This window comes from Marmota flaviventris, chromosome 17 (genome assembly GCF_047511675.1).
Source record: "Marmota flaviventris isolate mMarFla1 chromosome 17, mMarFla1.hap1, whole genome shotgun sequence".
NCBI classification, from domain to species: Eukaryota; Metazoa; Chordata; class Mammalia; order Rodentia; family Sciuridae; genus Marmota; species Marmota flaviventris.
In genome coordinates, this window is record NC_092514.1 from 43,744,890 (window position 1) to 43,889,068 (window position 144,179).

Here is a 144,179-nt window from a genome sequence, read left to right on the forward strand (position 1 = left end):
GGCAACCACAAAGCTCCATGGTGTTGGCTACCAGGTAATTTTTGGAATATGATATACAAAAATTGCTGTTCCTTTCTTTTTTGGGGGCTGGGGGTCCTGGGGATTGAACTCAGGGGCACTCAACCACTGAGTCATATCCCCAGCCCTATTTTGTATTTTATTTAGAGACAGGGTCTCACTGAGTTGCTTAGCACCTCACTTTTGCTGAAGCTGGCTTTGAACTCACCATCCTCCTGTCTCAGCCTCCCAAGCAGGAGGGATTACAGGCATGCACCACCATGCCTTGTCACAACATGCAGCTGAATTAGGTTCACTCTGTGTGAATTGGCTGGCAACTAAAAACCACACAAACACCGAAATAGCTTTTTGGGGGTGTAGTAATGGCTCCTCGGTCTCAGCTCCCAAAAGGGAGGCAAGAGAAAGGCAAGAGAGAGAGAGCACGCCCCAACCCTGGTTTTTATTGGAGAAAGATGTTCAATAGAATATTCCATCCAAATAAGGCAAAAGGGTAATACTACAAGAGAACAAGGGGTCGGGTTTCAGGGGGTTGTTTGGTGGTGTCTTGTGGCCAGCAGACTGAATGACATCTTGGAAAGCCAGGTGCTGTGTAGGAACACAGGCAGAACAAGAGGACAGCCCAAAGAGCATCCAAGGACAGGTCAGTCCTCCCACAAATGCACAGAGCTCACACACACAGCCCATGGATGGCTCACAATAGTGCCTGGCTGCTGTTCCTTTCTTCTTGAAATAATAGACCCACACAAAAGTAGACAGACTCTTGGGAAAATGGTGGATCTCTTTAGGATACTTCTGCATAGTCTACGTGGCTAATCCTTGATGCAAGATAGGAGCTATCCATATGCCATCCACCCTCATATTTCAAGCAGCTTTTCTGACATTGAGCAGGTATCTTTTCTTTCCCTCCCAGGGAGAGGAGGGAGTCTGTGAGTTCCTGAGATTTTTAACACTGGGCTAGAACTAGGTCCTCTGAGTGCTAACAATTATCCTACACACTTCCTAAGTTAGCTCAAAAATACCCACACTCTTAAGAACAGGGTCAGGAGCACCTGATCATTTTGAAGAGATAATTTCCTCAGATGAGACATGAACCCCCATGAGTAGTCATTATGTGCATCCCCTCCTGCCCCTTAGAAGCCAAAGTGTGATTTAATGTATTTTAGGAACTAAAGTTCAAAATGTGAATTTCCTATGTAGAGAAAAATAATCTGTCAGAAAGCACTTAGGAAAAAGCACAGCAGACAGATTAAATAGGTTCAAAGATCCGTCCTTGGCCTTCTTTTCTGCTTTCCTTGACAATGTCATTCAGACTCCAGCTTGTGATGGAGGCTCACTCCTTGCCTGTGGTGGCAGCCTTGCCTGCTCTCCGGAGAGCTGGGCTCCAAGTCTCTACTGCCTACTGGGGGGCCACCTACAATCCTGGAAAATCAAAATATCTCAGAAGGACATGATCATCTCTACACTTTTCCAGCCACTTCCTTATGTCTTGCCCTGCAACCCCCACCTCCACCCCCCATTAAGATACTACTATCCTGTTGATCATTTAGGCTTGAAACTGCAGATCAGTAATTCTTAGCCTTTTCTGAAGTCTCAGACACCATTGAGGTTGGTTGAAAAGTATGGATTTTGTCCCTAGAAAAACAAGCATCTGGCTATTCACATGAATACTTGCTCAAAATGTCATGGAGTCTTCAGGCTTCCTACATAAGCAATCTTAGTTCCTCTCTTATATCCTAATAATACCTGCTCGAAACCCTTCAGTGGCTCTGCACTATCAACAAAATATGTTCACAGTGCTTAGAGCACACCAAGATCTGATTGCATCTTGTTTTTTTGGTACTGCAGATTGAATCCAGAGGTGCTCTACTACTGAGCCACATCACCAGCTTTTCATTTCTTTCTTTCTTTCTTTTTTTTTTTTTTGTACTGGGGATTGAACCCAGGGGCAATTTATCACTGAACCCTTTTTATTTTTGTATTTTGAGACAGGGTCTTTCTAAGTTGCTTAGGGCACTGCTTAGTTACTGAGGATGGCCTCCAACTTGCAATCCTCTTGCCTTAGACTCCCATGCTGCTAGGATTACAGGCAAGCCACCAGGCCCAGCTGCAGCTTGTCTTTCTGGAATAACAGGTTAATACATGCAAAGCACAGCACTTGGCCCCTAGAAGTGTTAGCTATTATTGTCACTGTCCTTTGTTTCATTCTAATTTCTCACTTGTCCCCTTTCTTTTGAACTTCCTGTTTTGCTCCTTCTGTGTGTTTTTATTCTCTCCAATAAAATGCCAATCATACACTCTCACTGCCCCTAAATCCCCTAGCTTTCTGAGAATCAGTTCCTTAAATCAGCCCCCATCACATAGGCTATTCAGTCTCTTCCTCAATATTTCTGAAGCCATCCAGGGCTATTTTACCTTCTCAGCTGGAACTTGTTACCTCCTTCCCGACCCCTGTCCTGGCTTTCTCTCCAGAGGCTCTGGCAACTGCACAACTCCCCACACCTCGCCACTCTGTGCGGGGCACGCCCACAGGCGCTATCCTACACAGCCCCTCACAGAGGGAAGTCAGCTGATGGCATTTGTCTAATCAAAATCCTTTAATAGCTTCCCATCAAACCTAGAATAAAATCCAAATCCCTCCCTTAGCCAACAGAGCCAGACTTCTTCTGGTACCCAGAGACAGATTTAGGTTTTCTGAGGCCTAAAACATACAATTTGTGAGGCAGGGAATCATTTTTAAGGGAAAGATATAAATCACAAATAAAAAATTAAATTGAAAATGAATAGTTATTTAGAATCCAAGGAGAAACCCCAGTAAACTTCAAATTTTAAAAGTTTATAAGAAATACTACCAAGTTGGGAAAATAACAAAGTACAAGTTAACTGCTTAAAGCAACTATACTTTTTTGGACAGTTTTTGGCTATATATATGTCTCTTTTGGTCCTGATGGTTGAACACAGCAGCACTTTACCACTGAGTCCTTTCTATTTTTTTTTTTTTTTTTAATTTTAAGGCAGGATCTCACTAAGTTGCCCAGCCTGACCTCAAATTTGTGATCCTCCTGCCTCTGTCTCCTGAGTCACCAGGATCACAGGCAAGTGCCACCACATAACAATTTTTGACTCTTCACATAACATTTTTTTAAATATTTTTATTAGTTACAGATGGACACAATGCCTTTGTTTTATTTGTTTATTTTTATGTGGTGCTGAGAATCGAACCCAGTGCCTCACACATGCTAGGCAAGTCTACCACTGAGCCACAACCCCAGCCCATGTAACAATTTTTTAAAACCTTTTTTTTTTTTTTTGGTACTGGGGATTGAACCTGGGCCAATTTACCACTGAGCTACATCCTCAGCCCCTTTTATTTTTCATTTTGGGACAGGGTTTTGCTAGGTTGCTTAAGGCCTCACTAAATTGCTGAGACTGATCTTGAATTTGCTATACTCTTGCCTCAGCCTCCCCAATTGCTGAGATTTCAGGCATGTACCACTACACTCAGCTCAACAATTTTTAATACTTCAGTTTTAATTTTCTAAGGATAGTCTAGAAATTCATCTGTCCTTCAGTATGGTTGCCTAAAATTTGTTTTTTTTATGATCACTTAAAAGAGTTTCTTTCAACTTTACAACTCACTGTTATTAAAATATTAGGATCATTGTCAAATTTCTGATAGAAACCTCAAATTTCTATCAGAGATGAGCTACAAGACATCAGGTTATTTCATGTTTCCTTGTTAAAAATCAATCTTAAGTATATCTTCATTTGACAAGAACTATTGACTGGTTTGTTGTTGAAGTCCTTCTTTTATTTTAGCGATGAATTTTCAGCGTTATGCTACTTTCATTGATGTCAATATTTCATGCCAAACCAGCAAAAACTCAGTCTTTATCTGATGAATGCTATGATTCTCATCTTAATTAAGTAGGTTATCAAACTAGCAATTCATTTATTCTGTTCAAGTTTTGTCTGCCTCTTTTTTCTTCCTCTTAATACCTTAGTAAAATTTGAAGGTTCTAAATTTTTTGTTATTATTGTTTAATTCACTTCTCAATGTTAGAGTATTTACTATTGATTTAATCACTTTCTTGATCACCTGTTTCACATTCTCCTCATAGTTAATCTGAATTTTTTATGTAAAGATTTCAGAAGAAGGTGCCTTTCATATCCAAATCAAGAGTCTGTAATTTCTCACGTTTTCATTAAACTATTCCAAAATAGTATTCCTTTTACTTCACAAAAATTGACTTCTGATTACAGTTCTAGCTCAGAGCCTCCAGCTACTTGGCCATTTGATTCTTTGAACAAGTCATGCTTGTGCCAGTCTCAGGAACTTTGCAGTGGGAGATCTCTCCTTTCCCTCCAATCTTCATTTTCCTGGCCTCTGTTTGTCATTCAATCCTCAACACAAATGTCACCTTCTCAGAGAGGCTTTCCTTGGCCACCCTGTCTTAGTAGCCACCAGCAATCTCTGTCATATCAATCTACTGGAAATCTTTCAAAGTAATTCTAGCTGGGCACAGTGGTGCATACCTGTATTCCCAGTGAGTTGGAGGCTAAGGTAGGAGGATCACAAGTTCAAGGCCAGCCTCAGCAACCCAGGGAGGACCTAAGCAACCTCATGCAACCAGGACTGGAAATTAAAAAAAAAAAATTTTTTTAAAGGGATGGGGATGTATCTCAGGTTCAATGCATCTGGGTTCAATCCCCAGTATTTCTGTCCTCTCACTCCCCACCAAAAAACAATTCTTGCTTACAAATCATTTGTGTATTTATTATCAGTTTCCCTTACAGATTGTAAACCCATGAGACCAGAAACCTCCTTATGCACAATAGCCATTTGCTTAATAATCAGTTTTTTGTATGTGTGACTGTTTGAGAAAATGGAGTTGTTCAATCATTAGGTAATGCCGTCCCTGAAGTTGGTTGACCTTTCCTGACATGAAGATGTTACTGGTCATCTCTTCTTTTTTTTTTTTTTTTTCCTTTCCTTTTTCTTTCTTTTCCTTTTTTTTTTTTTTTTTTTTCCTGATATGTGATGTTGAACCCAGGGGTACTTTATTAGAGCTATACCCCCAGGCTTTTTTATTTTTTATTTTGAGACAGGGCCTTGCTAAGTTGCTGAGGCTGGCTTTGAACCCACAATCTGGCTGGCTTTGAACCCACAATCCTCCTGTCTCAGCCTCCCAAGCCGCTGGGATTACAGATGTGTGCCACTGTGCTTAGCAACCATCTGTTCTTAACCCACAACCTGTTGCCCAGTTCCTATATGCTGTCTTTTCATACAATTTCCTTACTTCCCAACTTCTTTGAATTCTAAATCCAACAAAACTACTCCTGTATTGGAGCCTGCCCAAAGGAAGCAAACATCATTTTACATTGCAATAACCTCTCTATCTCAAGGAAACACCAGTTTATTGGCTTTTGCACTTCCTTTTCATTTCTATTTTCCCTTTATGCCCTGGCCTTGCTTTTCATAACCAAAGGCCCATCTGTAATTTTTTCTAAATGAAGAGGAAATATGTAATAGCTCTCATGATGTGGAAAATGTCACCATCAATTTTTTTTTTTAATACCAGTTAAATTTTTCCATTCCATGACACTCTACTTTCTGAAAATCCAATTTGCTCCCATCTCAAGGCCCAAATATGAGGGCTGGTTATGAGGGCTACCTTTTCCACAGGCCTGTCCAAACTTTCCTAGTCAGAAATAAATCTTTTCCTGAAATTCAACTGCATTTTTTTTCTGAATTATATATACTATATGGTATACATTTATATTTTAAACTATATATAAATGTATCTTGTCTCCTATATAATTTTTTTTTTTAGTACTGGGTTTTGAACCCAGGGGTACTCTGCTACTGAGATACATCCCCAGCCTTTTAAAAAACATTCATTTGAGACAAGGTCTCATTTAGTTGACAAGACTGGCCTTGAGCTTGTGATCCTCTTGCCTCAGCCTCCTAAGTAGCTGGGATTATAGGCATGCACCACTGCACCTGGTCTTCTGCATAAAATTTTAAGCTCCTTGAGGGTAAGATGTGTGTTTGATTCATTGATAATGTTCAGTGTCTTACAAATGATGAGTACAGATTTTAGAGTCAATCCTGGCCATGTAAAAGATCTCAGGGACATTCCCAAATAGCGCCATGATCATCCCAGCTAACAGTTTCTACTTCCAAGTTTCATTTGGAGAAAAGAAACTGGAATAAAGCTTGAAAACAGTTTCATTGGTGAGTTGGCCAGGGTATTGGTCTCTCCTGTTTACTCGGTGTTAAAGGATACCCCTCAGAACTAGGGGTCAGCAATGGAGAAGACTAGTGAAGATGTGTTTTTAAAATGACATTAAAATTTGTTAACAATAAAGTTGGCTGTGGTGGCACACACCTGTAATCCCAGCAGCTCAGGAGGCTGAGGAAGGAGGATGGGAAGTTCAAAGCCAGTCTCAGAGACTTAGCAAGGCCCTAAACAACTTTATGAGATCTTGTCTCAAAAATAAATAAATAAATAAATAAATAAATAAAACGGGCTGGGAATGTCACTCAGTGGTTAAAGAGCCCTGGGTTCAATCCCCAGAACAAAACCAAAAAACCTTAACAATAGGATTCACTTCATCATCACCGTTTTCTGCAGGAAACCTCTAGTGAGAACATCAGAAAATGGACACAGGATAAGAATATTATTAGATACTAAGCAAACAATGCTGGAAAATAGAATATCCGTGTGGACTATTAGAACAGTGATTGGAGAGAGAACCCAAGATTTTCTCCTTTGCTCTGAGAGGAACTATAATCCCAGTGGCTTGGGAGGCTGAGGCAGGAGGATTGAGAGTTCAAAACAGCCTCAGCAACTTAGTGAGGCACTTAGCAACTTATGGAGACCTGCTCAAAATAAAATATTTTTAAAAAGTACTGGGGATGTGGCTCAGTGGGTCAGCACCTCTGGGCTCAATCCCCAATACCAAAGCTAACACTAATAATAAAGAGGAAGATAAGGAGAAATATTGGTAATTTGTATGGCTAGGAGCTTCAGGTATATTATCTTATTAATCAAGTGAGGCAGCGTTATATGCTGAATTTTTGTGCCCCCCCCCCATGCTATTAGGAGAGAGAGCCCATGGAAGTTGATTTGCTCATAAGGCTAGAGCCCTTGAGAATGAGATTAGTGTCCTTATAAGAGACCCCAGAGATCTTTTTAACTCTCTTTTATTTGTGTCAGGACACAATGAGAAGGCGGAAGCTAGAACCTAGAAGAGAGCCCTCACTTAAACCTGACCAATGCTGGCACCTTAATCTCAGACTTCCAGCCTCTACATTGTGAGAAATTAATTTCTGTTGTTTATAAACTACTCACTCTATGGCACTTTGTATAGCATCAGGAACTAGGACAGCTGGGTAGTATTATTTCATTACACAGGTCTCTAAGTAGAAGTCGCTTGGTATCAGCCAGGGAGTGGGATTCAAACCTACTCCTATTTCCAGGACACAAGCCCTTGGGTGTTCAGAAGGCAGACGGTGCTAGGGAGGAGTGAGATCCCAGTTCAAAAAAAGCTAAACATTGGCCAGATCAGGTCAAACACTGTCTTCACAGAGCCCCACAGCAACCATAGCCCCTCTAGCCCCTTGCTTAGCCTCCCCTACAGGACAAGCGAAGTCCACTGCAGGTTCAGAGGTGTGGGGGCAACAAGGAGTCACCATCAAGGCTAAAAGGGAAGAAAGGGACTTCACAGTGACAGGTGCTCTAGGCTAGAGTTGTTTGCCTTCACCTCTAGTTGAAGAAATAGAAATTGGAGGAAGAGGTATTTTACAAGGTGTGGCTGGGTGCCAGGAATAGCACCATGATCATGCAAAACAGCACAGTTTTACAGGATGCTTCAGGTTCTGTTTTTATGGGGGGGCCTTCTTACCCAGTGCCAGATGCTGTGCTAAAAGTTATACATGTATTATCTCATTTTTATCTTTACAACAGCCCCAGGCCACCAGGGTTGTATTAATTGATAAAACCCTAGCATTTAGAGAGATTAAGGAATTGCCCTCAGGACTCGACACTGGTGAAGAACATCTAGCAATTCCTGAGTCTGTCAGGAATGTCAGAGTGTTGGCTACTTCTTTCTGCTGACTCTCTGCAGCCCACCATGTGATCCAGCGTAAATTATCCAGCTTCAGTCTTCCTATCATCAGTGCCTATCAGGGTGTTTTGTACATCAAACTGAATGAATTAAAAGGTGCTGACAGATCTCTTTAATTATAAATGTCAGTGGGACAGTCCACAAACATACTGAAAAAGGCAGAGTAGACTTTTTATTCACACTGTGGAAAAGAACCAAAGTCCCATCCTGATTCATCAGATGCTCCTATTTCCTGTAACAAAACAGGACTCACAAAATCAGGATCCCAAGGGGGTATGTTTTTCCCTGTAAGTACAATGAGTCAGAGACTGTCATTGCTTTTGGGGACAAGTAGGTAGGCATGTCTGTCCTTGGGAACAGTTCCTCTGCAGTGATGGGGGAAGAGAGCCCCAGCTGCCTGCTTTGGTTCCCCATGGCTTCCCCAGCTGCTAACACAGTTCCTGGCACATGGGGAGCTCTGGGTAAACTGGGGCTGAGGTCAATGCTCTGTTCTCAGAGGAGGGGGACTGGGAAAGGGAATGAGCCCTGAGTGGAGCACCTGCTACGCGTCAGTGCTCCCCTAAGAATTGGGGGGTTCAAAGGTGGATTCCAAACAGCTATATAAATGGTACGGCCCCATGGAAAATAAAAATGGGAGGCACCTGCACTTTGTTTAGTTTTAAGAATTTCAAGATGGGGATAGCAGAGCATTTCAACCAAGTGTGAGATCACTAAACTATGTTTTTTTCCCTGTACACACAAATGTAATGCCTTTTCCATATTAACCACGGACTTATTGTGCACTTCAGCAGTTTGATATTCAACAGAAAACATCATGAATTTCTTTTTCCTTCGCCATAATTTTATGATGGAAGACTTATTCTTACTGTCGATCTTAGAAACCTCAGCATATGCCAGGTGTAGGTGGCGCACACCTGCTTGTGATCTCAGCGGCTCGGAGGCTGAGGCAGTAGTATCACAAGTTCAAAGCCAGTCTCAGCAACTTATTGAGGCCCTAAGTAACTTAATGAGACCCTGTCTCTAAATAAATAAATAAGGGCTGGGGGTGTGGTTCAGTGGAAAAGCGCCCCTGGATTAAATCCCCAGCATCAAAAAAGAAAAAAGAAAAGAAAGAAAGAAACTTCAGCATAGGATTTTTTTCCCCCTTTCCTTATTAAGACAAAAACTTTCTCTTTGTCACTGAAAGGAAGTACTTTACAACTTTTCTTCAGCATATCCAAATTGCTGGCATCACTAGTCCTGTGCTTTGGGGTCCTTATTGAGTAGAATAGGGGTTATTTGGACACAACACTGTGATACCATAATAGTTTATCTGATAACCTGGATGATTACTAAGTGGCAGATGGGGAGGGTGTATATATAGGGTAGATTTGCACTGGACAAAAGGATAATTCACCTCTGGGGTCAGATGGAGCCCAGGAGAGTGTGAGATTTTTGTCATTTTGTCTGAATACTGTATAATATAAAACATGAATTATTTGCTTCTGGAATTTTCCACTTAATATTTTTAGAACATGGTTGACTTTGGTACTAAAATCAAGGGATGCAAAACTGCAAGTGAGGGATGGGGGCTATTTTTTTTTTCTTTTTTCTTTTGGTACTGGGGATTGAACTCAGGGACGCTTTACAACTGAGCTACATCATGCTGGGAGCCATTAGCCAAGTAGGTATGACAATTTCCTTGCCAGCGTACCCCATGTTGCAGTGACATTGAATGTAGGTGACCTTGCTCAAGGACCAAGGCGGATTAGGGCGTTCCCGGTTTAGGTTCCAGGTTTAAGGTTTAAGATTATTCCTGCTGGGAATAGGGCGTATCCTGCTGCCTGAGTTCCCCTTGAGTTCTCACGGGATTCAGACAGTATATTTTGGAGATAGAAGCCCAGTGGATTTGGATTTGGGCAGGGGAGGTGGATTTGGGCAGAGAACTTGGATTTCCCCAGAACGTGATTGTAGACGGCTGGTGTGAGTTCGGGAATAAAGAGTTGCTGTTTGAATCTACAAGCTGTGTGGTGGCTCGTGATTGTGTGCCCAGCCAGACTGTGGCAACATCACATTTTTATTTTGAGAAAAAGGCTCACTTAAGTTATTCAGGTGAGCCTTGAACCTGCAATCCTCCTGCCTCAGCCTGTTAAGTTGCTGGGATTACAGGTGTGCACCACCATGCCCGGCTTTAATTTCCTTTGAACAGATGAGGAAACCAACACTCTAGGAAGCTAAATTATTTTCTCTTTATCATACAAGTGATAAGTAGCAGTATTAGGGTGTCCCACCATCTGAATCTGTCCAGGACTGTCCCAATTTCAGTGTTAAAAGTCCCAAATCCCAGGAGATATCTTAATCCTGGACAAACCGGGACAGTTGGTCCCTGAAGTTAGTATTTAGCCTCAGTCTGGCTGCAACGCAACTGAAAATGGCTTTGTGTAATCAAGAAGCACAATATTATTCAGGTGAAACTAAACCAGCATCTCCTAGAATAGTATAGAAAATTTGGATATTATCTCAATATCCTTTAAATCAATCTGTGTTCCTTTCATTTAATTATCTAAGTCTCCACTTTATTTTATAAATATTTTATTTATTTGTTTGTTTATTTATTTATATTTATCTATTATTTATTTACTTATTTTGCAGTACTAGGAGTTGAACCCAGAGGTGCTCTATCATTGAGCTACACCTCCAACTCTTTTTTTTTTTTTTTTTTTTTGAGACAGGTCTTGCTCAGGCTAGTCTGGAACTTGTGATCCTCCTGCCTCAGCATATCAAGTCACCGGGATTACAGGCTTGCACCATCATACCCGGCTTTGTCTTCATTTTAATATTTCCCAACTTGCCTCCCCACAATTTCTGCTCTACTATTCTACTATTTTTTTCCTCACAATTTACTTACTCATGCTTATTTTTTCTGTTTCCCTTCACTGGGATTTAAGCTTCGTTGGACCAGAGATAGGTCATTCAATGCAAGGGTTTCGGCTGCTTAAAATAGTGTCAGGCCCATAACAAACATTAAAAAAAAAAATTTTTTTTTCACTGAATAATCTTTATGTGACTCCTAGACCTTGTTTCAGGATGTCTAGTAACACATCTCAGTATCTATCAGGGAATGACTATAACTAACAATCACTATAATACTCATAAAAGTTCCAAGGCATAGTATGAAGTTAAAAACTCTTCTCAAAAAGTTTTAAATCTTGGGAAAAGTTAGAAAAATAGTTTATTAAATATTCTAAAATTATTTACACAGACCTACCAAGTATTAATGCTTTGCCACGTTTATCTCTCTACATACTTTTTAAAAAGTAGGATGCAGCTGTCATGACATTTCATCTCTAAATATCTCAATATGAATCTTCTAGAAAAAGGACTAAATAACCACAATATCATTACTAGCACACCTAAGTAATTAATATGCATTCAGTAATACAATTTAATATATTATCTATATTCAAAATTCCCCAATGGTCTTAAATTTATCTTCCATAGTAGATTTTTCCCCCTGCAAGTCTAGAATCTAATTAAGGTTTATACACTGCATTTATCTCCTTAATATATCTCCCTCTCTCTCTTTTTATCTCTTTCTCCCTCTGTGCTGGGCATCAACCCAAGGACTTTGTGCATGCTAGGCAGGCACTTTACCCCTAAGCTACATCACCAGCCCCCTTATTCTTTACCTGTTGGTGTTACATGACATGACATGTTGGTTTACATGACAGTGAAAAAATTTTTTTTAAGAGTTTAGGCCAGTTATCTTGCAGATTTTTCCAAATTCTGGACTTGCCTATTTCCTTATGTTTATGTTCAGGTTAAACATTTCCAGCAAGAATTCTTCATGGGGGTATCATGTATCTTTTCATGCAGTATCAAGAGGCCACCCATTGTCTGCCTTTGGTAAGGCCTAGTTTCATTGCTAGTTTCAGATAGTACCTACCAGATATCTCTCTACTAAAGATACATTTTCCTTTTGCACTTAGTCATTGAGCTGTGGGGGCTGCTCTGACGTTGTGATTATCCTGATACCTGACATCTTTTTACTCAATGTCCTTATTGTCCGTAGGGGATACTAGCCTGAATCAATTATTCATTGGCAATTGCATATTCATATTCTATCAGCTGTCTATATTTATTGGTGGGCAAGCTTCTGAATTACTGTGAATTCACGGTCTTTACATTTTATTTAATGTGTTATAATCCATTACCATCATTATCATTTTGATATTCAAATAGTTCTAAATTTGGCGAGTGAGATCTCCAAAATTTGAAAGGTATTTATAATAATCTAACATAACATCACAAAACAGGATGGATTTACGGAACATGAAACTCTAAAATGTAGACTATATTCATATATTTTTAAAATAATTTTTGGATAGTTTGTTGGCATAACATGTTTGCTACCTAAAAGAAGTTCAGAAAAAAAAAATCTGTTGACAGTCCCTTTGATTTTCTTAGAAGCTATATTGTAGAACATTTTCTTTGAACTTGATGTTGATGTATCATAATAGCATTTCTTCCTAAGAAAGTCTATGGGTTTTGATCTTTCTATGTTATTTGAATTAGAGACAGGATTTTAAATAACTTTAATTTTAACCTTTTAGAGTAGCATAAGAAGAATTTGGGAATTAATAAAGACTTCATTGGATGCTGGATTATTGTTGAATTTTTATATTCTTGGCAATGTGGATGGAATGTGAGAGAATAGGAGGAAACTCTCCATAGACCCAGATAGGATTTAGGATTGGGTTGGGTTCAAGTAATTAAAAACTTCATGATGACTCCATCCCACAAAGACTGTCCCCCCCCCCCCACACACACACACAGAGAATAAAAAACTCAAAAGCATTCAGTTCAGGGCTAGTAAAGCTGTTCCACAGTATCATCCAAGGCTTCCTCTTTCTCTCTACTGTATCCATTTTTAGCTTTTTGCTTTTGTCCTCATGGTCATAAGATATCTATTACACCTCTAAGGTGACTGATCTGTGTCTTAGGTCAGGAAGAAGAAAAAAGAGTCAAGAGATCAAATTCAGCCCAATGCAGTGGTGCACATCTGTATTCCCAGCGACTTGGGAGGCTGAGATGGATTGCAAGTTTAAGGCCAGCCTCAGCAACTTAGTGAGGACCTAAGCAACTTAGCAAGACCCAGTCTCAAAAAAAAAAAAAAAAAAAAAAAAAAAAAAAAAGAGGCCAAACTGAATCATCCCTATCAGAAAACTTTTTTAGAAGTTCCAAGCAGGAGATACTTGTATTCATATTTTTTTGGCCAGAATTGGAACACATGGTCTCCTTACCAGCAAAAGAATCTGTAGTAGATGAAAACACAGAAGGGGATTATGGATAGCTCATTCGTACCTAATAAACAATATCTTCCACAAATAGCTAGGTATCTTTAGTTGATATTTTATAAAAGTGACAGCAAAAGAAATTAACATAGCCATAGTCTGTGTGCCTGCCATGCATAAGGCAAACTTTGAGAACATCTTCTATGTGTTATCATTTCATTGGAGACCTAAAGATGAAAATGATATACTGCTCTGTTTATTCTCTCTAGATCATATTTTTGAAGACTCCAAGTACACAGTCCTGTTGTGCTCAGGAGACAAACAGGTGTGCTCAGTTTTATGTCACATCTTAACGACAGTTTCAAATCAGTTTCAAATCCTATCAAAACAGAAAGGAATCAAATCACTCCATTGAGACAACTAACCCAGACAAAAATTCAACATTATCCTGTGTGAATGGTTCCTTTTGTGAAGACTAGCCTGAATTAAATTGATATTCAGGCAGCTTTAACAAACCAACCTCGGTGTTGGGTAAGACCAGCATCGACTCCAGTGATTATAATGACTTCAGCAGGATATTTATGATCGTGTATTAACTAATGATAGTTAAACAATAACAGATATTTTGGGGATCCTACTTACAAATGTAACTTAAAAGTCATAATGATAGCACCCCAAATTCTTGCTCTAATAGGCTAAACATAAACATATAAGTTTACCTAAAGAGAATTGTTGCACCAAGTACAGTGGTGCACACCTGTAATCCCAGCAACTGGGGAGGCTGAGGCAGAAGGATCCCAAGTTCAAGGCCAGCCCCAGCAACTTAGGCCCTAAGCAACTTAATGACATACTGCCTCAAAATAAAAAAAATAAAATAAAATAAAAAGAACTGGGATGCAGCTCAGTAATATATCACCCCTGGATTAAATCCCTAATACCAAAAAGATAAAGGAAAAGAAAAATTGTTGCATTCAGTTGCAAGCTTTCTTAAAACTTCTAGATCAGGGATCGGTAAACAATGGCCCAGGGGCCAGATTTGGATCATTGCCAGCTCAAAAGTTTTAGTAGAACACAGCATATCCATGGGTTTATGTACTGTCTAAGGCTACTTTGTGACCACAAAGGCAGATCTGAAGAGTTGTGCTGAAGACTCTATAGCCCTGAAAGTATAAAATACCATCTGGCCCTGTGTAGAAAAGTTTTGCTTATCTTTACTTAGCACAGATAAGTGCTTCTGGGATTATGGAATGAATATATTCAAGGCTTTCTGGTTGCATATGAAAAAATTAAAAACTAACTCCTTCTGTAGACCTCTAGATATGGAGTCAGTTCTAACAAATTTAACCACAAAGCATTTTATATTAATCTGGTATTTGCTTGTAGTCTGTTATTGTTTACAGACCACATGTCTTGAATAGAATCACAGCGCTTCAAGATTTCAGAAAGCAAATTGCTGTGGATGTAAGTTTTCAGGGTTGGCCTTTGGGCTAAACATGTCTCACTGACATGTTTTATTTGGTCCACACAGTGCTGTTGTTTATTTTTAAAGGAATATTAGCTGCCAACATTTTAAAATAAAGCAACTTTACATAATGATCCAGATTTCCAGATTCTCTTCAAAATTTGAAAGCCCTGGCAATGCAGATACCCAGTTTTGTGAAGCCCAGAACCACCCAGGGCTGAGTAGCTGTTGCTACCTTAGCTGGGATGAGTTTCTCCAATTTTCCACTGTCACCACCCCTGCCTGGAATCTTCACCTTGGCTGCCTTATCTGCCTGACCCTTCTATAGATATTTATACCTAGGATTCTTTACTCTATAGTGGTAATGTTTGTTGCAAAGAGCCTTGAACAGTAGTAGCACTATCTGATAACTATACATTTGCTTCATTTTCCTGGTTTGAAAACAGACTTGTATATCTAAAGACAAAACAGGAAAGAATGATTATGCTATTAACCATCGCCTTCTTTCTAACTAGAAGGCAACTTGGCTTCCCAACCCCCTCTTTCCTTTTCCAAACAAATGCCTTCTTTCCTGTCAATTCTTCAGCCCCTTCCACCCACTTCATATCCAGGCAGTGTTTGCCTCAGACCCGGGGGGCCTGTCTCCCCAGTTCTCTGCTTCCTTGCTGTCCTTGAAAACAAACACCTTGGTCTTTTCTGTTTATGGAGTTTTACTGTTAATCACTGCAGGGAAACAGACAGGAAATAACAATAAGGGGGAAATTACAAAGTTTATAAAGACCTTATAATTCTTAGTCATAGTCTCTAATTCCGTGAATGAGGGGCCACCTGGAATTGCACTATTTTTATTCTGTCCTGTGAACTGGTGGGTTGTGTAGAAAGTGCCCAGAGATCCTACAGCTTTCAGTGCTGAAGAATTGCTTAGATAGGACAGGAACCATTAGGTGGCAGCACAGGGCATGTCTTTTCAGATCTTTCTATACAACAGGCAGTTGGATGTGAGGCCCAGAAATTTCTAGGAAGAGAGAACTTAGTACCCTATCAGGGCAAGCTGAGACCAGAAAAGGTCGGCCAAGAGACTCCCCATCACACCGTGCTGTGAAGTAGCCAGCTGTGAAATTCCTGTCCCTGTGCCCTTCCCCTGGTATGTACATTGATTAGGATCACAGACTTCTAGGGCTGATAGGAATCTTCCAGCCCAATACCTTGATTTTACAGACAAGTAAACCAAGGCCCTGTGAGACTTAACTGGTCCAGTCCACATCTTTGTGGTTTCACTGGTGCTAGTTTATCCTTCCTCTCTGTCCTTCCTATTAAAAAGCATTGATTGAAGTCTGTTTAGTATGGTTAAAGACACTTTTCCCCCCTAGTTTCAAATGTGAAACTAAGAAGGATCTCTTTGCCCCTGCTAGAGCAGGACTTTACACAGGAAATGGAGACTTGCAGGGATACAGGTAAATAAAAGGAAGCTTTATTTCTGCCTCTAGCTACTTAAGCCCCTAGGGAGAAAAGTGAGGGCCTCTAGTCCAGAAGTGGGGGTTACAGCTCATATGCAAGCTAGTTGGCATAATTGTGGCTCTTATCAAAAGTGACCTAGCATTACAGGGCTGGGACATGCACACTCAAAATAACTCACCAGTCCTCTCAAATTACATTAGCAAAACCAAATGTATTCCTAGAAATTAAACACAGATTCAAACAACCGCACTGTAACAAAGTCATGGCCTCAGGCCTTCCATTAATTTAAGGGACAGTCTAGTGATCAAAGGGGGCAAACCTTATTATAAGGTAGCATTTGTTTGGAGAGCTCAGGCCTCAGAAGGGGAACTTTCCTAGAAACTCCTACCAATCTAAACTTTCTGGTTTATGTTTGAAGCACTATCCTGGGTGTTACAAAGCCTCACTATTTAAAGTGTGGGATTGAAACCAGCAGCAAAACATGGGAGCTAGTTAGAAATGCAGAATCTCAGGCCCAGCCTGAGTATTGAATTAACTTCCATATTTCCACAAGATCCCTCCCTACATGCTTGGTGAGGTTTGAGAAGCACTGCCTTAGAATATCTAAGAGAAAATGCAACAACTACACCACACTTCCTTCTCCAAAATAGTCCTACTTAAAAGAGTTCACAACTGATTCAGGAACACAAACCAAACATGTGAAAAATGGCATGAAAGTGACCATTAAGAAATTTGTGCCAGGCTGGGGATATAGCTCAGTTGGTAGAGTGCTTGCCTTGCATGAACAAGGCCCTGGGTTTGATTCCCAGCACCACCCAAACAAAACAAAACAAAAAAAATTTGTTCCAGGCATGGTGGTGCAAGACTATAATTGCAGCCACTCAGGCGGTTGAGAAAAGAGAATAGCAAGTTCAAAGCCAGCCTCAACAATTTAGTGAGGCCCTAAGCAACTCAGCAAAATCCTGTCTCTAAATAAAAGAGATTGGGGATGTAGCTCAGTGGTTAAGTGTCCCTGGGTGCAATCCCTGGTACCCCACACTGCCCGCCCCCTGCAATGTTATTGGGTTGGAGATACAGCTCAGTGGTAGAGCAATTGCCTAGCATGCACAAGGCCCTGGGTTGAACCCCAACACTGAGGAAAAGAAAGGGAAAAAAATATCTCATTAATGCCATGTGTGTTGCCCTAGAATGTATAGGAAACACACATTTGGAATGGGTACCAAAGAAAGATTACAGCCAGGCATGGGAGCACACACCAGCAATACCAGTTACTTGGGAGGCTGAGGCAGGAGGATCACAAATCGGAAGCCAGACTGAGCAACTTAGCAAGACCCTGACTCAAAATAAAAATAAAAAGGGCTGGGCATGTAGCTCATGGTTCAATCCCCAGTACTGGGGGGAAAAAAAAGATTACAGTTAAGTGGGGTCATTCTGGGCAGTCTTCCTTCAGGTGCTGAGATTTTACTTAGCTCTAGAATAAGGTGATAAGCATGTATTCCTGGAGGTGGAAAGGACAAGGAAGGGCATTTCGAGTGGACAGAGCCAGATAAACCTAAGAGGAGGTGAACTGTAAATCCTAGGCAGGGCCTACAAATACTTCATTACTTCACACACATTCCCAGACATCCATTAGCTCCTTCCAGCTCCACATGTGTCACACGTTGCTGTGGTTGCAGGTTCATTTAACCTCATCACATTACACCTTGTAGTGAGTCAGTGGTTCTCATGGGATTCTCAAATGTGCTCACCAGTATGCCAACTTTTTTTCCTTTGGATTCATAGAGGGAGGTTTTCACCCCTTCCTTTCCTGTGCATTTAGCTGTGCTTTCTAGCTCTTCTTGTATAACTTCTCTTATAACCTGATTAAAAAAAAAAATTCCTTACATGTGCCTTCTTCTAAATTGCCGGAGCCTTTCTTAACTGTAATGCAAATCTTCTCTGTAAAGCTCTTAATCAGATCTCACAACCGATTAGCCCAAATGTGTTTTCAGTTTCCAGAGTTAATCATCCTTGAGGACCAGGAGTTAACAATGAGAATGGGGGACGTGTCCTTGTTCCTGTCTTTTGGGGTAGATTTATTTTGCAAAGCAAAAGTGGTTTCCCAGAAGATGCAATCTAGAATTTTAATGTTTACTTTCTAAATGCTGGTGGGATTGCCAGCTTCCCATCTCTGCGCCCTTATCCTACAGCCCAAAGGGTAGACCCACAGGTAAAATAGTGGGGATGAAAAAGAGAATGTCAGAGCGCCCCCACTGGCTGCCTGAGGGAAAGCACACAAGGGGATGTTCCCAGAAACAACACAAGTAACAAGACTCCAGAAGAAAACACAACATTTCCGGGAGGTAATGTCTTTATCTAATTCTTTATTATAGTTCGCTCATAAGCTCAGGTACTGTGCTCTTCCCTGAGGCCTCTTGTGGGTCTCTGCAATGAGGATGAAGCTCTGAATCCAGAATCCAGGTGGGGGTCCGCCCCTGGGCTTCAGGGCTACAGATGCCTTTGCCCAGCAACACTCTGGCAGCCAAGGCCTCACCCGCCCAGGAGCAGCCAACTGCTCATCTCTGTCGTAGCTTATCAGCAATCCGCTTGTCACCAGCTGCTGGGTACAGTGGAAAAATGATTCCTATATTCACACAGATAATTTGGGTTGATAGGAATAGCATCAGGGGAAGAGAATGGTGTCACCAAATCAATACTTGAGCTTCACAAATGAATGTCTTGGCTCTGGCTCTGAGTTGATATTCAGGAGGCCACTGCTCCCAGACACAGACACTAAATGAAACAGACATTGGGCTCCCAACAACAGCGAATTCCCTTTTCTTAATGAGTCAAATAGAGATTTGATGTATTAGAGAAAAATCCGTGGAGAACATCCGTTAGCTGTGAATTGTATGTTTGTTTGGCATAAAAATTCTAGGAATGATGTGAAGGAGGAGAAGGGACTTCTATGTCTGGCCAAAAGGCAGAAGGTACCCAAGTGTCTATCCACGGATGAATGGCAAACAAAATGGGTGGGTATATACTGTGGAATATTATTCAGCCTTAGAAAACAAGGAAATTAAGTTACAACATAAATGAAATGAATAAAAGGAAAGAAAATGCTACAACATGGATGAACCTTGATGACATTATGCTAATGGAAATAAACAAATTAAGAGACAACTGTTAGCTGGGAACAGCAGCCTATACGTATAATCCCAGCCACTCGGGAGGCTGAGGCGAGAGGATTGTAAATCTGAGGCTGGTCTTGGCATTTTATGATTTTACTTACATAAAGTACCTAGAGTAGTCAAATTCATAGAGACAGAAAGCAGAATGGTGGTTTCCATGAAGAGGGAGTAGGGCAAGTGATGGGGGACTATCATTTAACATCTATAGGGTTTCAGTTTGAGAAGATGAAAACATTCTGGAGATGGATGGTGGTAATATCGCCCAACAATGTGAATGTACTTAATGCTACTGAACATTTAAAAATGGTTAACATGGTAAATTTAAGTCATTTGTATTTTTCCACAATAGGGAAAACAAATGAATCTATCAGCCAGGGAGCAAGCCCTTTGTTTATTAACTTTTTTTTTTCCTGTGTGTGGGACTGGAGATTGAACCCAGGGCCTTATGTTTACTAGGCAAGCACTCAACCACTAAGCTACATCTCCAGCTCTTGCAAACCTTTTATTTAAGTAAATCATAACATCAGGCTCTCTGGAGATTCCTTAGAAATGTTTAGTAGAGTTAAAATGGTTTAACCCCTGATTGAGTTTACTTTTGGATATAAATTTGTAATCATAGGGGCTGACGAACTGATTATGCACCAATCAGTCATGCAAAACAAAAACAGATTGCAACACAGTGACATAAGGTTTACCAACTAGGCAGTTTTCCTATCTTGTAGATCAGAGTTTTTCAAACCTGAAGGTGCATGGGAATCACTCAGGCATGACTTGTTAAAAATGCAGATTCTGATTCAGTAGGTTTGGGGTGGGGCTTAGATTTCTGTTTGTCTAACCAGTTCCCATCTGATGCTGATTCAGCTGATCCAGGGATCCCATTTGAAGCAGCAAGAGTGTACACCTCACTGGGCATGGTGGCCTATAATCCCAGCTCCTCAAGAGGCTGAGGCAGGTGAATTGCAAGTTCAAGGCCAACTTGGACAATTTAGCAAGACCCTATTTCAAATAGAAAAGAGACAGGAGTGTAGCTCAGCACTTGAATGTGTGCTTAGCATGTGTGATTCGGTTCAATCTCCTTTACTGCAAAATAATAATTAAAAAATAAATTAATTTAAGAAATTAAAATTTAAAAAATTCATTAAAAAGATAAAAAAGAGTGCTGACCTCTCTACAACTAAGATTCCTGTCCATACCTTAAGTTAACAGCCTCTCTTTAAAGCAGAACACAGGCATTTCTAGATTTAGATAGCAGAGTCTCTGGGTGATATGAAATATTTCTTGGATCTCCACTTTGCTTCTTCCTGCCATCAAAAGTCACTGGGGCAGGGGGAGGAGAAAGGGGTGGCAAAGGCCAGTAATCCCAGTGATTTAGGAGGCTGAGGCAGAGGATCACAAGTTCAAGGACAGCCTGAGCAACTTAGTGAGATCCTATCTCAAAAACAAAAACAGAAAAAGGTCTAGGGATGTAGCTTGGTGATAAAGACCCTTCTCCCCCTCTCTGGATTCCATCCCCATATTATGGTTTATATCTAAAAATATTCTTTCAAAGAACTCATATGTCAGGCAATGTGGCAATGTTTGGAAGGGAAAAGATCAGATTCTGAGAGCTATAATCTCATCAGTGAATTAATTCATTAATAAACTACTGGGTGATAACTGTAGACAGGTGGGGCATGGCTAGAGGAATTAGGACACTGCTTTTGGGGAATAGATTGTGACCCCGGCTCATGCTCTGTCTGCTTCCCAGCTGCTATGAGCTTAAGCAGCCATCCTTCTCCACACCCTTCCACCATGATGTTCTCTCTCATGTTGGACCCAGAGCAATGGAGCTGGTTGTCCATGGACTGAACCTCTGAAACTGTGAGCCCAAAATAAACTTTTCCTCCTTTAAGTAGTTCTTATCACGCATTTTGGTCACAGTGATACATAGGTGACTCACACACTCCAGTACCAATACGAAAAACAAATATAAATAAATAATAAAACAATGCAGTGGATTTCAGTGATCTACGTCTTTTTCTGCACCCAAAATCATGAACACACTATAAAGAAACTCTTTGTCCTTGTCTTCTTTTGTTATATACCAGATTAGCTGCAACTTCCAAAAGCAAGCAGGAAGGAAGGAAGGAAGAATAGAAAGAAAAAAAGGAAGGAAGGAAGGAAGGAAAGAAAATGAGATATTTTAAAAGACAGAGCTAAAGATGTGGATCAGAGGTAGAGCACTTGCCTAGCATGTACAAAGTCCTGGGTTCAATACTCAGGATCGCAATCAATCAATCAATCAATGTCAACAACAAATATGTCAAATAAAAAAAGGCTTCCCTTGAAGTGCTCTAAAAGAATCTTTCAAGGGTTATCCATTACTTTAGGCTGAAGTCTAGACTCTTTAAAGAAAAACCTGGAGGGGACTGATGAGATTCCTGGTCCCCTCTCCCAGATCATCTCCCTATAATCTGTTTAGCCATATTGAGTTCTGTTCTTTGTTTGGTTTTGTCTTTCTACCAAGGATTGAACCCAGGAGCACTTAACCACTGAGCTACATCCCTATCTCTTTTTATTTTTTATTTTGAGGCAGGGTCTCACTAACTTGCTGAGGCTGGCCTTGAACTTGTGTTCCTCCTGTTTCACTAGGATTACAGTCATATAATAATGCGCACAGCCAAATTCTGTTCTTTCTTACCTTTACAGTTGCTCTCCCCTTGATCTGGAACTCCATTCCTCCTTGTATGCCCTGGCAGGCATTTTCTCTTCTGGAAAGACTTCTGTAACCATGCCACCATCCTCTTTTCCTATTTCTGCATTGAGTGAGATGGGCTTCTCCTCAGTTACACACTTAACGCCATGACAGCATCTTTTAATCGTATTCTGCTGTTTATGGCCTCCACTGGGCTCCCTGCTCCTTGAGGGATGGGAAGGTGTCTTTTGTCCTTGGAACGGAGTCTAGACCATTTGGTGTTCAAACAATATTGAAAGGATGAACAAAGACAAAAAAAAAACCAAAAAACTGTATAACATTGTATGACATTTAAAGACATTGCTTATCTCCTAAAACACCGCGAAGTTGCTCTCAGAATAACTTTCCTAAATGTCAAATACATTGACACCAATTTCTTTGTTCCAGTACTTGTAACCAAATTCCCCTATTCTGAAAAATTATATTTCCACAGCTTCCTCATTTTATAACATTAACAGTTCTCCTAAAGACCAAATACAATGAAATACACAAGATGGTAAAAGCAGTATTATGTTCAATGGAATACTGGGAATGTTAGTGTCTCTCTCTCTCTCTCTCTCTCTTCCCCCCAGTACTGGGGATTGAACTCATGAGTGCTCTACCACTGAGCAACATCCCCAGCCCTTTTTAATTTGAAACAGGGTCTTGCTCAGTGGCCAGGGCTTGCCTCCAACTTGAAATCCTCCTGCCTCAGTCTCCCAAGTCCCTGGGATTATCAGTGTGCACCAGGGCTCCTAACTAGAATCTCTTTGAATATTAGTTTGCTAGTTGTACTTATTGCTATTTTGACCCTCAAATAACATTTTAAATTTACAGTCTCCAAATTTAAATCTCTGGGCATTAAGCAGTTACTAGAAATCTCCGAATCACTCTATCTGTATGTTGTTTTGATACAGCTTGCTTTATGCAAAGTATAAGGCCAGGGCTCCTACTGCCAAAGACTTTGCTCTTTGATAAGGAAATTTCACAAATGTTGTAGGAGAATTCTCACCAACTCTGACCGACTGAGTGCCTCCTTCTCTTTGTCTCCTGTAACTTCCTCTTCTCTCCCATTCACTTTCTTGGCTGGCTCCTCTTCCTTGGCCATCCAATTATGATAGAGCTTCCTAGAATTTGTCTTCAAGCCTCTTCTTTTTTCACACTTCGGCTCTACCTGGTCTGTGCCATTTAAGTCCCTTCCTGCATTATCTCCCATCCAATAATTACCAAGCCTTCATTCAACCTCTCAATTCTTCTTTGAACTCCTCTGTTCTTCTTTTTCAATCCTCAAGACATTATTATTATTCGTCTAAATTATTGAAATAGCATCTCTGTTGATTTCTTTGCTTCCAATCCCTCCTCTACTAAAACTCTTCCTTCAGACTGATGCCAAAATGTCCTTCTAAAACCCCAAATATCATCACTCCTTTACTTAAAAACCTCCAACGAGTCACTTTTATCTATAAAGTCCAATGCCCACCACTAGGTCTGTGAAGCTCCAAGCCACTGACCTTTTGCCCCACTTAATATTTTAGCCTCCTCTTCTGATTCTCTGATACCCTCAGATCCCTGGGTACCAACTACTTATCGGGCTCCTCAGGGGCTTTCAATGACTCTGAAAATTCAGTCTAGAAAACTTTCTGTCACAGATCCACTTAAATGTCACCTCCTTTCTGAAGACTCTGCCCCCAGGCTATCAGGACATGCATTAGAGCACCTCTCATGTTATATTGCAATTATTTTTTACATGTCTCCTCCCCCTCCTTGGGCTGAGCTTCTGGACTTTAGGAACCGTGTCTCGCTCTGTTCTGTACCTGGCCTTTGGCATTGTATTTGGCCCATATCAAGGCTTCCATCAATGTTCAATGAGTGAATGATTAAAAATTTGAATGAATAAATAATTAACTGTGATACAATCATACTGCAGGAGAGGTGCAAATGAACTAATGTTGTACAGTGTCCGGAAGGCTGGATTATATTCATTTGAGAGACCAACACTTTGTATAATTGATTGCAATATCTTGACTTAGCCCTGTTTATCTGTTTATGGCAGAATAAAAGGTCAGTTTAGTCAGTCCTGGTCACGGTCCACTCCTTCTCCAACTTCCTCCCTGAAAATGAAACTACTTTTGACTTTTCTGTCTTTAGCATAACAGATCTTTAGTTAATTTCAGCTTTGCAAATGATTTCTTATAATAATTCACCTATTTACAAAAGGATAGTCATTATCATTGTTATTATTATTATTTTAACACTGGGATTGAACCCAGGGACATTTAACCACTGGGCCACATCCCTAGCCCCCCCCCCTTTTTTTTTAAATTTTTTTTTTTTTTTTTGTGGTGCTGGGGATTGAACTCAGGGCCTTCCTTGTGCATGCAAAGAAAGCACTCTACCAACTGAGCTATATCCTCAGCCCCTTTATTTTTTATTTTAAGACAAGGTCTCATTAAGTTGCTTAGGACCTCACTAAATTGCTGAAGCTGGCCTTGAACTTGTGACCTCGTGCCTCAGCGTCCTGAGCCACTGGGATTGCAGACATGGGTTACCCAGCCCTTCCTTAAATCCAAAGGAAAGGATTTAAATACATGCCTGCTAACTGTGTGTTCCTATGTAGCTTTTTATGTGGAAGGTACCAAAAAATGGTTACTAAATGAAGAAATCAAGGATTGCTCAGGTACCACTAGCATTTTTTGGTTGCTCATAGTTCCTCAGAACTGGCTGTGGAGATTAGAAAGAGCACTCTCCACTTTGCATGTTTGACTGCATTTTTGTCCGTTTTCACCTCTCTGGGGTTATATCTTGTTTCACAGATCTTTTGAACTTAGAACACTTTCCAGTGAAACTTCATGGCTCATGGTTCATGTAGTGCGGATCTGCCCCAGTGTGGTTAATATTTAGCCTCTAAACCACCAGCTGAACGTCCTTAAATCTGAAAGTAACAACATACGCCAATAGATAGCTTAAGTAAAGTGGCGTGTGTCTTTTGCTTTGTGGATATCGCCTCAGTGATCCTTTTAGAATCCCTCTAAGGCACATGTTGTCTTCCTTTCAAAAAGAGAAAAGCGAGTCAATTGTGGTGGCATTTGGCTCTAATCCCAACTGCTTGGAAGGCTGAGACAGAAGGATCCCAAGTTCAAGACCAGCCTCAGCAATTTAGTGAGAGACCCTGTCTCAAAAACTAAAAAGAGCTGGGAATGTAGCTCAGTAGAGCACCACTGGGTTCAAATACCAATGAGGGGCAAAGGGGAGATAGAGAAAGAAAGAATCACAGAGCAAGAGACAATAACTAAAGCATATTAATCCCTGCAACATCTACAAGGGTCTGCTGCGTACTGGACCAGTACAGAATTTGGAACACTAAAGTCTGGATTCCCAGGCCTAGGCTTGATTTGCCAGGTGGTAATAGGCTGTCTCCATGGGTTTTGTTCCCTCAGAGCACAATTATAATTTTATGTGTTGTCTTTTTCTTTTCTTTTTCCCTTCCTAGCAGGTGCCCAAATTTCTGAGCCATGTAGAAAGGGCTCAACTTTCCCATATTCAGGGGTGGGCCCCACTGGGTATAAGCCAATCAGTGCGTCCTATCACACTGAGCTGATGACCTAGGATGTCCTGTGACCTAAGATGGTCTACTCAGAGCAGACCTCAAAATTTTCAAGGGATTTCTGGGACTTGGACTCTTCTCAGCCTGGCAAATGGCATGTCTTAGATCTGCTGTAGCCAGAGTGGGAAGCTTGAAGCTGCCAGGAGAGAGGAGGACTTGCATCATGTGGTGGCTAAAGAATGAGTCCAACCCAGAGGCGCAGAGCCAAGAAATGGGTCCATGTTCTGAATCAAAATCAAATCCAAGTCCATGTGCCTGGATGGCCAATGAGCCAAGAAATTCCCTTTAGTGCCTAAGCATGTCTGAAATCGTTTTTATTTCACTGGTAACATTAAACATCCTAATGGATGCACCCTGGTTAGATTATAAACTGCAACAGCAAAGACTGTCGCTCTCCATCGCCATTGTATCCCCTGGCATTCAATAAATAACTTTAGAATGGATGCATTTCAGCTGAAAGGAACACCTTCTATAAATTCCCCTCTGCTCATTTGACAGCTTAGGAGCCTGGAATTCTGTTGAAAAGTAAAGATGTGGATCTAGAAGCCAGATCTCACCCAACACAGGCTTTTTTGTAACCACCAGGAAGTCTCCCAGTAAGTATGTTGGGGTCTTTGAGGAGGCCTAAAAATAGCAGCCCCCCTCCCTTCTCTGCAAGTTTTGAATGGAACCAAAGAGAGCAGTAAGCTAACTGAGAACCCAAAATAACCTTTATTGCTGATATTAGAGAATGTGGCTTATAATGTCAGACAAATGAGCTTCCCAATACTCAACCTTAGGATCAGACAAATTGGCCATGGAGTCAATTTGACAGTCAGCTAGGCCAGAAAGGGCCTCCCCTGCCCACTCTGCAGAGCAAAGCGTCTGCCCAAGACAAAAGAGAGGATGATGTGAAGCCCAGTTTCTCCTTCCATACTCATCATCTTATTAAACTCCTCCTACTTCTCGGGGAGGCATGAGGGGGTGTAGAGAAGCCAGGAGTGCTGTGCTGAGCTCCTTTCAGAAAAAGAAAACATCAAGAGCAGGAAGACTCAGTCTCCCTGACACACATCAGGTATGATTTGGTCAGTTTGGTTTGTTTCTGCTTTGTTTTCAATCAAAATGGGTTATTTTTCAAAGTGGGATCTAAAATGTCAGTCACCATAGAATAACTCACACATCACAATAGCATCAGGCACTAAGGGAGTTTCATATTTAAAATCATACAGAATCCAAAGGAAGAAATAAGAATTCATGACAAAATGACACAATCGGGGGCACTAGGTGGCAATAATCCTTGTGCTGGCTCACCATGCCCATCAAAGGCATCTTAAGAGCACCGAAATCTCACATACTTCCCACGCCAACTGTCAGTTTCTTTCTCGATGATCTCAGAGCCACACAGTGCATATTAGTCACCAGGAGAACAGAAACAAAGTTTAACTCCTGATGGCACAAGGCTCTGGCAGTTGGATTCCAGGAAATCCAGGCATAGGAAGCCTGTTGCTGTGTTCCCGATTTCCCCAATGTCAAGGCTGGGGCTGCAAGCACTGTTCAGAACAAATGGTCTGCAGTGTGACTGCCTGCCACTCGCTTTTGATTTCACTCACCAGGGCACTTTTTCTGCTTTTTTTATTTTTTTAAGGTAAACATTTATCATCCAGGTTTCAAGAGGCTTCCTCAAAAAAAAAAAAAAAAAATCCCTTGAAGTTTGTGGATGACCCATCTCAATTGGACAATACCCACCCCCCCACCCCACAACATGCACACATATTAACCAAAAATACGATTAAACTTCAACAGGTTTTACTGAAAACTGCATTGTGAGCCATTTAATGTGACCAAGCCCGGTGAGAACCAGGATGCCCTGAACCCAACATGGATCTCCTCTGTTCTAGCTGCTAAAACCAAGCTTTGTTCTAATCCTGCACAGCTCCCTGGTGGACTTCTTGTTGGAGGTCACCCAGTAGACTTGGCTGGCCAGTCCTGGGAGAGAACCCCAAGCTACAATGAAAACCTAGGACACAGCAGTTTGAGACAATATGTTCTCATCCTCTCTTCTCAGATATAACGTGATTTTCTCATCTATTAACCTGCCCCTATTTTTATCAACAGAAACTCTCTAATGCCACTTTAGCTATCAATAATTGGCAGGGAGTTTTGCAATTAAAAACTGCCCAGAATCAATTCCAATGATGCTGCAACAGAAACCACCTCCAAAAAGGCTGATATGGGGATTACTCAGCTGCCTACCTGTCCTCCAATCCTTTTCTTTCCTTACCTCCCACAATTGGCATCTGCTGGGAGAACCTGAAATTTGAACCATGTGTCTAAATACCCAGTTCTTTTTTTTTTTTTTTTTTTTGGTATCAGGGATTGAACCCAGGGGCACTTAACCACTGAGCCTCATCCTCAGCCCTTTTTATTTTTTATTTTGAGACAGGGTCTTGCTAAGTTGCTTAGGGCCTTGCTAAGTTGCTGAGGCTGACTTTGAATATGCAATTCTCCTGCCTCCTATGTCACTAGGATTACAGGTATGCACCAGCACATTCAGCCTAAATGCCCAGTTCTGAGTATATCCTGAGATATTTGAGAAATATTTGGATTGACTGATTGATGTGTACTTGGAGGAGGGGTGGGGGCAGTTCCACTGAGAAGTCGCCTGTAATTCATAATGAAGAGGGTCTTTCCTGCTGATTCAGCACTCCTTTCTTATTTAAGGCTAAAAGGCCCAACGACAGATTTGGATGAGAAAGATAGGCTCAGGGAAAAGCAACTGAAGTCTGATCATTCCCTGGAAGAGAAGAAATCGGGAATTGGCAACTATGTAGGGAACATCTCAATCTTTACTGGTCTATCTCCTTCCTGAACAGCCCCGGAAGTTCCCTTGAGAAGGCTGAACTTTCCTCTCACCCTCTCCAATTACAGACACAAACCAAGGCTTGAGGCAGGAGGACTGAAAGTTCTAGGCCAGCCCAGGCAATACTTAGGGAGACCCCCCCCCCAAAAAAAAAAAAGAATAGTGGGATGGTGGTGGCACACACCTGTAATTCCAGTGACTTGGGAGAGTGAGGCAAGAGAATCCTAAGTTTGAGGCCAGCCTCAGCAACTTAGCAAGACCCTGTCTCAAAATAAAAAATAGCAAGGGCTAGGGATGTGGCTCAGTGGGTAAGCGCCTCGGGGCCAGCCAAATAAATAAAAGGCCTGGGGATGTGGCTCAGTGATAGAGCACCCCTGGGTTTAATCCCCAGTACTGCAAATCAAACAGACATAAACCAGTGCTTTGGTTAGCTTGTCATAACTTCTGCTCACTCGGCATTGAGGGAGCCCGTCCTTTCACCATGACCTCAAAATGACTCTTTTCAGTACTGAAGTCTGTGGGCCTCTGTTAGCTGGAGAACTAGGAGGCTTTTATTTTTAGAGACATTCTACATTCTGAGGAGATGTCTGAGCTATCTTTCCTCAGCTCTTGACCTGGTGGGTTTGTGGCAAGAAATCCTCCCAGGGCAGCAAATTTGGAAGGGGTGCTTGGGAGGTGAGAGCAAGAGCCAGCCGGAGGTAGAATCTGCTGGAACCTCGGGGTGCACAGGCAGGGATTTATGGACCTGCTTCCCTTTTATGGATTTATGGATCTGTTTCCCTTGCACTCTTGCATGTGCTTCTTTAAATCAGCCTCAGCTGATCTGCTGTCACGAGGTCTGGTGTTTACAGCAGGGACTGAGATAACAGAACCATGGAGATGCCTCTCCTGTTTGTATACTGACCCAATGGTCCAGGCACCACCACCTGGGCCAGTGGGCAAACTCTGTCCTGTCCCCTCTGTGTGAAATGCCAGAATGCTTCTGCCTCAAAGAGGTTGACTTTGTTGTCAGCTGTGGGAAAAAACAGCCAGAGTTGCTATTTACACCATGAACTGCAAGCTGGGTAAAAATAGCCCGAGCAGCTTGGTCCAGCTTCAAACCCCACTGCAGAAAGAGATTATTTTTGGAAGAGAAGATATTCCTTTCCACCCACAGATCTGAAAATGGTCACCTCTCCGGAAGAGAAGAGGAAAGACAATCCCACACAGAGGTGAAACATACCCCCTTTGCACCCCATTGCAGATCAGCACACCAAGGGCCAGACTGGAAATGCCCTCCCGTTATAGCCACGTCAGATCCCCAGCACAGGCCTGCAGGTGACCTAGTTCAAGGTACAGAGAGAATTAATTAACTTTCACTGTAGTGAGAGGAGGCAGCTGTCTGAACTATCCTGTTGATCGTCACTGTTGTTTAGGATATTTGCCTTTCAAAAAACAATCAAAAAATTAAAAAGGAAGAAGAAAGAATTAGCCAAAAGAATACATAAGACCCTTCATCCCAGCTATTTGGGAGGCTGAGGCAGGAGAATCTAAAAGTTTGAAGCCTATCTCAAAAAAATAGCTGGGCATGATGGCCCATGCTTGTAATATCAGGAGGCCAGGCAGGAGGATAGTCAGTTCAAAGCCAGCCTCAGCAACTTAGTGAGGCCCTTTCTCAAAATAAAAGATAAAAAGTCTGGGGACATAGCTCAGTGGTGGAGTGCTTGTCTAGCATGTGAGAGGCACTGGGTTTGATCCTCAGCACCACATAAAAATAAATAAATTAAATAAAGGTATTGTGTCCATCTACAACTAAAAAAAATTTTTTTTAAAGTACAAAAAAAAAAAAATAGTTTAAGCCAGGTGTAGTGGCACACACCTGTAATCCCAGTGGCTTTGGAGGTTGAGGTAGGAGAATTGCAAGTTCAAAGCCACCCTCAGCCAAAGCGAGGTGCTAAGCAACTGAGTGAGACCCTGTCTCTAAATAGAATACAAAGTAGGGCTGGGGATGTGACTCAGTGGTTGAGTGCCCCTGAGTTCAATCCTTGGTACCAAAAAAAAAAAAAATAAAATAAAATAAACCAACAGTTTAGAGTTTGGTGGCCTTGAAATTACTTTTCCTCCTTCTCAGGATCATTTATAGCCATGAAGTGGTTGTTCTCACCTCCATGTTTGAGAATGCTTCACAGCTGGGGGTTGAAACTCTTTTCTCATGTTCTGCCAGAGTTTAAGACCTGCTGTTTGAGGTCACAAGATCTCTTTTAGGTCTAGGAAGTGACCCACGTGACAGTGAAAAGAAAGCCATTACTCAATATTAAGCTCTGAATTTTGTAAAAAAGATATTCTTTGTTTGTTTGTTTTCTGAGGTGCTAGGGATCAAATCCAGGTAGAAGATATTCTGTAGATGTATCTAGCTGGGCTTGGTGGTGCACACCTGTAATCCCAGATACTCTGGAGGCTGAGGAGGAGGATTACAAATTCAAGGCCAACTTGGGGAAATTAGTGAGACCCTGCTTCAAAATTAAATTTAAAAGGGAAATAGCAGAGTTTCCCTGAATTCAATTTCCAGTACCAAAAAACTTAAAAAGCTATGATATATCTAAGTATACAGTTATGAGATCTGTATAATTCCAAAAAGAGAGACCCATGTGGGTAGCCTTTACCACTTGGAATTATGTAGAAAGCAGCAAAGAAAGATACCCGATCGATGGTGTTATTAATTACTCTATAAGCAGAAAGTGCCGAGGTCACCCAGAGCTTGGCCTGATAGGTGCTTAATAATTTTTAATAAGATACTTCCCACATCCTATCTCCATTGGAACCTCCTTCTTCAGAGATCCAAGAACCAAAACAGATCTTCCAGTTTGAGGCAGCATGGGAGGCATACCTGACCTACCGAAGGAAAGGCAAGAAGACTACAGTTGATCACCCCCCAGCTTCTCATAACCTTCCCCCAACACACACCACAGACCTTCATCATGGCCTCATGGTGAGTACTGGAGTCATAAAAAAGTGGGGGACAACTGAGTCTGGGAGGAATTGCAAAAAGATGGGGTTGTGTCTCTGGCACAAGGGTGGCTCATGCAGCCTGGCTTTTCCCCTGGCATCAAACAGACTTAGATTTTAGTCTATCTTTGTCACCTGATAGCTGTGTGAACAAGTCACTCCATCTTTTGAAATCTCCACGTTCCCTCCTGAGGAGAGGGTGTTAATACCCACCTGATGAGGCTGGTGAGAACAATGAGAAGCAGCTTATGAGCGCATGCGTAGGGGCCTGTATGGACGAAGGAAGGCCATGAATCCCGGCTCCAGGAGCAGTTCTGTCTCCTGTGCCATGCCCTGGGCCTGATTTGGGGATCTGTGCTGCTTCTACCTGCCAGGAGATGCTGAGTCTGCCAAATGGCTAAAGTCTTAGCTTCCTGAGAAATGCATTGAATTCATAGAAATTACTGGAAGTGTCTCTTTCCCACAGAGTTCAAGGCCCTTCGGCACCATGGCCGGATGGCCAGTTCTGGGTGAAGTTGTGGTGAGTCCCTTGCCGTGGCCCCTCACCTCTCCATTTCCACCTCCTGTGACACCCATACCCCCCAGCCTTATCAAGAAGCCAGAAACGGAATCTCCCTACTCGGATGTCTCTGTCAGTAGGGAGTGCTGGCCAGCTAAGTGATGGGTCAGCACTGACTTCTCAGTCAAAGGAGCCACAGAAATGTAGCCTGGCTGTCCCTGTCCAAGTGGTATCGACTGAAGACAAGGAGAGAAGAGTCGCTGCTCTTGCTGAGTCACAACTACCAAAGCTATTTGTGCTCAGGGCTGCAAAACTCCCCAAGGACCAGGGAAAGACAGCTAAATAGCCCTTTCATCAAGAAAGGCTTCAGGATTCTATTTCCAAAGTTGAGAAATTCAGATAATGCTGACTCCCGCCCAGGATGGAAATGAGCTCTCAGGTCTCTCTTGTGAGCTGACCTCCTGCAGAGGATAGTAGGCCAAGGTGGCCAGGCTCCCCCTGCCAGCCTAAGTCAGCTTCCTTCTGAGTCAGCGTTCTTCACCTCCCTATTAATAGCCACTGCTTTGGCTGACTCCACTCACAGTATGATTACAGTTTAATAATACAGTTCATGCAAGGAAGCAGCACCCTTCCTGAAGCTGGGCTGCCAAGGCCGCATAGAGCGCATGCTCCGTCCCACAGCGCAGGGGCTGGAGCTCCCTTCTCTCTAGAAGAGGCAGTTGAGTAGAGGTTGGGAGACTGAGTAATTGGCTGCAAAGACAAGCCACCCCTCTGGGGTTTCCTTCCTGTGGAACTACCCCTAGTTTAGGGCAGGAGACCAGTAGGGAGGCTGACTTTCATATTATTGGAGTCTTTTTTCCTTAGATATTCCTGGGGAGGACTGCAAAAATGTCACTGCTATCTTATCCAGTAACACAAATTCTTTAGCCACCCGGATGGCCAATTCTGGGTGAAATTGGGGTTAGTCCCTATCAAGGTCACCTTTTCTCTATCTCTATAATGACAAGGTGGCCCACTTAATAGACGCTCTGATTGGATAGGATGTGGTGCTGCTGCGATCAGTTTGAACTCTAGCAAAAAAAAAAAGTTTCTTTCATGCCTACCCCTCCCCATTTCTCCCCAGTAAAAGCAGACCAAGATTCATGCTAATAAGCAATGTTGTCAGGTCACCCTGTAATTTGTTCCAGTCTTCCTATCTCTTGTGGGCCCTGGATGAGAAGAATAGGTAGGTTTAGAAGCCAGACACCTCAGGTTCAAATTCTGACTCAGCCTCTTTACTGCAAGGATTTAGTAAATTGATTCCACTTAACTCTACTTTCTCATATCTATAAAAAGGATAATAATATATACCAAAATGGTTTTGATGCAAATGACATGTGACAACTTTGGAAAATATTTCTAATACACTGCCTGGAATATAATATGTGAACATTAAACTGTCTTAATTTTCTTTCCAGAAAATAAAAGATGGAGGAATGTGGCCGCAAGCAAAGGCCTCCCCAAACCTTCATGCTAGAGGGAAAGAAGTCCAGCATCTCAAAATGTGCAGACCCCTGATATAAACATGTCTAATGTGAAAGATCATAGGAACAAGCAGAAATTTGTGTCCCTTCTTATTTTTTTTAATGTTATGTTTTAATATTTATTTATTTTGTACTGGGGATTGAACTCAGGGCACTCGATCACTGAGCCACATCTCCAGCTCTTTTTTGTATTTTATTTAGAGTCAGAGTCTCGCTGAGTTGCTTAGAGTCTCGCTAAGTTGCTGAGGCTGGGTTTGAACTCACAATCCTCCCAAGCCGCTGGGATTATAGGCCAGTTGTTTCCCTTCTTTAGATTCACACCATTTAGAAATCCCATAGAGCCAGGTTCGGTGGTACACACCTGTAATCCCAGCATCTCAAGAGGCTGAGGCAGGAGGATCACAAGTTCAAAGCCAGCCTCAGCAACTTAGCAAGACCCTGTCTTAAAATAAAAAATAGAAAAAAGTGCTGAGAATGTGGTTCAGTGGTTAAGCATTCCTGGGTTCAATTCTTAGTACCCACCCCATCCCACCCACCTCCCCAAAAAGAGAGAAATCCCAAAGAGAGGCCCAACCTGGACTGAGCTGTATCCTGCTGGGGCCAAAGTGAGGAGTCTCCTGGCTCCATTTATCTTCCCCATTGAGCACTGAGAAGACTCGCAGTTCATAAACAAAGGATGGCATATGAAGAATGGATAAGCAAAGGGTAGAGAAGGGCCTCCATCTGTTCTCCATTGTGTGCTTATCTATATTCCAAGGTCTTCCTTAAAAGAACCAGGTCAACCAGGCCTCAGAGCAACGCTGTTATCAGGAAGGCCAAAGAAAAAACAAAATATCATGCATACCCTGTTCTTCAACCTACTGAGAAAAAACCTGCCCCCAAACACCTGCTTATTATATTAGATGGCAAATAATGGTCTCTAAAGAGACCATTTGGCTTCATGTCTGGGGGACCGGGAGCTGGAAGGACGACTTTGTTCTTGGTACAGCACGGCTCACTTCTTCCTATGTGCCAAAAGCTTGCTTATATCTGATGGAAGCCAGCCAGAGCTCTTGGCAGCACAAAGTGGGGCAAGCCCCAGCATGACCTGCCCCCAATCTTCTACCCCCAACTGTGCACTGACTAGGGGCAAGTGGAGGAGGGGAGGAGAGGGCTGGGGCTAAATTGACTTGGGCTCATTGCCATAAAAGCAGACAAGAATTCCCCTCACCTCAGTAGGCAAAAGAGCAGGACCTTGTCTAAACTGAATGAAGGACCAGTCACCCCAACACCATTCATTCCTTCAGTGACTCCAGCAAATTTATTTATTTATTTGGTACCAGGGATTGAACCCAGAGGCACTTAACCACGGAGCCACATCCCCAGCCCTTTTTATTTTTGAGATAGGGTCTCGCTAAGTTGTTTAGGACCTTGCTAAATTGCTGAGGCTGAGGCTGGCTTTGAACATGATCCTCCTGCCTCAGCCTCCCAAACTGCTGGGGTTGCAGGTGCGGCACCTGGCTCTGCTCTAGGTTCTTAACACACACACTGGTTAATAAAACAAAGATGGCATCTGCCCCAGGGGTAGAGCCAGACAGTGATCAAGAAAATTAATAAATATATCATTGCAAATCATGAGAGATGCTCTTCAGAGAAGTACTCAGGTACAGTGATAGAGAATAATGATGGGGATGTGTGTGTCTGACTTCGAAGGACAGGAAAGGCCTCTCTGAGAAGGTAGCATTTAAGGACTTGTGGGATTTTGGTGGCCTTTGCTCATGAGGGTCTCTTTTTTTACAATTCAGCTAAAAGTTCCCTTCTCTCACCAAAACAAAGAAAAAAATCCTTCAGCCAGGGATTCAGTGAAAAACATTCTGGGAGAAGGCAGGGGCTCTAAGCCCTCTCTTCCAAGTCTCCTGCCATGGATGCATGTACTTATTTTCCCTTTCTTCCCCACCCCTCCTCCAGCCTCCATCTGTCCTCTGTCCCACCTGTTTCCTTTACATGATTCCTTGATCCTGTCTCTTAATCTCCTCACTGTGAGGATACTGCCTTCACGGGAAGCCCTTCATGGACTCAAACATCTTTGAAAACATACTTCAGGAAATCCACAGTCCTGCCCTTGACTCTCTGGAAGCCAAATAGCTTTGAGCTGCAGTAGATAAAACTCATCATTCCTGCTAGGCCAGTAGACTAATTACAGTCTGCTTTCTATAACTCTTTATCTCAGGGTTGTTTTCCTCGATTAGCATTAACTAGGCAGATATCAGGTCATCTTGCCCCTGAGTTAAGGATTTGGCATCTCTAGACTATTGTGAAGCCAAGGCATTAGAATCAAATAGACCTAGGTTTGAATCTTAGCTCCCCTATCCTGGCTTTGTGGCCTTGGGCAAGTCATGGTCTTCTCTGGGCCTCAGATTCCTTATATGCAAGATGAGGAGGAGGAAGATAACACCTACTCTGCAGAATTGGTGAAATAATTAGCCAAGAGGTAATGCCAGATCCATGGAATGTGGTAGGTACACTGCAAATGGAAGTCTTTGTGATTGTATCAAGCTATCAAATAATCTGAACAGAATATTGGCAGTACCTATTATGAAGGTGATTGATTTCTATGTTAAGAATGGTGTCCAGAGGTAGGCACGGTGATGCAGCTACTCAGAAGACTGAGGCAGGAGGATTACAAGTCCAAGGCCACTCTGGGTAACTTAGTGAGATCCTGTATCAAAATAAAAATTAAAAAGGGCTGGGATAGAGCTCAGTGGTAAAGCCCTCCTGAGTCCAATCCCTAGCACCCTCCCCGCAAAAAAAGAAATAGTAGCCAAGCCTCCATTTCACCAGGTCTTTATTTAATTTTTTTTAATATTTATTTTTTAATTGTAGTTGGACACAATATCTTTATTTATTTATTTTTATGTGATATTGGGGATCGAACCCAGGGCCTCGCCCATGCTAGGCAAACGCTCTACCGCTGAGCCACAACCCCAGCCCACCAGGTCTTTATTTTGACCACTGTATCTCTTTGTGGATTGCTCAGCACCAGGTGAACAGAGGACACAGTAAGGCTTAAGAAAGATCCTGGATCCCAGAATCCCAGACTGGTAAGAATCCTGAGAAAAATCTCTTGCTATTGGGTGGGACTGAATTTAAATCTCAGACAGATGAAAGTCTTCGCCAGTAGTTGAGTGGCCCCACCAACACTGCCCTAGTGGTACTCCTCCTGCAATCACACATGCTTTGTTGTCAACAGTTCACTTAGTTATTCATTTGTTAATTTAAAAAGAATATTTATGGAGCACCTATTATGTGCCAAGTACAGTTCAAGGTATTTGGGATACTAAGGCAATAAGACAAAGTGCTGCCCCTCATGTAAACCACCCACATAGAAAGGGGATGAAAGGAAGGGAGGGAGGGAGGAGAGGGAAAGAGAGAAAGAATAAGAAAGGAAGGAAATAAGCAGGTATGGTGGCTTAAGCAACTCAGCAGAGATCCTGTCTCAAAAATAAAAAATAAAGAGGGCTGAGGATGTGGCTCAGTGGTAAAGTGGCCCTGGAGTAAATTCCTGGTACCAAAAAAAAAAAAAAATGAGGAGGAAGGAAATATAGATAAGTGATATGAAGAAATAAAATAAAGTAAAAGGATAAAGAGTGATTGGAGGAGGAAGGGATGAGGTGGCCCGATAAGGCCTCTTGGAGGACATGACATCTGAGACCTGTGGGTGAGAAGGAGCCAGGCACGATATGATTCAGGGAAAGAGCACACTAAGCAGAGAGACCTCAGTGAAAACTCCCTCCGCACAAACAGGCTGGACATGTTCAAGGCACACAAAGAATGTCCATGTGCTTGTGAGTTGTAAGACTGTAGGTGTCAGAGTACATAGGACATGGAAGAGTGAATTTTACTCTGATCACAGAGGGGCGGCAACTTCTGATTTATGCCTTGAAAAGATCATGGTACTTTTTATGGTTTGGATGTAAGGTGTCCCTCAAAAGCTCACGTGTGCAACAAGGCAAGAAAGTTCAGAGGAGAAATGATTGGGTTGTGAGAGTCTTAACCCAATCAGTGAATTAATTCCCTGATAGGGATTAACAGTGGTAATTGTTAATTGTAACAGTTAGTTGGAGTGATAGGGTGTGGCTGGAGGAGATGGGGGGGGATTGGGGCATGGTTTTGGTGACCAGAGGTAGGCATGGTGATACAGCCAGTTAAGGAGGTTATTGCAAGAGTCCAGGCAATAGGAGAGGTGGCTTGAACTGGGTTGGAGCATTGCAGATGGTGAAAACTGCTCAACTTTGAGATCAGACTACATGCATAGTGGTTAGATATGAGGAGTGGCAGAGAGCCATCAAAGATGGCCCCTAAATTTTGAACTTGGGGAGGATGGTGGTGCTTTCTAATGATATCGATTGTTGGGAGAAATTATTCATTCCATGTCTTTCTCCTTTGCTAGAGATCCTGGAGCTATTTGGGAGCAGCAGTTCAAGGCTCAGTCCATTAGGATCAGTTCGCAATGTCCTTGGTAGGCACATTCAATAGACTTCAGCCTTCTCAAGGACAGAACCCTTTTCCTAGTGTATGTTCACAAGAAGACCCAAGTCAGAAGCATGGGACTGGCTGAGGATGCTCCCTTTCTGTCACTAAAATGTTGCAAACAGAAAATGTGTTGAGCACTTACTGTGCCACACACTGTTCTAAGAACATGGATCTCATTTGAACTTTACCACCACCCTGCGCTATAGGTTCTATTATTATCCTCATTGTGCTGAGGAAGAGACTGAAGCAGACAGGTTAAGTAACTTGGCCCAGTCACACTGCTAAGAAGTATAGGGAACCGATGTGGTTTGGAGCTATAGCCTGAGATAACTCCTGCTCTCATTTGTTCTGGTTGCTAGAGCAAAACATCACAGATGGAATAATTTTCAAATAACAAATTTATTTCTCACAGTTCTGGAGGTTAGGAATCCAAGATCACCAGCAGATTTGGTGTCTGGTGAAGTCTCCCTGTCTGTCTCCAAGATGGCACCTTGTTCCTGCATCCTCACATGGAGAAGGCAGAGAGCTGAGAGAATTTGGGTGATCTCTCTTTCTCTCTCTCTCTCTTTTTTTCTATGTTACTCCTTGAGACATAATTTATTTATTTAAATTAGAATATATGTAAATCCACGCATCTAAAATACAATAAAGACAATAACTTTACAAATAATTGTGTGTTCATATAAATCACTGTGCTTTTGACTATATTTTCTATGATATTCTAGTTTAGCAACATTCTTTTCTTTTCAACTTCCTTTTAAATTAGGAAAGTAATTCTGTATTTTGGAGAAAATGAGAACATTGAAATATTTTTTTGTTTGTAAATACATTCCCTTTTGTTAGCTTTTATTTCAAAATCTTTCTATGATGACTCAAGTCCGGCTTTCTCTTTCTGTGCTTTTCCAGCCTTGTCTTTCATTACGCACTGACCCCACCACTTTTTCCTGTCTTTGTTTCTACGCATCAATTCTGCTTTGCCTCTTTCTTTCTTTTTTTAATGGTGCTGGAGATTAAACTCAGGGGATCGAACTTAGAGCCTTGAACATATTAAGCAAGCACTGTATCACTAGCTACATCCCCAGCCTTTCTTCTTCTTCTTTTTTCCCCTGTGGTCCTGGGGATTGAACCCAGGGCCTTGTACATGCAAGACAAGCACTTTGCCAACTGAGCTATACTATATCCCCAGCTCATCTTCTTCTTTTTCTAATCCCACTCATGAGGGTTTCACCCTCATAACTGAATCACCTCCTCCTGGTCAGGTCTTTTAGTCACAGCAGCATAAAGGCTGACTGAATAGTCTCATATTAAGAATTAAGTTTCAGGGGCTGGGGTTGTGGCTCAGTAGTAGAGTGCTCACCTATGTGTGAGGATGGATCCTCAGCACCACATAAAGATAAATAAATAAAGGTGTTATGTCCAACTAGAAAATATGTATATTAAAAAAAAAAAAGAAGTTGTTTCAACCTGTGAATTTTAGGGAATATTTAGACCATAGCACACCACTATGTTACCTCATGGGGAAATAATGCTCAAGTTATATGGATTCCATTTTTTTTTTTAAGCACAAGAGTTTGAATCCAGGGGCATTTAACCACTTAGCCACATTCCCAGCCCTTTTTTGTATTTTATTTAGAGACAGGGCCTTGCTAAATTGCTGAAGCTGGCTTTGAACTCACAATCCTCCTGCCTCAGCCTCCCAAGTCACAGGGATTACAGGCATGCACCACCACACCCAGCAGGGCTCCACTTTCTTAATCACACTCTCATTTCTCTTTCTTTCTCCCTACAGGCACTGCCCAGGTTGGGCATTTTATGTCATCTTTTTTTTTTTTTTTTGCAGGGGTAGGGGTGTACCAGGGATTGAACTCATGGACATTCAACCACTGAGTCACATCCCCAGCCCTATTCTGTATTTTACTTAGAGACAGGGTCTCACTGATTTGCTTAGAGCCTCGCTCTGTTGCTGAGGCTGGCTTTGAACTCGTGGTCCTCCTGCCTCAGCCCCTGGGATTACAGGCGTGCACCACCACACCTGGCTCATCTTTTCTTTTCTGCAGTATTGCTACATCCTCCAAAATTACCCTCCCATCTTGCCTCTAATCCTGTTGCTCTCCAATCCTTCCTTCCATAGTTAACCAAGTTGGAATGTGCTTCTCATGTGATCATATCGTGCTTCTGCTCAAAATTCTTTAATGACTTCTCCTTGTCTGTGAGTTCAAGCCCAAACTCCTTACAAGACCCAGCCCCAACCTCCTTGTTCAGCCTCATCCTCCTCTCCTGCTGTTTTCCTTGGACCCTGTGTTCTAAGCATACCAAACACATGTGCTCTCTCAGGTCTCAGTCCTGGGACTGGGCTGTTCCCTCTACCCAGAAGACCTTTCCCACCTCTGTGCAATCTTTTTGTGCATATGTGCACACATACACATGCACACATGCATACATACACATGCACACAACTTGTGCATTTGGTGATTCCTATTTCTTCTCTGTGGCTCAGCTCTTAGAGCGCCTCCTCTGTGAAGCCCTTCCTTACTCATGGATCAAAGCTCCGCATCCTCTTTTCTGGCATTTCCCCTTCACGCCTCTGCATGTCACTATTGTATCCCCGACATCAGTCCACATTCATAAATATGTGTTAAATGAATAAATGGGTGGATGGTTGAAATGATTTTCAGAGTAGATTCCAAAGTCTGGAAAATATTTGCCCTCACTTTAGTCAGACTTCTTTGCCTGGGGATTTTGGCACAGTGGGGCTCTGTTTGGAGGTGCCATCGTGGTTGAGTGAAGACTCCAGAGCCACAATACCTGGGCTTAAAACCTGGCTGTGCCATCTTCTAGCTAGAGGCCCTTAAGAAGTCACCATCCCAGCCAGGCACGGTGGTGCACACCTATAATCCCAGCGTCCGGGGAGGCTGAGGCAGGAAGATTGCAATTTCAAATCCAGCCTCAGCAACTTAGTGAGACCTGGTTTCAAAATATAAAAAAAGTCACCATCCCAACTAAGCCTGTTTTCTTTATTGTAAAACTGAATTAATTAGTGGATCCACATTATAGGGTTAACATGAAGGCAAATAAAAAAGCACATGGGGCACATTTGGTGACTGGCAAGGAACAAGTGCTCAGTACATAAGAGCTCTTATTAGTCATTTCTCTGACAGCTTCGTTTGACCCCATTGTGTCACCATTACTTTTCGAACCAAATGTCTGTCTGGAGTGTGGTTCTCAAACGTGGGTGCTTAATTTCAGCAGGATTTCCATTTGCCATTGTACTGGGTCACCCTGGATACAGGGCTTTGGGAAAATGGATCCAGATGGTGTCCTAAACAAGGAGTAGCCTTTGGCTTGGAAGTCTTGATTTATTGCCTAGAAACCAAAAGCAAGCATTGCCAACCAGTCAGCAGATTACCTGAATTCTTCAAAGTGCCCGCCCCTCCAGCCCTTGTTCTCGCCCTGAGTGTGGTTAAAAAAGAAGTGATAGGTGAAGTCAGTTTAGGATACAAGCAGCAAATTCTTCTCCTTACTCCCTCCCCCCCCACACACACACCACACACACACTCTATGGTACTGGGGATTGAACCCAGGGGCATTTTACCACTGAGCCACATTCCCAGCCCTTTTTACTTTTTCTTTTGAGAAAGAGTCTCACTAAATTACTGAGTCTGGCCTCGAACTTGTGATTCTCCTCCCTTAGCCCCCAAATCCCTAGGATTACTGGCAACTAACTAGCAGCAATTCAAAGGAAGGAAAATGCAGCATAGACCCTCAGTGTAGGCTGTGGGGTGCTTTTCCCCTTCTGTTGGCTGCACTGAGGCATACAATCAGCTGCCCTGGATAAACAAGAGCCCCCAGTGTGAATGTCCTACACACAGCTGGAAGGAATGCCTTCTTCTGGATTCTTACAGAGAAGGAGGGGTTGTCATCGCCATTTCAGACTTGAGTTTTCTAGATCTTGAGTTAAGCACCCACTTTTAGACATCATAATTGTCTCATCAGAGCCTTGAGCTAACTGGCCCAGATTATAAATTGCAAGATTATGCTACACATCTATATGCCAGTGAAGTGAATGAGGAGTGACAAGAAAAAGAACAAGATGATTCCTTAAAAGGATTCAAAGACTTTTCATGTCAAGTAACTTTCTAGAGCAACTAGGAAATAACAGAATTTTGGGTCAAGGGTGAAGGCTTCACACACACACACACACACACACACACACACACACACACACACACACATAACATGTGACTAATTTAGCAATGCTGGTGTCCCAGCTACCTTGCTATAAGAGTTGGCATTTCTGGTTTAAAGGAGACTAGTTTGAATGACAGGCTAAACATAAAGGGGATAATTTTATAGTCTACACTAAGAGCAGAAGTACATTTCCCAAAATGTATTAACCAGAAAACTTGACTAAAGGGTGCATTTCCTATCCAAATGAGTGACAAGAAGGAATCATATTGGAAAGGTAATGAGATTCCCACAACTAGATTCCTCTGCCCAGGACCTGCCCTCTCATTTCTTTGTTCATTCTCATCTTTGTGCTTTTTACATGAAGAAAAAAAAATTCTTTTAAAGTTTTTGGAAGTACTGGGGATTTAACCCAGGTACTTACTTGTACATGCTGGGCAGGCACTCTTACCACGGAGCTATATCCCCAGGCCTTTTTAAAGATTTTTATTTTATTTTGAGATACTTTCTCGCTAATTGCCTAGGCTAGCCTTGAACTTGTGATCCTCCTGCCTCGGCCTCCTGACTAGCTGGGATTACAGGCATGTGCCACTGCACATTTTATATATATATAATATATATATATATATAATATATATATGTGTATATATACATTATATATATGTGTATATATACATTATATATATACATATATATATGTGTGTGTGTGTATATGTATATATATATATATATATATATATATATATATATATATATATATATATAATGTACACACACATAATTTTTAACAATTATAGAAAGCCATCCTTAAATTTCCTCTTGGATCTGTGTCTCATTTGGTCAAATAGGATTTTCTGTACATTTATACCAAGGAAGAAATATGGCAGTAGAAATCAGAAAGAAAAACAAAATTCCAATGCCAGAAAGAAAAAAAATTTCCAGTAATCCCAGCAGCTCAGGAAACTGAGACAGGAGGATTGCAAGTTCAAAGCCAGCTTCAGCAACTTAGCAAGGCCATAAGCACCTTAGTGAGACCCCTTTTCAAGACAAAAAAAAAAGTAAAAAGGACTTGGTGGTTAAGCAACCCTGAGTTCAATCCCCAGCTTCCAAAAAAGAAAGAAAATATACCTTTATGGGGGAAAGGAAACCCCTCTGTATAGGGGAAAATTATACATAAATGCTCTCCACAATAGCCAGAAATTGGAAATTACACAAAAGTTCATCAACTGGTGGGCATACTATAATACATCCATACATATAATGGAATACTATTCAGCAATGGAAAGGAATAGCATACTGATCCATGCAGCAAAATGGATGAATCTCACAAGCATCATGTTAACTGAAAGAAACCAGGTACAAAAGGCTACATATTTTTTAAAATATTTTTTAGTTTTAGGTGGACACAATATCTTTATTTCATTTTTATGTGGTGCTGAGGATTGAACCTAGTGCCTCACACACGGTAGGCAAGCGCTCTATCTTTGAGCCACAACCCCAGCCCAAAAGGGTACATATTGTTTATGGAATGTTGTGGGAAAAGTAGCACTAGAGGAACAGAAAACATGGCTGCTGGGTGCATGGTGCACACCTATGTAATACCAGAGACTAGGGAGGCTGAAGCAAGAGGATTGCAAGTTTGAGGGCAGCCTTGGCAATTTAGCGAGAACTTGTCTCAAAATATAAATAAATAAATAGTGTTGGGGATGCAGCTCAGTGGTAGAGCTCCCCTCAGCTCAATCCCTAGTACCAGAGCTGTCAGGGGCTGGGGAGGGGAGGAGAGAGCTGAATGCCAAAGGGTCATGAGGGAACTTGACTTGGGAGAAAACACTCCAGAGGAAAGCAGTGTTTCCACACCTCCATCATCACGTGAATAGAGTCCCTGACCACAGGAATTAGGGGAGAAGGAGGAAGAGGAAATGAGGAGAGATTAGTGGAACCTGGAGATAAAGAAGATGAATCTAAAGGGACCCCATAGAGAGGATTAGAGCCATGCTGTCTACCCAGACTGTGGCTGTGAGCTCATACATCATCTGCAACCAGGCTAGACCTGTGAGGACTTTGTCTGGGCAATGACAGCGTGCCACTTCCGTCAGCACCCCAGACTGTTCTGTCCCACACCGGTCATGTGGAGAAATCTGCCTCCTTGCTCATATATGGGTGACCGCCAGCCACCCCACACGCCCACCACTTGTACTAGGTTGGACTGAATGGGACCAGTTGAGGACCTCCACTTTCACCTGGAGATGTAAAACATGCACCTGCTTTAGCGGCCTTTCCTGTCCTCTCAGTTTCTCTCTTCTCCATTCCAGTGGAATGGAGGTAAAATCTAAAGCAATCTTTCCTCTCCTCCATGCAGGTTCGGCAAGTATCACGAGCTTCCTATTGGGTGGGTTCCTCTTCTGATCCAGGACCAACCTGACATCCACTTGGCTCTTCCTTCATCAAACATCCATTGAGCTGTCAGTCTGGGCAGCCGAACAGAAAGACTGCCCCTGCCCCTCCAGGGAGTCCAAGGCAGGGGCACCTAATAAAGACCACAATAAAGACCATAACAGAGGCCTTGGTCAAGAGTTTCAGGGACCCAGTGGAAGAGAAGACATGGCAGTAACATCCATGCTTCTTTTAATTATTATTATTATTCTGCAGAACTGGGGATCAGATCCAGGGCTTTGTATATGCGAGGCAACCCCAATATTCTCCACTGGGAGCCCTAGAACTGTACTTTCTAGTCCAAACAGTAATTACTATAGCAACTCTGACCCTTCCTTTACTGGGCAATCACCTACTCCCCCTTGTTAAATAAACAACCCCAGAGGGGTCTAAGAATACTCCCTGATGGCAGGGACCTTCTCTGCACATCCCTGGCATAATGCCTAACTGGAAAATACTTATTGAAAGAAAGTGTAAGAGATTGTCTTTGGGGAAAGACAATTTCCCCAAAGATTTAGCATTTGCCAAAATATAGCATTTGCCAAATTCCTTTGGAAAAAAGATATAAAGAGAAACATGTTTATAAAGTGATGCAAAAAAAATGTTTTAAAAATACTGAAGAGGATAGTTATCATCCATTATGTTAATAATCACTGTCCCTTGTGCAATTGCAAGTGCATTTTCCTGTTTTGCAGAACAAACATTTAATAATGAGCATTATTTAGCTTTAGGGTCCTGGGTCTGTCTGGGCATCTAGTGTACATTACCTCACTTGTTTTTCACAACTATCATTTTTTTAAAGAGGAGTCAACTGAGCCTTATGAAGTTAACTGATCTATCTAAATACACAAGTAAAAGAACCTTGGAGTTCCAACTCCAGCACCTGTGTTTTCAACACCACTACCACCATCACCACCAACACCGCCTTCCAGGGGTAGGAAGGATTATTTTATTTGGTACTGGGATTAAACTCAGGGACATTCCACCACTGAGCCACATCCTCAGCCCTATTTTGTGTTTTATTTATTTATTTTTTTTCCTATTTTGTGTTTTACTCAAAGACAAAGTCTATCTGAGTTGCTCACTACCTGGACATTGCTGAGGCTAGTTTTGAACTCATGATCCTCATGACTCAGCCTCCTGAGTTACTGGGATTACAGGTGTGAATCACTGCGCTCAAAGGAAGGATTTTTTTTTAAATATTTTTTTTTAGTTGCAGATGGACATTATTTTATTTATTTTTTTTTAAGTGGTGCTGAGGATTGAACCTAGTGCCTCACATGGGCTAGGCATGTGTCCTACCACTGAGCAACAACCCCAGCCCAGCAGGAAGGAGTTTTATGGATATTCTCTTGTTGGGTTCTGCCTCCCTCAGCCTAGAGCTTTTCCAGGCCAGCCTCCATTAGGTTGAACCTGGATTTCCCCAAAGCAAGAAGAAATATTTGATGCTCTGGACACAATAGATCCATACTAGTTGCCTGGCTGGTAACTTTTTTTTTTAATAGGATGACCACCAATTCCCCTTAGTTAAATAGAAACTCCTTGAGGTCTGTCGTACAGAGACTCCAACAGGCCAGCCGCTCTCCCTTTCCTCCAGTCTCCTCTCTCAGATGGCAGACATTCTCCCTGGTAAACTATTCCTTTTATAATATCATTGAGATCCAAAATGAAATGAAATCTGAACCTTGGCTATGTCTCGTCACCATGGAAACGACATCAAGCTTGAGCGCTTCCAGGAGATGTGGGTGCTGTTCTTCCACTGGTAGGGAAATAAGGCACTGGGGACTGGACCGAGCTAAAACAAGGTTCTGTTAGATGAGCAGTAGTTTTGGTAATAAACACATCATGTTCAACAAAAGGACTATGTCACCTGCAGAGGCATGATCAACCTATACTTCCAGTTTTCCACAGGAAGCTTGGTACAGAACATAGCAGTCAAATGAATTGACAGTTCAGATCGTTCTGTCTACTTTTATGAAGGTACATTTTAAACTCTATTAGACTCAAAGAATGTGGTAGGGGAAAAAAAAAAGCAAATAGCAACAAACATTAAGAACGCTCTCTAGAAGCATTTTTGCTTCTGGGAATGGACAACCAAAATTTTCCCAAGAGACTCCATTATTAAAACCATAAATAAAACACCTCTGATTCAATGTCTTGGTTACTTTGCTCGCATGGCTTTGCTCTAGAGAAGTGGCCCAGAATTTGAGACAGGCCGTCCAGGGGACCAGGGAGGCTGGGGAGGTGAATCTGACAGCATTCTACCGCCTCCTCTTCAGCCTGGTACCTGCACACCACGCCACCATGCACAGCTCATGAGCAAATTTTGCTTTACTGAAGACTCCCAAAGATTATTGCTACGGAATTAAAGGATGAATTTTCTGGCTGATGCCCTTCCCTCTTCTTTCATACATTCTCTTCTAGAAGTAAAAGCAAGAGTCGGATATAACGGGGCACACCAGTAATGCCAGCAATTAAGGAGGCTGAGCCATGAGGGTCACAAGTTCAAGGCCAGCCTGGGAAACTCTGTCTCAAAATAAAAATAAATAATTAATTTAAAAGGGCTAGGGAAGTAGCTCAGTGATTGAGCACTGGGTTCAATCTCCAGATTTCCCCCCTTTCAAAAAAAAAAAAAAAAGGAAGAAGAAAAAGTAAAAGTAAAAGCAAATTGTGTGGTGCAGGAAGCACAAGCCTGATTGCTTAGGTGGTCTGGGTTCTTGCCCCAGTGCTGCTGCTTACCAGGCCCAGTAACCAAGCTTACTTAAGCTCTGGGTGTCAGTCTCTAGAGGTGGAGTTCGAGGGATGAATGTGGCCCACTATGCGCTAGCAGTATTCATCATAGTGAATTCCAACCACTCAGCAGAAAGACAAGGGACATTTGCTAAGTCCTATTTGTGCTGGGCACTTTATGGCTATCATTTTATTTGTCCTCGAAATAGCTTCTATTGTTGCTGGTATCTCCGATTTACAGATGACAGAAACTAGTCCCGATAATCACAGTGACTTTCTCAAAGTGACGAACGTATAAGCATGCAGTCAGGCTTCAAATCCCCATCTGTCCAGCTCCAGAGCCAATGTTCTTTCCATTCGACTCTGTTAATTTCTGGGCTCATGTGCTTGAGACAGATCATTAACATTATTTTAAATAAAGTAAATATAATTCAATAGTTCTATACAGGGTTCAGATAATTTGCTAATGCCTTCAAACTTGAGCTTCTCTCGTTATTGTCTTATTAAAACGATCCCATATCACTTGGGAGTTAGAAGTACCTTCATCCTACATGAACTTTAATACTTGGCTTGTTGCTAGGTAGCCTGCAGAGTTGTTACCCTTGAATGGGCCCCACAGAGATGATGTCAAGTGTCAGGATACCTTAGTCACTTCCACCTGGACAAGTTTTAGGATTTTTTTTTAAACAATTGAACCAGTGAAATAACTGAAGAACTGAATGTAAACACTTTCTTGCTCCTCAAAAGAAATATAAAATTATAGTCCTGCAAGCAACAATCCTAAAATCATATAAAAGTCTAATATAATGACTCTTCCTCAGTTCTAAGCTCTGCGCTTCAGGAACTTGAAAGGACAAGATTTCCATTTTATGAAAAAAAAAAATGAATACAACAAGAGAGAACAAAATAGCCATGACATTTTGGGTATGTACTTAGATTTGTTAAAAAGTTCCTATATGGTAGGTATTTCACTGCAGGCTGGGCTACAGATAGGATGTGGGCTTCAGAATCAGAAAAATCAGTTAAAATCCTAGCTTTTCCATGGGCATGTTATTTTGATGCTAGAGACTAAACCCAGGAGCACTTTTTTACTAAGCTACATCCCATGTCCTTTTTATTTTTATTTATTTATTTATTTATTTAGAGATAATGTCTAGCTAAATTGCTGAGGCTGGCCTTGAACTTGAGATTCCCTTGCCATGGCCTTCTGAGTTGCTGGGATTAGAGGTATGTGCCACCATGCCCAGCTCCATAGGCATGCTATTTATAATCTCAGAGCCTCAATTTCCTCATCTGTAAAATGGAAGGATTATTGTGAAAATTAAATAAAGTACATAAAGAGCAAATAGGATATTCTTCATCCCACTATCATTTCAAAATAAACTTTGAGAAATCTATATAACAATTTTCTTTTTTCTGAGGTGGGGTCTTGATATATTGCCCAGGTTGGCTTGCAAATTATGGGCTCAGGAGGTCCTCCTGCCTCAGCTTCTGGAAGAGCTGGAACTCAGATGTGTGCCTCTAGAGCCAGCAATAGCAATCATTTTATTGATTCCTTACCATGTGACAGGCTGCTGCGTGCGGGTGGCATACACCATCAAGACAGACTGGGAAAATGTCATGTAAAGCTAAGCAGAATCAACAAGGCTGGAGGAGAGGCTAAAATTTGCAACACGTTATAGGGAAAGAACCCAGAGTCCTAAAGTCAGATGGCTTACAGTTCCTGACTCTATCACTAACAATGAAACTTGAAAACTTCAATTTCATCATCAACAATATGAGGATAAACATTTGTCATAGTTTTCCCACTGGATGGTGAGAACTCCTAGGACAACATGAGGAAGCACCTCATTGTGAGGACCCTGCTCAAGGTCAGGTCAGCAAAACACTCAACACCTAGCACCAACCCAGGCACTCAGTGAAGGCTGGTGCTTGCTCCTTCCTTCCCCCTAGCCTTATCTCCACGGCAGCCGCCATGGGGAATAAGAGCTTGGAAGAACAAGGACCCAAGGATGGCTGCCCGAGACTGGTTGTCTGCTGCACATGTTATTTTTTCTCTTGTCCCAGTCTGCAAAAGAGAAAGGAGTGAAATGATAACAGGCATGTCCACTGAAGCAAAACAGGTCACAGGAAGAAGATAATACTCAATGACAAATAAAAGTCAACTGCAGCTGGACCCTGAAAGGGTAGGTGAAAATCCATGGGAAATAGGGAAGGCGTGTCCTTGTGTGGAATAGGCTTTTAAAATATTATCACCAAGCCAGGCATGGTGGCACACGCCTCTAATTCCAAGGACTCGGGAAGGAAGCTGAGACAGGAGGATCATGAGTTTGAGGCCAGTGTGGACAATTTAGCAAGACTGTCTCAAAATAAAAAGGGAGGTGGGGATGTAGCTCAGTGGTGGAGCACCCCTGGATTCAATCCTCAGTACTGCAAAAAATGTAAACATTATCACTAACGTGAAAACACACACACTTTTGCAGTTTTACCATCATCTTTGCTGTTTAGGCTGCCTGTGCAAGGTGGAACTTCCTAAGATACAAAATGTTTATAGTGTAAAACAATGACAAAAATCCTCAGCCTTGTTAAATGAAGGCACCAGACATAAAATACCCACATTGATTTGATATTCAAGACTGTGTACATATGGGTAAGACCCAAGGAAGGGTACTTGGAAAACAAAAACAGCTGATTAGGACAGAATTGCCTCACCCAGTGCCTGAAACCTAATATTTGTTCAATAAATATTTGTTGAACCAGCAAGAAGACTTGATTTTTATTTTTCATATATTACAACTGTGAATACATTTACCTTTGTTAGCTAATCAGAGATAATATACCTTTATGACATACTTTGTTATTTTGTACTCCCCCCCACTTTTGTCATCTTATGCCCAAAGAAAATGATGTCATCATAAAAGCTTGTAGGGGCTGGGGTTGTAGCTCAGTGGTAAAGTGTTTGCCTAGTATGTGTGAGGCACTGGGTTCAATCCTCAGCACCACATATAAACAAATAAAGGGATTGTGTCCTATAACTAAAAAAAAAAAATTTATCCTCCCCCTTAAAAAAATTAAACAAAACAAAAACTTGCAGACCTGGGCATGGTGGCACATGCCCATCATCCCAGTGACTCTGGAGGCTGAGGCAGGTTCAAAGCCAGCCTGGGCAACTTAACAAAATCCTGTTTCAAATAAAAAGGGCTTGGATGTAGTTCAGTGGTAGATTGCCCCGGGTTCATTCCCTGATACCACACAATAAATAAATAGTAAATAAATAAATAAGTAAACAAATAAATCTAAGAATGTGGGGTTTGGTATAGAGAACTGGATAAAAGTCACTCATGCATTTCAGTTATCTAAAGCAAGCAGAAGCATTGGTAAATATACAGGAGATCTGCTGTTTGTTCATTTATTGCTCAATTGTCTTAGAAAAATAACCCCTTAAGATCTTAGTTGACAGGTCTGTGACTGGATGATTCCTCCTACAGCCCTTTCACTACTTTAAAAGTTAAATGTCAAGAAAACACGCACTGGGTTATTATGTCATGTGCATGTGTGGATACAGCATAATGACTCCCACTATTACACATAGTTATAATGCACTAATAAAAAATTAATTAAAAAGTATCAGGCCAATGAAGACAGATGAATTCTCAAAAGAGTTAATATTTGAAAACTTTATTTTCTCAAATGAGCACCAACACAGATCAGAAATATGACAGAAACAATGCACTTCTCCAATACTGAATCACTATGTACAAATACAGGAAAAGGTGAAGACAAATTATTTGATAACAATTACCTTTGTTATCAAAGCAAAGTGACCTGAAAAAATGCCAACAAAGAAAAAAACAAAACAACCCAAACCCAACAAATACAGTTTGTAAACACAAGCATAAATAGATTCTGTATTGTACGATAGTCTCTGCAGGTTGGGAAAAGGGAACCAACTCCCACTTTCACCAAAATGTTATAAAACACATGGGCAGATAGAACTGGGTAACAAGAGAATCCTTGTTTCTTGGCTTTATCTTCTACTGCCAGTAAATTTTATGACCATACTTTAAAAAAAAATTAATTTCTTTTATCTTTTCATAGGACTAGCATGTTTTCGCCTTTGAGGCAGATTATTTTAAAATATGTGAATTGATTGTATTCAAGATTTGATTTCCCAGCCTCTTCCTGAACCTGAGGCAATCTGACCTTAAAAAAAAAAAAAAAAAGCTGTTTACCTAGAAGGTATGTGTATTATGTTATTAATGTTCTTTTAACCCAAACCAGTTAATGTTTAACATGATGTGGCTTCTAAAACAACCAGAGCCCTGGGACACGTGATTAATACGCTCAATCTCAGTTAAAAGTACAGATTTGACTCTGCTTGATCTTCGCAAACAAATTTCCTTTACAGTCTGTGAAAGTTGAGCACACAAAGAAAAAAAGGAACAAAATGCAACAGCTCTGTGCTCAGGAAAACAAAGATCTCGTGGTTTGTGCTGTTGGTCCACTCAGAAACAAAAACAACCAGAGAGAAAGAAGAAAAACCTTATGTGCCCACAGTGTAAACTATAGTTACAGTGTCCCCAAAAGAAAAGAAAACAGGAGGCACAATCCAAAATGCTTTCACTCACATTCTGTCTCTCTCTCTCTCTCACACACACACACACACACACACACACAGTCAATCAAATTCAAGACCCCGATTTGTTAGATTTTTTTTCCCCCAACAAGTGTAATTACTCTAAATTGTTACTACTAAATTTACTTGGTTTTATTTATTTTCTTTTCTAGTCAATATTGGTGCAAGAAAATATTTCCGTTTTCAACCTGGTAATTTACTGCAGAGTCTGTTCCATGGTGGTGGTGGTGTGTGGTGGGGGGGGATACAGACAGGCATTGCTTTAAAGCCTCAATCCAGATTAAAGTGAGATATCCTCAAAAAAAAAAAAAAAAAAGTACATTGGTGATTACTGTTTCCCTTAAAATATATTTCAAGAAATGCAGAGGAAATCATAGAATTTAAAATAAAAAGTGCTCTCAGGGATCTGAGAAAACAGCACCAAATATATTATTTAAAAAATTAAATATTATTTACAAAAGTATATTTCACAAGCAACTTTTTTTCATATATATATGTATAGATATATCTACTTGAAAATCTTATCATAAAGGGGACACCTCTTTGCACACACTGACCCACCAGTAAAGACTAACTTTACCCTGTGTATGTGATCTTGCGGTCACAGGAGCTGGGATAGTACTCAGACCCAGCTGAGAACTTGTGGGCATCAAGTTTGGCTCTATTTGATTTATGTCAAATCAACTCATCAGTAGCCTGAGACTAATATCCCAGGGGCGGGGGTGGAGGCCTGGGTGCACTTCAGGGTAGCCAAGGCCATATGACCTAGGGTGGTGCAGGGGGGCTGGAACACAAATCTGCCAGCTGGACTTCAGTTCAAAATGAAGGCAGCTGCTGGCTGAGGTATAGAACTTCCTGCTTTTCCCTTTCTCACTTCTCCTTTCCCCTTCCCTTCTCCCCGTAACTCCACCCCCGAGTTTAATCAACAAACTCCAATTCCCTGAAACTACTTAGGGTGAATGGAAGAGGTCTTTGGTTATGCTCTGGGTCAATAATTTGGTGAGAAAATTAAAGAATAAACTGACCAAGGCCATGGTTTGTCGGGTCTCCATTGCTCAGCTGTGGCCTCTCCAATACTGCTAAATGTTAGATAGACAAACCACAAATAGAGCTAGTTATAAGAAGCACTTTTGGTTTCACTGACACAAAGGGAAGCCTAATGAGTTGTTTTTCCCCCTGTAGTTGTGGAAAAACCTACACTCTACTCAGATCTCTTGCACCAAGTATGGTGCCATCCACCCACTGGATGCTCAATGGATGGTGACTGGAAAAAACCCAGCAGCAGGGTCTGATTGGAAACTGCTCTGATCCATGCTACAGTCAAAGGCCCCATCTCCAAGGAAGAACAGTGGCACATTGGTCTCCTTCTCTGCCCCTTGACAATTCTAGGACATCCCATGTCCAGTTTCGGTACATGACTACCTTAAAACTGTAGATTTAAAGACAAAACACCTGTCTTCATTTAATCCCATTTTCTTTTTATGAAAGAGACTCTTAATAGCTAGGATAGTCCCTGAGCAAAGGGTCTAATTGAATCCACAAATGAAGGCCACTTGCTTCAGGAGGAAAAGAGGGGGAAATCCATGATTTCTGTCATGGCAAGCCAGCTTAGGAATGTGAAAGTTGGAAAATGTTTGAAAACTTGGGCCTGGGAGCAGAAATTAAATACTTCTGAACCTCAGTCTGCCTTGCAATAAAGGGGGGAGAACAACTTAATCTCTACGGCTACTTCCTAGACAAGAAGCCCTGGAGAACAAAATTCAATGTTTTCCCCCTTGGTACTAGGGACTGAACCCAGGGGCACTCTACCACTAAACTACATCCCTAGCCCTTTTTATTTTGAGATAGGGTCTCAATAAGTTGATGAGGCTGGTCTGGAACTTGAGTTCCTCCTGCCTCAGCCTCCCAAATTGCTGGGATTATAGTGGTATGTCTCCATGCCTGTCCAAAATTCAATTTCTAGAAATCCTTCCGTCTTTAAAGAGGAGAGGCACGCTTATTGCCAAACATGGAACTACCCTGTTTTCTGTCAACCTGCCATCGGCCGGGGGCAGGGCAGGACCATGGCTGTCTCAAATCTCCCATTCTACAGTCAGCACATGGAGACACAAAAGGTATCTCCATTGTAGACTCCTTTCTTATGGGAATTTCATTCTGTTGCTGATGAGATTCTGAAAATGTCTGAGGGTTGGCAGCTTTGCTCTTGACCAACTTTACAAATTCTTATCTCCATGAACCCACTCTTTGTGAGGCTGTTAAGGTGAATTTTCCTAGAGGAGCAGCCTGCTTGGTGGACTAGATGGTTAGAATTACCTCATCTGCAAATATCTTAATATTTTCAGTCTAAGAAACTCAGTTAAATGAGTTTCAGTCCTGCACCATGTACCTGGCTGAACTGCTGCAGAGGAGACTTCACAGTGTTGATGAAATGGATCAAACTTTTTTTGGTAAGCCTTATAGGGATCTGTTCTTCACTTCCCTAATGCTCTGAAGTTTGCATGGGGCGGGGGAGGAGAAAGGGGGTAATATTGGGAATTTGTAACCCCTCCCCACTGCTGGACCAGTCTGACAGATTTCTCTCCACATAAGACACTGAAGGTCCAAGAAGAGTAACCAACCAGGTGATCCCTAGGCTCAAGGCCTTTGTCTTCCACAGTCTACAACATAGAGGTGGAGAAAAACCACCCCGAGCACTACAAAGAATCGCTGATCCCACCGAAGCCACTGCGTATCCAAAGAGGAAGGATGCACCTAACCTGGACTGGTTCAAATCTGAACTATTCTTCACACTGTTCCAGTCAGCTTCCTCCCCTGGCAATACGACTCAGTATTGCTCAGGGTCAGGAAAAGGGGGTAGACGGTCAGCATTGCTAGTATTTCTACTTTTAATTTTTCTGACTCAAAATCTGAGCTATTTCCTTAGGAGCTCCCAAGCTCCAGCCCCTCTCTTATTTGCTGCTTGCCTCAATTCCTGATTTTACTTGGTTGCTGGTCAAAGCCTTTGGGACATTTGCATCTTGCGCACATTGCAAATGCCAGTGCCCTCTGCCCTCACACGCAGTGGCTAAGGAAGCAGAGATTATTGCCCAGAGGCCGAGTGAGGAACCAGATCAGAACTCATCAGGGCCTCACCTACCTCACTCACTGCTGCCAGTACATGCCCCAGCTCAGCCCAAGAGAACGAGGCTCTTGCCATGTCAGCTAGAATTAGGGCCACTGCTTGTGCTCATTTGCTATCCTGGCACACGTGGTGTCAGGTACAGAAGCTTCTGATCAGAGATATTGCAGCCATGAGGTATATTTTTTTTCTCTTTGTCCTTTTAGACAGGTTGATTATTTCAAGCCTAAGTTACCAGGTCTCCAGGAGCAGTGCAATTTTGTTCCTACCTCCACCCTCCCACCCTCTGCCCATTCCCAGGACCCTTGGGATTCCCCCTTTTCCCTCTTCCTAACACCCACGTGCCACGTCACTGCTCTCCTGACAAGAGGCCATCAGGCAGCTCTTGCATGGGCCCTGGGGCCCTGTCCAAGGTGGGCTGCCGCCATGTGGTCAAGGATCTGTTCCTTTTGTTGTTTTTGTTTTCAGCCAACACTAGAACAGAGAGAGAAGCCAGGATCAACTCACAAACAGATACAAAGCAAAGAGACAGAGAGACGGCAATTTAGAGGCCGGTCACCAGAAAGATGGTGTCAGTGTGGGAGGATGCCCCAGATGGGAAGGCCCCTAAATGGATGGAACCAAGTGTTCAGTCACTCTCTCACGCTTGGGTAGAATGTTCAGTTAGATGGCATTCACATGGATACTGGGTTGGGTAGATGGTGTCGGATCAGTCCCAGCCATTGTCCTTGATCATGTGTGCTAGTTCAATGATGTATTTGCCTTCTTTATATTTCTGGCTGCTTTCAAAAGCATGTTCCTATGAAACAGAGAAAGACAAAAGAAATTCAATGACCAACAGGTAACTTTTATGGCATAGAAGCAGAGGCGTTGCCAACAAGAAGCATCAGAATGACTGAGGTCCCATCCAGGCTTCACCCAGACCCACTGAGAAACTTGTCACCACTCAAGCATTCTGTCTCCTGCACTCAACAGCAGAACTGAGGCAACACCGGGACTTCCTCAGTATTATGAAATAATTTCATCAGGATCTTTGCATTTTTAAGTCTTTACTCAAGTGTCACTATCTCAGAAAGATCTTTCCCAGCTGTTCTACTCAAAATCCCAACTGAATTTCACCCCTGCACTCCCTCTCCCCTCCCCAAATTAGTTTTTGCCCATAGTATTTATCATTTTCCAACATACATTATAATCTGTAGTTCTGTTTTATTATGTCTCCCTTGGTGATAATATAAACTTCATGGATGGCAGACATGTTCGTGTTTTATATCATTGCTGTGTCCCCTAGACAGCTGCAAGGGACCTATCAAATCTTTAATAAATAATTGCTAGGGCTGGAGTTGCAGCTCAGCAGTAGTGTGCTTGCCTAACACAAGTGAAGCACTAGGTTTGATCCTCAGCACCACATAACAATAAATAAAATAAAGGTATTGTGTCCATCTACAACTAAAAAATAAATAAAATAATTGCAGAATGAATAAGTATACATTCAATTAAGGTAAAAAGAGTGAGAGTATTCCTATGAAGAAAAAGAAAAAGGGCCGAAGAGATAGCTCAATGGTTGAGTGTTTGTCTATCTCAGGGGACCTTGATGCCAACCAGATCTATCCACAAAGTTTCCATGTCATTTCTGCTAGTTTCTAGGAACTCAGGAAAGTCTGGTTATAATTTTAAGCTGAACTTGTTAACCTTAGAGAAAAGACAGGAAGAGAAACCAGGTACTATGAGGCCAAACAGGTCTCTCGGCCTTATTTCCTTGTTCTTGCTGTTTCCCTGTCAGATAAGTCAAGCATGTTTTTCCTTCACTGACTTTCTCCAGGGAGACAGGAGCTGTATAAACTCAAGGCTGAAGAACCTGGCAGCCCTCAAGCCCTAGCCAACTGCTAGGTCTCCAGAGGGAAACCTCAACACCTGGCAGGTTACTTTCTAAATTTACAATACTGCGGGCACTCCCAATTAATAAGCCCCACAGAAAACAGTCCCGCACAGGTTCAGGATAAATGGTCATTTTATTTTCAGCAACAGACATCTAAGAACATCCTGGTGTATTATCTGAGAACACTGCTCCCTACAGCTGACACGTGACTAAGGTCAAGGTGCAGAAGCAGCGACATCAGCTGTTCCTCTAGGGCCCTGGAATTAAGAAACTAAAGCCTACTGGTGGGTTCCTGCAGCTCTGCATGAACAGTACCATAGACTTTTGGGTTTCAGAGCAAGAGTTTGAACTCAATCTCTTGTTGAGAGGAATCATTCACAAAATAGGAGAGAGGAACCAAGAGAGAATAGTTATAGGCTCAGCAGCAATTTCCCTCACACTTCATTATACCCCTGTGCCGCACGCGTGTGTGTGTGTGTGTGTGTGTGTGTGTGTGTAAGTGCACAGGGGCATGCACACTTACACACAATAGAGGAAGTGGTTTGGAAATAGATATATTGTTCCACAATAAAGAGTTCAGGTGGAGGAAAAAGAAAAAAAAAGAAAAGAAAATTCAACTGCTCTGAGCCACAAAGGCACTTGCAAAATATCAGGACTGGAGTCTACAAAATCACCAACGACTCCACCTTCAGAAGAATCACTTAACCACTTGACTTTCTATTCAATCACAATTGGGGATAATCACAAGATTGTTTTGAGGGTCAAAATATTTTAGTAAAAACCAGAACTGTGCATGCCCCCACCATCACTTACTCAGAGGGATGGGTTGATGGTGAGAGGGGCAAAATGGCCAAGGCCAATTTCTCCCACAATGATCAACAAGCAGCGCCTAAACCATGTTGTCATCACAAAACATACCGTCTGGAGTTTTTCTTCCTAGCGCTGAACATTTCCAAGGAGATGCAAAAAACTGAATCTGAAAGCAGTTCTGCCAAATGCTACTGCAGACTCCACCTGTGGCAGTTTTAATTTTCTTTTTAAATCACTTGCACATTTTCAAGTGTTATTTAAATGGAATTATACATGTGTGTCTGGCATCTATTGCTCATACTATTTTATTTATTTCCCCCAATAAATTTTTTATTTTTCAAGTCATATTAGTTTCATAGCTAAATTGAGCAGGAAGTATAGATATTTATCATATACCCTCCAACCATGTCCCAGACACCCCCACTATTACAAACCCACATCAGAGTGTTCCACTTGTTACCACTGGTGAATCTACAGCATTCACCCTGCAGTAGTTTTGATCATTCCCTTGGGCTCCTTCCCAAACCAATAGTAGGTCATAAGCCATATGACACGATGGGGAATTTGAGACATTTTACATAGAATAAATCGCCCTCCCAATGACAGAAAGACCAATTTTTCAATATCCTCAAAATGACAGGGCAAAACAAAAAGTACTGTGGTATACATGTAAGTACCAATGCTGGCAGAAAAAGATCTGCCAACAACAACAATGTAAGCTTATCTTCACTAACATATGCTACATGCCAAGTGATGACCTAAGTATTTTACAAAAGCATTATTCTATTCAAAGCACTAAAATCTCTATGAGTAAGGAGAATGAAATAGCTGCCTAAGGACACACAGACAAATAAATAAGTGATAGAGCCCAAATCTGAACCTGACTCTAGCTACCTAAATGGTACTTAGCCACCAGCCAGAGGGATAGTGGGGCTGTGTTTATGGTTGTTTGGTGACCCCAATACATGTTAGAATACCTAGTCCCCAGGGTCTTTAAAGTAACAGATCCCTGTCCTCCTCCTCTTACCCTGACAAAGGAATATGCACTCTTCCTAGGTCCCAAAGGGACCTTAATATTCTATGTTGAAAGAATGAATTGTGCATCTGGGAGAGTCCAGCCATAACTATACCCACAGTAGACTTGACCTAGGATCTAGGCAATCTTCTCAGAGCATTTACACTTCTTCAAAGTACAGTGATTTAAGAGCTCGGTAGTCAGACAACTCAATGGATTCCTTTCCTGGTTTGGCCATTTGATGGCTGGATAACCTTGGACATACTATTAACCTTCCTCAGCCTCAGTACCCCAATCAGAAAATAGAGATAAAATAACATCTAACCTCTAGAGATGCTGAAAAGTAAATATATTCATCTGTCAGCAAATGTTATATGCTGTTAATATTATTAAGTCTACAAGGGTGTGTGTGACTGTGAGGGAACAGGTGTAAGAATGAATTGGAAGTGGAATGAGTATTGTAGATAGATGATGGCACCAGGTACTGCTCAGCTTCCTGTCCTGGTCAAGGATATTTCCACAAGGCCCCAGGAAGCAAAAGAAAAAAGCATTCTTCTAACGTGAGGCTCTGTGCTAGTCTCTTCATAGGCCCCTCAAGCAGACTCCACTGTACTTACATATTTCCAGCCCAGAGTGGTTTTGCAGTTTTCACAGTAAATGTCTGCAACTGCATGTAGTCCTGTTAGCAACACTCGCTCTTCTGCAGGCCCACAGCCCACATTAACTCTATGCCAAAAGAGAGAACGAGAGAACAGGTAGTTAGTCACATGTAGTACATCATTCATTGTTCAGGCTGAACTTCCAGCAAAAATCCAACCAGACAAGGCTGTCCCAAGGGAAGTCAACACTAAGAACCTCATTTAAAACTTAAGAACATCCCTCCAAAGGTAGCCACACAGAAATATCAGTTGCAATGAATTCCAGACCTCCAAGATTTGATTCACTGGGTCTACTAAGATAGTACTGATTGAAGCTTTGCTTAGGATTTAATTTTTCTAACAAATGCTTTTAATCTCATGACTTAAATGGAGGAAATCCAAGCCATGGGCATAGGTCCTCAAAGTTTACTGAGGACTAAATGAAGCCACATATGCCACACAGTCTTGTCCTTATCATAACAATGAATCCTGAACATTATACATACTACTGCTTCACAGAGCGCCTATTTCAAACTGAATGCCTTAGATTTCCATTTTACAGTTCAAAAGGCTATGTAAGCTTCACCTTCCTTTCCCAGGAAGATGTTATAAATCACACATCCAGAGATGACTATGGGCTGTGTACACTGTGTCACAGCCTCTAGTAGAGGCTAGAGGATCTTCCCTAACTCAGCCTTCCCTCCATCTTCAGCAGATCCCGGTGGAGATCTTTTTCACCCTCTCTCCCCACAGTGACAAATCTCACATCTGGCTATGAGACTTTCATGTTGAAGCTCCCTCAGAAAACTCCTCAGCTTCTTCCCTATGGGATTACTAGGGGCACTGTGGTGAACAGAGTATTTTCAGCCAGAGATGTTGAAAAAAAAAAAGAAAGAAAGAAATATCCCCAAAGGTTACTGACTGTTGTAAGAGTAACACTCCACAGGGTTTGTTACAGAAGTCAGGGTCCACTGTTGAATTGTTGAGAGTTGCTCTTCCCATCCCTCAAAATTTGCACCAAACAATGGATGCACCATTCAGAGACACTCACACTGAGTTAAAGAGGTATGCTCGTCCTTGACTTCCTTGGAAGGACTGAAATACAAGAAAACAAATGGACGGTTAGATATCCATTTCACCCACCCATTTGGATAACTAACCCCAAATCATAACAAACAAAGCCTTCCAGGATTGACACAGAAGGGAACAGTAAGCCAGCTAACAGACTAGCTGGCAGATGGCATGAGGACGGGGAAGAAGGCCACACTTGCACTATTTCACCAGCTTAGGTGAGAAGATGGGGGGCAGGGCATACCAAACCCCACTATGTCACTAAAAACTGCTTCCCTATTGAGGTTGCCTGAGATAATTAATCCATATTCACTTCTCCTAGTGCTACTTGATTTCAGCCATCTGTGCTGGCCACAGTTTTCCCACATTGGCTGGGACATGGAAAACCAGTAAGAGGCACCTTTCTTTGTTCTCTTGGTCCCTTTCCTACTGAAGGCAGCAAAGAACAAACAAACCATTTATCACTCATCTTGCCCTTCTGTGGATCCTAACTGCCACAACAGCCATCATCCTCCTGAATGGCATCATGGAAGCTCCCCTTCTGAGGTATAAGCAACTTGATCTCTACAGCACAGAAATGCTTAGTAGGCAATAATCCCATCTTAGCCTCTAGCTTCTTTCTTCGGGCTGGGGAGTGGTGAGGGGAAAGGACAAACAGGAGCCAGAGCTTGCCATGCAATCTGACATCTACTTCCATTAACATAAGCCCTGTCCATGTTTTCCTCCTCTGGTTACACTGAGATGTCTAGCTGACATGAGCCAGCCATGTTCTGCATTGCTGTCTGCATTTTTAATGTGGTATAAAAATTGTATCCTGAATTTAACATCCAAGCCTGCTCTGAAAACCACTTTAAAACCAACAGCTCTAAAAACAAACAAACAAACAAGGGACTCTGAAGAAATCTGGAGGTGACTAGTTAATAGATGACTAGAGGGTAAAAGCACCAGACAGGGCACAGATCACTATGCATGAAACAGTCATTTGTCAGATGTGCAGGATGGCAGAGACTGGAGCTGCTCGGCACCGATTAAGGCAAAACTCTTTACTTGGTCAAAAACTGCCTCTAAAGCAGCTGGAGTGTTGGTTGCCTCCAATAGTCAAAGGCATGCCAGGTACAGCTTCAAGGAGGAAGCAGATGTTCTGCAGCTGCTGCCCAGACCTGCACAAACTCTCTCCTTTTTGGGATCTTGAAACATCCCTGGGGAACATAAGACCTCCTAGGCACAACTGAGAAGCTCCGGGTATCACAGCCTTAAAACATGAATCCTAGAGGCCCATGCCAAATATTTCAATAGACAATGTCCCATTGACATAGGACTAGATTTTTTAATTGTTTTTTATAGTTGTAGATGGATACAATACCTTTATTTTATTTATTTATCTTTATGTGGTACTGAGGATTGAACCCAGGGCCTCACCTGTGCTAGGCAAGCACTCTACCACTGAGCTACAACCCCAGCCCAAACACAGGCCTAGATTTGGACAAATTGTTAGTTCAACCTTAGAACACAAAGACACCCCAGGGTTTCAAGGGCAGCCAAAGCTTCAATATCTGTCTCCACCCACTCCTCTGGTCTCTGTTCTTGCTACTTTCCTTTGCTCTAGTCAAAATAAGCCACATGCGGTGGTTGCATTTCACCAACTTTGCCCATGGATGATGGTCCCTCTGATGGGAAAGCTCTCCCAACTTATCCCTTCTAAGCCTCAGCTCAGCTCCTCTTTTGTAAGGCTTTCCAACCTCCCTAGGAAGAAGCACCATTGACACCCATGTTCTGGACCCCTCTTGTTCCCCATGTTTTCTTTTTTCTCAGCATTTAATATCCTGGATTTAAATTGTCTATTTAATTCCCTCACAAGGTTGTGGGCTTCCTGAAGGCCTGAGCCATGTCTCCAATCTCTCTGAACCCTTAACAAATATTTGAATCTTGCATACAATATGCATTTAATATTTATTCCAGATAGAACTACTTCTAATTTTTTTTATTAAAAAAACAATTGTATCAAGGTCTGAAGTATAATAAACTACATATTTAAAGAATGCATTGAACACTTCTGGTTCTAATATCTGCACATACCTGTGATATCACCATAATCCATAGTAAGATTATGGGTTATCCATCACACCCAAACATCCCCATTCCAGCCTCCCCTTTCCTTTTCTTCTCCTTCCCAGTTGGGACTCACAGGCAACCACTGCTTTCAATCACTCATTTGAGGGTTCTAGAATGTCATATAAATGAAATCATAGAGTGTGCAGTATTGTTTTTTTTAAATCAGGTTCTTTCACTCAGCACAATTCCTTTAAGATTCATCCAGGTTTTCTATAAATCAAGTTCATCCCCTTTTTATTGCTGAACAGCATTCCATTCTATGGATCTACTAGAGTTTATTTTTGATTTGATTATTTAATGTAAGATTTTGACCTCAGAGTCTCCTTCCAGCTCCAAAATTATATTCTTTTATGAATTCATGGTTCTAAATTATATGTAATCAGGTTCACTATCCTCTAAAACACATTTGCTAAGGCCTTCAAGTTCACCACTAGGAAAAAGGTGGCTACAGGAAAACAAATCCTAGAAGAAAACAGACAGTAAAATGACATGAAGCAACAGGGGTACTCCATCCATGACAGGAAAGGACCCTAAAGAACATATTCACTTATTTCTCAAACACTCACTGATCCTCTGCTGCCCACTAGACACAATGGGGAATGCAGGGAGAGGCAACACTGAGATTTTCCAGGGCAGCAGTATCCCCAGAAGGTTTGTAAGATGATTCTCCAGAGCAAGCAGAAAATACTATTTGTATCTACAAAACTAAATTTCACTAAGCAGTTACAACAAGGAGGACTGAGGGTGTGGCTCAGTGGTAGAGCATGCATAAGACCCTGGGTTCAATCCCCTGCACCACCAAAAAAACTATACATATTGCCACTGGTGCCTTCCCTGGGCTGTACATCCAGGAATCAAGAAGGAAGGGTGACAGTGGCACTCTTCTTCTGCCTTTGCTTTTAGCAAATTGTGAATACTGCTTTTTCTCTGCTATAGTATGTCAGTAATGAAGCTGATCTGATAAAAAGAGCCTTAAATAGCAGGATCTTTGCAATTTTTTAGAATGGGACAGAGCACCACATAGGTTCACCTACAGCAAAGTACCTGAAGCTTGTGCTCTGTAGCAAACTTGCATTTGTCAAAGTTTTCATTTCTTAATAATTTTGTGACTTAAAAAGCAATTATGTAAAATCACTATTTAAACAAAAGGAGCATCAAAAACAATTTTATAGTTGTTGACTTTCTTTTATAATTATATATACAAATTCATTCATTTTTTCTTTTATGTTTATTCAACTTACTAACTGGCCTGGGGCTGTGGCTCAGTGGCAGAGCGTTTGCCTTGCACATGTGAGGCACTGGGTTGGATCCTCACCACCACATAAAAATAAACGAATATATCATGTTCATTTATAACTAAAAAATCAAAAATTTAAAAAAAAATTTAAAAACTTACTAATTACCTGGAAGAGTTACTTAACCTCTCTCAGTACATATCACATAGTAATTTACATATGGAATTGATAGGTAGGTTTGTGTGTATTAGAGTATGTACTCAAGCCTTTTACTGATAGGCTACTGCCCTTGGTATTCAGTTGGCTTCAGGGCACAGCCTGGGAGTGACTTTCTCTGGCCTGACACAGATTAGAATTCCTAGAGAGAGAGAAGGGGTAAGGGGAGGGTGCATGGCAGAAGAAAAAGGCCGGCCAGGCACAGAGGCGCCTCGCAGGCAGGGGCACTACAGTTCCTCCAGGCCTGTTCTACAAGAGCTTACTGGCAGGGGCCCACACTCTGCCAAGGGTGCTGAACCCAGTCGTGGCTGTTGTGGCAGCAAGACCTCCTCAAGTACCCACCAAGAGGCAGTGTTCACAAACCTCTGTTCCTGAGCCTGGCACTCAGAACCAGCTGCGCTTTGAGGCAGAGCTCTGGAAGCTCCTCCACCAAGGCTTCCACCCTGGGGCCCCTGCCAAGTTGACATTTATGATGGGAAAAACAGCCACTGAGAACAACAGGCATCTTGCAAACAGACACAGACAACAGTCCCTGCGGGGCCACTGTATCCTGTGGGGCCCAGCCCAGGCTGGCGCAACCTGGCACAGGCTGGTGCTCCCTTGAGTGAGGGTGGTACTGAAGGTGGGAAGACTGAAAGGAAGTTAAGGAAGCAATTAGAATGAAGCAAACAGAATTTCAGACCGGGAGATGCCAAACAGACTGTCAGATACGTTTGTTTGCTGTCATTACTGCCAGGCAACAAGGCGGTTCTTTCCCATGTTGTGTATCAACCGAGGCTGGTGTGCAGGCCTCCAGGAAAGGCTTTCTGCTTTGTTTTTTAAAACCACACAAAACTTTTCTTCTGTCCTTTAAAGTAGTGGTTCCAGGCCCAGCCCTTCCAGCCAGCTCAAAGGAACGGAAAGGGCTTAGAGTTTCCTGTTTAGTAGCCAAAACCACCAATTTCTGGACCCTTTGAATGTCTGGAAGGCAGCGGCTCCCTTTCAAAGCAGGAGAACCAGTGAAAAGAGAATACTTTTGGTGGGAGGCAGCGACAGAGAGGCATGTGGGTTCCTGCCCCTTGGTGATAGGTGCAGGTCCTCATCTTGCTGTCCTGCTCACTTGGTCAGACTCCTCACAGCACAGAGGTTCCAGGACAAGAACACAGCCCCTCCGCTCATGAGGAAAAGCCAACCATACTCAGCTTATCATGTGCTCAGGAGGTGCACAGGGAGATGAGGAAAGCAGAGGTCCACCTGCCTCACCTGCTGTGATATCTGGAGGCTAGATGACCCCTTGCATCTCTGTACAGGGTATAAGGATCTTGTCTTGGCATCAGAAAAGTCAGGTTCAAATCCTGGCTTTGCAACCTCAACTTACTAGCTACTGAACTTTGGAAGAGTTATTTAATCTTTCTCAGCTTCCGCATGTTTTGCATCTATAAATGGAAACCATGCCTTTTTCATAGGGTTGTAAAGCACAATAAGTAAAACAAGGTGCAGAGTAAACAGGTTCCCATCTCTCCTTTTCAGGAACCTGGAAAAGAGATGAGAAGGATGACCCTTAACTTATTCGGTCCTTCAAACTTTGTTTCTTTGGTGACTCTGGCCTTGCTCCTTCTTTCCTATAATGCCAAAAGGTAAAGCTTCCTCTCTTTGCATCTCAAGTGTCTTAGAGAGAGAGAGAGAGAGAGAGAGAGAGGAACAAAGCTCCCTATTGATACTTTCCGTTTACAATATTCTCTGAATCCACCCCTGGAAAAGCACTTGGCACTTGCTTCTCTAACCTATCATTCTTCTACATGGCATTAATTTCCGGGGCTTCAAAGAGTCAGGCTGCCAGGGTTTGAATCTTGGTTTAGCCATATACCAGCTATGTAACTAATGAGCAAGCCAAATAGCTTCTCTGGGCCTCTCAATTTCCTAATGTGTAAAAATGGGCACATTAGAATAGTATTCTCATTCATACCGGATTTGTTTTTTTTTTTTTTAAAAAAAGATAACTATATTGGGCCAGGTATGATGGCACATGCCTGTAATCCCAACTACTCGGGAGGCTAAAGCAGGAAGGTTGCATATCTAAGGACAGTCTGGGCAACTTAATAAAACCCTGTCTCAAAATAAAAAGCAAAAGGGTGTAGCTCAGTGGTAGAGCACCTCTGGGTTTAATTCCCAGTATTGCAAAAAGAAAAGGGGAAAAAAAAAAAGAACCGATATAATGTAAAGTTGAGAGTTTTGTTTTTTTTAATTAAGGTATAATTTACATTATCAATATTATATATATACTTTTTTAGATAATGATGGAGCTTTATTTTATTCATTCATTTATATGTGGTGCTGAGAATTGAACCCAGGGCCTCACACATGCTCAGCAAGTGCTCTCCCACTGAGCCACAACCCCAGCCCATCAATATTCTTTTAATGTATTCAATTCAGTAGATCCAAGGTTGTGCAACCATTACCCCTAATTTCAGAACATTTTCCATCTCCAAAAAGAAATCTCCCACCATTAGCAGTCACCCTCTGTTTCCCTTGTTTCCATCTTCTGCAACCACAAATCTACTTTCTGTCTCTACAGATTCGTACAAGGCACCATACAGTTTTAATGGATGGTTACAATTGATCTCCTCCTAAGCACTTTTTAGCATCTAGTGGGAGGGTAGCAGAAGTGTTTAGGTAGAGATACAAAGGAGGATTTGTAGGTCCTTGACCTGGGGTGTTGGCTGCCACTCCCAAAATTCAACACATCTAACATTTTGCAAGCAAGAGTCAGTTCGGTCTTTTTTTTATTCTTACTCATTCTTTTCTGACTATGGTTAGGCCTGTGAGGTTTTTTAGGGTCAATTCCAAATGGTTGAAACCCAAGACAAATAGCACTGGATTCTGCTTGGATTTTACCCTTGAGGAAACATATGGAGAAAGTGAGAAGAGTGATAATAAAGAACAATGATGAAGGATTCCAGAATTAGAACATGAGTGCAATTTTAAGAAACTGACTGCTTAGCTAAGAGGAAAGAAGACTAAAGGGGATTTCTTCCATCTTTTCTACAATAAGAACAAGAGGAAATGGACTTAGGTGGAATAAAAGAGACCGGTTAATTAAAAGGAAGAATTTCCTGACTGTGATTTCCACACTGGGACATAGGTCACTAGGAAAAAAGACAGGGATAAAATACAGCCATTTGTATGTGTTAATGACTTGCCAAAAGCTTTCACATACCTATCTAGTAAAAAGCCATGTGTGTTGCGAGAGGGAGAATGATGACTTTCTTAAGGCCCTCTTCCCATGTCTGGGCTATGGTAGGTCTCCATTTACCCTCACATTCCCTAAACAGATGGAGGGAGGGGCAGGGAAGGGGCTGACTCTAAAGGAGGAAATATCTGCTGTGTGGAGTCATAAAATTCCAAGGGCATGGGAGCATTCATGATGCCTAGAATTGCAAAAATAAAAGATGGTAAGGGGACCTGGGTGTCACATTTTATTGCCAAACAGGGGAGATTCTGAGACCCAAGCCACTGAACAATCAGACCCTTCAATATACATTCCCACTGCCTACACAAACCGCCCACCTTCAGGCCTGGGCCTAGGGAATGAGAAAGATCCTTCAAAGCTTGCTCCCTGGTGGTATCCTGTCTGCCTGATGTCCATGAGAAAGGCAGCTTTAGAGTCTTGGAGGCCTTGGACCGTAGCCTTTACTAGCTATGTAACTTGGGCAAGTCACTTCATCTTTCTGAGACCTCAGGGCCCTGTGTACAAATGGGAAAAACAATGCCTCTTCCACGATGCCCTACTCCAGAGGGATGTCATGGAGATTAAGTGAGTGTGCATATATTAAGCAGGGCCTGGCTCGTGAAAGGCATTTAATAAATGTTTGTTTCTTTTCTCACATTCACAGTCTTTCATGGTGTCAGATGGGAGCAGTGCACAGTCTGGAGGGCAGGATAAGCCTCTCTAGTCTGTGGCAGCAGGTTAGGATGGTAGATGCTAATGGAAACCTGGGGCCGGAGGGAAAACAGATGCTGCCAGCTGTCTACATCCTGCATCCCCTCCTCTCTCTCCACAGGAGTGAGGCCTAGAAAACGTGCATTCTTCAGGAGTGAAGAGTGGAGAAGACCCATAATCAGACAACCCCATTCTCTGCAGAACAAAGGCTGACATGTCAGTCTCACTAGGTCTGTTTGGGGAGGCTGGCTCCCCAGTTAGAAACTGGGGGTGGTGGGATTAGGAGGTAAGAGCACTCAGCCCTTCAGAGCTGGGCTCTCTGCAGTTCAAATAGAAAACTAAAATTTTAAGAAGGCTTTCCTATCGGAGCTCAAATTCTCTCAAAGCTGTCAGGCCTTTGAAAACAATTCAAAGTTGCTATTATTCAAAAGACAATACAAATTAATATGCCTGGGAACACAAATTCCAATTTCCTGATTTATATTTTAGTATAATACTCCTGATTCCAAAGCTATTGGGGTGTTGGCAAATAAAAATATCTTTTTAATATAAAGGATATCTATGGAGTCAGTGGGTAAAACCTACAGACCCCCAAAGTAATAAGTCCTTCCTTGCAACCAGTCAAAGAAAAAAGGGCAGAGCTATCTTTCATGGCTGCAGCCACGAAAAGGGAACTGCTTTCTAAATATTGGCAAACAAGCAATCACTACAGTGAAAATGGAGATGAGACTGAGGTGACTCTTTAAAATAGACTGTTAATTGTAAAAAGACAAAAATAATGGCTTACCCTGATATGGGGCATTTAACTATGTACCAAATAGGATTCAAACTGCAATTCAGAGCAAAGTTGTTTAATCTCAAGAACTCAAGCTAGAAGGTTCAGTCGCCTTCCCTATTTTGCAGATGAAGAAAGTAAAACAAAGAAGTTAGGAAACATGCAGGTCCAGAGAGTCTCACTCCAAAGTCCAGGGGAAAATGAAGATGGGGTAACAAGGGTGTTGTCCAAGCAACTTCCTAAAAAGGACACTGCGCAACAGAATTAGACTAAAATGGTCACAAATATGTCAGAATGTGTAAAGCACTTTCACATATATTAATGATTTCACCTCCAAAACAAGAGGAGAAAGTGAAGCCCAGAGCTATTAAAGTCAGTTCCCAGTTTTATACAACTGGTAAGTCAAGGTCAGAACCTACACCTAAGGCTTTCAACTTCAAGTCCCAAGTTTTTTCTAGAGGGTATTCACTTGGAAAAATCTGTCTCTTTAATGAAGAAGGATGGATCAATCTGTCAGTACTGATGAAAATCTCATAGGTCATTCAAATTCCTCTTCTCTGATTCCATATTTATTTAGCAACTGTCTAAACTTAATTCTCTCACTCCAGTGGGTTTACCTTCAAGGAGGATAACATACAGGTTGAGCTTTCAGGATTATGTGCTCCACTGTAAATCAATGAATTAGAATTCTGGCTTACCAATTAGCTTCGTGTGAGTTGTGTTACAATGAATCACTTCATCAGAGCTTGGTCATTTTTGAGTGAATGGAAAAAAACTTAATTGAGACCTTCAATGTTTAAGACTGAGGATCACCAAGAGAATGTCCTGAGTCCCAGACTAAAAACAGCTTTTCCAGCTCACTGCCACACAAATGAATGAATGGTTCTTATTTCACAACTTTCAAAGAAAAAAAAATCAAAACCTAAGAAGCCCCTTGAAATTCCTTCTTTCTTTGGCACCTGGACTTCTTGGTGAACAATAATTAGAAGAAAAATATTTAGAGAACTAGAAAGTTTAACGATTTTTCTTTTTTTTGGTGGGGGAGGTGGGTACCAGGAATTGAACTCAGGGGGCACTCAACCACAGAGCCATATCCTCAGCCCTATTGGGTTGCTTAGCACCTCGCTTTTGCTGAGGCTGGTTTTGAACTCGTGGTCCTCCTGCTTCAGCTTCCTGAGCCGCTGGGATTACAGGTGTGGGCCACCAAGCCTGGCTTAAAGTAACCACAATCTGAGGGAATATCATACAGTGAACTGCAATTGGGGTATAGAGTTGAGGATCTTAAAGTGTACATATGACTTTATCCAGTTTCAATTTCATAGACTCACAGACTATTGGGATTTGCAGGACTCCTAAAGATTAATCACTCACCTGAAGCATGGTTCCTGTCCTCATTTCTATCAAACTTTTCTATTAATACCTTCAGGGATAGAAAACTCACTACCTCCTGGGGAAGACCGTTCTATTGCCAATCATTCTGATGCTGCCAAATCCCTTACATGAGTTGAGTTCTGTCTCCATGGAGCTCCCTGAAATCTTCCACCTTTAGATCCTTTTGCCCTATTAACTATTTGGGTCATAGATTAAAAAGTTCTTGCCCACGCCAAGATTTCCTTCTATGGACTCAACTTCTCCTGTTCAGTAGCTTGGTATAATGAAAGAATTAAGTACAGTCATGCACCACACAACAGCATTTTGGGTCAGCAATGGACCATAAATATGCAATGGGGGTCCCATAACATCACATCACCTAATGATACATAGCCATCTAGGTTCTATGCAAGTACAGTACAATTACCTGGGAGCATATTTCTCAGAATGTATCGCCATTAAAGTTCTGTGAACTAGATTCAATCCCTAGTTCTTACATTTTCTCTGCCATGTGTTCCTGGTTCTCATCACCACTCAGGTCTCAAGTTTCTCATCTGTGAAATGAGATGACATTATCTACTTTCCTTCTACTAGTCCCTTCTAATTTTCGGCATGTGCCTTGGTTTTGCATCTCCCTAACCATGTTCACCACCATTGTCTATGTCTTATTTTTCATTTCATACTACAAGGTGTTCCCCAGATGTTAACATCTCTTTCCCATAAATGCAAACCAAAGCACAAAGCCTTATTGACAACAATTAATTGAGCTTCAGGTTGCACTTACAAAGGAAAGTAGGTTGACTGATGTGTACTCCTCTGCATGACACAGTTGTCCAGCTTTAAACTTTCCTCTAATGAGCACATTAGCATACATCCACCTTTAACCTCTGTGTACATATACCCTCAGGACCATGTTTAAGAGTGGTGAGATGAGGTAGTTAGGAAGGAAGAGACCACCCTGCTTAAAAAGGTTCATGGTAGTTAAGAGTCATGGAGGGACTGAAGAAATCACAAAGAGCTCTTCTGAAAGAGAGAAGAGCATGTAAATATCAGAAAGACTTGAGGATAGGGTGCTTACCAGGGTGCAAAAATTGGGCACTGTTGATTCTTGGTATTCTCTCTACAAATGGAACATAACTAGATAAGAATAACCAGCCTACCTAATCCCACCCCTGCCAGGGGAGGCTAGATAATCTGCTCCAACTATCCTTGGGCAGATCCCTGATGCTCTGAACTGGGATTGTGTCATCTGTGAAATGAGGGGGTTGAGTATTACAAGGGTGAACATTCTGTGAGTCCATATTCTCAAGAGAATAACGCCTCACACATAAAATGAATGTTTTTGACTCAGAGTTACAGCTCTTCTCTCATGTTTTTAAATTTCCTGTTTATGTGTGTAAAAAGCAGGTCTTTTCTGTTCACTGGCTGATCCATCTTATCTGATGATTCCTTAAGATTCTTATCCTCTCCAAGCTACTTAGAAGATTGATACAGGAGGATCAAATTTGAGGCCAGCCTGGGCAACTTAGTGAGACTGTGTCTCAAAAAAAGTCAGGGGTCAGGAATGGGGATGTAGCTCAGAGGCAGAGTGACACTAGATTTAATACCTAGCTGCAACAAGAAAAAAGCAAGCAAGAAAGAAAGAAAGGGAGGGAGGAAGAGAGGGAGGGAAAAAGGAAAGGAAGGTGTGGTCACACGAACAAATATTGGGACTCCATGATTAGAAAGCAACCAATATTTAATGCACAGACATATCCCAAGATTTGCTGGGTACCACAGAGGATGTAGTTATCTGATACTATTCTGATCTACTAACATCTATTTTCTAATTAATATACCTAGACATAATATCTATTTGATAATAGTCTCCCCTAGGAAGAGATGGGAATATAGACAGGCTACACTGGTCCAAATGGATTTTCATGAAATAATAAAACAAATGTTATCTTGTATGTTCTATAGTTTGATGGCCTCAGGGCACTGTCCTAAGCACTCTTTCCTTTTGCTTCTCCCACCAACCCAGGGGGATACACAGGTAATATTATCTGCATTTTAAAGGTTAGGAAAGTCAGGAATGGACCAAGTAGAAGCACTCCCAGAACACAAATCTCACAAACCCCTGCTACTTTCAGCCATCTGCCTACTTTGCTGTGTGAGCACTGTCTATTGTATACACATCTAAACTCAGGGCATTCTTCTCCCTACCCTATCCCATAATCTTTCTTTTCTGGTGGGGGTGGAGAGGGTGTGGGATCCTTAACAGAAGGGCAGTACATTTGAAAGCAGAACTTGTTAGTTTTTAAACAAGGACCAGCCAGTTGGACCACAGAGTGGGTGTTCCCATGCAAATTTCAGCACTTTCATGTTGCTCTGTGAACGGAGCCCAGTCAGGACAGCAAGCCACGGCTTTTTTGCAGCCAGCTAAAGAGTCTTTGATTAGGTCTAGAGAAGGACTCAATTAGCATCATGGAAACACAGAGCAGATTTCAGAAAGGAAAGGTCAGCCGCAAGCCCTAGCATTTGCTATCAGCCATCTGCCAAGCAGGAAGTGCTACTCAGATCTATTTTTAATCATCTTCCCTAGCTAGGGCTCCTGGGAGAATGCAGAGGCCAGTGTTATACCAAGACAAAAATTTAATTGCTACCTTTCTGTACACATTTTAAAATAGTCTCTGGATAGTCAAGACCAACTTACACATGGAAGCCCAGTTCTTGGATTCTGTCACTCTGGCACGTACCCACAGTGTCATCTTTGGAAGCCATGGTTGAACATTACACCTTGGGGAAACAATCTGAGACAGTCTGGAATATCAGCCAACTCCACAGACCTTGATAAGCCCTATAACTAGGTTCCATGTATGAGCCTTGGTTGCAAGTGACAGGGAAGAAGAAGTGGAGTTTAGGTTTGGAGTATATGGTAATTCCCCAAAGAAGCAGGACTGGAGAGGGTGCTCTGTGCAAGCCTCTTCTTCACTCTCATTTTAATTTACCCACATTTATCACTTCAGAAAGGTAAATTAAAACCAGTTCATCTGGGCAATAACCTCATTTATTACTCAATACGTGGAATGGCTACAGAAAGGGGAGAGGTTTCATCTCAATTCCCAAGAACCCAGCCTGTGCTGGGGCTGGCCCATCCAAGCACAGGAACATTTTGTCCACTGGCTCCTTCCCTCTCCTGCCTAGCAGCCTTCAGGCCTCAGTTCAATCCAGTCCAAGGAAAGAAACATTTCTGAGAGGTCTGAACAGGAGTCTGGCATGGCCAGGGCAGATTATATAGCAACAGAGCCTGGCTCAGGCAGCCCCCACGTTCTCCCAGCCCACACATCAAACAGAGTTTCCTTGTCTCTTGACACTTACAAACTTTCAGCCTCCAATTTCCACCCTAAGGTAAAGCCTAAGCATATGTACCACTGGGCCCCAGCCAAGCCAAGTTCCATCTGCCAGTAAAGGCCTGGGGCCAGGCAGCAGGCCAGCACCCAGGCCTGCCCCACCCAACACAACACTGGGGAGCTACAGGGCTCACTGTGCCCGCTGACAAGGGGGTCTGCTTGGGGCTTTGCCCATATCTCCATTCTCCCCTTCCCTCCTGTGAGGAGCTAATCTGTCAGTGAGCAGCCAGTGGGAAAGCTAAGCTGAAAGGGCACCTTGGCTGTGGGATCTCTGCCTGAGGATGTGAAATAGGAGACTGGGTATTTGGGGCAACTTAACACCAGCCCGAGCCTGGCCAGAGGGCGGGGAGGAAGGGACTGAATAGGCAGGTATGCGCTTCAAACAAAGCTAACCCCCTTTAGTGGAGGGCAGGAATCCCTCCCACCAGTGCTGTGAACTCTACTCTAGTGAGCTGGGGCACACTTGTCCCTGGGGGGTAGACTTAAAAAATAAGGGCCAGTGCACAGGGTCATTCCCCCTGACCTAGTTGGACCACGGTTTATTGAGGGCTTCTAAACATTGCTGACATCTGAGTTCCTCTTCTTGTCTGGTTCCAGGAGAGAAGGGAGTTAATCAGCAAACAGCTTAGGAAAGGACAACACCGGCCCCTGCTGAGGATCACTTGTGCTCCTGCTCCCCTCTTTCTTGTTTGCCAGGGCACCACGGGCCAGAAAACCCTATTTTAAAACACACAAAAACGCAGAAGAAATCTGGGGTGCCACGCTAGGTCTGAGTGTAAAGCCCCAGTAACAGAAGGCTTCCTGGAGATTTCAAAGCCAGGCAGAGAGCCTGAGAAGGACCAAGAGAAGGGCCTGGGCTAAGTTCCGTGGCTAATTCAGAGCAAGAAATAGGCTGCGCGACAGAGCACTGAAGAGCACGGGCATTGGGGTCAGGCCTGATTTCTGCTTCTTCCATTGACCAGCTGGGTCTCCCTGGTCAACTCAAACCATCCAAGCCTCACTTTCCTCATCTGAATATGGAACAATGGTGGTCCATCTCTCTTTAGGGTGGTATGAGACAAAGATGTGATTCATATCAAAAGTGTCCAGCACAGTGCCTGCCTGGCTTTAGTAAATAGTGAAAGGATGACTATTTCCCATCATTTGAAGGCCTCCAAAGAACGGTTTCTGCTTTTAAACAAATGCCAGTCAAAACCACGCTTTTGGGCCTCTAGGGAGCTACCATGAGTGGAAAGGGAGGGCTAGATGGCAGATAGTAGGCAGTGGGGACAGCATATGTAGGAATCATCCAAATACTAACATCATTGGTCCTAGAATATTAGTACAGTTGCATCTGAATGGGGAAGGGAGGGAAGCTCCTTAAAATAGATCCCAGGTAGGGCTGGGAATAGGGCAAGAGGAGCCCAAGAGCTAGCTTTAAGAACTTTAAGGCAAACTTTAAGAAGGCACCCTGCAGTACTGACCCTATTCTTGTACAGCCTGAGAGCAGGTGCTGCCTTAAGCCTTGTCTCCTAACTGACTTGCTTCCATTGGCCAGACACGGCCCTGACTGGACACACTCAAACTTACTGAATAGGAATCTCTGGGGGGTAGGACCTAGAGAGCTGTCTTTCTGGTATACTGTCAGATTTGGGACTCACTGCCCAGGAATCCCCATTTTCTGATGCCAATTTCAACTACCCTCATGTAAGCCCTAAATGAAGACTATAGAAGCTACTTATTTCCCCCTTCACTTGGCCCTGTCCCAAGCCTTAGGATCATACCCAAAACACCTGAATTCTGCAATTCATCCTTCCTTAAAAATAACAGAAAAACTAAAGTGCTGGAGGTGTGGCACAGTGGTAGAATGCTCACAGGAGGTGCAAGCCTTGGGTTCTATCTCCAGCACTGTAAAAAACAAATAAGTAATTGAAAAAACTCGTAAGTATAGGGCTGCAATTGCCAGCTTTCAGTAATTCAGAGAGCCTCACTCAAGAAGCTAGACAACAAGCCAGACATAGTGGCACACTCCGGTAATCCCAGTGACTTGAAAGGCTGAGGCAGGACAATCTCAGGTTCAAAACTGCCCTCAGCAACTTAGCAAGACCTTGTGTCAAAATAAATAAATAAGGGGCTAGGATTGTAGGTCAGCGGTAGAGCACTCGCCTAGCACCAGCAGGACCCGGATTCAATCCTCAGCACCACATAAAAATAAAGGCATTGTGTTGTGTCCATCAACACCAAAATATATATATATATATATATATATATATATATATATATATATATATATATTAAAAATAATAATAATAAATAATTAAATAAGAGCTGGAAATGTAGCTCAGCAGTAAAGCACTTCTGGGTTTAATCCCAGGCCCCCCTGCCCCAAAACAATGCCACAGAAGTCAGGCCCTGTAAACTTCCACATCTCAGGGACCCTATAAAGGCCCTCCTCAAAGTTAAGACTGCATTGTAGTTTGACAATGATTTACCTGCTTGCTAGTTAGCTGATGACATCACCAGGGAGAGACCAAACCCAGTTAATTTATAAAGTCATAGCTCATTATTGATGCTCAGTAACTGCCACAAATATCAACATTCTTAGTCACACAAAGTTCTAGGACATGTGGTTTATAGAATCTTAGCATGAAGCTGATTTTCCAAAACAGGTCATGTTATATTCTCCTCCAATTTCAGTCAAATTCTATCACTCTCTTGCTTCCAACCTTTTAGTGGCTCTCCACTGCACATCAATTCATTCCTGCCTCCTTAGTTTGGCCTCTGCACCCTGAGTGATGCATCCCTGCTGACCTCCAACTCCCCTCAAACACACCCTTCTCCATCTGTCTTACCAGTGGTTCCCTGGCTTCATCTCCTCTGTTCTATCTCTATTTAGATTTAACTCCTCTTTTCTTGTTCACTTAGTAAACACCCATTCTGCATCCTGAATGAGCACCCATTTATAGCCTGTGTTTCACCATATTTTAGTATAGTTTACCTATTAGCCTACCCCACTAGAATTTTGTTGTATCCATCTCTGTATCCTCAGGGCCAAACAGAATAGTATTCAGTATATGAGCAGAGAGATTAAATGAGTTGTCCACTTCACTAAAAATTTAGTGCAAAACCAGGCCTGGTTTAGGGCTTACATGAGGGTTGTTGAAATTGGCATCAAGAAAATGGGGATTCCTGGGCAGTGAATCTGACAGTATACCAGAAAGACAGCTCTCTAGGTCCTACCCCCAGAGAGGTAGCTTGACCCCTCCTCACTCAGGGCTTTAAAAATGGTGCACTGACTCTCATCAGCAGGGCCTCACATTGTTTTCCCATTAGAGTGATGAGACTGTAGGAAAGTATGTGCACTGTCTGGCTTGGTCACCCTGAAACCTATGGTAGGAACCTGTGCGTGCTAAATGGCTGAGGCTGAAGTCTGGCCTGTGGAATGGAATTTTCTATGTAGCTAATTGACACCAGAGTGTCAATTAACAGAGTGCCTCAACCCCTACACTATCCATACCAAATGTAGCCATCCTGGTGATTTAAGATTACTCTTGAAATCACACAAGCCCATTTCTCCAACATTTCACAACAGACATTCCAACCATCTAGCCTAGGAGTTAGCAGGGTTTGTAAACGCAGCAAATAAGTCCAGGGCCAGACTGGGCCTCTCACCTGTTTTGTAAATAAAAGTTTTACTGGAGCAAAGCCATGCTCATTTGTTTACGAGTTCTCTGTGGCTGCAGGGCTTGGAGTTGAGACTATATGTCTAGCAAAGCCTAAAATTATTTACTATCTGTCCTTTATGTAAAAAGTTTTGCCAATCATTGGATCTAGAGCAAATAATGGGGAATCAAGACTCCAAACTGGGCCCTCCCTCCTAGCAAGGGACTGGCTGCCCCTATTCTGGAAGCTAGTGGACCAACTGGCTTTTGAATGAAGTCATTTCTTTTTTTAGCACTGGTTACAGGCCTGGGATCTAGGAGGAGATTTTTGCCCGTAAGAGACAGAAAGGGGACCAAAATGCCTCACACATGGCCTGGTACCTAATAGTGCTCAATAAATGTTTATTGAATAAATGAACAAAGGTATGGGAAGTCAGCCAGTCTGGTTCCTGAACAAATGAAAAAATCCATCCTCCCTCCTGTCAGTTTCAAGGTGACCGGTCACACAGGTGGCTGGCAGCAGCCTGGTGGCCTAGATGTGTCAGGCCTTATCTTATCCGCTTTCCTCCTTCCTCCTGTACTTACCCTGCACCTACCCCCACAGTGCCCAGGGCAGACTGGCCTGTTGTTTTTATAGAGAAGGAGACAGACAGGGAGGAGCTTTCCTCCCCCACAGATATATTTTGCTTTTCTTTCTCCTGCTGAGGGGAGGATGGAGAAATATGGGGACTTGGAGTTTGAGGGAACTCCATGAAGTCTGGTTTCACTTGCTTCCTCTCCCTGGGTGTCCTGGGTGAACTTGTCTGAGACGAACCCTCCTGTCATACGGCACATTTGGCACCTAAAGGGAAGAGGCCAGCTGTGGGTGAAGCTGGGCGGCTTTCAGAAGGTCCAGAGAATGTACAAAGCAGCCACCACCCAGTGCTGACAGGCCCGGCCCTGAGAAACAGGGACATTGCTCAAAGATACAAGTGAGCGGCAGGTGGTTTTACTAGGCTGGGTTAGCCCAGGCTGCTGCGGGGGAGGACGGGCACAGTCAGGGAAATAGCTGTATACATTTGACCATCTCATGAAAAGCAGGTGATTTGAACATATGGAAATGGTGGCTTCACAGTTGCCCCAGAAAATCCTGGAGGGCAGGCTCACGATGGAGGCCCTCATTTCTGCTGTCCCCAGCTGCTCCTTCAGATCCTGAGACTTTCCAGTAACCAAAGTGTACTGGGTAAAAGCTTGGTGAGGACAAGGCTTACACCTGTCACTGCATCCCCAGTGTCTGACAGCTAAGAGGAGCTCACTATATGTGGAACAAATGATAAGAGATAGGGCAGGAGGGTTCACTCTGGGCTCTTTTATTTTGGCAAAGAAATGCTCTTCTGCCCCCTTATCCATCTGCTGTGAAACTGACACCACAATGAATGCTCGTGGTGGGGGCCAGCCCTAACAGGGAGGAAAAAGAGCTCCTGGGTTGCCAGAGATGGGTAATTTTCCTGTTGATGGATATAAGTTGCCCCTTCAAAGATCCATGACTGACAGAGGGTTGAGGGGGAAAGCAGAGGGGGAATGGCACCACCTGCTCTGCCTCTTGACATCACTGTGGCTGGAAGGGAGGGAGTTTATGGACTGATTAGATGTTGCTGTTGTTTTTAGTAGCAGCTGGCGGAGCCATCTCCTCATCTCTTCCTCTCCTCCCCCTCCTCCTCTGAGTCACTGTCCAGCCACCAGCCATAGGCCAGAGAGGGCAGGGAAGCAGAGAGCTTGGCAGCCCAGGCCTCAGAGATAATGCTCTGGGTCACCAGGTCAAACCCTCCCCTCAGGAGCTTTGCTGAGGGCTTTTGGGAACAAACATATCAGGGTTTCTTCTTTGGTTTTGTTTTTTTAAAGATAAAGAAAATGGCTCCTTTCAAAAAGATCTCACCCCACCCCCACCCTGAAGCCCCAGAGAACAAGCAAAACTGACAAGCAAGGCTCAGCTACTCCCAACACCAGGCCAGCCAACCCTCTTCCAGCTGCCTGGGCTGCTGTTGTCACAGTGGACTGAGGCTTTTGTAACTGGTTGACACAGTGGCAAAATGACCACCTGACAGATTAGAAAAGGGCTAGAGGCAGATTTTTCCATTTAAATTCTAGAGAGGCCTCAGTGCTGCTTGCAGGTAAAGGCCCCAGAGAGCAGCAGCAGCGGAAGGTGCTGCTGATGTTATTTAATTACCTCCGGAGACCTGCTGGTCCCCTTGGAATTATAAGGAACAAGAGACTCAGTGATTACAGAGGTCTCAGAAGACCAAAGACAGCTGTATGGCTGTAAAGTACAAGAGCTCAAACTCTCAGAAAAAGAAGGGAAACACACAAATATACCAGGGTGCCAGGCCCTGGTTATATTTGAATGTCATTTCCATTTGATTTTGCTTAGTGAACATTCATAAAGTGAGAGCTACTAATACTCATTGTGGATTTACATTCACATGTGGTAAGGACTTTACATTGATCGCCTCATTTAATCCCACAAAAATCCTTTCAGGAATCTAATATTAATAGTATGTCCATTTTGCCATGAGACACAGAGGTTACTTGCCAAGTAAAAAAAATCCAGGGCTGGGTTGGGGCTCAGTGGAAGAGTGCTCGCCTAGCACGTGTGAGGCACTGGGTTCGATCCTCAGCACACATAAAAATAAATAAAGTTATTATGTCCATCTACAACTAAAAATATATCAACATTTAAAAAAAAAAGTCCAAGAGTCTGGCCCAGGGGTTATACTGCTAACCCCTAAGTTATGTTGCCTGGTATCTTATGCTATTCTGCTAGACCCAGAGGATGCAAGAGGAAGAAGCAACTTCTGAATATAATCCCTCACACACATCTGGATGGGTGAAGGAAAAGGAGAGCCAGAGAGGTGAATAGTCTTTCAAGATCACAAAGCCTGACTCTGCTGAGCATGGTGGCACATGCCTGTAATCCCAGTGATTGAAGAGTCTGAGGCAGGAGGCGCACAACTTAAAGGCCAGCCTCAGCAACTTAGTGAGATTCTGTCTGGCTTCAATATTCAGTAACCTGCAAGGCAGTAAAGTGGTGTGATGGGGGCGGAGGCGGTATAAAACCAAGAGGCCCTCTACTTTTCTTTCTGGGATTCTGAATCTATAAAATGAGAAGCTGAACCAGAAAACTGGTTCAAAGGCACCTCCAGACCTATAGTTCTGAGAGTCCATGACTCCAGGACATCCAGAATCTTGTTAGGAAACCAGACAATTATACATAAAAAGTGCAGTAACCGCAGGCCATACCAAAAGGTAGTCATTAATTAATAGCCAAAAGAACAATCAAGCAGTGAATTCTACAGATGTTCAGAGGAGGGAGGGAATCCTATAGACCAGGAAGACTTTCTAGAAAACATTTGAGCTGACCTTTGAGAATGGGTGGGAATTAATTAGAGAAAGAAAAAAAAAAGACTCTACAGGCAAGGAAAACGACAGGACAGAAGAAAGGGTAGGATTTACCACCAACAGGGGCTGATGCCAAAAGGAGTACCCAGGTTACAGTCAAGCTGTGGTAGAAGGGGCATGGACAGATCCAGATTTGAGATTGCTGGGCTACTTGGTAATCTTGCCCTTACAAGTCACTTCAACCTGACCTTGAAGAGTTGTTGTAAAGTAAGTGGTGGAATAAGTAAAACATCTGATAGAGTTCCTAGCACACAGTAGAAGGTCAAGAAACAGCAGTTAATAGCAACAATGTAGATTTTCTCATCCTGTGAATTTTTATGTACCAAACACAACCTCATCTATTCTTCTGCCCTCTGTGGTGAGCTTTGCATTCCTGTGTCCCCTAAGGCTCTTTGAGTACAGGAATCACATTGGCTTCATCTCCTTATCTTTGGCACCTAGAGCCTAGGGCCTGGCATGATTTTGTTACGGAACTGACAGAGGGGCACTTCACCACTGAGTTACATCCCCAGCCCTTTTTTCATTTTTTGAGATAGGACCTCAGTAAGTTGTTGAGGCTGGCTTTGAACTTGCAATCCTCCTGCCTCAGCCTCCCAAGCTACTGGGCATGCACCACTGAACCCAGCCTTTTCTCCACTTGCTTTTTTGAGTCAGGGTCTCACAAGTTTCCCAGAATGTCTTGGAACTTGCAATCCATCTGCCTCAGTCTTCAGAGTTGCTAGGATGACAGGCATGCACTCCCTGCGCCCAACTGGCAAGGTGGTTTTAAGGCATTAGAAATACTGAACTGAAAAATCACTGCAATACAGTGGATTCTGGTCAGCTCCCAAAATACAACAGCCAAACCAGCAGTGGTGTGGCTTTATCATTCCAGGGGCCAAAAGAAGTGTTGGTGCACAAGCAAAACCACAGCAGAAGGAACGTGCAGCTACTTCTTGTTCCCAGAGGGCATAACCTGCTGAAAAAAGTTTCTCTGAATTTTGAGGAGGAACACAAGCTTGCCATCACCTATGTCCTTGCTAAGTGCCCAAACACTAATGTACAAACCATATCAGGTTCGTACATTAAAACCTCACAGGCATTTGTAACCCACAGAGTTAATTTTCAGGGTACGCCTCATCGCTCAAGTCAACATTTCCTTGTGGTATTTGAAGTAACCACATAGAAAGGATCACATTTGAGCAGATCCGTGCTCCAGCTGCTTGCAATCTGCAGCAAAAAAAAAAAAAAAAAAAACACACATAAAGATGATTCACCAGACTTGGTCCCCAGCTGCTCCCTTGATAATAAATTGGTGAGCAACTCTACATGTGCCCAGATCATTAATTTTCACAGTGAGCAAGAATGACTGTGAGATAAGTCTGCTTCCATCTAAAGAGTATGACTTTCGGGACTCAATTCTCTTGTTCATGTCTGCAAATGAGAGAGACTTTAAAAAAAAAAAAAAAAACAATCACTGAGCGCTTAGATTTGTCTGCAAAGTAGTGGTCAACAAATATTTACTGAATGACCACCAGGTGTCTGGAATACATTCAGACCACAGCAGTGGACACACTCAAGCTGCCCCATTTCTAGTCTTCTCAGCACATCATCTTCCACATTACAGCAACATTCACCATTAGCTGGTCATGTCATTACTTGTTCAAAAGTCTTCAGTGGCACCAAACTGCCAACAGGATGAAGTCTGAACTTTTATTCTTCTAACAATCTGGCTTCAACCTACTCTTTCAATCTGTTTCACACAGTTCCTCAATATCTAACCCAAAAGAAGGGCTGCTCCCTGCAGGCTTCCTGTCCGCCTCTTTGTTCATGCTGCTCTTTTTACCAACTCCTCCCGTCCACTTCCTCATGTCCAGGTTCATGCTTCCAGGCACAGATTCTTCCACGTATTCCCAGAGCCTCATTTTCTAAACAGACAGATCTTAAGGTGTAGTTGGGTTCTTGTTTGTTTGTTTAAGCAACAACTTGAAGACCCTGATGAAAGCTACAGAACCTTCCTTAGAAACATACAGGCACATAGAACTATATCTACAAATTCAGGGATCCCTTGAAGCCAATCCATAGAGCCCAGATGGAGACGCCCTCATTCCTAATATCTAGCACAGTGCTATAAACACAAAGAGAGAATACCTCCATATATTTAGTATTTTGCAAAGATAGAACGAAGCAAATGAGATGAAAGAGCAACTGTAGGCAACATCCCCCACGGCATCACCTGCACACACCCCAAGATCTGGCTAAAATGGTCCCTCTGTGGATCACCTATGCTATACAAATTATACCAGCTTCATTTATGACTTGTCTCACCCTGAATTGGTTAAATCTCTGTCTCTGTGGAAGGAAGATATCATAAAATACTGTATTTAACAAGTTACAAAGGGTTTCTTCTTACCAAGAAACACTGTAATCTAACCACATCCCCTGGTTCGAGATTTTTCTGTGCAATTTGGTTCCCCTGTCACACCTTCCTGGGTGGTCAACAGCTTTGGAGGAATACAGAAGACCTAACACTTCATTAACAGGAGACAGGGCTTTCAAAGGTCAAATACTTGAGGAAAAGAAGTCATTCTGCAGAGGGAAAAAAAAAAAAAAACGGTTCTCTTTACAAAGCCAAATTGGTCAGATGTGTTTTGAAACTAGACTTATTGGGTTGTGTTGGACTCTTTCATAATTTATCACTTCTGCCTTTGTTGAACCTCAGAAATGCCGCTTCAGAAACACTGCCATTCAGGGCTGGGTGTGTAGCTCAGTGGTAGAGCCCTGGCCTAGCATGCACAAGACCCTCGGTTCGATCCCCAGCACTGAAAGAAAAAGAAATGCTGCCGCTCTATAGCAAAGTACCATAGGCACCAACTATTATATGGGTTATAAAGAACAGCTGTTCTCAACCTTCTGTTTCTGAGAATCCATCCATTACTCTGCAAAAGCTTGGGTCCTACTATTCTAGAAACAAAAGGTTATTATAAGAGACATGGGTTTACATGCAATCCTACTTTTCCCCCTGTTGTTAAAATAGAAATACTAATTTTATTCAAATACAGTTTTTATAAAACTCAAAGTCATCACATATCCATTGGATTAAAAAAAAACCTCTCAACTAATAAAATTAGAATTCGATGTTTTGCAAGTTAAGACAAGCTCATGGGATAATCACCTTCAAGAGCCACACCATATATTGTACATATTCCTTATAAATTATGCTGTATGATGTGACATAGCAGCGGCTATCACTGACTAATACACTCCAATACCCAAAATAACATTTCCGGGGCTAGGGATGTGGCTCAAGCGGTAGCACGCTCGCCTGGCATGAGTGCGGCCTGGGTTCGATCCTCAGCACCACATACAAACAAAGATGTTGTGTCTGCCGAAAACAAACTAAAAAATAAATATTAAAAAATTCTCTTAAAAAAAAAAAAACATTTCCCATGTACCTAGCCAAAAAAAAAAAAAAAAAAAGAGAGAGAGAGGGAAGTTTTGGAAATTCTGTTCCTTTCTTTGTTCCTTACATGAAGTTTTCAGGACATCAATATTTTAGAAAGCAGTTCTGTTGTACGTTAAGAGCGCACACTAGTAGTCGGTGGGAATTACTAAAAGGAAAGCAGTCCTGACAGGGGTCCACAGGAGATGATCCTCACTGTACTTCCTCACCAGCACCTGCTCCGTGCCACTTTTTTGGTGGGTGTTGGGGACGTACTGGGGAATTAAACCCAAGGGCTTTTGAAGTACTGAGCCACATCCCCATCTCTTTTTATTTTTTATTGAAACAGGTCTCACTAAGGTGCTTAGGGCCTCACTAAATTGCTGAGGCTGGCTTTGAACTTGTGATCCTCCTGCCTCAGCCTCCCCAGTCACTGGGATTAAAGGCGTATACCACCATGCCCAGCAGTGCCCACAACTTCTAGACCATTGCACTGGGGGTACAGATCTTTTTGAGAATCACTGGCTCAGGGAAAGATGGGAAACTGAGGGCATAGCTGGCCTTTTGGCAGCAACCAGATCAATAGGGGGTTTCAGAATATCTGACCCCCTGCCTCTCTTCTCAAAGCAACACTGCATCTAATCTCTAGACAGGAAAAGAAAACCAAAATGCCACCACTGTAAGCCCAATGGAACCCCATAGGGAACAAAAACAACCTGCCTCCTAAGTTCCCAACTTCAGAAGGATTGGCCAGATCTTAAAAGCACGTCAGGCCAGAGCTCCTCACACAGAAAAGTTGAAGGGTGTATAGTAGAAATTCCTGGCCCTGAGGCTGTGTGACCTCAGGCTGGTCACTAAGTTGCATGTGGCCTGTTTCCTCATGAAGGGGACATTGGATTACATGATCTGAAATTCTGGGAATCTTCTATTTGTTTCCAGAAAGATCATCTGACCTAAAAAATCTGACATAACAATAACAAAATAGTATTGAAAGGTGAGCAAAGTATTTCTTCCTTCCACCTGTCCTGGCCACCCACTCTATAGTGCCTTTCTCCAAGGACCCAGACTAAAACAACCTGTATCTTGGAATGAAGTCACAAGTCCCCAAAGTTGATTTGTGATGGACTAACTTAACTCACCATCCCCAAATGGCCCACTCCACTGTGTAGGGTTGGCAGTAGGGAGGCAAGGGAAGACAACAGACATCTTCACACAAAGCTTCGTGAAGTCCCTGAATGTGACCACTGGTTCAGATTTTTCTCAGGGCAACTAACTGGTGCAATTGAGGCTCTCATTGTTGTATAACCAAAGCATCTTTTTATAGTGGGGATGACCCCATTAAGAAAAAAATCCAACAGTGTGAGCAATTCCTTGTGCCAACTCAAAATACCTCTGCTTACAAACACCAGCATTTTGACCACAACACCCACTAAGAAAGAAATGGTAGGACGTTGGATGCCTCAGCACATTCTCTAGATAGTTCTATTATCAATTCAAAAGTTGTTCCCCCACCCTCATACAGAGTAAAGACTATGTTACCATTTTACAGACAGAGCTGGTTTTTGTTGTTGTTTTGAGGTGCTCGGGATTGAACCCAGGGCCTAGTGCATGCTGGGAAAGTGCAATACCACAGAGCTCCATCCCCAGTCCCACACACTCAGCTATTTATTGCCCCTTTCTCGTGTCCAACTCCTATGCTCCAGGTTCTAAAGCAAAACTGTCTTGGCTAATCTAAATCTTCCTTGGTACTAGGCACGAACAATCCCCTGCAACCTACTCATCCACTCTCCTTTTCGGGACAGTAAGGCCAAGAGAAGCAACTGGACTACTCGATGTTTCCATTGAGCTTTATAATTTACAAACCATTCACCAACATACCATGATCTCTCATCTGAGCCTTATATAACAACCCAAGGAGGCAAACCTGCTCCCCTCCCCAGTAAGGTCTGTATCTGCATGAGACTGTCATGGGGTGGCACATGGTAAGCACATCATAAGTGCAAGTTATTAGCCATGTGCCATGGTCTGGATGTTTGTGCACCACCAAATCATATTGAAATCCCAACCCCCAAGAGGACAGTATTAGACATGAGATCTTCAGGGTATTATTAGATCATGAGGGCAGAGCACTCATAAGTTGCATTAGCATCCTTATTAAGAGGCCAGAGAGAACTTCCTCACCCCTTCCACCATAAGATCATGGAGAAGCAGCCATTTGTGAACCTAAAAGTGAGCCCTCATTCACCACAAACTCTGGCAAAACCCTGAACTCAGACTCCCCAGCCTGTGAGAAACAAACTTCTGTTGTTCATAAGCCACCCAGCTTAAAGTACATTACAGCAATCCTAATGGACAAGACCATATTAAACACAGCAAGTACTATTTTATGAATGAAAAACGAGGCTCAGGTTGGACAACCAACTGACTGCAGATAACTAGGCCTCCAGGAAAGTACACTGAGCTGGGAAGGGAGAAAGCCTAGTGCAGGATTCTTTCTACCACCATATCGACATAGATCCTAATATGTTTAAAACCTTACAGTCACACATTTCCAATTAGGCTTAGGCCTAGGAGAGCCTGAAGTCTGGTACTGTCACAGTAGGATGGCCACATACTCAAGAGCATTGGTTCTTTGGACCTCTGTGCCTTCCTCTCCATAATGAAGGCAGACTCACTGTTGGTCGGTCGGTTGTTTTCCTTATTCTTCCTTTTTCCAAATAAACATCAAGCTTTCAGACTACAGGCCCCATTGCAAGCACAAAGTATCATTTAATTGCATTTCTGCACCAGCTCCAGCTATCTGCTTCCCAGTCCCTAACTCCCACTGGGCAGATTCTGAAGCCACACAGGAGATTAAGTCAAGAGGAGAGAACAGGAGGGACATTCTCTCCTTGAACTTTCTTAAATGGAAAAAAGAAAAAAAGAAGAAGAAGAAAAGAAAAGAAAGGCCTATTTTCCAAGGAGGGGGCTGGGGCAATGATCTTTCCATTATGCAGACCTGCATAAGAATCTATAGATTATTTAATGCTGGGGGTGGCTGTGAAGCGAAATAAAGGAATCTTTGTGAGATGCCAGCCACAGTTCCCTCACTCTTTCCCCAGTCAGGCATTTCAACCAACTCTTTAAATCATCAAGCTCTAATGCACCCCATCTGTGCACTGGCTGCAGCCAATGAAACCAAAGCCTTTGCTGATTTTGGCCTGGACTTGTGAATGAGCCTTTCTGCCCCAAAAAGGGCAGGATGGAGGACACAAGGCTAATGAAGTCTTTTTTTGCTCATTATTTGTCTTCTCCCAATGTTTAAGCTCCATTCGTCCTTTTATTTGATTACTTGCTGAGCTCTTACCACAGGTCAAGTTCTGATCTGGAGACTAAAGCTGAGAGGACATGGCCCAGTGATGTGAGAAAGAGCTCATGAGAGGAGCAGGGAAAGAAGAATGCTCTTATCAGAAATCCATGGCCCTGAACTACCCTTTACCTGCATACTCTGGGATTGTGGCTAACTTCCACTCAGTTGCAAACTCCCTCAGAAGATAAGATTCTGCCAGATCAAAGGCCTTGCATATCAGGCCAAACAGATAAGACATAAACTTTGAAAGTCATTACTATCTCTCTATATTCAAACTCTAGCCATCTCACAAGATTCAGTGCAAATAACCACCTCTTCCAGAAATACCTCCTGAATACCAAGCAATAACTCTCTCCAAATGTCCAATCCAAGATCCTGGGCAACTTTTCTAGGTCTCAGCTTCTCCATCAATATAAAAGATGACTAACGACCTAAAGACTTCTCATGGGATAGCATTTATAAAAGTGTCAAGTAGCAGTTTTTAGTACATAGCGGATGCTAAAAAGCACTATACTGGTACATCAATGTCATACATAGCACTTTTTCCTTGTGTTAAAATGATGCCTTGGCTTCCCACTAGATTTAGACTAACACTTTCTTTGGTGATTTTCCCAAAAAAGACAACTTTGCAATTCCCCTCCAAGCTCACAGGTCCGCTTCCAATGCCCAGAGGACTGGCTGCTCTCTTCTCTGACAAAGCCTCCCACATCCAAACTTCCTGACAAAGGGTTCCCCCCAAACTCAAAGAGAATCTGACAAAAGATGATTCGTTGATATAAAAGGAAGCCAAAAGCTGGCTGAAACATAAATAGAATAAAGGGAAATAATTTTCAGAATCACAAAGAACGGAAAGTGGGACAGAGTGAAAGTCCAGCTAAGTCTTTGAGGGCCCGAGGCATCCAGCTCATGGTAACTAAACATCCTGGCATAGATGGAGAACAAGGGACCCCGTCCTCAGGGCCGATTTGAGATCTTCTGCTAACACAGACCTGGTTATTCTGTCAACCTTCTTTGCGTCCTATGTCTAACCAGCCAGTCAGACTGTAAGGGTCTACACTGTTGACTGGAGCCCTCATCCCTGCCTGGCTGAGGCTACTGAGCCACAGGTAAAGAAAGCAAGGCCACCTTTTCCAGCAGTTCTTATAAATAGGTCAGCAACACTAATTTTATTTATTTATTTATTTATGGTACTGGGAATTGAACCTAGGGCACTCTACCACTGAGCCACATCTTTAGCCAGTTTCTTTTTCTTTTCTTTCTTTCTTTTTTTTTTAAATTTTCAGACAGAGTCTCACTAAGTTCCAGAGACTGGCCTTGAACTTGGGATCCTCCTTCCTCAGCCTTTTGAGTCATTGAGATTACAGGCAAGAGCTACTATCCCCAGCACTAATTTTCTTTTTCAACTTAGTCTGGATCTGCATAAAGGTTGGTTTGTTTTCATTTTAATGGCATGAAGTCCAAGTTCTGAGATGCAGTTGAGGGAAGAATTCTCCCACGATCTTTCTCTCTTTGTCAAGCAGCCCTAGTAAAACCTGTTTCTCCTCCCCTGGGAACATAGGTCCAAGAGAGTGGCAGCTCCCGTGAGAATGCTGCCTGAAGGAGGGTCCAGTGCCTGAATCGCACAACGGGGTGTTGGATTTGTTTCTTATTAACCCCAGTCCTAACTACAGAAGCTGTTGCCAACGCTCCTCAGGGAAAACAAGGTCTGGTCTTTCTTCTGATTATGATCAAATGTCATTCTATATTACCTCATGCATAAGCCCAAAAGGTCCCCCTGAGCCAGTAGATCATCTCTTCAACAGGACACTTTTGTTTCTCCCCAAAGGCCACTCATTTCAGTAATGCCACTGTCTCACAACTTCCCCTGGGGCTTGTCAGGGACTCTCTCATCTTTGTCAACAAACCCCACTATAATGGGGCTGGCAGTGTAGGTAGCTAGATGGCAGAGCCCTTGTCTTGCATGCATGAGGCCCTGGGTGCAGTATCCAGCATTGCAAAACCAATGTGAACAACAAAAACCCTTCAAAACCATAAGAACCTCTTCTCCCCACCTCTCTTAGAATTCACTTTCCAAGCAGAAAGCACTCTTCTGCCACATTCTGCCAACTAAACCAAACAAGCTGAGCAGAAGGCTCTAATCCTTTCTCTGGCCTGCAAGCTGCCAGCCCCCAAAGCCTCCAACAAGGGTGACATCTAATTTCCAAAATAACAAATTAAACCATTTCTCTGTCCCTGCAACTTGGAGTGATTTCTCAAGAAAGTGAGGCAGTCATGTGAGTCAGCCCTCTCTGCACACACACACACAAAAAATAGAGTAGAAATATCCCAGCCCCTTTGCAGAGTTTATAAACATCTGTAACTTTAGGAAAAGTGCCCTCACCCGGGGGTAGGCAGGAAAGGCTTGCGGGAAACATGTACCTTGGAAATGAGTTCATCATGATTGGCCAAGTGAGCCCTGCAGTGAATGCAGCTATAGGTCCGATGGCAGGAGGGCAGATATGCCTGGAAAGTCTTGGATCTTGTCATCTTCACCATTGGCGCCGCTGAGCGTGGGGTGAGCTCTGGGGCAGCCCACGAGGCACTCCCACAGGATGGGTCGCACGGGAAACACCGGAAGACACAGGTAAAGGCCGTGGTTTGGCAGGGGGTGGGTGTGGGGCAGGCTCCACACACTGGTGACGTCTTCAGAGGAAGGACCCTCAAGTAGAGGTCGAGGGCTGGTTCTCAGCAGCCTGCGGCACCAAGTAAAATAGCATTAGCTGATATGGTAAGGCTTCCTATAAGTCATGTAGAGTCTGAATGCCACCCAGAAAAAGGCTACCGCTTACAGGATAAAATAATCCCCCTCACTATTTCTTGAACTGGGCCCAAGCTGCCCAACGCTTAAGAAATCACTCCAATCTTGCTGCTCTGCTACAGTTGGAGATTCAGTATCAACTCGGGCACTTTCAAGAGTTATCCAGCCAATTGGCATTAATATCCCCAGGCAAAGTCCAGGATTGAAGATGAGCTACCTACAACCCCAGAGAAAGGATATTTTAGGGTCCCATTTCCTGTGTAGACCACGTGAATGATCAAGGAAGAATTCAGCCTCTAGTGATTCACTCCATCCAACATTCGTGTGTGGATTTCCCATCCACTGCCAGATGCCAGGAGAACTCCAACATATGAAGCCACCACTTGCAGAAGCAGCAACCCCCACACCAGTCTCTACTTAGGGATTGAGCACAGGGTACAAAGGATCAGCTTCCCATTCAGCAGAACTAGCCAGCTCCTTGGGAGTAGTGATTCCCTTTGCAATACCTTGCTCGGAAGTAGATGCATTTTTATTTTTAAAAACAAAAACAAGTGAGTGAATCAATGTCATAAAAAGGCTCCTTCATCTGAAAATCATAAAGACAGTGAATTTTACAAAAATTTTTCCTTCAATCCTTGGATTTCCCATTATTCATCCCACAATATCAAACATCTCTCCTCCCACAGCCTCACCTTTTATTCTACTGGGAAACAAGGACACCGAGGAAGTGGGTGGTTCCCAGGATAACCAAATGAGCAGGTTAGTCCCAGTGAAGGTCTAAGGAAACAGCTCCAAGGCCCGGGGCTCACTCTGCTCCTCTGTGGCTTACCTACCTCAGGCTTTGACACCTGTCTATTCCCTGGACTTCACTAATGGGGATGGTGTTCCCACTTGTCTACCTCCCAGGAGAATCCTGAGCGTTAATTAACACCTGCGTCAGGCTTTGAAGATAAAATTATTTAGAGGCGCATGGGGAGAGGGGAGAGACACCACACACAAACAAAATCAGATCTTCCTTGCTGGCTTATGTCTGGGATCCATCTGGATACTTTGGAGAAATCCTACAAATTCCTAGTCTTCTTTTTTCCTCTAAACCTCACTGGAACCAAATCTTTCAAAGGGAAGCCACCCTCCGCCTTGGCATCCTTCCCACCACAGCAGTCCCTGATGCCATCGTACTCCTGGAGCCTTCCTGCATGGCCAAGACCACACTAGGCTGCAGGACAACAGTGGTCACTACCCCTCGTGCCACAGTAAGAACACATTCCTTCTGCAGCCCTGAGTCACACTGGCTCCACATCCAACTACATGCAAGACGCCTGATGTTTGGAGGGATTGAAGCCAGGGAATTAAGTCTCTCTGCTTATTCTCCCTTACAGACCTGAGATCGGATCACATGGATGTCACACCTTAAAGAAATACTTGAAGGATAAGGCCAGGCGAGGTGGGGCACTCCTGTAATCCCAGCGGCTCCAGAAGCTGAGAAAGGAGGATCACAAGTTCAAAGCCAGCCTCAGCAAAGGCGAGGCACTAAGCAACTCAGTAAGACCCTGTCTCTAAATAAAATATAAAATAGGGCTGGGGATGTGGCTCAGTGGTTGAGTGCTGCCAAGTTCAATCCCTAGTACCAAGAAGAAAAGAAAAAAAGAAATACTTGAAGGATACAGAAGTGGGAAATGATTCCCTTAGCTTTGCCTCAGAGTTAGGCCTGGCCATCCCAGGACACAGGGCTGGAAGATACATGAACCCCTGGATCCAGAGCCCCTGAGCATCCTCTGGGTAGTGGGTGAGGTGAATGGACAAAACAGGCTACAGCAGACCAGTGCTACAGGATGACAACAGAGTTACAGGTGGTAGAAAGAGCCAGACACCATCTTGGGATTTCCTGAAATGACTTCAACCTTTCCAGTGTCTGTTCTACTGTCAAGAAGGACAGAATATCCAGAGAGGGAGGGGGAAGCCAGCTAGGGTAAGGAAGACAGAGGAATGTGAGAAGTAGGCTTTCCCCAGGCCCAAGGCTTCTGAAGTCCACGGCCTTGGCCGCCCAGCAGGGAGCACTGGGCTCATCAGTCTTACGTAAACACCAAGGGAAGAAAGGGAAACAATGACCCTGGCTGCCTTTCTGCGTTTACAGAGCAGCTACAGGGTCTGTTTTCTTATGCATGCAGACAGCTTCTAAATTATGCATTTCCCTCGAGTAGAATTATTCCTTTTCTCACTTCTCTTCTGTAGGAAACCCCCCCCCCCAAAAAAAGTTCATAGGCAGAAGTTTCTGGTTATGCTCAACTTCAAATCTGAATCCCAAAACTTATTCAAGGCTACTTTCTGCAGAATAAGCATTTACACTCTGTATTCAATGTGAGTGTGTCAGCCAGGCACCAAGACACATGCCTGTAATCCCAGTGACTCAGGAGATGGATACAGGAAGATTGCAAGTTCAATGCCAGCCTTAGCAACTTAGCAAGGCCCTTAAGTAATTTGGTGAAACCCAGTCTCAAAATAAAGGCCTGGAGATGTGACTCCGTGGTAAACTGCCAGAGTTAAACCCCCAATACCCATTTTTAAAAATGTAAGTGTGTCCCAAAACACACACACATGCACACTCACTGTTCACCATGGCTCTGAACTTAAAATGCAGGAGAATAAATCCACCATGTGAGCAATGGCCCAGACTGTCTGGTGCTTGAAAATCCTGGAAAGTCTAGACAAGCATTAGCCTTCAATGTGATACAAGTGCTCTGCTCCCCCCACCTTTTCCCCCTTCCCTGTAACTGGGATTGAACCCAGGGCCTCCCCCAAGCTAGGCAGTGTTGTACCACTGAGCTACCTGCCCTCACTCAGCTCTTTAATATGAATCCACAGGCATCCTGAAGATGTGACCCCTTCCCTGGGAAGAAGCAAAGGAAGAGGGAAATTACTGGAAAATGCCTCTTGTTGAGACCCAGGACAAGCCAGAAGAAATGAGAAAGAGCGGGGGGAGAGGAAGGTGACACTGAAACAAGAAAAGGCCGGTGTGGCTAAGAAGAAAGGAAGGAGCAGGCTGAAATCACAGAAGTTATCTTTCAGCCAGGGACTGAAGAATATATCCACCTGGTGCTGCCTTCTTCCCTTCTCAGGGAAAACTGAGAAACCTGCTTGTTTGAGTCAATTCTTAGAAAGGAAAATTTAACTGGTGATTTTTTTTTAAAGGGGTGAATTAAGGGTACAGGTCTATAGCGCATTTAAGTTTTGGACTTTGATCCCTACTGAGGGGGCGACAGGGTCCAGGGGCTTCATGAATCCAACCCGTTCAGCATTTTGTGGAGTCCAAATTGATCTCCAACAATAATCAAATTAACTCGGTATTTTAAAGCCTCAGGGCACATGTACAAATTAAACAGCATTTTAAGTGAACTAATAATCCATCACAGTGGAAATTAAAGAAAGATTTGCTACCACCCCCAGCTGGCTCAGCATGGAAAGAAAAAACGGGAAATATTATGATTAAAAACAAAGATCTCAGATACACCACCTCAAGAGCCAAAGGCAGAGGGAGCGCACTCGGAACCTGGCTGGCCTGCCTGACAGACAGGCCCCTTTCATCAGGGGCCACAGTTCCAGCTGGAATTTAGAATGGAACCTTCTGAGTGTCACCAGGAGAGAAGGGTAGTAGGTACGCATTTTTTAATCAAGCCATGAAGAAACTGAGGAGTGCTGTGTTAGCCAGACCAGACCATCACACATGGCCACAGAAACTGACCAGGCACATGGAACTCACGAGAGGAAGCAACTCCTCCAGACTAGACCAGGCCATCCTCGAGGTGTGCCTCTGTATCATTGTTTCCATGGGGTGTTTGGCGGAAAGTAGGTGAAGACTGGAATACAAGTGGACTCTGAGTTTCATTGCTTTTCTGCTTTCAAATCAAATTGAACCCAAAGCCTGTGTGTAGCTAGATTCACCCTAGTGGAATGGGTGGCCTGCCGCCTCCATTGGGACTCTTTATTCTGTATTGAAGCACCCTACAAGATGGTGCCATGGAGACAACATCTCCCCAATCCCAGAATGACCTTTTCAAGGTGAGACCAGCTGGTGACGACACTGAAAGATGCATGGAGTGTGCTGAGATGAAAGTCTTCCCAAGAGGTGGCTTCATTGGAGGCCATGCTGTCAGATTTATGCAACCCTGACAAGCTCGTAAGCCTCTTTCTCCTTCAAATCCACCCTCTGCATTTTAGCCATTGTTGTCTATCGTAAAAGCAGATCTGATGATGTCATTATTCTCATGATGTTCAGAAAGGCAATACAGGGTAGTGGCTCACAAGACCTGGAAGCAGTTTCTAATCTCAGCTACATCATTTGTTAGCTGTGCAACCTTGAAGAAATTACTTAAGCTCTCTGGATCTCAGATCATAATATCTACTAGATAAGGCTCTTGTGAGGATTAACTAAATTAAGAGATACAAAGCACTCAGCATGTGTGCCTGGCATGTAGTAACCATACAATAAATTCCAGGTATGTATTCCAAGTACTTAGGATTTGGGCAACTCGGATGAAGCTCTTTATAGTTCCCAACACTCCATACCTAATTCACATGCCCATGGCTTTGTTAATGCCATTCCCTCAATGTGACACAATCTTCCCACCTCTCCTCTCCAGACCCTCACTTGTCCCCTAAAACTCAGCTCATAGGTGCTCATATTCAACAGATGAATAAAGAAAATGGGGGGGGGCCTGGGGTCATAGCTCAGTAGTAGAGCACTTGCCTAGCATGCATGAGGCACTGGGTTTAATCCCCAGCACCACATAAAAATAAACAAATAAAATAACAGTATTGTGTCCATCTACAACTAAAAAAAGAAAAGATATATACACAATGGAATATTAATCAGCCATAAAAAGAATAAAATTATGGCATTTGCTAGTAAAAGATAGAACTGGAAACTATCATGCTAAATAAAATAAGCCAATTGCAAAAAAAAAAAAAAGGTCAAAATTTCTTTTTGATATGTGGATGCTAACCCATAACCACGGAGGGTATGGAGGAGAAGTATAGAAGTTCATTGGATTAGACAAAGGAGAATGAAGGGAAGGGAGGGGGGATGGGAATAGGAAAGACAGTAGAATGAACTGGATATAACTTTCCTATGCTCATATATGAATACACGGCCAGTGTAACTCCACATCATGTTCAACCACAAGAATGAGATCAAGACTGTAATGGGTTGCACCCTATGTATGTATATAATGTCAAAATACACCTTACTGTCATGTATCTAAAAACAAATTTTTAAAAAAGAGACCACTCAAATGTCACCTCAACATTAGCTCAATGGCCCCTTCTGTGTTTACCTGGCTTAATCCTCTTGGAATTCTTTTTCTGCTTCTGCATCTTCTACTAGAGGGGTCACTTGTGGTCCTTGTTGTACCCCCTGAGCTCAACAGCATAGCAGTCACTAAACACCATCACTGAAATGAATTTCCTCTGCTTCTCACTGGACCGGGAGCTGAACCAGTTCACCTGTCTGCGCAGGTAGCACACATGAAAGAGGTCCCCTCCACATAATGAAGAAGGAGGCAAAGTCACCCTGGGTCCCAGTGCCTCACACATGCTAGGCAAGTGCTCTACCGCTGAGCCCCAGCCCCAGCTGTTTTTTATTTAAATTTTGAGACAGGATCTTGCTGAGTTACTTAAGGCCTCACTAAATTGCTGAGGCTGCCTTTACTGGGTTTACAGTTGTGTGCCACCATGCCTGGCTTAGAGGTGACCTTTTAAATCCTAGAAATTAATCAAAGGAGGTCTGTAATTGGCATCCATGCCTATTCTTTACATCACTGAGGCTATGTTAAAAAAAAAAAAATAGCAGCAGCAGTCAAGCACAGTGGCACACACCTCTAATCTGGAAGGCAGGACCATGACTGAGTACCCATGTTCTGTTCAACCATCCATGAGGAATGTGAAAAGCCCTGATAAACAGTGGTGGCAGTGGAAGGCGAGCTGGCAAGCCAATTCTGAGACTAGAAAGCGAGAAAAAGAGCAAGAGATCAAATGCCTGTGGAAAGCCTGTAACCCACCAGTGTTGTCCTCCTTACCCAGCCTAATCGCACCAGAATCCTGAACCCAGAGAAGGCAGGAGAGACCCAGGATCTCTGGTCCGCCACACAGGAAGAGCGGACAGCAGTGCAGACATCAGCGCAGGATCTAGAGGCAGATGGACTTGGATTCAGTCTGGGTTCTTCTCACTAGCTGCATTACCACTGGGCAAATAGCCTGAAAGGAGATAACAACAGTGTCTACCTCCTAGAGGAGACAAAAGAATCAAATGATGCAAGTGAGGCATTCAAACACAGCACCTGACACCTGGTCAATACTCAATAACCTCGATTAGCTACAACCATCCTTCCCAGCAAGGGAGAAAGAGTGAAGGAGCTGTTCCTATGCACACAACCAAAGGCAACATTGTTCCTGTGCCCCAGGTTGATTCACAGTGGTTAGGAGGTTAGGGCCTAAACTAATCCACTTAAAGATACATTGTGCTTTAAGTAGGCTTTTGTAGCTTAACTGGGGACCTGATATTATTGCTGTCATTCCAAACAACAGAACACTCCACCACTTAGTGCATCAGACAAGTTACCTACGGGGTCTGTACTGACTGCTAATCTCAGGATGGGGCCCCACTCTTGAAAACTACGCTGAAAATCCTCTATTAAAACTGCCACAAGCTGATGTGCAAGATACACAGAAAAAAAAATCAATATCATCATTTTATAGATACCTCTTTTATAGCACTGACCCAGGTGGTACTTCAAATCCATCTAGCTAATAATAAAAAACGAGTCTGAACTGTCAAGGAGGCATTCTCCCTGATAAACAAAGCCAACCATTCATCTCAAACCTGGACACAGGGTCTAGTCTTGATTTCAGGGGGATTATTTGATAGACAATACTCCTACATGATCTCTAGGATTTCTTCTGCTCTTTAAAGTCCTGATTCCATGTGCAATGATGCCTGCCAGCTGAATCCTGCAGTCCTGCCCCAGAGCAAAGTATCCATCCACCAACCTTCATTTTGTTAAGGCCTTGATTTTAGGGAGATCATAGAACATGACAGCATTACAGAGGCCCTTCTGAGAGAGATGTAATATGCCTTTCCAACATCTGTTCGCAGAGCAATGTTTTTACTGTGGGATCGGTTTGACACTTCACCTGGGGAGGACTCCATGTAAGACTTGCATCTGTTAGAACATCTGCATATAAGAGGAGTTCCCCTTGAACATCTTGCAACTTGCATGCCATTTACTAGATATCAGAAGTAGCTATTGCTGAACAACTATCAAGTAGATCAGATATTACTTCAGGTTTCTCTACATTTTCAATTATAAAAATAACAAATCCAGAGATGGTGGCATATGCCTTTAATCCAAGCAAATTCAGGAGGCTGAGGCAGGAGGATGGCAAGTTCAAGGCCAGCCTAAGCAACACAGTGAGACCTTGTCTCAAAACAAAAATTAAAAAGGGCTGTGGATGAAGCTCAAAGGTAGAGTACACCTGGGTCCAATCCCCAGTACCAAAAGAAATAAGCAAAAGAACTCAAAAGTATCTGAGATTAATTACAAAAACATACAGAGGGCTGGGATTGTGGCTCAGTGGTAGAGCACTTGCCTAGCACAGGTGGGACCCGCCCGGGTTCGATCCTCAGCACCACATAAAAATAAAGGCATTGTGTTGTGTCCATCTACACCTAAAACTATAATAAATATTAAAATATATATATAAATATTAATATATATATATATAATATATATAATACATACAACACAATAAGATTTAAAATAAATTAAGAAATTAGGATAGTAAAATTAAAAACAAAAGGAGAGTCTGGACATAGACATAATTACTGAAGTTACACTTGGCTTTGAGCTCATTTAGTGGACATGATTCCCAGAATGTCTCAAGAGCTCCTAGCCCATAACCCCCTTGCAAGATTCCTTTGAGCTGGGCACCCTGGTGCAAACCTGTAATCTCAGCAGCTTGGGAGGCTGAGAGAGAAGGACTGCAAGTTCAAAGCCAGCCTCACCAACTCAATGAGTCCCTATGCAACATAGCAAAACCCTGTCTCAAGAAAAAAAAAAAAATTTTAAAGGGAGTGGGGGCTGGGGATGTGGCTCAGTGGTTAAGCACCCCTGGGTTCAATCCCTGGTATTAAAAAAAATAAAGTTGTTCCTTTGAGAGACAGCATAACAAGTATCCAAGTACAACTGAGTAAATGGGATTCTACAGAGTCAGGTCAAGCCAGGAGAGGCCAAAGACTTGTTTTTCTGATTGTCTTGCTGGATCCACTGATACAATACGGATCCTCCAGAGGAGTGGAAGAGCTACAGCGCTTTCCAGTAAGGCCTCCTGAACATCATTTACCCTAACTGGGATCTTGAGTAGCAAAAGAATGGGCAGCCTCCAGATGCCAGGTGCAAACACTAATACCTTCGGCTGCTAACCCTGTAGCTTGGTGCAGTGTTCAGCTGCTTTCTCCTGAAATATCATGGCTTCATCATGCTCTTCCACCTCTCTGAACCTCAACCTTTTGGGCTGGGGTGTGGCTCAGTGGCACAGCACTTGCCTTGCATGTGCAAGGCCCGATCCCATGCCCAGCATTGCAAAATGGAACAAAATACCATTATCATTTGTTTCCTTTGCCCCTGTCACCTTCACCCCAATTCTGTTCCTTCCTCTTGAAGGCCGGTTGCCTAAGCAGGAAACACCCTTTCCTCCCTCTCCCTTCCACATCAAACTTCATTTCTCCCCTAGACAGTTGGTTCTCTCTCTTAAATCCCCCTTTCCATTGCTCTCCTCAGTCACCAGCAGCCACCCCCTCCCCCCCCCCAGGCCCATCCACTATCACAGTGAAGTACTGTGTTTGCTCCCTTACTGGACTCCCTGACTCAGCTCTCACCTCTCCAGCCCATTCTAGAATTCTATTTATAAAATACAATCTAATCACATCTCCTCGTGTTTCTAAATCTCCAGTGGTTTCCTAGCAGCCTATAGGACATGGTCCAACCTGTCAGGTGACATGAAGAGCCTGTTCCCAACTCTATATTCTCATCACTTCCCCAAACTCCAGTCTAAAACTGTTTGCCTAACACACCAAGTCTGGTCACTACCCTGTGCTTTTTCTCAATGTTTCATTACCTCCAATGTCTTAACCTACCTTCTGTGCTTAGTAAATGCCTATTCATCCTCTAATACCCAGCTCAAATACGACCCTAAGCAGAGCTGGTGGACCCTGCTGCCAGCAAAGAAAAACTTTACCTTTATCTGGGATGGCATTTTATTACATTGCTCATGAGTCTCTCCTCATCAGACTGGGAACTTCCTGCAGTCAAAAGTCCAGTCTTTGGCTGAAGTACTAATAGCTTTTGTGCTAATTGTTTACAAAAGAAAAAAAAAAAAAGTCTAGTCTTATGGGGCATCCCTCAGTGTGTTCCTCAGGATTTAGTGTCCAAAACATTAGAGTTTTTTTTTTTTTTTTTGCACCAGGAATTGAACCTAGGGGTGCTTTACTGCTGAGCTACATTACCAGCCTTTTATTTATTTATTTATTATTCTCATTTTGAGACAGAGTCTCACTAAATTGCTTAGGGCCTCACTAAGTTGCTGAGGCTGCCTTTGAACTTGCGATTCTCCTGCCTCAGCCTCCTGAGTAACTGAGATTAAGGGCATGCGCCACCATGCCCAGCACATTGGAGATTCTTGAAAAATGTTAACTGAGTAAAATGAATAACCATCAGGGAAATCATTCTGCCATATAAAGCTTTTTTTTTTCTTTTTAAATCTCCTTAGTTACTGTGCCACTATCCAATACATTTAAAATATCTAGTTCTGAGCATTTCATAGGACTCGCCATTAACACTCCCCCAGATTATAAAGCCAGCCCAATTCCTGGGACACCCATTTGCTGAAACTGGTTGATGATGTCTGAAACTTAGTACTGCGGAGTTATAGATCAGATGAGCCACACCATGTGAACCTCTGACAGTTTTACCAAGCTGCTGTCAGACAGCAGACACATTTCTGTTACTGCCACTCCTAGCCCTTCACAGTTTAGAATACCCCATAGGGCATTTTCCCAAGTGGCCTAAACCAGTCTGGCACTGACTTTTGGACCCCTATAGAAACTCTCAGACTTCTAATCTAGGAGTCTCCTCCCAGGGTGGTCCCCACAAAACCCCCAGGGCAGTCTGAGCTGCTGCTCTAGGCAAGACTCAGAGAAAAATGAAGGTCAAGCTTGCTTTAGGCCAAGAAGGAAAGGGATCCTTTTCTTTCCCAAGCAGGATGGGGCCTGCCTGCAGACCCAACAACTTGGGAGGATGAGGGAGGATTGCAAGCTCAAGGCCAGCCTGGGAAAGTTAGCAAGACCCTGTCTGAAATTAAAAAATAAAATGGGCTGGGGATATATAGCTCAGTGGTAAAGTAACTCTGGGTTCAATCCCCAGCAAAGAGAGAGAGAGAGAGACAAAGAAAGAAAACATGATCTTAGAAAATTAGATGGGTGATATAGCTTATCCTCAGAAGTTATTTCACCAGGGAACACTTCCCAACTCCCACTAAGTCAGGTCGCCTATTCCACACACTCGGCGATATTGACAATTGCTGTTTTTCTTTATTGAAGTGATTATTTGATTGTATTCATGTTTCCCAAACTCAGATATCTGCAGAATAAATGAATGTCTTTTGGACTATGGGCACTGTGTGACCTTGATTTCTCTTTAACTGCTGGTCCCCAGGGCACAGCTGGGGCCCCAATTAGCTACAAACCATCCATCACAAATCTGCCAATACAATTCCCTTGTTCAGCTGTCAGCACGCCTTTGGCTTTCTCACTTTCATCTCCCCATTCAAATAAACCCAAAACTCTAGACTCTGACACAGGAGGCTGGGCCCCCTGCCTTTCCACAACTGGAATTTGGAAACTGAACTTTTTAGAACTCAAGAGTAAAAAATGGAAGAGGCATCTTCAAAAGGATGCTGGTATGTCTAAATACCCAATCATCACCAGCCCAAAGATGGATAGATTTTTGTTTTAGAAATAATGGTGTCATTTCATAAAGGATAGGAAAGGGCGCCAGGTGGGAGAAACTGACTCTGCAGTAAATGCCTGGATTTCTTCTCTGTATGGGAACAGCAAGTAGATTTTATAAATAATTAAAGCCTTTTTCCCTTTCAGGCCTGGTACATGGAGGGGAGACAAGCACACTGCCAATATGGCTTTGTCGTATAATTCAAGAAGCCTCCACAAAGCTGGTTGTTTAATGGGTCAGCCTTCCTACTAGATTGTGAGCTATTTCTGGCCAGAGACACTGTCTGGTTAATCATCCCTCATTACTAGCCCAAAGCATGGCATGAAGTACAAGCTCAGGAAGCCTTGGTTGAAGGATGAGCAGTGGGGAAGGGAAGGAAAAGGCCCCAGCAACTGCCAATGAGCCTCTGGATGCTACAGCTTATTAATTCCCTATTATGGGTCAATGAAGGGACAAAAACTTGATATGCATCATTATCTCTATTCTTCATAACAACCCCCCAAAAAAAGAGAAAAGAATAGAAAAAACTTTGCAACTCAAAAAGTCAGGCATTATGGGGCTGGGGCTGAGGTTCAGAGGTAGAGCACTTGCCTGGCACGTGTAAGGCACTGGGTTCGATCCTCAGCACCACATAAAAATAGATAAGATAAAGGTATTGTGTCCATCTACAAAAAGGGGGGGGCATTATGATAATTATCCCTTTTTATAAAGGGAGGGGAATACTGGGAATTGAACCCAGAGGCGCTTTATCACTGAGTCACATCCCCAGCCCTTTTTTTATTTTTTGAGACAGGGAGTATGTTCTTTAGGGCCTCACTAAGTTACTGAGGCTGGCCTTGATCTTGCTATCCTCTTACCTCAGCCTCCCAAATCCCTGGAATTACAGGCATGTGCTCAGGGTGCTGGCAGTTATCTGTTTTCTAGATGAGGAAAAGGCTCAAGAGAAGTCAAACTATTTGCCCAAGGTCACTTAACTAAAAAGGACTAGACTGGAACTCAAGTCCCTTCCCACTCCCAACTGGATTCTTCCTACCCAGACAAGCCAGAGAGGTGCCTGGGGAAGCAAAACTTTGGTCCTTTAACCTTCTAGAACTTTCAGCAAAATAGGAGAGTTCCAGTAAACTAATAATAATGTCAAAAGAAGATGCTGCACCCTCTTAAAACACCAGACTCAGTGCTCCAACATTAAATTGCAAAAATGAGAGAAAATCCAAAAGAAAAGGAACCAGAAGGTAGGACAATAGATGAGCACAAGACATAGCTGGGTTTTGGTTCTTGGTGGTGGAACATTTAGTTCCAAGGCTGCAGTTAAGTCTGGGCCTTTTTTACTCAAATCCTAAAGGAAAAAATTAAGAGTCTCATGAGTAAAACTAAAAGCACCATTGAATTTAGGTTTACATAAAATGCACATTTACATACCCTTAATACAGCAAATACTGAAAAATAATTCATTTATACCTTAAGTTCCATCTGGCAGTGGGTCAAGTTAGAGAGGGTCCCCAATGGACAAACACCAAGGTAATAAAAGAAGAGACAAAGGGGAGACAAATATAATGAATGACGAGGGCTACATAGAAAAGGAAGAGGCAAAAATAGAGCAAGGGAAAGGTAAGGCCAAGGATGTTTGGTGATTTCTGCCAAGGTGATTAACCACTACCCTAGGGGTTTCCAGAACCCAGACATGTGTGGAGTTGGCTGCATTAGAAAAATGCAAGTGGGGGAAATAAAAGCTGCAGGAAATATTAGGGTGGGGTAGGGTGTGGGTTATTACCATTTGTTTTTATTACAGATTCCCCATTCTGAAAATAAAATATTTTTGTAGGTCTTTGGTGAGCCCCAGGAATTCTCTTGGCAGCCAGGAGGCTGAGGTAAGAGGATAGCAAGATCAGGGCCAGCCTCAGCAACTTAGTGAGGCCCTAAATAATATAGACCCTATCTCATAGTCTCCTATTCATGATACTTTTTAATTCATGTCAGTTGGCCACTGTTCACAGCTAGCTCTACCATAAGTGTTCTACTATGAGCCAGGAACAGTGGCACACCCTTGTAATCCCAGTGACTCAGGAGGCTGAGGCAGAAGGATCCCAAGTTCAAGCCCAGACTCAGCAACTTAGCGAGACCCTGCCTCGAGAATATATAAATTTTAAAAAATTTTAAAGGCATTCCACTGTGAATGGAAGTCGCAGCTCCCTGCCATTGCTCTTAGCTGCGGCAATGGCAGCCCAAGCAGCACCCCGGCATTCTCTTTCCCATATCTCAAGTACCTGCTGAGCACTCTTCATACATTCCCTCTCCCCTTCATACCTTGTGCCTTTGCATGCAGTTCCCCCTGGTGTGCTCCTGCATTTTTAAATCTTCTTTGTTCTTTACGAGACCACCTCCAATAAAGGACCAAGTACTTGCTATGCATTATTATCTCACTTCTTCACAACCCAGAAAAGCACAGGAAAAAAATTTGCAGCTCAAAAAGGTAGGCATGATTATGATTATCCCTGTTTTCTAGATGAGGAAAAGGTTCAAGATAAATTAAACTGTTTGCCCAAGGTCACACAACTAGAAAGAACTAGTACCAGGACTCAAGTCCCTTTCCACTCCCAAAATGGATCCTTCCTACCCAGACAAGCCAGAAAGAAGACCTGGGGAAATGAATCCTTGGTCCCTGGAATGTTTCTGTATGTTTAAATTCTCTTCCTCGGGCTGGGGTTGTGGCTCAGTGATAGAGCGTTTGCCTAGCACATTTGAGGCACTGGGTTTGATTCTCAGCACCACATATAAATAGATAAAGGTCCAACAACAACTGATAAAATATTTTAAATAAATTCTCTTCATCCTTTACAGGACTACCTCCAACCAAATCAGCCTTCTTTTCCATATCTCTGTAATGACTTTAAACTCTTGCTACCTTGTACTCTGGCTGTTTGGAGAATATGCTCTTATGGGCAGGGTCCATAGCTTAACTCATCTTTATCTCCCAAAGGCCTTATTATCTGTTGAATGATTATTACCCAAGAAAATAAAACAAAACCAAGGTTAAATTTAAGCTCTAGGACAGAGGTTCCTCTTTCCTACTGGCAACTGAACCCAAGGGCACTCTACCACTGATCTATATCCTCAGCAACGCAGCCCCCGCCCCCGCCCCACCGCTTTTTTAAAATATTTTTTTAGTTGTAGATGGACTCAACACATTTATTTATTTATTTAATGTGGTGCTGAGGATCAAACCCAGTGCCCTGCAAGCATTCTACCACTGAGCCCCAACCCCAGCCCCAGCCCTTCTTATTTCTTATTTTGAGACAGGGCCTAAGTTGCTGAGGCTGATCTTGAACTTGTGATCCTCCTGCGTCCGCCTCCCCAATGGCTGGGATTACCAGCATGCAACACCACACCCACCTTCATGGGCTATCTCTACAGTTGGGCCTAGAGAAATTTCTCAGAACATATAAGAGAATGACAAGGAAGAAGTGCAACTTTAAGCCAGAGCCGCACCTCCATAGCAGAGTGCTTCTTTGCCCCCTAACAGACAGAAAGTAACTTTGCCTAATGTGGAGAGATGATGAGTGATTTGGGGTTTGGGTTAGGAGTTTGTATTCTTCTGAAATGTAGAGTAGGAAGGGCCCTTAGCCTGATAAACAAGAGGTATGTTTTGTTTCTGTTCTTTCCCCTAATTAGTGCCAGTGTCTTAAGCAAGTCCTTTTCATCTCTTTGAGCCTCAATGTTTATATCTCTAAAATGAAATACCTAAATGCATTTTTATACCAATCCAGGATCTATCCAGCTTGTATCTAAAGTCACAAATCATTCACTTGAAATTAGAGAAAACAAAAATTAAAAGGTTAACCCTGGAAAAAAATTAGGATGCAGGGCCCTATACAGTTACTAAAATCAAGCCACAAATGTGGCTCCGCACTTCCTGGCAGCCAAAGCAAAAGGAGAAATATGAGCAGTTATAAATTTCCAATTGTCCACAAAGAAAAAGCAAACCAGTTCCCTGGGAGAGGCAAAGCTTTTCCTGGCACCATGTTCTGAAAGAATTTCTCCCATGAACTTCTTAAAGGGAACATAAAGAGAGGTTGCATTGAACGTCTTCAATAATATAAACCCTTATAAGTACAGTAGAAATGAGTTATATAAAGCTATTTCTGACAGTGTCCTTCTATGAACACAAAAACAGACATTGAAGTTTTCTCAGTAAAAACAGTTCTAGAAAGACTGAGATAATATGGCCCAACTATGTAGCTGTATCGAGGATAAAGCCAAGATGGCCAGGTCAACAGGTAGACAAGACTTCCTTCTGAAATTTTCACAAATAGTCCTTCTTCCAAGCAGGTGCTTATTAAGAGATGGGCAGCAGGCAGTTTGTAATTACATGATCTTTAAATTCCATGCCAGTTCTGATTTATGTGGCATTTCTGGTTTCCATTCATTTACTTATACTAATGTAAGATCTGGGAGTCTTCCTCTCCCCCTGCCCATTCCTGAATCAATGGATTAGGAACAGATTTCTGCCAGCCAAAGAGGAGACTCCAACCACTAACATGCGTGTTATTATTAGCTAGCTGGGTGCTTATGTGCCAGGCTCTGTGCCTGGTTCCCCTGCATTCTCTCACTTAATCCTCCCATAAATCCTGTGTGATAGGAACTATAATTAGTCCCATTTTACAAATAAGGAATAAAGATTTAGAGAATTTTCGATTGCCCAAGGTCATAGAGCTAATTATCCAGTTCTTTCTGATTCCAAAGCCTAGGCTCTTAGCCCCGTGTCTAGTGTCTCCTGGTATTAGTGAAATGTGATTTCTGATAGAAATGCTAATGTTTGTCAAGAGAAAACAGTGAGGCCTAGAGAAGGTCAGGGGAAGAGGCAAGCCTTGTTTATTAACAACTACAACACGCTAATAGAGCTTTTGAAAGCTTTGGCAACTTATAAATGGAAAAAAGCGATGACAAATAGTGTGAAAAGCAGAAATTACAAAAGAAAAGCTAATTCTGAGAGAGTAGTTTCTTATCCTGGGAAAAGGAATTTTAGTCTCTTTTCCTGGGACAAGAAGGTACTTTTGCCAGGCACCAAGGCCCACCCCTGTAATCCCTGCAGCTGGTGAGACTGAGGCAGGAGGAGTTCAAAGCCAGACTCAGAAATTTAAGTGAGGCCCTAAGCAACTCAGTGAAACCCTGTCCCTAATTAAAATATTAAAAAGAGCTAGATATGTGGCTCAGTGGTTAAGTGCCCCCTGGGTTCGATCCAAGGACCCCAAACAAAAAGTCACTTTCCTCTTTTCCTCTTTCTCTTAAAAAAACAAAGCAAATAAAGTGCTACTTTAGAAACTGGAAACCTTGCCTTGCTTGGTCATGCATTCATTCAACCAATAGGTCTTCATCCAGTGCCCACTCAAAGCCAAGTTTTGTCAGCAGAAAGTCAAGGAGCTCTCATTCTTCCACGCAAATAAACAAGTAGACAATATTATTTCTAGATGGTGCTAAAGTGCTTTGAAAAAATTAAGAAGATCAAACGAGGCTGAGGAGGGAGGCAACTGTTCTAGATCACAGAAAGATTCTCTGAAACCCAAGCGAAAAAGGAGTCAGTCATGCAAAAATTTGGAGAAAGGGGATCTTGAAAAGAAGGGCTAACAGTAGAAAACCCTTGGGGCAAACAGATATATGACATTCTCAAAAACTTCAGGAAGGCCAGTGCAGCTGCAGCAGAACGCAGCAGGGTTCACTAAGGGGGGACTAGTGGGAGAAGGTGGAGGAAGGGGACAGGCCATGCAACCCACAGAGAAAGTGGGATTATATCTGAAGAGCTGAAGGGCAAAGGAAAACATTGGTAAATTCTAAGCAGGGGAGTGAATTTTTTTTTTTTTTTTTTTGGTACCAGGGATTGAACTCAGGGGCACTCAACCACTCAGCCAAAAATCCCCAGCCCTATTTTGTATTTTTATTTAGAAACAGGGTCTCACTGAGTTGCTTGGCACCTAGCTTTTGCTGAAGTTGTCTTTGAACTCGGGATCCTCCAGCCTCAGCCTCCAGAGCCGCTAGGATTACAGGCATGCGCCACCACATCAGGCCTGACTTACTTCTAAGCCCTCCAGAGCTATAGTCACAGCTCCTAGAGAAATTCAGGCCAGTGAAATCCTTTACAGATCCAAGCACTTTACCACCTTTTGTTAAAAATGATACACTGAAAACTGTCAACTCTAACAAAACACCTTTAGCCTACAGGCCCTGGCTGGCTTTTCCATCATTGTAGGCTAAAATTCAAAATGATACCTCTCCCTTTTCCAGAGATTTATACCTGTGGGAGCACCTAGTGGTTGAGTTGATAGACCATAGGGAAATGCTGAGGTAATTTACAAAGGGAACTGATCCTGAACCTCCATTTGAATCTCACCTGCGCATCTTTTGCCTCTGCTTTTCCTATCCTAAGGTATCCTAAGATATCCTATCCCTTGCCACATTTGTTGCTTTCTTTTTCCCATATGCTCAAAACTAAATATTCTGAACGTGAGCTATTTGGCCAAACTGAAAAGTATTACATGTAAACAATCCCACAGCTAATGTTCCCGCATAAGGCACTTCTTTACAAGGACCATAGCTGGCCAGATGTGGTGGTACACACCTGTAATCCCAGAGACTCGGGAAGCTGAGGCAGGAGGATTCCAAGTTTGAGCCCATCCTCAGCAACTTAGTAAGGCCCACACAACAGAGTGAGACCCTGTCTCAAAATAAAAAATTAAAAAAAAAAAATAGGCTGGCTGGGGATATTGTTCAGTGGGTTAAACACCCCTGGGTTCAATCCCCAAAGCTCCCTCCGCCAAAAAAAGGAATAGCTGAATTTGAATTAGGATAACTTAAGAGTCCTTTTTGAAACCAACTTGCAGCTTTGATTAATTCAAAGCAATTTCTTTTACCGACCTATATGCACACAAGAGGGGGAAACCTAAGATGTGACTGCATCCGTTGTATACATGTTTGTGCTAGAAGGTAGAGGAAACAGCATCAGAAACTGGATGACTAACAAGATCCACCTGCACAAAGGAGCAGTGGGAAAGAACCAAAGCTGAGTAGACCAAGAGGTGTGGGAACTTGTGTCTCTGTTAATATCTGATGCAACAAGCCCTTCACTCCCCTACCCCACCCCCCAAATAAAGTCACCAGTCGACCTTTCCCACTGGCTACAGTCTGGAATACCATCCAGATATTAAGCAAAAATCAACCTTTCTTCTGTGAACAGAACAGCAGCTCATCAGCACTACTCACATCCCCAACCCCCACGCACCTAGAAACATCCAGTGGCACAGAACAGTGAACAGCAGCCCTCAAATGAGCTGGGGTGGAGCAGGGAGAGAGAGGGCTGCCAGTCTCTGAACACCAACTGCTTCATACAGTTGAAAACAAACTACACTGTGCCCTTAGACGTTCCAAAGCCTAAGAATGTGACTGGTGACTCAGTGATCTCAGGATTGCATGGAGTATGGGCTATTTACCTGATCTTGTACTTCACATCCAACTTAATGCCTTTTATAGCTCATTGCCACCAACACCCACTAGACCAGAGTTTCTAATCAGCCACCTGCATCACAATCTTATGGACCACTCATTAAAAATGCAGATTCCAAAGCCTTCTGCTCCAGAGCTCCCAAGTGGAAGACAGAAAATAAAAAGTAAAAATAAAAGTGTTCAGGAGGCTGAGGTGGGAAGATGGCAAGTTTAAGGCCAGCCTGGGCAACTTAGCAAGACCCTGTCTGAATATGAAAAATTTTAAAAGAAACAGGCATGGTGGAGCATGACTATAATCCCAGTGATTTGGGAGGCTGAGGCATGATCACAAATTTGACACCAGTGTCAGTAATTTGGTGAGACCCTCAGCAACAAAGTGAGACCCTGTCTCAAAAGAAAATGTAAAAAAAGGATGTAGCTCAATTGTAAGGAGTCCCTGGGTTCCATCCTCAGTACCAAAAATAGATAAAAAGGTTAGGGTGTACCTCAGTGGCAGAGTGCTTGCCCGGCATGCATAGATCCTGGGCTTAAAAAAAGAGAAAAGAAAAGCAGATTTCTGTGCCCCACTGAAAATAAACACCTCTAGAATGGCCTGACAAACTATTTTTAATCACTACTGGGATCAGGGTAATCTTTTTGTACATTTAAGTCTGAGGACCTCCACCCAAAAGCGAGGTTTCTCAAACTGTGGGTCATGACCCATTTGGTTAGGAAATCAAATTCATGAGTCATACCAGCAGTTCACTTTTTTTTTAAATGAAGTATAAAAAATTAAACAGAACACACTGCAGGTAGTAAGTGCAATAATTACTGTTTCCTGGAACTTATTTCAGTTGGGGACCTGTACAGTGCAGTAAATGTATTCCTCATGGTGGATCCCATTCAATGTCTGAAAATTATGTTCCTAGAGGAAATAAGGAAAATAGCATTTTTATACATGCTGTTTATTTTCTTCTTTTTGACTGAGGATTAAATCCAATGATGCTTTACCACTAAGTTACATCCCCAGTCCTTTTTTTTTTTTTTTTTTTTTAATTTTTAGACAGGGTCTTTCTGTTGCCAAGACTGGCCTTGAACTTACTATCCTCCAGCCTCAGCCTCTGGTGTGGATGGGATTACAGCAATGTGTCACAGCACCAGGCTTCTATCCCATTTTCCACCCCTAACTCTAAGCTTCTTGATTTTAGTACAAGCACAAAGATAAAGACAGATTCAAGAAATAGTGTCACTGAATCCCAAGTTAATAAGGCAAAGCCCAACTGAAGGGTGAGCCCAAGACCGCTTGCTACTCTATGGTGCAGGTGGGGACAAAGGGTGGTACCAAAGGGAAGTTTACACAACTCTCCTCAGGATAGGCCTTATCCCTGGGGGAAAGAACCTGTAGCCACTCCTATCACTCAGTTCAGAGAATGAAAATGCTCCTCATTAGAGAAATGATAGTCACAGCATTAAGTACTAAGGAAATGAGGAACAGATGGACGGAACTCAGATTAGACCCACCTCTGAGGTCCTATGGCAGAGACTAGGTAAGAACAAAGGCAGGGAGGGGTGAATCCAATCTCACTCATCACAGATCCTGTGACACCAGAACCAAGAGACCACTGGGGAGCACCAAGCTTGTGAGATTAAGTCCCATGGCACAGTTAGTGAGATTTACTTAATTTCTCAACCCCATAGATTCCCTCACTCCTCTAACATTCTATATGTGGGGTACCAGAAAGACCTCTGCCCTTCTTGTCCAAAGACATGGAACGGGGAACCCAATCTTGCTGGAAAAGAGAGGAACAAGGGGAGAAAGAAAAGAAGCGGGAGGGCGCGGGGAGATGAGTAGCTAACTATCTTGTTAGCTTTATGACACACCAAAGACAAAGACTCACTCAAAAGACCCCCCACACCACCACCACCACGTTGCATGGAGAGCAAATAAGCAAGGAGATCAAAAAGCAAAAAACCCTGCAAGACTCAGGAGCAGTTCCGCGTGCTATTAGCAGAGACCTGGCTGTGGGTCAGCTATACACCGATCAGATAAAAACGGAGGACGCACTCTTAACTCTTGTAGCTAGGAGTGAAGTCAGAGATGGCAGTCCCCAGGACAACAGGTCCAAAAACCAGATGGCGTCCCCCTCCCCGGCCCCAGACAGGAGAAAAAGCCCACCATTTGAGGAAAAGCACCCCGAAGAGGTCAGCGGCCAAGCAGTAAGAACCTGAAGCAGAGAGGGGTCGGGGCTGCCCCTCAGCGCCAGCCCCTGGGAGATCCCCGCGGCAGAGGCCCCCACATTCCGTTGGGCAGGAGAGCTCGCGCCCACCCTTTGGCAAGCACCGTGGGGAGGCGCCGGGAAGCGGCCAGGCAGGAACTCGCTGCGGTTACCTCGGCTCAGGGCTGGCGAAGCGCTCCCGAGAGTTTCGAGGACAGCCAGTCCCCCAGGGCCGCGTTCCCGACCCAAGGGTCTCCAGAGAACACGCAGCGTCACGCGGGGACAGAAAACGTCCGAAGCCCCCACCCTGCCTGACCCATTAGCGTTCAAATCCTCAGGGACGACGCTGACAAGGAAGCAGAGACTCGGTCTCCCAGTCCCCAGACTTGCCGGGCTCCTCGCCAGGGGGTCCCCAGCCCCGAACCAGGGACCCGCGCCACCTGGGCTCCTCCGCCGCCGCCACCGGGCCGGGCAGTGTTTGTAAACAAACCGGTCACGTGGCCCCGGCGGCCCGCTCCCCGCCCCCGGCTCCTCGGCCCCCACGGGGACCCCACAAGGGACCTCGCAGCCGTACCGCCGGGCCCAGGGCGCTGCGCCCTCCGCGGGATCCGGGCCGGAGGGAGCTGCGGACGGGTGTCCAGTGCCCAGTGCGAAGAGCCCGCGCTGACAGCGCGCCCTACGCCCACGCGCGCCCAGCCCGCGCCGGGCTCCCGGCTCCCGGCTCGCTTACCCGGCAGCAGGCTGCCCCGTCCGGCCAGCGCCGGGCTCGGCTCCGCGGGGGTGCGCAGCAGCGAGGGACAGCCCGGCTGGATCGCCCGCTGCTGGCGCGCTCTTAAAGCCACAGTCTCCGCCACTGCCGCCGCCGCCGCCGCCACTCTGCATCCCTTCAAGTCCGGGCCGGGGGCTGCCCCGTGACGGACGCGCCCCCGCGCCTATCCCCTCGGCTCAGCACATAGCAACACGACACGGGTTGGCCTGGCACGGCCGCAGCCCATCCGCACAGAGCCAATCAGCGGAGGACGGAACTCCGCCCCCTGCTTCCCCTATCTCCCACCCCCCACCCCTCTGCCCTGGCCGGTCTTGGGTGCGGGGAGTGCAGCGAGTCCTGGGTCCGGCCGGTCCCGACAACTAGCGAGCGGGGCTGGAAGAAAGGGTGATGAGCATGGGTGGGCTTTCTGCGCCTGGGAGGAGGCTGTATGGATTTGGGGTTTGTACCCAGGTCAAGACTGGGAGTCCCAGAACCTGGAGCTGGGGAGGGGGATTCGGAGTATTTCCTACCTAGATGGCCAAAATAGTAATTCCACCCTTACACCTGAAGCCATTCCTAACCCGGGGTGTAAGTTGACAGAAGTTGCCCTCTGGAGCTGGGGCAGTTGAATAGTACCAGACCCAGCTCCCAACCCTGCTCCAAGCAAGGCATTTCCCCTCCTCTCTCGGCCCTGCTTGTAATTTCAGCGAGTGAAATGTAGGAAAGAAGGGGCTTTAGGGGAATTGGAGGGTCCTGTAAGTGCTGATTTTCCAGGACTTTTAGAGGGAAAAGAGGTTGGTTAGCCCAGGAGAGAGTAAGATGGTCAGAGTGACCAGAGGGGAGGAGCCCACGTTCTAGGTCAGTGGGGTGGTGCTTTTCAAGGAAGAGAGGTTAAAAAATAAGCTCCAGGCAGTCGGGAGATCCAGGGAGGTACCAGGTGGGTGGAGTGGGGCAGAGTCTCCCAGCAGGAAAACAGGTCAATTTGATAAAGAATGCTAGCCAGGGAAAGGGAAGAGAAGAAGTCCAGCCCTATCTGTCAGCCACTGGAGTTCTGCAATTCCTCCGAGGAAAGCACGTGTTTTAACTGCCAATTTAGGAAAGGAGAAAATAAAAATAAAGGAAACCACGTTTCATTGAGCAGCTATCAGGATGTGAGATGCTTCTGGAGGTCCAGAAGACTCCTACCTCTGTCCATACACCAGTTTGCACATAAATTCACAGTGGTGCTGGGTTAGACACCCAGGTGACTCAAAACTTCACCTTTAACTGCACTCAGCTGTTTTTAAAATATATTTGGTCGACCAAATTATATTCAATTAATGTATATTGCACGGTCCAGTGTGAATTCAGGCCCAGTGTTAGTAAAAACAACAACAAAACGCTTCAAAGACCTCAGTATCAGCCTTTGATTTGCAGTTTCAGTGTAAGGGCACTGTCGTCGTGTATAACTGACTAGTTTGGAAAGTCTAAATCATGGAAAGTCTAAATTGAAAGTCTAGTTTTAATTTCTGATTCGCCAATTAAGAACAGTTTAGCATTTAATCCTTAAACTAAGAAGAGGTGATGGATTTTTTTTTTTTTTTTTTTAATCAAAAGCTTGATTTCTACCTCTGATCTGCCTCTTGGGCAAGTTTCTTTGTCTCCTTAGGCCTTGTTTTCCACAGTTTAAAACAAGGAAGATTAGGGTCATTTGCCTTGTGTATGTGAACCCCTGGGTTCCATACCAGCATTGCAAAAATGAACAAAATAAGGAGGACTGAAATAAGATATTTCTCAAGCCCCTTGTAACTCTGAAGTTCTAAATAGTCAAACTTGTTACAACATTTCTGCAATATTGTGTTAGGGACATTTGTGTTATTCCTTTTGCCAGATCACCACCCCCTAACAGTAGATTCTGCATTGGTTTAACACCCTAGGATATGGGTATTATATAACAAGATTGGTGGCTACTGTGTCTGTTTAAATAAAAGATAATGTTAGCTAAAAAAGACTAGCCTGGTGCAGTGGTTCACAGGGAGCTCTGAGGACCCCTGCAGGCCTGCTCTGTGTTTGCAGAAGAGGCAATAGGACCACAGGGCCTGAGGACAATAGAATCAGCCAGTCAGCTATCAACAACAACATTTTATTACTATTATTATTAAACCTGATAATGGCTCCTCCCAGTGAAAAAATGCCAAGTGTTGTGAGTTGACAAGGAAGAAGGGAGAAGTGAAACAAGAAGTAGGTGAAACTATTCTCTTCCTCTCTGAACCCAGGCACATTTAGTTGTCCTCAGTATACATTCCACCAGTACCCATCATGTGCTTGATTTGGACATAATCTGAGAAACCACTGAAAGGAGAGAAGCTAAGACCAAACAAAAAATGATTATTTATCCTGGAGGAGGAAAAAGAGATGAAGCAATATAGAGATATCAACAAATGTATTTGGAGGCAGACAGCTCTTTTAAAACAAGTGAACAAACAAAAATTTTGAAAGATTCCTAGCCTAACAGATTATTCACCTGGCTTTGAAGAGTACACCTGATCCCTCTAGGAAGTCAAATTTATTCATTCCTAAAGCCTTCAAAGCCATTCTTTTCCAGCATCTTCTCTCACCAATCCTGTGTTCCCACTGTTACCATGTAGATGCTACTACTACTATGAACAGGTCACTTTTATGTGCCCATCTTAATCTCTCCTAGCATTCGAAATGATTAACTACCTCTTCCTTTCCCTCTCCCATATACTGATACATCAGCAGGTCCTGTCAGTTTCACACCAAAACATACATTTGCTCTGAACACATCTCCACATCTTTCTCTATTGCTTCCACTCGGGGCTGAGCCACCAAGATCTTGGTTTTTTTTTTTTGTTTTGTTTTTTGTTTTTGTTTTTGTTTGGTTTGGTTTGGTTCTAGGGATGGAACTTAGGGGCACTGGACCACTGCCATATCCAGAGCCCTACTTTGTATTTGATTTAGAGAAGGTCTCACTGAGTTGCTTAGTGCTTTGCTTTTTGCTGAGGCTGGCTTTGAACTCGGGATCTTCCTGCTTCAGCCTCCTGAGCTGCTGGGATTACAAACATGCGCCACTGTGCCCAGCCCAAGGGGTAAGCAACAGCCACCCACCAGATCTCTCTGCCTCCACTCCATTTTCTATGAAGCAGCTAGATGATACATCTTCAAAACAAACTCATTATGGTGACCCACAGGTCTTCCCATCTGTCCCTTGCTCACCTTGCTCCAAACTGGCCTTTTTGTTCCTCAGATATTCCAGGTCTGGTCTTGTTATAGGAAATTTTACAGTTACCCCTCAGAACTTATAAGAGGAATTTACTTGATGCTTTGACTATATCCTTTGCGGCTTTGAAGCTTACACTTTTTTTTCTCTCTCCCTGATCTTCTTTTCCCTAAACTTCTCCTCCCTGATCTTCTTTTCCCTAAACTTCTCCTCCCTGATCTTCTTTTCCCTAAACTTCTCCTCCCTGATCTTCTCCTCCCTGAGCTCTCCTCCCTAATCTTCTCCTCCCTATTTTTCTCTGAATCACCTCTATAAAACCACGCTGTTCCTAAGGATGAACAGAATCACAGCCTTTGAAACAGAAGTCCCCTATCCTTCTCTTTTGCTAGAAAAGCTTTAAACTTTTTTTTTTCCATTTTCTCAAGTTTGTTATTGGATTGGCATCAAGGACAAGGATAGCGCTTTCAGTTACATACCTATGGAGGGTTGGTTCCAGATCCCCTCCCCACCATTGATACCAAACCTTGCAGATGCTCAATTCCTAGGCACACCCTCCTAGATCCTTTAAATCATCTCTAGATTACTGATAATGCCTAATACAATGTAAATGCTATATAAATTATTGTTAGATTATTGTTTAGGGAATAATGATAAGAAAAAAGTCTACCTGTTCAATACAAATATTTCAATCTGTGGTTAATTGAATTCAAAGGTGCAGAACTCATGTTCCTTTCACCTGGAACATTTACAGGTGTGCACCACCACTCCCAGTCCTCAATATATTTTCTATGTAACACATATTACTCTCTTGTTCATCTTTTTTTGTTTGTTCTTTAATGCACGTCCATCACATCCAACTTTCAAGTGTAAACCCCACGAGAGCATCAGGAGCCTTGTCTGCCTTGCTTCCTGTTGTATCCCTAATGCCAAGAAAAATACCTGGCTCTCAACGAGTATCTGTTTGTTGAATGAACATCTGAACAAATGAGTGAATGTGCCTATTGCCTCACATCCTTAATCCTGCAATTTCTTTCTCTTGGAATGCTGCCATCTCCTGTGTCCCTCTTCCTTCCCCCTCTACTCTTTTCTTTTTTCATCCCATCTCAAAGTCCTTTGCCTAATGATTCAGTCCAAAGATCCGATCAAATGTCAATTCTTTGGAGAAGGTTCCCTTATTCTCAGCAAAATTAAATGTTTCTCATTTCGCTACCCTGCATAGCACTTTATTCATAGCTCCATTACGTCACCCAACACTCCACACTCTCTATTAAAAGTTATCAGTTATCTGTCCTCTCTGCCAGTCCCTCCTGGGCTGGAAGCCTATCAGATCATCCTTGCATTTTTTAGCCCCTGGCACACAGTGTTGTGGGATGTGGTATTCCCACCCTTAAGGTTTATATCTGAGTTGCATCCAGTGGGAATGCAAACAAGAATGGATAGGGTCTGTTCTCAGAGTAAACTGATCAAGAGATAGCCGTCTTACATTCAAGTAGGACCACATTAACCCTGAAGCTTCAGGATATTCTAATAATAAAAGGGGCAGCCTACATTAAAAAAAAAAAAATCACAGGACAATGGAAACTTCCTGAAAGGTAAAGGCTAAAAGCTCTCACACTACCACACCACCTGGGAAAACATCCAGCTCTGCCTACGTGGGGAGGGGAGTTGCTCCTCACAGGCCTGACTCTACCCTCGTCCACCCCCTCCCACCACCATCAGTAAAGTCTCATGACATTACATCACAGAGGAGGGCCTGGTGCCGTCTTCCCCAGGACAGATCATGGTAACAGTGCTTTGTTTCTTTATGTACAATAAGTGCTTTCTCTGATGCTCCTCCAAGTCCCTCATTTTCTGTCATGAAAGTGGCTGATGTTGTGTGTTTCAGACTTGCTGGGGAAGGGGCGTACCTTGGCCTTCCTGAATCTATCTTAACAAAACAGCTGCTACCATTACCATTTATGCAGCACATATTGCCTACAGAGCAGTTTCTATTCTATCTAGTTATATTTAATCCTCAAAGCAACCTGCAAGATAAGTATTTTTCCTCTCCTTTTAAAGGAGCTGATGCTGTGAATTTGAACCCTGATCTATTCCACTTGAAGGAATCCATTCCTTCTTTTTCTCCTATCAAAAGTAAAACTGATTATCTCCCATTATCTTCAAATAGCCTAATCCTAGCCTGGTGCAGTGGCACGTACCTACAATCCCAAAGGCACTGTCTCTAAATAAGTGAATTAAATAAAAATGACTGGGAATGTGGTTCTGTGACAGAGTACTAGGGGTACTGTTCCATCCCAGTACTGCAAAATAACAACAACAACAATCAAGGAACTGGGGATGTAGTTCAGTGGTTAAAGCACTCCTGGGTTCAACCCCCGGTACCAAAAACAAAACCAAACTCATCCAAACATCAAAGTACTCCACAAAACTATATCTAGCTAAAATGCTCAGAAGCAGAGTGTTGAAGGCTTAGCATGTCCCTGTTAAAAACAACAGTGGAGTTGGGTATAGCTCAAGGGTACAGCCTACCATGCACAAGGCTCCAGGTTTGATCCCCAGCACTGCAAAAAAAATAAATAAATAAATAAAAACCAATGACAATAGTATTTATTTGATGCTTTCCTATGTTCTAGGGTCTTATATACACTTCACATGCACTGTTTAATTTAACTGAAACTTTGCAACCTTATGAAGAAAACACCAGATACTACAAAATCCAGAATCTCTAAAAATTCAGTTTGATGTAGGTCATTTTATGGCAAACTTCAAGATAAGGTCATTTATGGACTTGATTAGTTTCATCACCTAGTACATTCATGTATTTCTTTTGTTTTCTTCTCTCTACCTCGTGCGTGTGTGTGTGTGTGTGTGTGTGTGTGTGTGTGTGTGTGTTTCTAGAGATTGAGTCCAGGGGCACTTAACCACAGAGCTACATCTCCAAGCCTTTTTATTTTCTATTTCACTAAATTGCCCATGCTGGCCTCAAACTTGATGAAATATATGTACAAAGATGTATATAAAATGATATAATCCCAGCTACTTAGGAGACTGAGACAGGAAGATTGCTTGAGCCAAGGATTGTGGAGCTAGCCTGAGCAACATAGCTCAGCCCCTTATCCTTTGGTACTGGGGACTGAACCCAGGACCTTGAGCTTACTAGGTAAGAATTCTACCACAGAGCTACATGCCCCACCCTCAACACTTTACCTTAAAATTTTAAAAGATAATTTAACTACAGATGTTATAAAATTTGTTATTATTAACAAATGACTGGATCTTTGGGGAATGCAGTGGACAAAAGCTCAGATCTATCTTATTTATTTATTTATTATAGGTACAGAGGATTAAACTCAGGGCGCTTAACCACTGAGCCACATCCCCAGCCCTTTTTATTTTTTATTTTGAGACAGGGTCTCCCTAAGTTGCTTAGGGCTTCACTAAATTGCTGAGGCTGGCCTTGAACTTGCAATCTTCCCACCTCAGCCTCCCGGGTTGCTGGTCTTCCAGGCATGTGCCACCAGGCCCAGCTCATATTCTCTTTTGAATGGGCTTCATCATCCTGATGGTTCCTCATTCGTGAGTTAAATAAAAGTATTTTAATACATGTTTTCTATACATGTGTGTTAGAAATATGCTTTTTTACCTATTGAGATTAATGTTTTGAAATAATCTAAATCCATCCAAAAGAGAACTGGTTGAATAAATTGCAATGCCTCTGTACAAAAGAATACTGTACAGCCATCAAAAAGAGGCAGCTCCTGTCCAGGCATAGTGGCACATGCCTGTAATCCCTGATATTCAGAAGACAAGCAGGAGAATCATAAGCTGAAGGCCAGCCTCAGCTATTTAGCAAAGCCCTGAGCTTTGCTAAATAGTGAGACTCTGTCGCAAAATAAAAAATAAAAAGGGCTGAGAATGTGGCCCCTGGGTTCACACAAAATAAACAAACAAAAAAGAGGCAGCTCCAAAAACAAAATATAAGTAAATTAATAAGGCAGCTCTAGGGTCTGGGGTTGTGGCTCAGGGGTAAAGAGTTTGCCTAGCTTGTGCGAGGCCTTGGGTTCAATCCTCAGCACCACATAAAAATAAATAAATAAAATAAAAGGTATTGTGTTCATCTACAACTAAAAATAAAGATTGAAAAAAAAAGAAAGTTCTATATGTAGATGTTCTAGAGGAACAAAGATCTGTTTCCCTAATGAAACTTAAGCATGTTGAATGGTGTCTGGCACATAGTAGGTGTTACTTCATTTCTGGATATGATAACAAACAACCCAAAATATCAGTGGCTTACTCTCTCTCTCTCTCTCTCTCTCTCTCTCTCTCTCTCTCTCTCTCTCTTATTTCTCCTTTGTGGGTACATGGGGCAGATATGGGGGCTCTACAGCAGGCTGAGGGTCATAGGTTGCATTTCACTTGGCTCCTAGTATTATTTACGGACCTCCAAATGTTCAAAAAGTGCATGGTGCTTCTCAAGCTTCGACTTAAAAGTGACTTTGGAGCCAGACATGATGGTGCATGCCTGTAATCCCAGAGACTTTGGGAGACTAAGGCAAGAGAATTGCATGTATGAGGCCAGCCTTACCAACATAGCAAGACCCTGTCCCAAAATTTTAAGAAATTAAAAAAGGCTATCTCAGTAGTAAAGTACCCCATTTTAAGTCTCCAGTACAAAATAAAAAAGAAAGAGAAATATACTCAATATGCTGTAGAATTACTGGAAGAGTTTCCTAAATTGCATTGTAGAGAACAGCAGGCAAGAAGCTTTAAGTCCAGCATGGTGGCACACACCTGTGATCCTAGCTAGCAGGAAGCCTGAGGCAGAAGAATTGCAAATTCAACAACTTAGTGAGATCCTAAAATAAAATATTTTTAAAAAATAAAAAGGGGGCTGGAGTTGTTTGTTTGTAGAGAGCTCACCTAGTGTGTGTGAGGCACGGGGTTCGATCCTCAGCACCACATAAAAATAAAATAAAGATATTGTGTCCACCTAAAACTACAAAGTAAATATTAAAAAATAAATAAAAATAAAAAGGGTTGGGATTGTAGCTCTGTGGTACAGCACTCCCGAGTTCAATTTCCAGTGCTGCAGAACAACAATAATAATTTTTTTTAAAAAAAAAGTTATCATGAAATAAACAATTTTAAAAATTAAAAAAAAAAAAAACAACTTTTTTTTTTTTTGTGGTGCTGGGGTTTGAACCCAGGGACTTGTGCAAGTGAGGCAGGCACTCTACCAATTGAGCTATATCCCCAGCCCCAAAAGAAAAAACTTTAAAAAGGAAAAACCTATCATGAAGAGTAGTGAAACAATAACTCACTGTATTACAGCGCTCAGCAAATATATTTTGAGTGAATGTGTGACATGAATATATTAAACTTAAGTGAAAAAAAGAAAAGCAGGACATTCACCATTGGACAAAGTATGCCACCATTCAGTTTTTGATTAGTTTTTAAAGGATTTTTTGTTTTAAAGAGAGAGAGAGAATTTTTTATAATATTATTTTTTTAATTTTCGGTGGACACAACATCTTTATTTTTTAATTTTTTTTTTAATATGGTACTGAGGATCGAACCCAGCGCCCCGTGCATGCCAGGCGAGCGTGCTACCACTTGAGCCACAACCCCAGCCCTTGGTTGGTTTTTAAATATACATTAAATATACACCTATAGTCATGTGCCTGAATGTGCCTTTCCTATCTCTAGAAGCATGCATAGGCACCTAACAGCTGTGGTCGCTGCTGAGAAGACCTGGGAGATGGGAGCAGTGCTTAAGGATAGGAAGGAGCCTGGCCTTCCCATTTAGGATCATGTGTACACACTGCCTGTCAAGCCATACAATTAAATTATCTAAAGATTAAATAAAAAGAAAAACCCAAACTGACTGATGGTAGAATCTAAACTCTAAAACCCTCTTCTAAGCAGTCACAGTGACACAAGCACATAATCCCAGCAATTTGGGAGGCTGATTAAGGAGGATTGAAAGATAGAGGCCAGCCTAGTGAGACTCTGTCTCAAAATAAAAAATAAAAAGGGGATAGAGAACTACAGTGATGCAGCCACATCAATGTTTATAGCAGTTCAATTCACAATAGCTAAATTATGGAATCAACCTAGGTGTCCTTCAACAGATGAATCGATAAAGAAAATGTGGTCTATATATACAATGGACTATTACTCAGCCTTAAAGAAGAATGAAATTATGGCATTTGCCGGTAAATGGATGGAGCTGGAGAATATCATGCTAAGTGAAATAAGCCAATCGAAAAGAACGAACAGGCTGAATATTTTCTCTGATACGCGGATGCTAATTCACAATGGTGTGAAGGAGGGGCCTAAGGAAGAATAGAGGTACTTTGGATTAGATAGAGGGGAGTGAAGGGGGGGTATAAGGTAGGAAGGATAGTAAAATGAATCAGAGATTATTACTCTATGTGCATATATGATTACATGACCAGTGTGATTTTACATCATGTACAACCAGAAGAATGGGAAGTTATACTCCATTTATGTATGATGTGTCAAAATGCATTCTACTGTCATATGTAACTAATTAAAACAAATCTTAAATGGGAGGGATGAAGATGTAGCTCAGTGATAAAGTGGCCCTGGGTTCAATCCCCAATACCAAAATAAAAATTAGTAATAATAAAACCCTCTTCTAGACTGTCTTTCAGCTGAGACATGGATTTATTCTGACTTTTGTTTTGTTATGTTTTGTTTTCCTGAACAGGGCTTCACTATGTTGCCCAGGCTGGTCTTTCGTGTGTGTGTGTGTGTCTGTGTGTGTGTGTATGTATTTTTGTTTTAATTAAAGATTTAACTCCAGCATGTCTTGAACTCATGGGCTCATGCCATGCTCCTACCACATCACAAAGTTCTTAATTCATTGTAAACACACTAGGTATAGGATCTTTTTTGACTCTCATTCCCACAGACTTGCTTATGGCACATACCAGTTATAATGAAATTCCATCTTGACCATTGTTTGACATTCTAGAGTAGTAACTTATTTATTTTAATTTAATCTAATTTATTTATTTATTTGCACGACCCAGGGATGCTGTACTACGACATTCTCAGCCATCTGTGAGTGAATCCATTCTATTGTGTGTTGTCTGAAGAATAGCCTCATTCATTATTGAGGTGAGGGGGGGGGGGACAGGAATTCCACAGCTGGAGGGGTTGACAGTGGCACTCAGCTCACTGGCTTCTTCTCATCCTATTGTGCAGCACCTTACAGTTTGCTGTGTCCTGTGTGATGGATTCACAGATTATCTGCAGTCCTCCTTTTCACTAAGTTTACCCTCACAAAATGGGCAAGGACTTCACAAGATTCCTACAAAGGCACCACAAATCAAGGATAGGGTTAATCATTAAATCACAAGCAAACAAGAAAATGTCAGGATTGACGCTTATAAGCTTTTTTTTTTTTTTTTTTTCTCTTACAATGCTAAGGATCAAACCTAGGGACTCATGTATGCTAGGCAGGCGCTCTACTCATGAGCCATATCAACTTACTTACTTACTTTATTTCCTTTGCTTTTTGGTATTGGGAATTGAACTTAGTACTTTACCACAGAGCCACATCCCCAGCCCTTTTTAACTTTATTTTTCTTTTTATTTCGAGACAGTCTGAGAAGTTGCTTGGGGTCTTGATAAGTTGCTAAGGCTGGCCTTGAACCTTCCTGTCTCAGCCTCCCAAGTCACTGAGATTGCAGGCTTGCACCACCATGCCCGGCTCCAACTAACTTTCTTTTTCTTTTTTTTTTTTTTTTTTTTTTGTGTGTGTGTGTGTCTGGTGCTTGATATAAGCTATTTATCGGGCACATTTTACTGAGGTAAAAGCAAAAATCTTCTTGTCAGATCTGACAAAAAGATGATACAAAACAAACCCTAAATTATCCACAGATTATGTGAAACATAGATTCTTAACTGTTAAGAATGTACAATCCAGGCTGGGGTTGTGGCTCAGTGGGAGAGCATGTGCCGAGCATGTGTGAGGCCCTGGGTTCAATCCTCAGCACCTCATAAAAATAAATAAATAAAATAAAAATATTTGTCCATCTACAATTAAAAGTGCTAAAAAAAACGCACAATCAGAAAGACATTAGAATGAATCAGACATAACTTTCCTATGAATACACAATCATTGTAACTCCACATCATGTACAACCACAAGAATGGGAAGTTATACTTCACGTATGTAAAATATATCAAAATACACTCTACTGGCATGTAAAACTGAAAAGAACAAATTTTTAAAAATAATTAAATGGGGAGGGAGGGATGCACAATCACAAAACTTTGAAGATTCCTGGCAGAAAACAATGACCCTGAAGGGTAAGAATGTGCTTCAACATGGTTTAAGCAGAAAAGTAAATGGCCAGGGTCTGAGGTACTTCATTCTGCCCAACTGGTCACACATTGGGGACTGAATGAATCTAGCTACTATTGCTCTATGGCACTATCCTTTAAGGTCAATTACTTTTTATTTATTTATTTATTTTTGGTACTGAGGGTTTAACTCAGGGGCGTTTTACCCCTGAACCATATTCCTAGTCTTTTTTTTTTTTTTGAGTCAGGGTCTCCCTAAATTGTTTAGGGACTTGTTAAGTTGCTGAGATTGACTGAATTTGTGATCTTCTTGCCTCGGCTTCTTCAGTCACTAGAATTACAAGCATGTACCACAGCATGATTCATTCATTCATTTCTTTCTTTCTTTTTTTTTTTTTTTTTTTGGTGGGGGGAAGTACAGGGGATTGAACTCAGGGGCACTCGACCACTGAGCCACATCCCCAGCCGATTTTTGTATTTTATTTAGAGTCAGGGTCTCATTGAGTTGCTTAGTGCCTCGACGTTGCCGAGTCTGGCTTTGAACTTGTGTTCCTCCTGCCTCAGCCTCCCAAGCCACTGGGATTACAGGTGTGCACCAACATACCCAGCCTCATTTCTTAATTGTATCCTTGATTTCAAGTATAGCATAGTTTTAATTCAGTTCCCTATTTTTCCTCATAGGAGAAGAACACACCAGCCAGCCAGGTGTGGTGGCACAGGCCTGTAATCCTAGCAGCTCAGGAGGCTGAGGTAGGAGGATCTCAAGTTCAAAGCCAGCCTCAGCAAAATAGTGAGGTACTAAGCAACTCCGGTGAGACGCTGTCTCTAAATAAAATGCAAAATAGGGCTGGGGATGTGGCTCAGTGGTTGAGTGCCCCTGAGTTCAATTCCCCATACCAAAAAAAAAAAAAAAAAAGAAAGAAAAGAAAAGAAAGAAAGGAAGGGGCTGGGGATGTGGTTTAGTGGTTAAGTGCCCCAAAGTTCAATCTCTGCTACAAAAAAAAAAGGAACACACCATCCAGTGGTAATGCCTGGTCATTGTGTAATTCAGTATTAGTATCGGTCTCCTTGCAAACCTGGTTCATGTGTGTCCATCTCCAAGAGACTGCTCACCTTTCATTGTTATGACAAAATGAATTCCTAGATTTGTCATGGTGATATCCAGACCCGGGAGGAAAGCAGCATTCGGTTTCCCCAGATGACTCCCATCTTAGTACTCCCTCCTGGCAAAGGATAACCTGAATTCTTCCACCAAACACCTTGAGAAGCAATGTATATGGGAATCTGGGCCTCATCTCCTAAAGAAGTGAATTTCTACCTTGAATTGTGTTGACTCTGCAGTTCACCTAAAGTTATCCTTGCTCAACAGCTTTTTCTTCCATGGCCTTGATTTTTGAACAACATTAATTCAATAACTAGTACACTGATTGTTGTTTTGCTCTGCCAGGCACCAATGCTGATTGGACAACATGATAGCCAAGAGAAACTGGCACACAGATTTGAATTTACAAAGGCTCAGCGCAGCCTCTCTGGTATACCACGACAGCTATATAACTGATATATATATATATATATATATATATATATATATATATATATATATATATATATATATCAGGAGTGGTAAATAAATGATAAGTGTGTGAATAGTTGTCCACCCTTTCTGCTCCATTTGACCTTCCTGATCAGGGCTCTTCCTTCTTTGAGTAAAGCAGAAATAGATCCGTTTCCTTTTGTCAAATGACAATATCATCTGTTGTCCTAGAAGTTTGGCTGACCAGACTTCTTTTAGCTTAACTTGCTGGCGATATTCCCATTCTAGCATTTTTTGGAGTGAGAAGCAGGTTTTGAAGGAAAGGTATTGTGCAAGCCCCAAGGAATTGAGATGACTGTAGATCAACTAGGGCTGTAGAGCTCAACTTTGCTTGCAGAGTAAAATCTCCTGGAGGGTTTCATTTGGTTTTGTTTTTTCAGGACTAGGATTTGAACCCAGGAGCACTCTACTACTGAGCTACACTGCAAGCCCTTTTTAATTTTTTCTAGACATGATCTCACTAAATTTCCCAGGCTGAGCCAGGCGCGGTGGTACATGCCTGTCTCCCAGCAACCCAGGAGGCTGCGAGAGAAGCCGTGCAAGTTGGAGGCCAGCCTTAGCAAATCAGCAAGGCTCTAAGCAATTTAGGAAAATCTTATCTAAAAATTTAAACATAAATAAATAATTAAAGGGCTGGAGACGGAGCTCATTGGTTAAGGTCCCTGGGTTCAATTCCCAGTAGTCCTCCCACCAAAAAATAAATTTGCCTCGGCTGCTGTCCAATTTATGATCCCCTGCTTCCACCTCAGTTTTCCTCATCTGAATATGGTACTGTGATATAGTGTAACTTCAAAGAGATATCAATAAGATAATAGTTCATACTCATATCATGTGACTATGTTACACCTACCCACCTTTTAGACCAGAAGAACCATTTCAAGTGCTTGGGCTCCTTTATTCTGTTAAAAGTTTTTGGTGTCAACCTTTGCCTTTCTGTAGCTGGTAATGCTCTATACACTAAGGGAAGAAATTGGTTTGTGAAAGAGGAATTTCTCATTACAGACGCTAAATGATTCCTAAATCAGAAATCAGAATTCTCGGGAATCCAACATTTCAGAGTCCTCTTTGTTTATTTTACTAAGGTAGCACTTGATAACATACTTTATTTTAAAAATTCATAAACAGGGGCTGGGGATGTGGCTCAAGCGGTAGCGCGCTCGCCTGGCATGCGTGCGGCCCGGGTTCGATCCCCAGCACCACATACAAAACAAAGATGTTGTGTCCACCAATAACTAAAAAATAAATATTGAAATAAATTAAATAAAAATTCATAAACAATTTTTAGAGTAGTTCTAGATTTAAAAAAAAAAAAACCAGGGGAGTAAAAAATTCTCATTAGCCCTGCTCTTACATACAGCCCCCCCCCCCACCAACACACACACCCTTTTTTTTTTTTTTTCCCAATACTGGGGATTGAACATAAGACCTTGCACAGACCAGGCTAGCACTCTACCACTAAGCTACATCCCAAGTCCCTTGTTTTATTCTGAGACAGGTTCTCACTATGTTGTCCAGGCTGGCTTGGAACTTGTGATCCTCCTGCCTCAGCCTCCCAAGTAGCTGGGACTACAGGCAAGTACCAGTATGTGGGCTCCCTATTATTAGCATTTTACATGAGTATGATACATTTGTTATGGTTAGTGCACCAATCAAAACATTATTATTGAGTTGGGAATATATCTCAGTGGTAGAGCTCCTAAAATGCATGAGACCAGGGTTCTATTCCTAGTACCACACACACACACACACACACACACACACACACAAAATTATTATTAACTTAAATCCATAGTTATTCAGATTTCCTTAGTTCTTACTTCATGTCCTTGTTCTGACTCTATTGGCATCCCACCCAGAATACTACATGATGCTTATTTGCCATGTCTTCATTTTTTTTGGCACCGGTAATTGAACCCAGAGGTACTTAACCACTGAGCAACATCCCCAGCCCTATTTTTTTTTTAATGGTCATGCAAGTTTTGAGGTAGTGTGTGGTCTGGCCAGATATATTGTAGGTTTCCCCTCTATTGGAATTGGTCTGGTGTTTTATTCATGATTAAATTAGGGTGATGTGTTTGGGGAAGGAAGAGCACAGAGGGAAAGCACCTTTTTTTTTTAAGGCCTGGGATTTTATTTTTTATTGTTTATTTTTTTTGTTTGTTTGTTTGTATGTGGTGCTGAGGATCGAACCCGGGCTGCACGCATGCCAGGCCAGCGCGCTACCGCTTGAGCCACATCCCCAGCCCCGGAAAGCACCTTTTTAATCTCAGTGTGTCACTGGTACACATTATCCATACCGTTTTTCGGTGCTGGTGTTGGCCTTGATCACCTGGCTGGTGATGTGTCAGCTTTGTTCCCTGTAGTGATCTGAACAAACATCTCTTTCCATATTGTGCTCTTTAGAAGGAAGTCTCTATATACAGCTCCCAGCGAAGGAGTTATGTTCCCCTCCTTAAGAATATCTATATGATTTATTTGGAATTCTTTTAAATGGAAAATTAATCAAATGCTTTCCTTAGACCTTTTGTTGTCACCATTCACACCACGACATTATTATTCAACTATTCGGTGGTTCCTATAGCCCTGTGTTTTCCAGATTAGAACCATAATTGGGTCTAGGGAGCCCTCTTGTGGTTAAACAGAGGTATATCCAGCCAGCTGGGGGCGCTCACCTTCTACCACTGACGTTCCTTCAGTCCAGTGATTCTCAACCAGGGGTGGATTGACTTCCCAGTCTCAGGAAATATTTAGTAACATCTGAAGGCATTCTTGGTAGTCACAACTTTTGGAGGGTGATCCGACTGGAATCTAGAAAGTAGAAGCCAAAGATGCTCTGAAACATCCTATGATGCCCAAGGACACAATTATCTGCACCAACATGTCAATAGTTCTAAAGTTGAAAAACTGTACATTTAACAACTATATGAAGGTCATTGCTGTGCTCAAAGGAATACCACTATATGGGGAGGAGGAAAGATCCCAGGGGTGTTCTATCATTGAGCCACATCCCTCGCCCTTTCATTTCTTATTTCTTATTAAGTTACCAAGGAAATCGCTAAATTGCTGAGGCTGGCCTTGTGATCCTCCTATCTCAGCCTCTCAAGCCCCTGGGATTATAGGCGTAGGCCATTGTGCCTGGCCAAAAATATTATTTTTATAAGCTGCATAATATTCTTTCTATGAGCATATTTCACTTAATTATTTTGTTGTTATACTTTTGACCACTGCCAAATTTTCATCATCACATATAATTCAGTGATGGATACCCAGATATATATATATATATATATATATATATATATATATATATATATATATATATATATATATAATTTTTCAGGGATGATGTATTAGTTTTCTAGGGCTGCAATTAACCAACTAAGTGACTTAGAAGAACAGAAATTTATTGTTTCACAGTTCTAGAGACCAGAAGTCTGAATCAAGGTTTCGGCAAGGCCATCTTCCCTGTGAAATCTATAGGGGAAAATCTTCTTGCCTCTTCAATCTTCTGGTGTTTGCTGGTATTTTTTGGCCCTCCCGGCTTATACAGTACCTCACTATAATCTCTGTCTCCCCAGTAACATGGCTGTAATCTCCCCAGTAACATGGCTGTAATCTTCCTGTATCTCTCTGATCTTCATGTGGCATTTTCCTCTCTTATAATGGAACACAGATGATTCTTTTAATCATCCCTTTTTAAAATACCTTTTTAGTTGTAGATGGACACAGTACCTTTATTTTATTTGTTTATTTTTTATGTGGTGTCTGGGATTGAACCCAGTGCCTCACGTATGCTAGGCAAGCACGCTACCACTGAATCACAATCCCAGCCCAACACCATTGATCTTGATTAATGGTCTCCCCTACTCCATTATTATGACTTCATCTTAACTAATTACATCTTCAATAACTCAATTTCCAAATAGGGTAACATTCTGAGATACGGGGTGTCAGGGCTTCATAAATCTCTTGGATGGCCAAAATACAACCCATAAAAATAGAATCACAGGATCAACACATAGGAACACTTTCAAGACTCAACACATCTTGCCAAATTGCTCTTCAGAAGGTTGTACCAAGCTTACTCTGTACACAAGTGCCTGTTTTATGATATATTTGCCAGCACTGAATGTTCTATAAATGTACTTATAACCAATTTATGAATTAAAAATGCTCAGTAGTGTCAGGCACAGTGGCACACACCTGTAATCCCAGTGGCTTAGGAGGCTGAGGCAGGAGGATCACAAGTTCAAAGTCAGCCTCAGCAAAGGCAAGGCACTAAGCAACTCAGCGAGACACTGTCTCTAAATAAAATATAAAAATAAGGCTGCGGATGTGGCTCAGTAGTTGAGCCTCATGGGCATAAGGTCCTCGTGGGCATTAGATCCTGGGTTCAATTATATATATATATATATACATGTACACACATACCTATATACACACACATATACATATATACATATATATGTATATGTGTGTGTATATATATATATATATATATATATAAGCTGGTCATACAGAAGCATGCCTGTTATACCTATCTTAATTTAAACCTTATTCAGCGTACACATTGACAGAAACATTACATGGTGCCCATTAACATGTACAATTTTAAGTTTTTTATGTATGTCTTTATTTATTTTTACTTTTGGTACTGAGGATTGAACCCAACTACAGCTTACCACTCAACTACATCCCTAGTCCTTTTTATTTTTTGAGACAGAGTCTTGCTAAATTGCTGAGGCTGGCCTCAAACTTGCCATTTTCCTGCCTCGGCCTCCTGCCTTGTTGGAATTACAGGTGTGCACCACAGTGCCTAGATATTCTATTTTATTATTAGCTATTGTTACTAATATCTTAGTGTGCTTAATTTATAAATTTCATCACAAGTATGTATGTATAGGGAGGAAAACCTTATATTTAGGATTTGGTATAATCCATGGTTTTAGGCACCCATGGAGGTCTCATAATGTCTTCCTCAAGGATAAGAGGAATTACATAGCTAAATTATGAGTTAATTGTAAACCATCTAGAATAGTGCTTGGCACATGGTAAGTTTTCTGCGTTTCTTTAATAAATACAGTTAAAATGTCAGAGACTTCCCTTTCCTAACATCTATTTCAAGAATAACTGTGCTCCATTGATCTTTCTTGATTTCTGTTTGAATTTTAGTTTTAAAATAGCATTTTGAAATTTGTTAGGGGAAGGCTGGAGCTGCAGCACAGTACTAGAGCACAGGCGTAGAACGCACAAGGTTTGGGATTCAGTCTCCTGCACCACACACACACACAAAAAAAACGGTAGCCCTGGAGGCTGAGGCAGGAGTATCACTTGAGCCCAGGAGTCCAAAGCCAGCCTGGGCCACACAGCGAGACCCTATCCCAATACAAAAAAAAAAAAAAAAAAATTGATAGGACAAGTCCACATCCACACTGTTTTGGTTTTGGTTTTGGTTTTGGTACCAGGAGTTGAACCCAGGGCCACTCAACCACTGGGCTACATCCCCAGGACTGTCTGGGGGGTGCAGGTGGGATGGGTGGGTACTAGAGATTGAACCCAGGACCTCACACATGCTAAGCAAGCACTCCCCCACTATCCTTTACTCCCAGCCAAATCCCCTGCTCCAACCCATTTTATTTTATTTTATTTTATTTGAGACAGATTCTCACTAAAACGCTTAAGGCCTCGATAAATTGCTGAGACTGGCTTTGAACTTGAGATCTTCCCACCTCAGCCCCCTGAGCTGCTGGTATTATAGGTGTGCACCACCGTGTCCCGCCCATTTGGATCTTAATCTGAAGGCTGTGGTAGTCATGAGATCAAACAAGCAATAATGTAGCAAAATGCACCCTTGACATTGAATGGCACAGTCAGTAATGACCACAGGTTTTCAGGAATTATTACCACCTACGAAGATAATCTTGCCCTTCAGGTTAGTCAGTCCTGGTAGAAATCCCAGCTCTTCCATGCATCACCCAGAACAAATTTTGTTGCTGACTGGGGGTGTTGCTCAGTGGTAAAGTATGTGTTCAGCAGGCTTAAGGCACTGGGTTCAATCCCTGGGATCTTCCCCCACCAAAAAAATTTATTTGGTAGTCCTTTCAACCTAATTTTCCTGACCTGTAATAAAATAACAAGGTAAATAATACCTACCTAAATACTTATGAGAATTAAATGAGAAAAACCTATTAAGTGTCAAACACATAAGAGATATTCAATAAAGGCTATTTTTAACCATGCCAACTCTCACCTTGATCAAATTTATAGTTGGAAAAATTTGCATTTTTACTTATTACTGTTTCATTTTCCCATACATCTCAAGAACCCTCTACCCATTTCACCTCCCCCATCATTTTTGGGAGTGGGGGACAGTAGAAGTACAGGGATTGAACCTAAGGACACTCTACCTCAGGCCTATATCCCCAGTCCTATTTATTTATTTATTTTGGCACTGTGCATTACACTTAGGGGCCCTCGACCACTGAACCACATCCCCAGCCCTATTTTGTATTTTATTTAGAGACAGGGTCTCACTGAGTTACTTAGCACCTCACTTTTGCTGAGGCTGGCTTTGAACCATCTATCCTCCTGCCTCTGGGATTACAGACGTGGAACACCACGCCTGGCCTAGTCCTTTTTATATTACTTTTAAATATTTTTAGTTGTAGTTGGACACAATATCTTCATTTTATTCATTTTTATGTGATGCCAAGGATTGAACAGGGCCTCACATGTGTGCTAGGTGAGCGCTCTACCAATGAGCCACAGCCCCAGCCTGTCCTTTTATTTTTAAGACTGGTTCTCCCTAAATTGCGGAGGGTCTCGAAAGGTTGCTAAGGTTGGCTTTGAACTCTCCATCCTCCCACATCAGCCTCTGGAGCCACTGGGACTATAGGCATGCACAACCATGCCTGGCTTATTTTTTATTTTAAGACAGGGTCTCATTAAAGTTGCCCAGGCTGGCCTAGCCCTATGATCCTCCTGCCTCAGTCTCCCGAGTTGCTAGGATTACAGATCTGTACCACCAAGTGCTGGTAGCAGGCCCGCCCTGGCCCCTGGGGACTCAACCCCCAGTTCTTTGTTATGCATGTCAATGTGGCCAGCTCACAAGGCCATGACGCAGGCTTGCGGTTCCCTGTTTATCTGCCTAGAGCATATGTGTCTCTCGGGAACATCTTGACCTGTTCCAGCCTCCTGATAGGGGACGGTGACGTGACGGTAACCCAAGGACGCAGTTATTACTCTTCCCTCCTCACTTTTGAGTGATTTCCCGCAGCTGTTAAAAAGATATATAAGGGGAACAAATTTGGCAATAAAGCACCCACACGCTTCCTCCTGGATGAAGAACCTTGGTGTCCTGTGTATTTTTTAACCCCGCCGTCCCTCACCGGACTCGGCTCCGTTAGCCAGACGCGGCAACCAAGCTTGCCTTATTTTTAATATTTTTTGAGGAATTTCTATACTATTTTCTTACTGCTGGCTGTACCTATCCACTTCATTTTTCATATCTATATTCTTAAAGTCAAATTCTACCTTACAACAAATTTATTTTTGTTGTCTATTATCCTCTCCTTGTGTTTCACTTTTCAAATTAATAAGATCCTTCTAGATCTGGAGGGATCAACTTCCTCCACCCCGTTCATATCACATTTCTTAATGTTTGCTTTGCTAATTTGGCTTCATTGCAGGGTCAAAGTTCTTGACCACAGCACACATCATTTATCTTAGGAAGACAGTGGCTTATTCATCTTCAGATTCTGGCTTCTGAGAAAATAATACTGAACACAATCTTGGGACAATGAGAAACTTGAACCAACACTCCCTGCTCTATAGCCTTCTTAACTTTAGCCTCAGAAGTCAACCAACAGTGCATCTTGATAAAATCTCAGTGCCTGCAATTCAACCTGAAGCTTGACATCATTGCCTCCAACCCATTTTGCAATCTGTAATCAGCTTTTAAATTAGTCATAGTGCTTATTATCAGGAAAGAGGAGTAGTTCATGTTTTAGAGAAAAATTGATTTGTAAGGACATTGAGAGCTGAAGCTGCAATGTAGAAATCCATCTGTTTAACATATATTTTTAAGACCTTTTCTATGCCAAGAAATCTTCTAAGATCTGAGAGACAGCAGTAAACAAAGCAAAGTCATTGCTGTTATGTGGTGTATCTCCTGGTGGTACAAGATAAATAAACTATTATATCAGTACATATAAAATTCATCACCTAGTGCTACCTGCTATGAATAAAAATAAAACAGGGTAAAGGTAAAGGGTGATGAGTGTTGGGTGCAGAGCAGGCTGAACTGTGTTGTCTGCAGGGCAGGCTGAACAGATGTTGGCTGCAAGATAGCCCACGCACTCAAACCCCCCTCTATCTGGTCCTTTATCACCTGTTTGCCTCAAGTCTGAACATTCAACCCTGCTTAAGGCTGAACACTTAACCCCCCCTTGGGCCAACAAGGCAGCTTGCAGACCCAGAGGCCCCATTAGATTGGGGCTATAAAAACTCCCTCCTGCCAGGCCCCCCTCTCTCTTGCCCCCCCTCTCTCTTGCCCCCCCTCTCTCTTGCTCTTTCTCTCTTGCTCTCTCTCTCTTGCTCTTTATTGCTGAGAGCCACGGCTGAGTCTGTATGGCCCCTGGCATTTTGCCAACAGTATTGATTGACAGGCAAGGCATTACTATCCGCCTCTGCCGCAACTTTTGAGTTCTCGCACTATTTTGGAGTTCTCGTGGGGATTTCCGGGGATTCCCCGAGAGTTCCCATTGGTTGGGGAAGTGCAGGAGGAGGGATTTCCGGGAGAGATATTTCCGGCGGGGGGTTCCTGGACAAGCCTCGTGGCGTGCAGGACGATTCCCCGGGAGCTGTGTGAAGTGTTTTCCTACAGTTTAAAAATAAAGTTTGTTCCTGCTTCAGTGGCTAGTGATTTGTGCCCAGCCAGACTGCGGCATTTGGTGGCCCATACGGGGAACGTCTGAAGCTTCGGGGTAAGTGAAATTACTTGCCCCTAAGGGAAGGCGAGAGAATGGGTGACCATTTTAAAAAACAATGTGTTCTTGTTTTGATTTGTTTTGTGTTTGTTTCAAACTGCCTATCCCTAGAATTTTCTCAGGCAGATTGGGAAAAATGGTTGGCTCAAGGTTTGAAGTTGTTCACCCCTGAGGAAGAGATAGAAATAGACCACAAATGCACATATCAAGAAAATAGGAAAATTGATACAACGATTTTTTGTTCCGTTTTTGTTTCATTCTGTTTCGGTTTTGTTTTGTGTTATCTTATTGGGTTGCGTTATCTTTATAACAGATTAGAAATTAGTAAAAAACAAACTGAAAGAGTGTTAAGTAAATTGTTAGAGGTTCAGACCATGGAGAAAGACATTTTAGATCAAACAAAAGAGAAGGTCTCTCAAGCTAGTCAGACAGAGGAAGAAAATTTAAAGGAAGAAAGCTTAGAAGAGAAACAGCTATTAGGGAAAAAGCTACAACAGGAGGCTGCTACTAACACCGTTCTATCACCAGAGGGCGTAATTCAACCAACAGCACCCCCTGTGGAGATAGCTGAGTGGCCCTCAAACCCCGTAGTTGATAGATGGGATCCTGATACAGGACCTCAAAGATTAGCATGCCCTGTACTTGAGCAGGCAGGAGGGCAGCGAATTCACCGTGCTTTAGATTTCAAAACAGTGAAGCAGTTAAAGGAGGCTGTAACAACCTATGGTCCTCAAGCACCGTTCACTGTAAGCATGGTCGAATCCATTACCAACTTGGACATGACGCCAGCAGATTGGGCTAGTATGTGTAAATCTGTGCTAAATGGAGGACAATATTTGTTATGGAAGGTTGCCAATGAGGAATTTTGCAGGGAGACAGCTAGGCGAAATGCAGCAGCCGGTTACCCTCAAAGAAATCTAGATATGTTGTTAGGAAAAGGACCTTATGAGGGTCAACGGCAACAAATTGAATATGATCCTGGCGTATACGCACAAATTGCTGTAGATGCGGTTAGGGCATGGAAAACTTTACAGGGGCATGGAGGTTTACAAGGTCAATTATCTAAGGTAATACAAGGAACTAATGAACCTTACGCTGAATTTGTAGATAGGCTTATTCAAGCAGCTTCTAGAATTTTGGGGGATACAGAACAGGCAATGCCATTTATAAAACAACTGGCTTATGACCAAGCAAATCGTTGTTGCAGAGAGGTCATTAGACCATGGAGACATGAAGATTTAAACACATATATTAAATTATGTAGAGACATTAATGAACAAGGGCAAGTCTTAGCAGCAGTACAACAGGCTTTAGATGCCAGGCCAAAAACATGCTATAATTGTGATCAAACAGGACATTTTAAAAGGAGTTGCCCCATAGGAGGAGGGTTTAACAAAGCTAGATATCAAACGAATAGAATACCGGATATTTGCCCACGATGCCGTAGAGGGAAACATTGGGCTAATGAATGCCGTTCTCAAACCACCATAGAGGGTATTCCGTTATCAAAAAACAGACAAGGACCAAGTGTTTACCCACGATATCGTGGAGAAAGGCATCGAGCTCCATTGCCAAAAAATGGACAGGGGGGCCCAATGCTCCAGGGCCCACGACCACAAATGTACGGGGCACTGGAGGAACCCAGAAACACCATGGAGGAACCCAGCAACACCATCAGGGTAGTGCTCAGGACACATTATCCATCAGATCTCTCATCAGACGAACCAGAGGGAGCGCAGGGTTGGACATCTGCGCCTCCGCCAGAGCAGTACTAACTCCAGAGATGGGAGTTCAAATCATTCCCACAGGAGTAAAAGGACCTCTTCCCCAAGGAACAGTAGGCTTATTGTTAGGACGCAGTTCTTCTACGCTAAAAGGACTTATGATAAGTCCCGGGGTAATTGATCCCGATTATGAAGGTGAAATAAAAATTATAGCTAGTTCTCCAAAGGGTATATCAGTAATTTCACCAGGAGATAGAATAGCACAGTTATTAATAATACCCAGCCTACATGATAAATTTTCCAGTAGTACTATAGAAAGAGGTTCCAGGGGATTAGGCTCCACAGGTGTAGATTGGGCTATGCTGTCTTTAAATTTAGATTCTCGCCCCATGCTAAAACTAAATATTCAAGGACATGAATTTAATGGGCTACTGGATACAGGTGCAGACCTTAGCATCATATCTCGTCAAGAATGGCCACAACATTGGCCGTTACAACAAGCCACTCAAACGCTTCGAGGCCTAGGAGTGGCAACTAATCCCCATAGAAGTGCAATGGTATTAGATTGGAAGGATCCTGAAGGATGTGAAGGAACTATACAGCCATATGTATTGGATCATCTTCCTATAAATTTATGGGGACGAGATGTCCTAGATCAATTAGGACTAACATTAACAAATAACATCAATTCAAATGCGCCCACTATTAGGGCTAGACAAGGTTTCAGGAAAGAAAAAAGATTAGGAGAACAAGGCATAGCAGCACCAATTCAAATAGATCAGGGAATAAATAGACATGGACTGGGTTTTCAGAAGGGGTCACTGAGACAATAAAAATTACTTGGAAATCAGAAAGACCAGTATGGGTTCCTCAGTGGCCCCTGACTAAAGAAAAGATACAAGCAGCCCATGACCTGGTCAAACAACAATTAGCGGAGGGACATATACAACCTTCCGTATCTCCTTACAATACTCCCATTTTTGTCATTAAAAAGAAATCTGGTAAATGGAAATTATTGCAAGATTTAAGAGCCATTAATAATGAGATGGTTATTATGGGACCTGCTCAATCGGGGATTCCTCAATTGTCTGCTTTGCCAAAAACCTGGTACGTTTTAGCTATAGATATTAAAGATTGGTTTTTTTCAATTCCAATTCATCCTGAGGATAGTCCACATTTTGCATTTACTATCCCTGCACTGAATCATGAAGGTCCTGATCAGAGATATGAATGGAAAGTACTCCCTCAAGGGATGGCTAACAGCCCAACTATGTGTCAAATTTATGTTAACAAAGCAATCCAGCCACTTAGAAATCAAAATCCTAAACTACAAATATTTCACTATATGGATGATGTATTGTTAGCACACAAAGATAAAAACACATTGCTAGAATGTTATGCCACACTTACAAATTTATTAAAAAATTATAATCTAGAGATAGCAATAGATAAAGTACAATTAAATTTTCCAATTAATTATTTAGGAGTTCTATTATCCTCAACCATGGTCCGTCCACCAAAAATTCAAATACGAGTAGATCAACTCAAATCACTTAACGACTTTCAAAAGTTATTAGGAGACATAAATTGGATAAGGCCTTATCTAGGCATACCAACAGGAGAGTTGGGACCTTTATTTGATATCCTAAAAGGTCCATCAGATCCAAATTCACCCCGCATGTTAACACCTGAAGCAAGAAAGGCATTAAAAATTATTGAAACATATATGGAAAATATGCATTTGGATAGAATTGATATAAGTTTGCCTTTATTATTTATTGTAATACCAACAAAAAATATTCCTACAGGAGTATTTTGGCAAGAAGGTCCATTATTGTGGATACATTTATCTTATTCTCCTAACACTATTCTTACTAGGTATCCTGAGGCTGTAGGACAATTAATACTCAAAGGAATAAAAGCAGCAAAGGGAGTGTTTGGAATTTCTCCCAATAAAATTATTACTCCATATACTATGGATCAAATTGATGAGTTAGCTAATGAGTTAAATACTTGGGCAATAATCATGTGTAAATCTAATGTTTCATTTGATAATCACTTACCATCTAATCCTTTGTTGTCTTTTTGGTCTTCGCATCCTGTAGTTTTTCCAAAAATGACAAGAAAAACCCCTATCATGAATGCTCCAAATGTATTCACTGATGGGTCAAATAATGGTACAGCAGCAGTAGTTACCCCTGATCAAACTTTTACATTTTTAGTACCCAAACAATCAGCTCAAAAGTTAGAGCTTAATGCAGTTTTACAAGCTTTTGTGATGTTTAAAGATTCTGTATTTAATTTATTCTCTGATAGTCAGTATGTAGTTAATGCTATAGTATCCCTTGAAGATGCTGGCAGGATTTCCCCTTCCTCTACTGTTTTCTCTTTGTTTTCTACTATACAAAGTCTAATCTGGGACAGAAAAGATCCATTCTTTATAGGACATATCAGAGCACATACAGGATTGCCTGGAGCCCTTAGTTTGGGCAACGATTTAGCAGATAAAACTACACATGACATACATATTTTCTCTACACTAGAAGAAGCTACACATTTTCATAAAAGGTTCCATGTCAATGCTAATACTTTACAAAAGCGTTTTAAAATAACTAAGGAACAAGCTAGACAAATAATAAAACAATGTCAAAATTGTGTGACCTTTTTACCACAAGTTAATCTTGGAGTCAATCCTAGAGGACTGATACCTAACCATATTTGGCAGATGGATGTCACACACTTGCCACAATTTGGAAAATTAAAATATTTGCATGTTACAGTTGATACTTCTTCTGGATTTTTGATGGGCTCCCTTCATTCCGGAGAAAAAACTAAAGATGTTATAGCTCATTGCTTACAAAATTTTGCCACTGTGGGCGTTCCAAAACAGTTAAAAACAGATAATGGTCCTGGTTATACTTCTACCTCTTTTAAACAATTTTGCTCATCATTTGGCATTACTCATATAACAGGAATTCCATACAATCCACAGGGACAAGGCATAGTTGAAAGAGCTCATCAAACTATTAAAATGTACTTACTAAAGCAAAAAGGGGGAATTGGAAAGGGGTATATGTCACCCAAAGATAAACTTAAAATAACCCTTTTTACTCTAAACTTTTTAAATTTGGATTCCTCAGGGCTTAGTGCTGCGGAAAGGCATATGTGTCCAAAAAATGTACATAAGCCTAAGGTACTTTGGAAGGATATTCTAACAGGACAATGGAAAGGTCCTGACCCAGTGATTGTCTGGAGTCGGGGTTCTGTTTGTGTTTTTCCACAGGGAGAACAGCAGCCGATTTGGATTCCAGAGAGATTAACTAAAACAATTTCTACAGGCCAAAAGGAAGATGATTTGACTCAAATCCATAACAGCTGATATCCAGAACTCCAGTTTGGCTATTCTTACATCTGCGACAGTGATTAACCAGGATGCTTTTTTCAATATTTATTTTATTATTTGCCTTTTCCCACATCATAAAGTTCTATTTTATTTTTGAGCTCATACAGACCTAGGTTAATGTTTTTCTGATCAGTTTTATTTTTTGACTGTGGAGTTTTTAAGCATTGCAATGGAGATTTCACCTAGGTAAAGCTTCAAGGCCTTTACTATTGTCTTAAGTGTTGTATGTTATGTGTGCACACTTCTGTTTTGTGTTGTATGTCTGTATGTGCGTATGTCCATATATCATATATGAGGAGCGCTCATGAATAAATGGATCTGAATTTTTTTATTCACATGATTTTAATGGTTTAATTTAGATTGGGTAAACAGCTGTTGAAAATTGTTTTCATATGTGAACAAATAAGGAGGTTAACAGATCTGTTTGTTTACTTTCACCTTTCCTTCTCATTATATTTAATAATTCTGTTCAGGATAATGTAAATTGTTCAAAAAATTGTTTTCTTAGTGCCTGTTGGAATGTTACATAATTTTTTTCTTAGTATCATTGCCAGAATTCCTATCTTCATCCCAGTGCCGGTGAAGACAAAGATAAAACCAAACTACAGCTTCTTCGATAGTTATCACAACAAACTGTAAAAACTGATGCATCAATGAATAATAACTCAACAAGTAATGCTCAATTAAGGAGTCGATTTACTTTGGGAGGAAATGGACATATTGACAGATTCCTCTGCTTTGAATTGCTTGCAGAACTTGCCTGGACTATGTATCACTTGTATGCATTGTGAACTATCTGTTGGTACAGCGAATTGTGGTAGTGCTGGAGTATTTTTGCTGATGGTGTCACCGGTGGTACAATTTTTCAAAGGAGCCCTCAATTGGCTTAGTGTTATGGCATTTTGCATCCTCCTCCCTTCTACTAGTGATGGTCTAAAATTTGGGGGCCAACAGAGGTGAGGCAAAGAACCTCACCCCCCCACTGGCACCAAGGACAAATTTGGGGGCCAACAGAGGTGAGGCAAAGAACCTCACCCCCCCACTGGTGCAAAGGCCTATCCACAAGTATGGCTGTATGCTGGACCGGTAGTCAGTGACGGGTATGATCCAATTGCAGTGGTACCAACCTAAGACAGGAGGCTGACGCCTAGAGGTCAGTTCATCCGATGACGGGTAAGGACCATATGTTGAATTGGACTGCCTAACAGGCACGGTCCCTAAGCCACATTGCTTGTTGTTTAATTAAACAAAAAGGGGGAGATGCTGAGAGCCATGGCCGAGTCTGTATGGCCCCTGGCATTTTGCCAACAGTATTGATTGACAGGCGAGGCATTACTATCCGCCTCTGCCGCAACTTTTGAGTTCTCATACTATTTTGGAGTTCTTGTGGGGATTTCCGGGGATTCCCCGAGAGTTCCCATTGGTTGGGGAAGTGCAGGAGGAGGGATTTCCGGGAGAGATATTTCCAGCTGGGGGTTCCTGGACGAGCTGGGTGGTGTTCAGGAGGATTCCCCGGGAGCTGTGTGAAGTGTTTTCCTGCAGTTCAAAAATAAAGTTTGTTCCTGCTTCAGTGGCTCGTGATTTGTGCCCAGCCAGACTGCGGCATAGATTGACATAATCTATAGCTTTGGAGGTCTGGCTTCTTTCAGTAAGCAAAACATAACCACAGTCCATCCACATTGTAGTATGTGTCAGTACTTCAGGACTTTTTATGGGCAATAATATCCACTGGGTTATTTTTCCATTCATCAATTGGTGGACAAATGGGTTATTTCCACTTGTTGGCTGTTAGGAAGGGGGCCACCAGGAACACTTGTGTACATGAGAACATGTGATTTTTATTTCCCCCACTGTATGAATCACTGGGCCACAGGGTAAATCTTAACTCTTAGAGGAACTGACAAACTATATTCTTCCTTATATTTATATAAACAATGTATGAAGGTTCCAATTTCCCCACATCACTGGCATTTTTTAAAATTAGGGTCATACTAGTGTTAATCTTATCAAGGGTCTTTGTACATGGTATTTCCCTTCTGCTGCTCTCATGATTCTCTCTTTGTTATGTCAATTTATGATGATGAGTTAATGCAATTTGGAGTTCATTGAACTTCTCACATTTTGATTTTTTTTTTAATCTGGGTAGTTTGGGGCTCTTGCTGTTCCACCTCTTCTTTCTGCCCTTCCTCTCCTCTCCCACTGGCTCCGGCCCATGCAGGAATGCTGGAGAGTGTTTAGTTCATTCATTCATTTTTACTCACTATGCATCAGACGGCGTCATCTCAATTGACTGGATCTTCAAGTTCATATAATTTGGCCACTATCGCTCCCCAGCACTTCCCTGGGGGCACTTTTTAATACTCCCTTGCTCAACAGAATTGGCTGATGGAAAAATGTGCCATTTCTCTAAAAAACAAGACCATCAAGACGCACATCTTGAGGACACCCAACTAAGTGTTAAATTCATCATTCTACTCATACACCTTTGGCCAGAATTTGATCCTATTGAAAATAAAACAAAACTGTTGAGAGCCACAGCCGAAGGGGCCCCAGCAAACTTCCAGCTGCCAGCAAACTTCCAGCTGTGAGCTGATGATTGGCTCACAGTGGCCCCAGCAAACTTCCAGCTGCCAGCTGATGATTGGCTCACAGCAGCCCCAGCAAACTTCTAGCTGCCAACTGATTGGCTCCTCTGCAGTGATGCTCATTGGGCTGTTTCCCCGCCCTTTCAGACCATGGAGCTGCTCATTGGGGGACTTTTTTTTGGCTCCGCCCACGAGACCCAGCCAATCGGCCTCAAGAGCAGGAGGAGTGGGGGGCATTGAGAGGCTTGTGGGAAGCCAGTGGTGGCAGTTGGGCTCTGAGGGAATTCCTGAAGACCTCCTGTGGTGTGGCGTGTGTTCTAAAAATAAAGTTCGTTTTTGCTTGATAAGTGGCTCCTGAATTGTGCCCAGCCAGACTGTGGCACAAAACAAAACAAAAACAAACAAACAAAAAAAATCCACCATGACATCAAGTTAAAATTTACAATTTATTTGAGCATGAATAGGTCCTAAAGGAGACAGTATTGTAGATACAAGGTGGTACTTGGTTTGGATATGGTTTCTCTCCTTGGATAATACATTCTATGTATTGCCATGGTAGGTGCAATGTACATATTATTTTGTCCTCCTCGTCCCCAACTTTGTTTTTAATCTCACATCTACAGTTCATCATAATCAGTGTTCATTGATAATTCTTTTGCCAACATCCTACAATCAATGCTTGGTTGCATGAAACTCATGCTCTAAGAAGTCCATCAGGAAGAGGTCAGGAGATTAATAGTCCCTGAGTTCCTACATATGCATGTGCTATGCATAATGGCATTGGCTCACAAACCCATGGCTCACAACTTGCTTTCCAGGTCTCTCTTGTTGCTGTATCTCTGCTGTTTTCTAGTACGGATCATTGTGCACAGAAGGCCAAGGCCAACCTGGTTCTCTTTTTCTCATAAATCACTGAGTCATTTGTGTGTCTGTCAATGGACTCTCTATTTTTACAGCCCAACAGGTGTTTGGGATTCTGTCTCAGTGTTGACTATCTGGTATGAATTTGCCAGACACAGTGTAGGCCTCTATGGTATGCAGACTCCAGTGTTCTTTCATTTCAGACACATTTTATGGAATTATAATTTTAAAACTTTTGATTGGTTTTAGTTCTCTATATTAGTTCTCCTTGCTACTTTTTAAAAATCCAATTCTTTGTTACTGTTTACACTTTTGGCTTTCCTTATTAATATTTTAGGCTTATTATTCTGCTTTCTGTTGTGCTTATTATCCTGTGTGCATTTCATAATCTGGTCTTCACTTCTCAAATTGTGTGTGCTTCTTCCTTTCTCAATTGGGTTGGTGGATGTTTCACTTCTCTTTTTGTTGGATCATAACACATCTAGATTCCTTTACCTCTTGGTTTTGACATTCTTTGTAGTTGCAACTACTCTCTATTAAATTTTTTGAAAATTTTTTCAGTTGTAGATGGACAAAAGACTTTTATTTTATATATTTTTATACAGTGCTGATGATTGAACCCAGTGCCTCACACGTGCTAGGCAAGCACCCTACCATGGAGTCATGACCCCGGCCCTCCACATTAACTTTTGAATTTCATGTTCAACTGGTATGCAGCAACATTCCTCTGTTTCACAGCCATAATTTTCTGGTGAGCTTTATTCTTTTTGCTAATATATTGTACAATATTTTAAATCAGTGGTAGAAATTAGTCTTCCAAAGAACAAATATCAATGGTTTTCTACTTGGAAAGTTTGCCCTTCAAGATAACCTAACTGAGGGGCTGGGGTTGTGGTAACTCAGAGGCTGGTTTTCACAAATGTAGAGAATTCTATTTGCCTCACAAGTGAAACATATTTCTGATCTTCTCTATGATCTTCATGGCCATGATTCTACTGCCTGAGCCAGGCAGGCTAAAGACAAAGCAGTGTCTCTTCTTGCAGAGGTGTGTTGATAATAACTCATACTATTGGGCTGTGAGCAAATTTAACATCTCACAGCCAAGCTGGTCACGCAAGAAAAGATCTGCAGCCGAGCAAGACAGTCACGAGGACCAGCAGCAAGGTTTTCATTTACTGGGTGTCCGCAAGGTCATAGGAGCAGGGTAACCTACCAGAGCCTGACCCCTCCACGGACTCTGCATTGCTCTTGGGACTCAGGCAGAGGGACTTGATCACCACACACACCTTCCTGAGGTAGCCTCCCTGTTCACCAGCTTCTGCTTCAAAGTAAAGGCACGCGAGTGTCATAGTCTCTCTGCTCTGCATCCTGCTCCCCTAAAACAGTGTACCTGATGGCAGGACTGTTCAGTGTGATTGGCAGAGTATCACAGATGACTTCCTGCTTCTCTTGCAAATCCGGGTCCACAGCCCAGCTTCTAGAGAAGAATTCCTAGGAGAAACGATGCTTTTGCTAATTTATTAATCCCTCCAGTCTTTCATGTTGTGAAGACACCTCCTTTTGGAAGTATTCAACAGTATATTGCAAACATCCTGGTGCCACTGGAATTGAAAACA

The 144,179-nt window shown here is 42.6% G+C and overlaps 1 protein-coding gene and 1 long non-coding RNA gene across 2 annotated transcripts; both read right to left on the reverse strand.

The window, feature by feature from the left end:
• Positions 1–51,196: 51,196 nt before the first annotated feature.
• Positions 51,197–90,182, reverse strand: Ypel2 (yippee like 2). The gene is made up of 4 exons (XM_027950275.2): positions 89,983–90,182; positions 60,679–60,722; positions 59,607–59,715; positions 51,197–56,087 (listed from the first exon to the last, which is right to left on the reverse strand). Exons 1-4 carry the CDS (start codon positions 90,097–90,099, stop codon positions 55,998–56,000), a joined length of 360 nt encoding a protein of 119 aa, XP_027806076.1. The 5' UTR covers positions 90,100–90,182; the 3' UTR covers positions 51,197–55,997.
• Positions 90,183–90,186: 4 nt separating this feature from the next.
• LOC139702529 (uncharacterized) lies at positions 90,187–112,039 on the reverse strand. Its single transcript, XR_011705146.1, has 3 exons — positions 111,835–112,039; positions 96,433–96,610; positions 90,187–90,296 (listed from the first exon to the last, which is right to left on the reverse strand). It is a non-coding gene; the product is annotated as an uncharacterized lncRNA (long non-coding RNA).
• Between the last annotated feature and the right edge of the window lie 32,140 nt (positions 112,040–144,179).

Coding starts and splice junctions, on each gene's coding strand:
- Ypel2 (XM_027950275.2), bottom strand. CDS start 90,099: ATGGTGAAGATGACAAGATCCAAGACTTTCCAGGCATATCTGCCCTCC. Junction 59,716..60,678: donor GCATACCTCTTTAACTCAGT/GTGAGTGTCTCT, acceptor CTTTTGGCATAG/AGTTAATGTGGGCTGTGGGC. Junction 56,088..59,606: donor CCACTCTGGGCTGGAAATAT/GTAAGTACAGTG, acceptor TCTGTTTCATAG/GAACATGCTTTTGAAAGCAG.